This window comes from Stegostoma tigrinum, chromosome 33 (assembly GCF_030684315.1).
Source record: "Stegostoma tigrinum isolate sSteTig4 chromosome 33, sSteTig4.hap1, whole genome shotgun sequence".
NCBI lineage: Eukaryota > Metazoa > Chordata > Chondrichthyes > Orectolobiformes > Stegostomatidae > Stegostoma > Stegostoma tigrinum.
In genome coordinates this window covers 36,835,658-36,966,498 of record NC_081386.1, presented here as the reverse complement: position 1 = coordinate 36,966,498, position 130,841 = coordinate 36,835,658, and the positions used below count along the sequence as shown (strand labels likewise).

General features: G+C 47.2%; 3 protein-coding genes across 11 annotated transcripts in view; 2 read left to right on the top strand and 1 right to left on the bottom strand.

Annotated features, from left to right (window-relative positions):
* The window catches only part of slc30a4 (solute carrier family 30 member 4), a 34,064-nt gene extending 9,935 nt beyond the window's left edge, over positions 1-24,129 (bottom strand). Inside the window, exons 1-5 of one of the 3 annotated variants that reach the window (XM_059639222.1) lie at positions 24,064-24,129; positions 17,091-17,537; positions 14,010-14,156; positions 9,140-9,293; positions 2,098-2,305 (exon numbers count right to left, since the gene is read on the bottom strand). In XM_059639222.1, coding sequence (XP_059495205.1) covers positions 2,098-2,305; positions 9,140-9,293; positions 14,010-14,156; positions 17,091-17,466 — 885 coding nt within the window. In that variant the 5' untranslated portion in view covers positions 17,467-17,537; positions 24,064-24,129. The other 2 variants (XM_059639221.1, XM_059639223.1) reach the window with 2 other exon arrangements.
* A 9,091-nt stretch (positions 24,130-33,220) lies between these two features.
* Positions 33,221-60,536, top strand: bloc1s6 (biogenesis of lysosomal organelles complex-1, subunit 6, pallidin). The gene is made up of 6 exons (XM_059639236.1): positions 33,221-33,503; positions 43,827-43,897; positions 47,343-47,484; positions 49,550-49,637; positions 52,399-52,485; positions 59,576-60,536. Exons 2-6 carry the CDS (start codon positions 43,843-43,845, stop codon positions 59,693-59,695), a joined length of 492 nt encoding a protein of 163 aa, XP_059495219.1. The 5' UTR covers positions 33,221-33,503; positions 43,827-43,842; the 3' UTR covers positions 59,696-60,536.
* A 4,062-nt stretch (positions 60,537-64,598) lies between these two features.
* Positions 64,599-122,366, top strand: sqor (sulfide quinone oxidoreductase). Of its 7 annotated transcripts, XM_048563112.2 has the most exons (13): positions 64,600-64,765; positions 84,546-84,638; positions 92,626-92,671; positions 104,408-104,512; positions 105,796-106,025; positions 108,369-108,539; positions 108,650-108,703; positions 110,899-111,093; positions 111,578-111,787; positions 112,677-112,860; positions 114,386-114,453; positions 119,392-119,570; positions 122,136-122,366. In XM_048563112.2, coding segments are annotated over exons 4-13 (1,350 nt in total). In that variant the 5' UTR covers positions 64,600-64,765; positions 84,546-84,638; positions 92,626-92,671; positions 104,408-104,511; the 3' UTR covers positions 122,194-122,366. The 7 variants fall into 7 exon arrangements, with proteins under 7 accessions (XP_048419071.1, XP_059495202.1, XP_048419069.1 ...); XM_048563113.2 differs by lacking the exon at positions 92,626-92,671; XM_048563115.2 differs by lacking the exon at positions 104,408-104,512.
* The last annotated feature ends 8,475 nt before the right edge of the window (positions 122,367-130,841 follow it).

Genomic DNA, 130,841 nt, shown 5'->3' with positions numbered 1-130,841 from the left:
CGCCACCCCCACCCTCACATTCCCCACCCCCACCCCGATATTCCCCACCCTGACATTCCCCAACCCGATATTCTCCACCCCGACATTCCCCACACCAACCCTGACCTTCCTCACCCCCACCCCGATATTCTCCACCCTGATATTCCCCACAACATTCCCCACCCCCACCCCCACCCCAACATTCCCCACCCCGATATTCTCCACCCCGACATTCCCCACACCCACCCTGACCTTCCCCACCCCCACCCCGATATTCCCCACCCCGACATTCCTCACCCCCACCCCGATATTCCCCACCCTGATATTCCCCACCACAACATTCCCCAACCGCACCCCAATATTCCCCACCCCGACATTCCCCACCCCACCCCGATATTCCCCACCCCGATATTCCCCACCCTGACATTCCCCACCCCCACCCCGACATTCCCCAACCCGATATTCCCCACCCTGACATTCCCCACCCCCACCCTGATATTCGCCACCTTACACCAGCAATATCCAATTCCTTCATTCATTAAGAAAAGCCCCAAGGCTGAAGACAAACTTCTCCCACTGGTGGATAGATTGTGAATCAGGAGAGCACGATCAAATTTGCAAATTCCTTCCTCTTCATGATTTTAAATGCTTCACTTGGATTTCAATTCTTCCTTCTCTCTCTCCAGGAGGATTGTCCCAGTCTTTCCAATTTATCTTCAGAAGTGAAGTTCCTCATCCCTGAAACCATTGTTCTAAACATCTTCCGCTCCACTCACATTTCCCCTTGAGTGTGGGGCCTGGAACCAGGCACAACACTCCAGCTGAGGCTGAGCCTCTCCACGATCAACACAACTTCCCTGCTCTAGTGTTCTATGCCCCTACACATAGAGCATGGGTCCTGTATGTTTTATTAACCATGTTCTCAACCTATCCTAACACCTTCATCGATTTATACACATCTGCAGCCAGCTCATTTTGCTTCTGCACTCATCAATGAGATTAAATGTATAGACTTTGAACATAAGCCAAGAGAAATTTCTTCACACAGAGTGTAGGAGGCTACTGAAGTCATGCCAACATTCAAGATTAGATTAGGGAAGGGAAAAATGAAAAGGGATTAGCAATATGTGAACAAGACAGGTAAATATGATGGGGATAGTTCACTCATTTGGACAGTACTGGGTAACATGAGATAACAAGGTATAGGACTGGATGAACACAGCAGGCCAAGCAGCATCAGAGGAGCAGGAAAGCTGACATTTCGGGCCTGAAGAAGGGTCTAGGCCCGAAACATCAGCTTTCCTGCTCCTAAGATGCTTGGCCTGCTGTGTTCATCCAGCTCTACACCTTGTTATCTTGGATTGTCCAGCATCTGCAGTTCCTATCATCACTGGGTAACATGAACAGTATGGGCAGAATGACCCGTTCTCAGACCATAATCTCTGTTTACTCTAAATATCAGGGTTGAGCTCATGTAAGTACAGTAAGTCTGTCAGATACAGAGCAAAACCCTCCATTACGACATTCCAACCCCAATTTAAGAAGCATGCATTTCCGGTCCTAAATGAGATATTTTTGTCTCTTTGTGACATTAATCAAGAAAAATGTTATTTGTGAATAACTCCACAGGATAGATCCATATAGTTGGCAGAATTGTTGCACACCTGCAGCAGATGCTGTGACTGACTACTTACCCATTGAGCCATAAACCTAGGGATTAGGAGCAAGAAGAGGCCATTTGGCCCTTGTGCCTAGTCTATAATTTGATAGAACCCCTGACAGGCTGGCTACTGGGGAAAGACCAGGTCTCAGGCGTGGAAATTATAAATCTGGGGTTCTCCATTTAAGGCGGGGGACGAGGAGAATTTTTTTTTCCCTGAGAGGGTTGTAAGTGTTTGGAAGTCTCTTCATCGGTGAGTGATGCGGGTGAGAGCATTGATTAAGTTTAAGGCAAAATTAGACACACTTGACAAATGAGGAATTCAAAGGTTACCTGGAGAAGGTTGGAATTTGGATGAGGGCTATAATCAAAGACCCATTAAAGTGCATTGGGGGGTGATGAAAACATTTAGAAATGCACATTTTTCTTTTTGTTCAGCCTCTGAAAGCCACACATACTTTAAAGCGGATGATGTAAGCAGCCATCAGCACACCAATACTCTGCACCAGGTCCCCAAGGGCATGGATGAAAGCAGCTCGAACAGCAAGGCTGCCTGCTTTATGACTATGATTTGTGTTGTTCCTCTGATCTCCTCTGGCAGCAGGTTCCGATTGGCAGCGAGCATGGGAATGCATGTGACTGGACTGGTTCAGTAAAACTCCCATTCTGTTCAAAAATTAAAAATTACAAAGAATAGAAATAGTAAAATACTTGTAGCAGCAGAAAACAATCAACAACTGTATTTGTGCTGGGCTCAGATTTTCTTATTAACTCTGAACAACTCCAAAAGTAAGACACCACTCAGAGGCTGAAATATTAAAGAACATGCAGTTTTTGGAAGTAGGTGGTGTTTGCACTCACATCTCAGGTACTTGCTGGGCAATACCTGCAGGTTTCTGATGCCAGAGGAACTTTAACATTCAACTCAAAAACAAAACCTCATTTTAGCCTCAACACTTCCCTGGTGTCTATGTTTGAACTCACAACCTTCTTACAGCTCACTTGTGCTTCCAAACAGCCTCTAATAAAACGTGCAAACAAATCCAGGTATCTCCATTGAAGGAACACCAGGCAGTAACTCTGAGCCCTTAAAACGTGTGTTTATTATTAAGCATTTCCAAATGTACAAGACACTGGAAACAGCTAAATGGCCTTAATTATTGCAATTGCGTTTCAGATCTCTAAATGCAGGTCAAACCATTTGTTATTTAAGGACTGCATTACTTTTGACACTGCTCCCAGGGCAGTATGGGTAATGACACCCCCAGGGCAGTGTGGGCAATGACATCCCCTTGGGGCAGTGTGGGTAATGATGCTCCCCGGGGCAGTGTGGGTAATGACACTCCCTAGGGGCAGTGTGGGCAATGACATCCCCTAGGGGCAGTGTGGGTAATGATGCTCCCCAGGGCAGTGTGGGTAATGACACTCCCTAGGGGCAGTGTGGGCAATGACATCCCCTTGGGGCAGTGTGGGTAATGATGCTCCCCGGGGCAGTGTGGGTAATGACACTCCCTAGGGGCAGTGTGGGCAATGACATCCCCTAGGGGCAGTGTGGGTAATGATGCTCCCCGGGGCAGTGTGGGTAATGACACCCCCAGGGCAGTGTGGGCAATGACATCCCCTAGGGGCAGTGTGGGTAATGACAACCCCCAGGGCAGTGTGGATAATGAGATCCCCTTGGGGCAGTGTGGGTAATGACATCCCCTCAGGGGCAGTGTGGGTAATGACATCCCTTAGGGGCAGTGTGGGTAATGACACTCCCTAGGGGCAGTGTGGGTAATGACACCCCCTAGGGGCACTGTGGGTAAAGATATCCCCTCAGGGGCAGTGTGGGTAATGACACCCCCCGGGGCAGTGTGGGTAATGACATGCCCCCGGGGCAGTATGGGTAATGACACCCCCAGGGCAGTGTGGGTAATGACATCCACTTGGGGCAGTGTGGGTTAGATACCCCCCGGGGCAGTGTGGGTAATGACATTCCCCCAGGGCGGTATGGGTAATGACACCCCCAGGGCAGTGTGGGTAATGACACCCCCCGGGGCAGTGTGGGTTAGATATCCCCCGGGGCAGTGTGGGTAATGACATTCCCCCAGGGGGGTATGGGTAATGACACCCCCAGGGCAGTGTGGGTAATGACACCCCCCGGGGCAGTGTGGGTAATGACATCCCCTAGGGGCAGTGTGGGTAATGCCACTCCCCAGGGGCAGTGTCAGGATAATGACATCCCCTCAGGGGCAGTGTGGGTAATGACACCCCCAGGGGCAGTGTGGCTAATGACACCCCCAGAGGCAGTGTCAGGATAATGACACTCCCCCAGGGGCAGTGACTGTGTAATGACAGCCCCACAGGGGCAGTGTGGGTAACAACATCCCCTACGGACAGTGTGGGTAGTAAGACCCCCGAGGCAGTGTGGGTAATCACATCCCCGGGGCAGTGTGGGTAATGACATCCCCAGGGGCAGTGTGAGTAATGACACCCCTCAGGTGCAGTGTGGGTAATGACATCCCCAGGGGCAGTGTGAGTAATGACACCCCTCAGGGGCAGTGTGGGTAATGACACTCCCCCAGGGGCAGTGACTGTGTAATGACATCCCGTAGGGGCAGTGTGGGTAATGACATGCCCCAGGGGCAGTGTGGCCAATGACATGCACCTGGGGCAGTGTGGCCAATGACGTGCACCTGGGGCAGTATGGGTAATGACACCCCCGGGGCAGTGTGGGTAATCACATCCCCAGGGGCAGTGGCTGGGTAACGACATCCCTCAGGGGCAGTGTGGGTAATGACACTACCTAGAGGCAGTGTGGGTAATGACACCCCCCGGGGCAGTGTGGGTGATGAAAAACCCCATAGAACATAGAACATTACAGCGCAGTACAGGTCCTTCGGCCCTCGATGTTGTGCCAACCTGTGAAGCCAATCTGAAGCCCATCTAAACTACACTAATCCATTATCATCCATATGTTTATCCAATGACCATTTAAATACCCCTAAAGTTGGTGAGTCTACTACTGTTGCAGGCAGGGCATTCCATGCCCTTACTCCCCTCTGAGTAAAGAACCTACCCCTGACATCTGTCCTATATCTATCACCCCTCAATTTAAAGCTATGTCCCCTCGTGCTCACCGTCACCATCCGAGGAAAAAGGCTCTCACTGTCCCTCAGGGGCAGTGTCTGGGTAATAACACCTGCCCGGGACAGTGTGGGTAATGACAATCCCCCAGGGGCAGTGACTGGGTAATGGCACCCCCCCCCCCCCGCCACCCCGGGGCAGTGTCAGGGTCATCACCACATGTCCCCCCAGGCTGAGGGGTGCCACCCCCACCCCCCACTGATGATAAAGTTCCTTGGGTCATTTTGACCAATGGCCCCATTGCAGTTCCTCAGAGACAGCCTCGAACTGATTTTTGTCTTTAACACTGACTCCAGGTCTGGGTCTGAGCTCTAGCTCCTGGGGACTGGCTCTGGGGGGTTGAGTTGGCTGAGTGTCCGGTCTGTAGGAACAGTTGTTCCTGCGGGTCGGGTGGCGGGATTTTCCACTGATGGAGGTTTTTGTTCAGTTGGAACTCTGGGTGATTCCAGTCCCAATCCTTTCAAGGATAACTGCCAGGAATCCACGGGGAGCCATCACCAGGAACATATCTCCTGGTTTACAATCTCAGCCTGGCCTCTGGCCCCTTGTTTGGGTTTCCAGTTTGAAGTCTGCCTTGGACTTGCTCCCGCAGCCCCCCCCCCCCCCACCCCCGAACCCCAGATGCCATGGTGCTGTCCTATGCCTCCAGGGCTGCTCCTGCAGTCACATGCTGCACTGTCCCAGGGTTAAAGAGGAAACAGGCTGGCTTCATTTCCAAAGCACCTGTGGTTTGTTTCCTCGTGCTGCTGTTGAATACCCGGACCATGAGCTCAGCCTGACCATCTGAGCGTGTGAATTTACTTCATTTGTCTTCACAAGGGCTGAAAGGGCCCACTGGGACATAGGGTCCCATTGCCTGTTGGAGTTGGTGGAGATTTTCTTTGGTGTTGTAAAAGGGAGCATACACCATTTTTTGCGCCTTGATCCATTTTGAATCGGCATTGATAAAGATTGAGAATGTGGAGCCCATTAAAGGCCCCATGGAATCTCGCAGGTCTCCCTGGGCAGCCCATCAGGTGCAATGAAGCTGCTACTTGGGCCTTCTGGATTGCACCAACTGACCAGGTTTGTAGTAACAGTGTCTGTGCCGGGCAATATTTTCACTTGAGAAATTCCTGGTGACCATTGAGCAATTCTTGGAGATTTGTTTGCAGGCCTGAACATGGGTAAATCACCTGGGCTGCCCCTAAGGTAATCCACCTTCTACATCCAACTCCCGGCACAGTGCGATATCAGGTTTCAGCTCTTTGGCAGGATGTCCATGTGGACCACCATTTAGGACAGTGTTACAGGGATTCACCAACACGGGCTCCTTCTCTGCCCAAGCCTGCACTTGTTTGGCAGGTGATGGTACAGCATCCATAAAGTTAAGAGTCTATAAGACTTCAACTGTCCCTGGGGTTGAAGGTACACAGTTCAGGGCATGCATGTAGGCTCCGTGTCTCCCTAGACCATGTTCCAAGATATATTCATCGGCAACTGATAGCAGTGTCCCTCAGCGCTCATTCAAGCTGATACGATGAGAGGAATCAGCTATCTTCCTTGAAGACCAGAGGTTTGTGATCCATGACTATGAAATGTTGCCTGTGGACGTACTGTGTGTACTATGGGCAAACCTTCCTCCTCATAATGAATGGTGGTGCTGGCTCGAAGGGCCGAATGGCCTACTCCAGCACCTATTGTCTATTGTCCTCAATCTGGGCAGGCTTCCTTTCTGCCTCCATCATGTGCACACCATTGGATGTTTTGTCCTATCATCCTGACATGTGACAGTACCACCCCTATCCCACTGGGGGCGGTGCTATAGGTTACAATCAGTGGTCTCAACGAACATAATGAATGATTATATCTGCTGACAGTGGTTGTTGTTTGATGTTTACAAACGTCTTTTCTTTTGGCATTTACCACAACCATTTGTGACCTTTTTTGCAGGACATGGAGAGTGGCAGTTGGGTCACATTGGTTTTGAATTTCTCACAGTAATTTATGAGATGTATAAAATGCTTCATGTTTCTTGGAGTCTTTTTATGGCCTTTCCCTTCTCTTCAACATGATGTCATCAGCTAACTCTTGTTAACCCTTTACCTGAGGAACATTACCCCATTTATCTACAAGTTGAACACAGTGAAACACTGCAAAAACCTCCTCCAAACTCTCAAAATGTTCCTTTGCAGTACTTCTGAAATTAGAATATCATGCAGATAAGACTGCGTCCCTGGGCACAGCTTGGAGGATATTCTCCATCACCCTTTGAAAGATGGCTCAAGTCAAAGATACCTGACAAGGCAAGTGTACTCATACAGTCCTCAATGAGCATTTATAGTAACATACTTCTTGAAATACACCTCAAGCTCCAGTTGGAGGTAGGTGTGGTTCATATTCAATTTGGAAAATATGTGACTCCCAGCCAACCTTTCATACATGTCTTTTCTGTGTGGCATAGGGTATCTGTCTAAGCAGGAAGCTCAGTTGAACAGAGATAGTAGGAACTGCGATGCTGGGGAATCTAAGACAACACAGTGTGAAGCTGGATGAACACAGCAGGCCAAGCAGCATCAGAGGAGCAGGAAAGTTTGATGTTTTGGGTCGAGACCCTCCTTCAGAAGGAGTTGTATCCTAATTGAGGCCACTTTCGGAGCAATGATGTAACTTAGCTGTCAATTCCTCACCCTCAGGCTGATTTATTTGCACAGACCTGTTTTGAGGTGACTTTGCTCTTGGGCCTGGGCAGTATGTATTTTGCTTGTATTGATAGCCTTGCCTGGAATAGACCCTATGAGCACCCATGCAGCCTGAGCATTCCTGTTCCTCACTGTATTGTGTAGAAACATCCCACCCAGTTCTGGAACCTCATGGTCTTTGACTCGAATTGCGCCTCCCTGGCAACAAATGGGGACCCTGAGTACTATCTTCTGGCGATTTGGGGGTGACCCACGGCTGAGGATGGTAGCCATCTATGGGTCCTGAAGCTCCTAAGCCCCTGTTTCTATGTTTTCATCAGAAAAAGCCAGTTCTATGGCTTTCTTGAGGTTTGATTCTGGTTTGGTGAGTAGGTTCCTTTGGGTCACAATATTATTAATTCCACAAACAAAGCAATTCCTTAACATTTCGTGAAGTGCTGACCCATACTGTATGTGTTCCACTAATTTCCACAGTCTTGTCAAGACTTCAGTACCTGGTTCCCAAGAAGTCTGTTTGCTGTGTTAAACCTGTAATGCTACAGTACAGCAGACGGTTTAGCCTCATAGTGGTTCCATTATCATATCTATCAGTTCATCAAATGAGTTTGACTCCTGGTTTCTAGGAAGGTTATAAACTCTTTATGTTGCTGAAAGTTGAGGCTCACAAGCAGTCAGGAGGATGACTTTTTGTCAGTGGCTCCCAACTATCCCAGTTTCCTGAGAAAAGTAGCTCACTCTTTCGACATTTGGGGCCAATCCTCCACACCTGCATCATAAGGCTCTCGTTTCCCAAACAGCAGCATTTCCAATATTTTCCTTGTTGTGGTCTTTCCGGGTTCTTCACCTAAAACTTTTCTTCAGGCTCGTCACCAGTATCGTCACTCAGGAAAACCAACTGGAAAGGAACTCCAAAATACAGCGTTCCTCATGTAGCACCTAGACCAGTTCCAACTTGGGGCAGGCAGTTTCACAGACCCATCCCTGGGTTTGCTGTTTTTTAAAACTCAACTTGTTCAGAGCCATGATTACATACTTCCTGAGCAGATGGGGCTTGACCCTGAGCCTCCTGGCCCAAAGGTATGCACACTACCACAGCACCAAACAGCCCCTCTTCAGTCTGTGTTTTTTTATATCATAAACTGCCATCACAGTAGTTCTACTTTATTCTATACTTCAGCTGGGATTTAGCACTGTGTTATCTGTCATTCCTGAGAGTGGCTAGTGATGCCCTTCATTATATTGGTGTGCAGTGTTAGTCATCAGTTATTTCAATCATCGTGTTCAGACATGCCTGATGGGAATTCAGGTGGGACTTGAACCCTGGGTCTCCTGCTCAGAGGAAAAGACCCTACCAACTGTGCCACTGTACCAATCAAGGGCCCCTAATGGATCTGCTTTTTTTCATATCCTGAAGCATTATCTGAGGAAGTGTCACCTAACCCAAAACATTGACTCTGTTTTTTTCAATGGACCAGATGACTTCCTTCTGAACAGCTCATACCAGTCAAAACCGAACTGCACACAGGCCTGGAAAACAGAACAGCTACAAGTAACTAATTCAACTAAACAACTGGCATGGGAATCTGAAGGAGATTTACTCTGCATCGCACATTAATATATTTGCACCGCACAGCACATCCTGAAGGCATGAAAATGACACTGAGGCTGTCTTAAGCAACCATTGACTTACATGAGGTTAACAGCAACTCCAATTGCTGCAATGATGATCATCACATCTGCTTGGATTTCAAAGTCCTTGTGTATGGTCCTCTGAACTGCTTCATAGATGAGCCCAATAGTCACAGCATAGATCAGCATTACACTCAGCACTGCAGCCAGGGCCTCTGCGCAACACACAACAAAAGGACCACATTGATTCCGCAAAATTAACCAAACAGTACAATCAAATCACAACTCTGGGATTGAACAGGTGACAGATATCACAATAGCCACCAGTATTAGAATGAGGGCACCATAACGCGGGTAACACTACTTGACTAGTAATCTCGAACCAAGGTTAATGTTCGATGTCATGCCATAAGCATTTAGTCAAATAGCTCAAACAACAGTTCGCTGTGCACTGCGTTATGAAAAGAGTGGAGATGATACAAGAATGACCAGCATACTTCAATAATCAAAAATGGGGCCAAAGAAACAGCTGTGGAGCGGGAGTAAGCAATCAACAGAATGAGAAAGATGGGATGAAGGAACATTGAGCATTGTAAAGGAGGGCAGAATGAGAGTTAAAGATCACAGAGTCTGGGTCCTGGGAATTTGAATGGATGTATCCTAGCCCTTGAGTGTGGGAAGCTGAAGAAATCACCTAATCAAAATGACATTGCATAGTCTAAAAACACAAAGTGTGTTGCCAATTTTTGGCACTAGGTTGATCCTTGCACAACCGTGTGTCTTTTTATGCATGAACAGCAAACCCTCCCCTAAGGTTTTGGAGAAATTGTACTGTGTACTGGATGGAAGTTACTGAGTGCTGTGCTTCAATTCTATGCACAATACAACACATACTGCAGTTAGAACTTCTCTCCTATTGAGCTAAAGGTTCAATGTGCAGACTAACCGAACTATGATTATTGTCTCTCTTTTGCCAGTGCATGATACAAAGTTCACACAAAGATTCTTTGCTGACTCAACTTATCACAGAATGTGGTTCCATAATGATTTTCAGTTCCCTTACTGTCACGTTAACTCCTCTTCAGAAAACCTAGCCACATAGCCATGACTAATGGGTGCAGCATGAACCGAATAGTCATAGGATGATCCAGTATAAAAAAACCTACCACATTCAACCCACTGCACCTGTGTGAATCTTTGAAAGAACAAACTGTTTCCCAAAGTTACTCAGTTCTAACCTTTAATAAAGGTAAACCTTGAAAATGCAGGATTTTAGACTAAGCTTTCTCATAAAAACTGAAAGAACAGCGGATACTGTAAATCAGGAACAAAAAGAAAGTTGCTGGAAAAACCCAGCAGGTCTGGCAGCATCTGTGAAGGAGAAAACAGAGTTAATGTTTCAGATCCGGTGACCCTTCCTCAGAACTCTCACTCCAGTTCTGTGTAAGGGTCACTGGACCCAAAACATTAACTCTGCTTTTCCCTTCACAGATGCTCCCAGAGCTGCTGGGCTTTTCCAGCAACTTTCTTTTTGTTGTTAAACATTCTCATAGTTCAAATTATGGCTATGTTGTGAAGAGAATTTGGGAACATTTCACAAATTTAATATCCCCATAATTCAATATTCTGGGGTCCGCGGCTCCCATTCAAACATCCCAGGATCATTTACACAGGAGCACGTCCAGTCATGGGATGGTGATGAATCAGCCACAGAGCCCTTCAAACCTGCTCAACCATTCAATAATATTGTGGCTGATCTAATTTTAAGCTCAATTCTGCAATCCTGCAAATTCCTGATAAGTTTGCCCCCTGGGAAATCAAGAATCTATCTACCTAAGCCTTAAAAATAGTTAAAGATTCTGTATCTATTACCTTTTGATTAAGGAAATTCCAAAGACTCTCAATCTCTGTGAGGAAAAAAGAAATTCTCAGCTGTCTCAAATGGTCAAACACTTATTTTTAAGATATGACCCCAGTCCTGGATTCTCCCATGAGAAGAAACACATTTTTCACATCTACCTGGTCAGGCCCCTTCAGGAACTTTCATGTTTCAATTAAGTCACCTGTTCCCTTCTAAACACCAGAGGATACAGGCCTAGTCTGTCCAGCCTTTCCTCAAGGTAATCTATTTATTCCAGATATTAGCCTAGTAAACCTCTTCTGAACTGCTTCCAATACCATAACCTCCTTCTGTAAGTATAGTGACCAGTACAGTGCTCCAGATGTGGTTTCATCAATGCCCTGTATAACTGAAGCATAACCTCCCTAATCTTACATTCAATTCCCCCAGCAATGAAACATAACATTCCAGCAGCTTTCCGATTACCTGCACAAGAATCTTTTGTAATTCAAACATTTGGACACCCAGGTCTCACTGCATCTCAGAACTCTGCATCACCTCACCATCTCAATAATATGCCTCTTTATTACATTAAACACCAAAATGGAAAATTTCCCACTTTGTCACACAATACTACATGGGTCAGATACTTTCCCAATCACGTAATCTATCAATATCCCTTTGTATTCTTCACAACTGACTTTCCCTCCTACCTTACTGTCATCAGTAAATTTAATTCCCATACCTCTGGCCCCTTCATCCAAATAAATTGTAATGAGTTGAGGACCCAGCACCAACCCCTAGGGCATATCACTCGTGATATCCTTCCAGACTAAAAAAGATGCATTTATTCCTGCATTCTGCTTCCTATTGGCTAGCCGATCTTCTATCCAACATAGTACCTCCAGCATCATGAGCTTTTATTTTCCCCAACAGACGCTGATGTTGCACCATCAGTGGCCTTCTGGAAATCTAAGTATAAGACATCCACTGGTTCCCTTCTATCTACAGCATAAGCTACTTCTTCAAAGAACTCCAATAAATTAGATATATATGATTTCCCCTTGACAAAACCATGTTGGCACTGTCCGATTATCTTGAATTTATCACAGTGCCTTGTTAAAGCATTTTTATAACAGTTTGTAAAGTTTTCCCTGTAACAAATGTAAAGCTATCAGATGTATAGTTTCCTGCCTGCCTGTATCCGTTCCCCCACCCACCTTTTGAATAAAGGGTTTATATTGGCTATTTCCAATCTGAAGGGGTTTTCCCTGAATCTATTGAATTTTGGAAAATTAAAACCAATGCATCAACAATCTCACTACTTTTAAGACCCTGGAATGAAATCTGTCGGGACCTGGGAATTTCTCAACTTGCATTCCCAGTAATTTACTCAGTACTACCTCCCTCGTAACTGTAACGTTATTGATGTCTTTCCTCCCTTTCAGTTCCTCATTCTCAGCTATTTCTGGCATGCTACTTGTATCCTCTCTAGTGAAGACTAATGCAAAGTCTCCATTCAGTTTGTCTACCGTTGCTGATTCTCTGACTCATTTTCTATAGGACAGACACTTTGATGACTCTTTTTTAAATACCTGAAGAAACATTTTATATCTGTTTTTATACTTTTGGCAATCTTTCTCTTGTACTCTAATTTTTCCCATCTTATTGACCTATTAGTAATTATTTCACAAGACTGTAAACAAAGGGACAGGTGACAAAACACTTGGTCCAATATGTGATCAGAGATAATGGGAACTGCAGATGCTGGAGAATCCAAGATAACAAGGTGTGGAGCTGGATGAACACAGCAGGCCAAGCAGCACCTCAGGAGCACAAAAACTGACGTTTCGGGCCTAGACCCTTCATCAGAGAGGGGGATGGGGTGAGGGCTCTGGAATAAATAGGGAGAGAGGGGGAGGCGGACCAAAGATAGGTAGAGGAGAAGATAAGTGCAGAGGACAGTATGGGTGGGGAGGTAGGGAGGGGATAGGTCAGTCCGGGGAGGACAGACAGGTCAAGGAGGGGGGGGCGGGATGAGTTAGTAGGTAGGAAATGGAGGTGTGGCTTGAAGTGGGAGGAGGTGATAGGTGAGAGGAAGAACAGGTTAGGCAGGTGGCAATGAGCTGGGCTGGTTTTGGGATGCGGTGGGGGAAGGGGAGATTTTGAAGCTGGTGAAGTCCACATTGATACCATTGGGCTGCAGGGTTCCCAAGCGGAATATGAGTTGCTGTTCCTGCAACCTTCGGGTGGCATCATTGTGGCACTGCAGGAGGCCCAGGATGGACATGTCGTCTAAGGAATGGGAAGGGGAGTTAAAATGGTTCGCGACTGGGAAGTGCAGTTATTTACAACAGTCCACTTGTGGACTTCACCAGTTTCAAAATCTCCCCTTCCCCCACCGCATCCCTAAACCAGCCCAGTTCGTCCCCTCCCACCACTGCACCACACAACCAGACCAGCTCTTCCGCTCCACCCACTGCATCCCAAAACCACTCCAACCTGTCTCTGCCTCCCTAACCTGTTCTTCCTCTCACCCATCCCTTCCTCCCACCGCAAGCCGCACCCCCATCTACCTACTAACCTCATCCCACCTCCTTGACCTGTCCGTCTTCCCTGGACTGACCTATCCCCTCCCTACCTCCCCACCTATACTCTCTCCACCTATCTTCTTTTCTCTCCATCTTCGGTCCGCCTCCCGCTCTCTCCCTATTTATTCCAGAACCCTCACCCCATCCCCCTCTCTGATGAAGGGTCTAGGCCCGAAACGTCAGCTTTTGTGCTCCTGAGATGCTGCTTGGCCTGCTGTGTTCATCCAGCCTCACATTTTATTATCATGGTAGGAACTGCAGATGCTGGAGAATCTGAGATAACAAGGTGTGGAGCTGGATGAACACAGCAGGCCAGGCAGCATCAGAGGAGCAGGAAAGCTGACGTTTCGGGTCGAGACCCTTCTTCAGAAACAAAGAACACTTTTGGCTTTCTAACCCATCAAACCTTACTAGGGATTGAACCCTTTTAAAAAATCCCTGAATGAGCAATCACAATAAAGCAGTGTCCTCGAGAGAAAGGACAAGCTCAGTTCACGTACCAAACCGATGCAAACCAAAGGTAAACCTGCTGCTTGGAGGCTTCGCAGCGAGAAACAGTGCAACCAAGGAAGCAGCAATCCCAAGGACATCAGCCAGCATGTGAACTGCATCAGTCATAACTGCCAAGCTATTGGAGAGATATCCCCCTAGAGTACACCAAAGAAAGAAATATTTAGACAGAGTAAATCCAGACTGGACCTATCCAGGAGTGCAGATATCACCAGCTTTGGGCGGGAAGCTTGAAGAATTAGTATCTCGTAGGGATGACAGGGCAATCAACAGGTGAGGGAACAGGTTTGGGTGAGATGTCCTTCCTTGTCAGATACTGGAACTTCCTTTGATGCTTTCCCTTCCTCCAACGTCCTCCCCTCCCGACCCAACCACCCCCACCACACAACACTTTCCCACACATCATAACTCCAGATGTCAGGAATCAACATCTCAGAGTAAAAGAAACTGAAATTGCTGGAGAAACTCAGCAGGTCTGTGGAGAACATAAAACAATAAAAAAACTAACACTGATAATTTAATGAATAAATTTTGAATTCACAATTATATTCCCAATAATTTAAAAATTCTAAAAAACACTCAGTATATCTGTTTTTGTAAAAATCAGCTCTTGCAACATAATCTATTTCTTATGTTCTCATAGAACAATTGAAAATCGCAATGTTACAGATAAAAATTAGTTAAAACTCATTGAAAGTGTTACTAATCATTACCTGCATTCTTCCCCCCACCCCGCACATGCAGTTCCATCCCCCATGCTGCTGCTGAATAGTGTAGATTTTCCAGGGCCCTTGGCCACTAATATACTGTCTAAACCTCACTCCCCATCATCACAAAAACTCTCCAACCTCCCTATTCATAATCTCCAACTCAGTAAGTATAACCCTCCTTATTGCGCTGCTTTGCAGGGTTCCCATGTTACAGTAAAGTCAAAGTATTTAGAAACATGGAACTTAGCAGCAGGAGTAGGTCATTCAGCCCACTGAGCCTGCTCTCCCACTCAATATGATCATGGTTGATCATCTAACTTAGTGCCCTTTCATGCTTTGTTCCCACAAAAACACAAAAGGAAAGCTCATGCTAGCCACAAAAAAATTCAACACTGTAGACAGCTTAGAGGAGTATAGAAAGTACAGGGATCAAGTGAGAAAAGAAATAAGGAAATCAACAACAGGACATGAAAAAATATTAGCAAGCAGGATAAAGGAAAATGCAAAGGTGTTTTACCAGTATATAAAGAGCAAAAGTTGAGTTAAGAAAAATTTGGGCCCTTTCAGAGATGAAGAAGGGAACTTGTTTGAAGACACAGAAGATATGGGAAGAATTTTAAATGACATGTTTGTCTCCATTTTCACTAAGGAAAGGGATGATTTGGATATAGTAATCTAAGAAAGAGTAGAATGAAATATTCGACAAAATAATCATAACGAGAGAGGAAGCGTTGGAAGAGATGGAATCCTTTGCAGTGGATAAGTCTCCAGAGCCAGATGAATTGTTCCCAAGGATGTTGAAGGAGGTCAGGGAGGAATAGCACATACTCTGAGGATTATTTTCCAATCTATTTTGAGACATGGGTGAGGTGCCAGAGGACTGGAGGAATGCAAATGTAGTTCCATTGTTTACAAGGAGCACAAAGGAAATGCCAATCAATTAGAGATGAGTAAGTCTTACTTCAAAGCTTAACATACCATTTGCCTTCTTCACTGCCTGCTGCACCTGTATGTTTACTGTCAGTGACTGTGCACAAGGACGTCTGGGTCTTGTTGCACCTTTGCCTTTCCCAATCTATAGCCATTCAGATAAAAGTCTGCCTTCCTGCTCTTGTTCCCGAATGGATAACCTCATATTTATCCATGTTATATTTCATCTGCCATGTATTTGTTCATTCATCAAACTTATCCAAATTACACAGAAGCATCTCTACATCCCTCCCACAGCTCACCTTCCCACCCAGCTTTGTGTCATCTGCAAACTTGAAAATATTACCTTTAGTCACCTTATCCAAATCACTAACCTCTAGTGAATAGCTGGGGTCCGAACCCTGATCCATGCAGCATCCCATAATCATTGGCTGCTGCTCAGAAAAAGATCCCACTTCTTGCCTCCTTTCTGGCAGCCAGTGTCTTTTCACGTCAGTCCATTTCCCCCAATCCCACATGCTTAATTTTGCACATTCACCTTTTATGTGTGACTGTAACAAAAGCCTTCTGAAAGCCCATATAAACGACATCCGCTGGCTGTCCTTCACCACCTCTACAAGAATTTCAGTAGGTTTGTCAAGCATGATTTCCATTTTGTAAATCTATGCTGATTCCATCTGATCCTCTCACTCTTTTCCAAAGGCACAGCTATTGAATCTTTTATCTTGGACTCTTGACATTTTCCTCACTGCCAACATCAAGCTGCCTGGTCTATAATTCCTGGTTTTCTCTCTGCCTCCCTTCTTAAATAGCGGTGTTACATTGGTTCTGCTCCAATCTTGTGGTAGCTATCCCTGAGTCTATTGAATCTTGAAGATGACCACAAATGTATCAACTATTTGTAGGACCAACCCTTAAGGACAGTGGGATGTAGATTATTGGACCATGTGGATTTATAGACCTTCAATCCAATCAATTTCCCCAACACTGTTTCCCTGCTAATACTGATTTCCTTTTGTTTGTACCTCTCACTATGTTCCCCAACACTTTTGGGCCATTTGTGACTTCACTTGTGAAGTATGTATTTAGTTGTTTGGCCATTTCTTGTTTCCAACTTCTTGTTGCATTTCTGAAATTGCCTCCAAAGTGCCAGTTTGATTTCTGAACCAAATTCTCTGACATTTCCTTGACCCTATTCACTGTACAGAAGCTGTGAGCCACATACACCTTTTGGAATTCTCTTCGCAAAATCCTTCATGTCGTATTCTTCACCTGATTAAAATAAAACTGTTAAATATAAAAAGGTGAAATGTAAGATATTTGAACCCCTTTTCCACTCCAGCTCCGTAAGCCGACTCCTCTCCCTGACAATTACTACCCAGTGATATACATGCTCCTGCATTTGTTTGACTCCGGGAGTACAGTACCTACCTATGAATTCCCCAGCAGTAAACACACTATACAGAGTCATCGCGATCCACAACTTTCTCCTCACTGTCTTTTGGCGAACCGATTCGGAAGTCTTGCTGCAGCGATGGCATGTCTGCTCGTTAGCTGCCGTGTCCGGCGGGAGTTCCTCCGGGAGCCCCGCTCCCGGCTCGGGGTTAGAATCGGCCCCGGCTCCATTACAAATCGCCGCCTCGTCCTGGAGCACCATCCGCAGTTGGTTGGCACCACTCAGAGCTGGCAGCTCGTCTTCATCTTCCTCGCCGATGGCCTCGGGGAGAGCCAGGCCTGCGGTATCCACGGAGGAGGCACGTTCTTCCCGCAGGAAGGAGCTGAAGCATCTCCACGGGGGTCGGGCCATGGCACTGTCCGGGACAGGGACCGGGACAATCAGCGGCGAAGCGGCATCTTCAGCCGCGGCTCCGTCTGCTCCTGGAACATAGCCACACGTTAACCGGCTTCAGTGAGCAGCACCACACCGGCCCCCTAACCCCCCCCCAATCTACTACCCCCTAAACCCCCAACTCTACTACCCCCTAAACCCCCAACTCTACGACCCCCTAAACCCCCCAAACTCTACTACCCCCTAAACCCCCCACTCTACTACCCCCTAAACCCCCAACTCTACTATCCCCTAAACACCCCCCACTCTACTACCCCCTAAACCCCCCCAACTCTACTACCCCCTAAACACCCCCAACTCTACTACCCCCTAAACCCCCCCAACGCTACTACCCCCTAAACCCCCCACTCTACTACCCCCTAACCCCCCCCAACTCTACTGCCACATAAACCCCCAACTCTACTATCCCCTAAACACTCCCAACTCTACTACCCCCTAAACCCCCCCAACTCTACTACCCCCTAAACCCCCAACTCTACTAGCCCCTAAACACCCCCAACTCTGCTACCCCCTAACCCCCCCACTCTACTACCCCCTAAACCCCCCCAACTCTACTACCCCCTAAACCCCCAACTCTACTACCCCCTAAACCCCCCCAACTCTACTACCCCCTAAACCCCCAACTCTACTACCCCCTAAACCCCCCCAAATCTACTACCCCCTGAACCCCCAACTCTACTACCCCATAAACCCCCCCAACTCTACTACCCCCTAAACACCCCCAACTCTACTACCCCCTAAACACTCCCAACACTACTACCCCCTAACCCCCCCCACTCTACTACCCCCTAAACCCCCCCAACTCTACTACCCCCTAAACCCCCCCAACTCTACTACCCCCTAAACCCCCCCAACTCTACTACCCCCTAAACGCCCAACTCTACTACCCCCTAAACACCCCCAACTCTACTACCCCCTAAACCCCCAACTCTACTACTCCCTAAACCCCCCCAACTCTACTACCCCCTAAACACCCCCAAGTCTACTACCCCCTAAACCCCCCCAACTCTACTACCCCCTAAATACTCCCAACTCTACTACCCCCTAAACCCCCCCAACTCTACTACCCCCTAAACCCCCAACTCTACTACCCCCTAAACCCCCCCAACTCTACTACCCCCTAAACCCCCCAACTCGACTACCCCCTAAACCCCCCCCAACTCTACTACCCCCTAAACCCCCCCAACTCTACTACCCCCTAAACACCCCCAACTCTACTACCCCCTAAACCTCCAACTCTACTACCCCCTAAACCCCCCCAACTCTACTACCCCCTAAACCCCCCCAACTCTACTACCCCCTAAACACCCCCAACTCTACTACCCCCTAAACACTCCCAACTCTACTACCCCCTAACCCCCCCCACTCTACTACCCCCTAAACCCCCCCAACTCTACTACCCCCTAAACCCCCCCAACTCTACTAACCCCAAAACCCCCAACTCTACTACCCCCTAAACCCCCCCAACTCTACTACCCCCTAAACACCCCCAACTCTACTACCCCCTAAACACTCCCAACTCTACTACCCCCTAACCCCCCCCACTCTACTACCCCCTAAACCCCCCCAACTCTACTACCCCCTAAACCCCCCCAACTCTACTACCCCCAAAACCCCCAACTCTACTACCCCCTAAACCCCCCCAACTCTACTACCCCCTAAACCCCCAACTCTACTAGCCCCTAAACCCCCCCAACTCTACTACCCCCTAAACCCCCCACTCTACTACCCCCTAAACACCCCAACTCTACTACCCCCTAAACCCCCCCAACTCTACTACCCCCTAAACCCCCCCCACTCTACTACCCCCTAAACCCCCCAACTCTACTACCCCCTAAACCCCCAACTCTACTACCCCCTAAACCCCCCCAACTCTACTACCCCCTAAACACCCCCAACTCTACTACCCGCTGAACGCCCAACTCTACTACCCCCTAAACCCCCCCAACTCTACTACCCCCTAAACCCCCCCAAATCTACTACCCCCTAAACCCCCAACTCCAGTACCCCCTAAACCCCCCCAACTCTACTACCCCCTAAACCCCCCCAACTCTACTACCCCCTAAACCCCCCCAACTCTACTACCCGCTGAACGCCCAACTCTACTACCCCCTAAACCCCCCCAACTCTACTACCCCCTAAACCCCCCCAAATCTACTACCCCCTAAACCCCCAACTCCAGTACCCCCTAAACCCCCCCAACTCTACTACCCCCTAAACCCCCCCAACTCTACTACCCCCAAACCCCCCCAACTCTACTACCCCCTAAACCCCCAACTCTACTACCCCCTAAACCCCCCCAACTCTACTACCCCCTAAACCCCCCCAACTCTACTACCCCCTAAACCCCCCAACTCTACTACCCCCTAAACCCCCCCAACTCTACTACCCCCTAAACCCCCAACTCTACTACCCCCTAAACCCCCCCAACTCTACTACCCCCTAAACCCCCAACTCTACTGCCCCCTAAACCCCCCCAACTCTACTACCCCCTAAACCCCAAACTCTACTACCCCCTAAACCCCCAACTCTACTACCCTCTAAACCCCCCCAACTCTACTACCCCCTAAACCCCCCACTCTACTACCCCCTAAACCCCCCCAACTCTACTACCCCCTAAACCCCCCAACTCTACTACCCCCTAAACCCCCAACTCTACTACCCTCTAAACCCCCCCAACTCTACTACCCCCTAAACCCCCCACTCTACTACCCCCTAAACCCCCCCAACTCTACTACCCCCTAAACCCCCAACTCTACTACCCCCTAAACACCCCCAACTCTACTACCCCCTAAACCCCCCACTCTACTACCCCTAAACCCCCCAACTCTACTACCCCCTAAACCCCCCCAACTCTACGACCCCCTAAACCCCCAACTCTACTACCCCCTAAACCCCCAACTCTACTACCCCCTAAACCCCCAACTCTACTGCCCCCTAAACCCCCCCAACTCTACTACCCCCTAAACCCCAAACTCTACTACCCCCTAAACCCCCAACTCTACTACCCTCTAAACCCCCCCAACTCTACTACCCCCTAAACCCCCCACTCTACTACCCCCTAAACCCCCCCAACTCTACTACCCCCTAAACCCCCCAACTCTACTACCCCCTAAACCCCCAACTCTACTACCCTCTAAACCCCCCCAACTCTACTACCCCCTAAACCCCCCACTCTACTACCCCCTAAACCCCCCCAACTCTACTACCCCCTAAACCCCCCACTCTACTACCCCTAAACCCCCCAACTCTACTACCCCCTAAACCCCCCCAACTCTACGACCCCCTAAACCCCCAACTCTACTACCCCCTAAACCCCCAACTCTACTACCCCCTAAACCCCCAACTCTACTGCCCCCTAAACCCCCCCAACTCTACTACCCCCTAAACCCCCCACTCTACTACCCCCTAAACCCCCCCAACTCTACTACCCCCTAAACCCCCCAACTCTACTACCCCCTAAACCCCCAACTCTACTACCCCCTAAACCCCCCCAACTCTACTACCCCCTAAACCCCCAACTCTACTACCCCCTAAACACCCCCAACTCTACTACCCCCTAAACCCCCCACTCTACTACCCCCTAAACACCCCCAACTCTACGACCCCCTAAACCCCCAACTCTACGACCCCCTAAACCCCCAACTCTACTACCCCCTAAACCCCCAACTCTACTACCCCCTAAACCCCCAACTCTACTACCCCCTAAACCCCCCCAACTCTACTACCCCCTAAACCCCCAACTCTACTACCCCCTAAACACCCCCAACTCTACTACCCCCTAAACACCCCCAACTCTACTACCCCCTAAACCCCCCCAACTCTACGACCCCCTAAACCCCCAACTCTACTACCCCCTAAACCCCCAACTCTACTACCCCCTAAACCCCCAACTCTACTGCCCCCTAAACCCCCCCAACTCTACTACCCCCTAAACCCCAAACTCTACTACCCCCTAAACCCCCAACTCTACTAGCCTCTAAACCCCCCCAACTCTACTACCCCCTAAACCCCCCACTCTACTACCCCCTAAACCCCCCCAACTCTACTACCCCCTAAACCCCCCAACTCTACTACCCCCTAAACCCCCAACTCTACTAGCCTCTAAACCCCCCCAACTCTACTACCCCCTAAACCCCCCACTCTACTACCCCCTAAACCCCCCCAACTCTACTACCCCCTAAACCCCCCACTCTACTACCCCTAAACCCCCCAACTCTACTACCCCCTAAACCCCCCCAACTCTACGACCCCCTAAACCCCCAACTCTACTACCCCCTAAACCCCCAACTCTACTACCCCCTAAACCCCCCACTCTACTACCCCCTAAACCCCCCCAACTCTACTACCCCCTAAACCCCCCAACTCTACTACCCCCTAAACCCCCAACTCTACTACCCTCTAAACCCCCCCAACTCTACTACCCCCTAAACCCCCCACTCTACTACCCCCTAAACCCCCCCAACTCTACTACCCCCTAAACCCCCAACTCTACTACCCCCTAAACACCCCCAACTCTACTACCCCCTAAACCCCCCACTCTACTACCCCTAAACCCCCCAACTCTACTACCCCCTAAACCCCCCCAACTCTACGACCCCCTAAACCCCCAACTCTACTACCCCCTAAACCCCCAACTCTACTACCCCCTAAACCCCCCCAACTCTACTATCCCCTAAACCCCCAACTCTACTACCCCCTAAACCCCCCCAACTCCACTACCCCCTAAACCCCCCCAACTCTACTACCCCCTAAACGCCCAACTCTACTCCCCCCTAAACATCCCGAACTCTACTACCCCCTAAACCCCCCACTCTACTACCCCCTAAACCCCCCAACTCTACTACCCCCTAAACCCCCCACTCTACTACCCCCTAAACCCCCCAACTCTACTACCCCCTAAACCCCCCCAATTCTACTACCCCCTAAACCCCCCCAAATCTACTACCCCCTAAACCCCCAACTCTACTACCCCATAAACCCCCTCAACTCTACTACCCCCTAAACACCCCCAACTCTACTACCCCCTAAACCCCCCACTCTACTACCCCCTAAACCCCCCACTCTACTACCCCCTAAACCCTCCAACTCTACTACCCCCTAAACCCCCCCAATTCTACTACCCCCTAAACCCCCCCAAATCTACTACCCCCTAAACCCCCAACTCTACTACCCCATAAACCCCCTCAACTCTACTACCCCCTAAACACCCCCAACTCTACTACCCCCTAAACCCCCCCACTCTACTACCCCTAAACCCCCAACTCTACTACCCCCTAAACCCCCCCAACTCTACTACTCCCTAAACCCCCCACTCTACTACCCCCTAAACCCCCCCACTCTACTACCCCCTAAACCCCCCAACTCTACTACCCCCTAAACCCCCAACTCTACTACCCCCTAAACCCCCCCCAACTCTACTACCCCCTAAACCCCCCCAACTCTACTACCCCCTAAGCCCCCCCAACTCTACTACCCCCTAAATGCCCAACTCTACTACCCCCTAAACACCCCCAACTCTACTACCCCCTAAACCCCCCCAACTCTACTACCCCCTAAACACTCCCAACTCTACTACCCCCTAAACCCCCCCAACTCTACTACCCCCTAAACCCCCAACTCTACTACCCCCTAAACCCCCCCCACTCTACTACCCCCTAAACCCCCCCAACTCTACTACCCCCTAAACCCCCCCGACTCTACTACCCCCTAAACCCCCAACTCTACTACCCCCTAAACCCCCCCCACTCTACTACCCCCTAAACCCCCCCAACTCTACTACCCCCTAAACCCCCAACTCTACTACCCCCTAAATCCCCCCAACTCTACTACCCCCTAAACCCCCCACTCTACTACCCCCTAAACCCCCCAACTCTACTACCCCCTAAACCCCCCCCAACTCTACTACCCCCTAAACCCCCAACTCTACTACCCCCTAACCCCCCCAACTCTACTACCCCCTAACCCCATCCCCGGACCGAGATCGCAGATCCACCCACCAACACCCCCCCATTCTACTACCCCCTAACCCCACCACCGGACCGGGATCACAGATCCACCCCAACTCCACTACCCCCTAACCCCACCCCCGGACCGGGATCGCAGATCCACCCCCCAACCACCCCCCCCCCAAGTCTACTACCCCCTAACCGCCCCCCCAACTCTACTACCCCCTAACCCTTCCGAACCGGGATCGCAGATCCACCCACCAAACCCTTCCCCAACCCTACTAACCCCTAACATCCCCCCCGGACCTGGGATCCCAAATCCACCCAAACACCATCCCCTCAACCCCAATCACTGTCAGGATCCACAAACTCCCGACCCTGCGATCACAGCTCGAATCCACCCAACAGCCGCTCTTGGGAACACTACAGGGATCCACACAAGCCTCGACGCGGGATCACGGCAGGGATCAACCCCGAATCCCTGGATCAATCCAGGGATGCCCCCTCCGCCCCCGAGGTATCCGCAAGGATCCCCGATCACTGCAGAGATTTCTCTTGATCCCGAAATCACCGCAGGGGTCGCACTGTCCCCAACCCCCACCATCACCTCTGGGCCTTCAGGCGATTCCAAGGATCAGAGACCAGATTCAGACAGCTGGAGGAACTAACAGCCAATCACAGCTCAACGCATTTCTAATTGGATCATCAATAGCCAATCATCACCAGGTCACGAATGATTGGTTCCAGAAGCAGCAAATCCTGACTCAGAGTCCAAGTTTTGACAGCTCCTAGAGATTTGGGTGTTTCCTAAATTTAAAATGTTTTTCAATATGAAGTTTTGAATTTATTTTGCCCCTTTCGTCTCATTCAGACGCCTTTTGCGAGGACTGCTTTTATTTCAACTAATCTAGATACTAAACAAATTATTATTTCCAAAACTTGGGGGAAAACGAATCCAGAATAAACCACTGACATTGTTCCCACTTTCAGTGGGAATAGGTTCATTCTGAATAAAATTCACTTGCACAAAGCCATCAGGTTCTAAATTTTTTGACTGCAATATGAGCGCAGAGGAACTGTTCGATGTGGTGTATCTGGATTTCCAAAAAACATTTGACAATGTGCCACAAAAAAGGCTGCTGCGTAAAATAAAGGTGCACAGCGTTATGAGTAATGTATTAGCACGGATCGAGGATTGTTTAACTAACAGAAAGCAAAGAGTGGGGACAAATTATTGAATTTCTAGTTGGCTAGTTGCGTGCCTCAGTAATCAGCATGGGACTGCAGCTGTTAAAATTTACATAGTTTAGATTTGGGGTGCATCAAAGTTCATAGATGACACTAGGATGAGTGCAAACTGCAGAGGCCACTGAAAATCTGCAGAGGCATATAGATACGTTAAGGGAGTGGACAAGGGTCTGGCAGAGGGAGGTCAATTTTGGTAGATGTGAAGACATCCATTTTGGTCGGAATAACAGTAAAATGGACTATTGTTTAAATAGTGAAAAACTGCAGCATTCTGCTGTGCAGTGGGACCTGGGTGTTCTGTGCCTGAATCACAAAAAAGTTGGTTTGGAAGCACAGCAAATAATTAAGACAAACTGAATATTTGTCCTCATCTCAGTTCTAAAGGCTTGTCCCTTCACTCTGAAGTTGTGCCCTCAGAATCTAGTCCCTCCAACTAGAGAAAAACATCTTCTCCATTCTGCTCTATTTCAGGGGTTTAAATATGTTGTGAGTTTCAATGAGATCCCTGCTCCTCCTTCTAAACTCCATTGAATACAGGCCTGGAGTCCTCTACTGTGCCTTCATCCCCAGGATCATTCTTGTAAATGTCCTCTTGACCCCCTCAGCACATCCTTCCTTACATATGGAGCCCATAACTGCTCACCAAACTCTAAACGCGATTTGACCAGATCTTTATACAGCCTCAGCAGTACCTTCTTGCTTTTATATTCTGGCCGTCCTGAAATGAAGGATAAAATTGCATCTGTCTCCAAACTGCCACCTGAACTGCCACATTAACCTTAAGAGAATCCTGAACTAGGACTCCTTTGTGCTTCAGATGTCTGCTATTTGCTAATTTTGAAAATAGTCTATGCCTCTAGTCTTCCTACCAAAGTACATACCCTCACACTTTCCCACATTGTAGTCCATCTGCGACTTCTTTGCCCACTGTCCCAGCCTGTTCAAATTCTTCTGCAGCTTCCCCAGCTCCCCAACAGAACCTGTCCCTCCACCTATCTTTGTGATATCCCAAGAACTAATTTGGTTTTGAAGGAATAGCAAAGGATGATCAGTCACAAAGTTATCTCCTGCTAGAGACCTGGACTCAGGAATTCCCTCCTATGTCTAGAACATAGAACAGTACAGCACAGTACAGGCCCTTTGGCCCATGATGTTGTGCCAAACTTTTACCCTAAACCTAAAGTCTATCTAACCTCAACCACCAACTTATACTATCATCTCTCTGACTGTCATTCCTCCTTAAGATTCTTTTTAAAACCGACTCCTGATCAAACTTTTAGTCATTGACCTAAAATTCTCCTTTTGTTGTTTAGGATTCCTGTGAACACCAGTGGGGTATTTCATGATTGTAGTAACAATGGCAGAATGGTTTATTTCCTGCCTTGTGTGATTTTGTTTGTGAAAGACCTATATAAGTTGTCTTTGCTGATGATGATGACCTGTGACATTAAGATTCATGTGTCAGGGGTAGGCTTGTGCTTTTCCAATGCCATCACTCAGTTGTATTTTTACCTGTCCTGTCTTGAGAGCCAATGTACTCATCCTCTGCTGGACCTTCTCTTTTCGTTGAGCTAATAGTGTAAAACTGGTTTGATAATTTCTTCAGAATTCCCATCAGTTTGTCTTGACTTCCTACCAGAAGAATGTTTGTCCACTAAACATCCAGTTGCATTTAATAATACTCATTAGTGTTTCACCTCAATGACCTGTCTCAAATTCTTTGCATGTAATGAATCACTTCATCAGCTCAGTGACCATCATACAATACTTTGCAGATTTACAGTGATCTTAAATTACAAAAGACATACCAAAACAGTTCATAAAGGTGGAGTTGAAGAAGTGTCACATTAGGTCTAGCCAGCAAATATGTGGTCAACAAGTTTGAATCTGAGAGGTATCTTAAAGGAAGGGAGAGAAGTTGAGAGGTTTAGGGAAGGAATTCCAGAGCCCCAAGATCAGGCTGGTGAAGGCACAACTGCAGATAATGCAGTGAATGCTTGTGAATTTGTGGAAGATTCAAGGGCATAAGGTTAGAGACAAGGGAGAAATCTAAGGCTAAGAACAGTGTATCGAATTGGAGAATTTCAGAACCAATGTCAGTCAGTAGCAATGGGTGATTGAAAAGATGAAGGGTGCATTTTGGAACGATCCCAGATAACAGCAGGAGGTCTCTGAGTTGAGGCTGGGTATTAGGGTCAGGGTTTTGTGATTAGTATCTGGGATGAGTTTTGGGATCTAAAGATTGGGTTCAGAGGCTGGGTTTTGGGTTCAGGGTCAGGGTGTAACAGTTTGTGACAGGTTTCAGGTGGTTTGGGGCTGAGATAATGTGTGCTGGGGTCAGATTTGGGACCTGGATTAAAAACTGAAAGAACCATGGATGTTGTAAATCAGGAACAAAAGCAGAAGCTGCAGGAAGAGCTCAGCAGGTCTGGCAGCAACTGTGAAGAGAAAATCAAAGTTAATGTTTCAGTTCCAGTGACTCTTCCTCAGAACTGATGGTAGCTGGGTAAACCTTTGTTTATATATGCAGAAAATAGGGAGGGAAATGGGCTAGGGAGCAAATGATAGGATAGAGCCTGACAAGAGAGAAGAACAATTGGATCGACAAAGGTAACAAAGTGTGTAGCTGGATGAACACAGCAGGCCAAGCAGCATATCAGGAGCAAAAAACTGACGTTTCGGGCCTAGAAGGGTGTAGGCCCGAAACGTCAGCTTTTGTGCTCCTGAGATGCTGCTGGGCCTGCTATGTTCATCCAGCTTCACACTTTGTTATCGTGGATTCTCCAGCATCTGCAGTTCCCATTATCTCTGGATCGACAAAGGAGTTGATAATGATCTGTTTAGGAGGGTGAATACTTGTTAATGGAGACTGCTGGTAACTAACAATAGAGGGTGTGTAATGGCAGGCTATGTGATAACTGGTGTGTGGGGTATGGGGCTAGGACATGGGAGAGTTTAGGTCCTAAAATTATTGAACTCGATATTGAGTCCAGAGGGCTGCAGCGTCCACAAGCGGAAAATGAGGTGTTGTTCTTCCAGCTTGCGTTGAGTGTTGCTGGAACACTGCAGCAAGCCAGAAATAGGGATGTTGGCCGGAAACAGGGTGGTGTGTTAAAGTGACAGGCAACTGGAAGCTCAGGGTCTTTATTGCACACAGAATGTAGGTGCTCTGTGAAGTGTTTCCTCAATGTAGAGGATACCACATTGTGAGCAGCAAATGCAAATTCAGGGAAGTGTAGGTAAAGTGCTGCTTCATCTGGAAGGTATGTTTGGGCCTTTGGATACTGAGGAAGGAGGAGGTAAATGGGCAGGTGTTGCACATTCGCTGGTTACAGGGGAAGGTGCTGTGGGGCTGTGGGGTGGTCTTGGGGGCTAAGGAGAGTGGACCCAGGATGTCCCAGGAGGACCGGTGCCAGCAGAAGGGCGGACAGGGATGGAAGGGGAATATGTTTCTGATAGTGGCGGTAATGGTGCCTGATGATCTACCGGATGTGGATGCTGGTGGGATAGTAGGTGAGGATAAGGGGAATTCCATTGCTGCTGCAAGACGGAAAAGAAGGGGTGAGGGCTGAGGTGTGGGAGATGCTTCAGACCTGGTTGAGGGCCCTGTGACAAGGGAGCTGGGGAATCCTCAGTTGAGGAAGAAGGTGGATATTTTGGAGGCTCCCTTGTCAAAGTTGGCCTCATTGGAATATATGCGACAGAGATGTAGGAACTGAGAGAATGGGATGGATTCTTTACAGGAAGCAGGGTGTAAGGATGTATAGTCGAGGTAGCTGTGGGAGTCAGTGGTTTTGTAGTGGGTATTTGTGGCCAATCTAGCCTTAGAAATGGAAAAAGAGTGTCAAGGAAGGGAAAGGAGGAGTCAGAGATAGACTGGGTGAAAGTGAGGGCAGGCTGGAAATTGGAAGCAAAATCGATTAATTTTTCTAATTCCAGACGAGAGAGGGAAGCAACACCAATGATATCATTGATGTGTCGGAGAACGAATTGTGGGTAGGGGCCGGAATAGGACTGGAACAAGGAATGTCCCACGTACCCCACGAAGAGACAGGAATAACCAGGGCCCATGCGGATACCCATGGCCACCCCTCTTATCTAAAGAAAATGAGAGGAGTTAAAAGAGGAGTTGTTGAGGGTGAGGACAGGCTCAGCCAAGCGGAGGAGGGTAGTGGTAGGTGGGGATGATTCAGGTCTTTGCTCTAGGAAGACGTGGAGAACCCTAAGACCCTCCTGGTGGGGAATGGACATGCAAATCCATGGTAAAGAAGAGGTGGCTGGAACTGGAAAACTGTAAGTTTTGAAACTGGTGTAAAGCATCAGAAGAATCACGGATGTGTGCGGGCAGGGATTGGACCGGGGAGAGAAGACTGAGTCAAGATAGGAAGAGATGAGTTCTGAAGGGCAGGAGCAAGCTGGTCAGTCCTGTTCGTGGATATGTGGAAGGAGGTAGAAACGAGCCTTGTGAGGCTGGGAGGACCGTCAGCTCGGAAGCACTGGCGGGGAGTGATCACCAGATGAAATGAGATCAGTTAGTGTAGTAGGTGCAATGGCCTAATGCATCTTGGTGCGGTTATGGGACAGGGGAAGATAAAAGGAAGTTTCTAAGAGCTGGCGCTCAGCCTCTGCAATGTAAAGGTCAGTACACCAGATGACAACAGCACCCCCCTTATTGACAGGCTCAATAACAAAGTCAGGTTAGATTTAAGCACATGGAGTGCAGTCAGCTCAGAGGGAGATGGGTTGGATTTGTATTGGGTGGGGGACAGAGAAATTGAGGCGATCATTATCACATTGGCACTTCTCAACGAACAGATCGAGTGCAGGTGAAAGGCCAGAGGCAGGGGTCCAGGTGTAGGGATAGTGTCGGAACAGGGCGAAGGGGACTGTGGGATAGGGAAGGGACTCTTGTCTGAAGAAATGGGCACAGAGGCGAAGACAGCAGAAGAAGAGTTTGATGTCATGTTGTGCCTGAAATTCGTTAAGGTGGGGACTCAGGGGAAAATGCTGAGATCTTTACTGAGTACAGAAGGTTAGCGGGGATGGTGAATACTCAACAGGAGGTGAGGTTGGGAGGGGCGCAGGTTGGGGGTGGGGGGCTGGTTGGGGATGAGGGGGCAAATTGGTGTGATGGACAGGTTTGGGGGTGAGGTGACAGGTTGGAGGTGACAAGGCAGGTTTGGGGATCAGAGGCCAAGTTTGGGGTTGAGGGGCCAAGTTTGGGATTGAGGGGCAGATTGGGCACAAGGGAACTGGTTGTGGGTTGATGGGGCATGTTTGGGAATGATGGGGCAGATTTAAATTGAGGGGGCTGGTTGGGATGAGGGGCAGGTTTGCGGGTGGGGGGCAGGTTTGGTGTGAGTGGACAGAATGGAGATGAGGAGGCAGGTTTGGGGACAAGGGGTTAAGTTTGGGGTTGAGGAGCCAGGTTTGGAGATAAGGGGCAGATTGGGGGTGAGGGGTATGTTTGAGGATGACGGGGAAGATTTGAGTTGAGGGGGCTTGTTGGGGATGAAGGCAGGTTTCTGCGTGAGCGGGCAGGTTGGGGGAAGGGCACGTTTGGGGGTGAGAGGACAGGTCAAGACTGAGCAGACAGGTTGGAGATAAGGAGGCAGGTTTGGGGATAAGGGGGCCAATTTGAGTTGACGGGGCTAGTTGGGGGTGAGGGGACAGTTTAGGGTGAGGGGCAACAGGTTTGGAGGTGCAAGGGCAGGTTTGGGTGAAAGGGGGCTTGTGGGAGGTGGTAGGTTGTGGACTGAAGGGGCTGGTTGAAGGTGAAGGGGCAGGTTACGAGCCCCTAGGGAGAGGATGGGGGGGTGAGACGGCACGTTGGGGAGTGAGACGTCATGTTTAGGGGGTGAGGGGGCAGGTTCAGGGGATGAGACAGGTTGAGGGGTGAGAGGCAGGTTGTGGGGATGAGGGTGGCAGGTTTAGGGGGTGAGGGGGACAGGTTTAGGGCGTGAGGTGAGGTGGCAGGTTTAGGAGCAGGAGGCAGGTTTTGGGGGTGGGGTGTAGGTTTAGGTGAGTGGGCAGGTTTGGGGGTGAAGGGGCAGGTTTAGGGGATGTGGTCAGGATTAGGGGGTGAGGGGGCAGGTTTGTGGGGTGGGGAGGCAGGTTTAGGGGAAGGGGCAGGTTTAGGGGGTGGGAGCAGGCTTGGGGGGGTGGGGAGGTAGTTTTAAGAGAGGGGTATAGTTTTAGGGTGTTGGGTTAGGTTTAGGGGAATGGGGCAGGTCTGGGGGTGGGGGGGTAGGTTACGGGGAGGGGTGGTAGGTTTGGAGGGGGTAGGCTTGGGGGGTAGGTTTGGAGATGTGGGGGATAAGTTTAGGGGGTGGGGGTATGTTTAGGGGGGAGGTTTAGGAGGACCGGGGGCATAGGTTTGGGGGGAGGGGGTAGGTCTAATGGGAGGGGGTAGATTTAGGGGGTTGGTGGCATGTTTAGGTGGTGACGGTATGTTTAGGGGGGTGGAGGGTAGGTATAGGGGGTAGGGGGAATGTTTAAGTGGTGGGGGTAGGTTTAGGGGTGTGGGAGGTATGTTTAGGGAGGGGGGTAGGTTTAGGGGGAGGTGGGAGGTTTTATGGTGTAGGGGGTATGTTTAGAGGGATGGGGGCAGATTTGAGGGGGCTATGTTTAGCATGTGGGGGCAGGTTTAGGGGGTTGGTGGGAATGTTTAGGGGGGAGGAGGTATGTTTAGGGGTGTGGGCTGTAGGTTTAGTGGGGACAGGTGTATGTTTAGGGGGTGGAGGTCAGGTTACAGGGGTGGGGGGTACGTTTAGGCGGGTGGGGGCAGGTTTAGGGGGGTGAGTGTATGTTTACGGGTGTGGGGTATGTTTAGGGGAGTGGTGGGTAGGTTTAGGAGTGTGGGGTATGTTTAGGGGGTGGGGAGTAGGTTTAGAGGGGTGGGGGTATGTTTGGGTGTTGGGAGCCATGTTTAGGGGGAGGGTGCGTAGGTTTGGGGGGAGAGGGGTTGGTTTAGGGGGTGGGGTATGTTTGGGGGGGGAGGTGATATGTTCAGGGGAGGGGACAGGTCAAGACTGAGCAGACAGGTTGGAGATAAGGAGGCAGGTTTGGGGATAAGGGGGACAGTTTGAGTTGACGGAGCTGGTTGGGGGTGAGGGGACAGGTTGGGGTGAGGGGCAACAGGTTTGGAGGTGGCAGGGCAGGTTTGGGTGAGAGGGGGCTTGTGGGAGGTGGTAGGGTGTGGACTGAAGGGGCTGATTGAAGGTGAAGGGGCAGGTTATGAGCCCCTAGGGAGAGGATGGGGGTGAGATGGCAGGTTGGGGAGTGAGACGTCATGTTTAGGGGGTGAGGGGGCAGTTTGAGGTGTGAGGGGGCAGGTTCAGGGGATGAGTGATAATGGGAACTGCAGATGCTGGAGAATCCAAGATAATAAAGTGTGAAGCTGGATGAACCTGAGGTTCAGGGAATGAGTCAGGTTTAGGGATGAGGGGCAGGTTGTGGGGATGAGGTGGCAGGTTTAGGAGCAGGAGGTAGGTTTATGGGGGAGGTGGGTATGTCTCTCGGGGATAGGTTTAGGGCGTGGGGATAGCTTTAGGAGTTAGGGCATTGGTTTAGGGAAATGGGAACAGGTTTGGGGGTGGGGAGTATGTTTGGGGGGAGTGGGGTTCGTTTAGGAGTGTGGGTGTGGGATAGGGGGTGGGGGAATGTTCAGGGGGTGGGTGGTTTGTTTAGGGGGGTGGTGGGTTAATTTAGCAGATGGGTGGTATGTTTACGGTTAGAGGGGCATATGTTTAGGAGTGTAGGGGATAGGTTTAGGGGGTGGGGTTATGTTTAGTAGGGGTATGTTTAGGGGTTGGGGTATGTTTAGGGGGAGGGGGTATGTTTAAGGGGAGGGGGTATGTTTATGGGGAGGTGGGTATGTTTAATGGGAGGGGTGTATGTTTACGGGGTTGGGGTATGTTTAAGAGGGGGGTTCTGTTTAGGGGGTATGTTTAAGGGGGGGTTCTGTTTAAGGGTATGGGTGTATATTTATGGGGGAGTGGGGCATGTTTAGGGGGTGGGGGTTATGTTTGGGGTTGGGTATGTTTAGGGGGAGTGGGGGGAATGTTTGTGGGAGTGGGGCAATATATTGAGGCAGTGGGGGGTATGTTTGGGGAGTGGGGGTAATGTTTGGGGGGTGGGGTGTAATGTTTGGGGGGGTGGGGTGTAATGTTTGGGGGGGTGGGGGGTAATGTTTGGGGGGGTGTCGTAATGTTTGGGGGGGTGGGGGTAATGTTTGGGGGGGTGTCGTAATGTTTGGGGGGTGGGGGGTAATGTTTGGGGGGGTGTCGTAATGTTTGGGGGGGTGGGGGGTATGTTTGGGGGGGTGTCGTAATGTTTGGGGGGGTGGGGGGTATGTTTGGGGGGTATGTTGGGGGGGTGGGGTGTAATGTTTGGGGAGTGGGGGGTATGTTGGGGGGGTCGGGGGTAGTTACGGGCCGTCTCTGGGGGGCAGGGCCGGGCCTACCGAAATGTCGGTCTGTTCACTGCGGGAGCCGCCTCCTCCGGGACCGGTAGGTCTCCGGCCGCAGCTGCAATAACCACCCGCCTCCCGACCTTCCACACCCGGAGCGGACCCCAGGCCTGGGCCGAGCCGGTTTCCGGATCCGGGACACGGCCCCGTTCCTTGGACGCAGCCTCGGCCTTTTCTGCGGTTTGGGCTCGGCCTTCCCCCCCAACCCCCGGGGCTCGGCCTTCACAGCGGCCGGGACATACCGTGGGACAGTGCAGTGTCTTGAGGCAGGAAAGAGGGAGGCTTGACGAGGGACCCAGAGGCCCCGTGCCCCCCTCCCGGTGCAGAGGGTTGGTGAGGGGGTAAATGTGGATAGAGCGGGAATGGATTGGTGGGATATGGGGGTGTATTGGGGGTTGTGATAATGGGCAGAGGGTGTTTGGGGGTAGAGGTGTGGGGGTGTATGGGGTGTATTAGGGGTTGTGATAATGGGCAGAGGGGGTTTGGGGGTAGAGGTGTGGGGGTGTATGGGGTGTATTGGGAGTTGTGATAATGGGCAGAGGGGGTTTGGGGGTAGAGGTGTATGGGGTGTATTGGGGGTTGTGATAATGGGCAGAGGGTGTTTGGGGGTAGAGGTGTGGGGGTATATGGGGTGTATTAGGGGTTGTGATAATGGGCAGAGGGGGTTTGGGGGTAGAGGTGTGGGGGTGTATGGGGTGTATTGGGGGGTTATGATAATGGGCAGAGGGGGTTTGGGGGTAGAGGTGTGGGGGTGTATGGGGTGTATTGGGGGGTTGTGATAATGGGCAGAGGGGGTTTGGGGGTAGAGGTGTATGGGATGTATTGGGGGTAGTGATAATGGGCAGAGGGGGTTTGGGGTAGAGGTGTGGGGGTGTATGGGGTGTATTAGGGGTTGTGATAATGGGCAGAGGGGGTTTGGGGGTAGAGGTGTGGGGCTGTATGGGGTGTATTGGGAGTTGTGATAATGGGCAGAGGGGGTTTGGGGGTAGAGGTGTGGGGGTGTATTGGGGGTTGTGATAATGGGCAGAGGGTGTTTGGGGGTAGAGGTGTATGGGGTGTATTGGGGGGTTGTGATAATGGGCAGAGGGTGTTTGGGGGTAGAGGTGTGGGGGTATATGGGGTGTATTAGGGGTTGTGATAATGGGCAGAGGGGGTTTGGGGGTAGAGGTTTATGGGGTGTATTGGGGGGTTGTGATAATGGGCAGAATGTGTTTGGGGGTAGAGGTGTGGGGGTATATGGGGTGTATTAGGGGTTGTGATAATGGGCAGAGGGGGTTTGGGGGTAGAGGTGTGGGGGTGTATGGGGTGTATTGGGGGGTTATGATAATGGGCAGAGGGGGTTTGGGGGTAGAGGTGTGGGGGTGTATGGGGTGTATTGGGGGGTTGTGATAATGGGCAGCGGGGGTTTGGGGGTAGAGGTGTATGGGATGTATTGGGGGTTGTGATAATGGGCAGAGGGGGTTTGGGGTAGAGGTGTGGGGGTGTATGGGGTGTATTAGGGGTTGTGATAATGGGCAGAGGGGGTTTGGGGGTAGAGGTGTGGGGCTGTATGGGGTGTATTGGGTGTTGTGATAATGGGCAGAGGGTGTTTGGGGGTAGAGGTGTATGGGGTGTATTGGGGGGTTGTGATAATGGGCAGAGGGTGTTTGGGGGTAGAGGTGTGGGGGTATATGGGGTGTATTAGGGGTTGTGATAATGGGCAGAGGGGGTTTGGGGGTAGAGGTTTATGGGGTGTATTGGGGGGTTGTGATAATGGGCAGAGGGTGTTTGGGGGTAGAGGTGTGGGGGTATATGGGGTGTATTAGGGGTTGTGATAATGGGCAGAGGGGGTTTGGGGGTAGAGGTGTGGGGGTGTATGGGGTGTATTGGGGGGTTATGATAATGGGCAGAGGGGTTTTGGGGGTAGAGGTGTGGGGGTGTATGGGGTGTATTGGTGGGTTGTGATAATGGGCAGAGGGGGTTTGGGGGTAGAGGTGTATGGGGTGTATTGGGGGTTGTGATAATGGGCAGAGGAGGTTTGGGGTAGAGGTGTGGGGGTGTATGGGGTGTATTAGGGGTTGTGATAATGGGCAGAGGGGGTTTGGGGGTAGAGGTGTATGGGGTGTATTGGGGGGTTGTGATAATGGGCAGAGGGGGTTTGGGGGTAGAGGTGTATGGGGTGTATTGGGGGTTGTGATAATGGGCAGAGGGGGTTTGGGGTAGAGGTGTGGGGGTGTATGGGGTGTATTGGGGGTTGTGATAATGGGCAGGGGGGGTTTGGGGGTAGAGGTGTATGGGGCGTATTGGGGGTTGTGATAATGGGCAGAGGGGGTTTGGGGTAGAGGTGTGGGGGTGTATGGGGTGTATTAGGGGTTGTGATAATGGGCAGAGGGGGTTTGGGGGTAGAGGTGTGGGGCTATATGGGGCATATTGGGGGTTGTGATAATAGGCAGAGGGGGTTTGGGGGTAGCGGTGTGGGGGTGTATTGGGAGTTGTGATAATGGGCAGAGGGTGTTTGGGGGTAGAGGTGTGGGGGTGTATTGGGGGTTGTGATAATGGGCAGAGGGGTTTGGGGGTGGAGGTGTATGTGGTGTATTGGGGGTTGTGATAATGGGCAGAGGGGGTTTGGGGGTAGAGGTGTGGGGGTGTATTGGGGGTTGTGATAATGGGCAGAGGGGTTTGGGGGTGGAGGTGTATGGGGTGTATTGGGGGTTGTGATAATGGGCAGAGGGGGTTTGGGGGTAGAGGTGTGGGGGTTTATGGGGTGTATTGGGAGTAGTGATAATGGGCAGAGGCGGTTTGGGGGTGGGGTGTATGAGGTGTATTGGGGGTTGTGATAATGGGCAGAGGGGGTTTGGGGGTAGAGGTGTGGGGGTATAGGGGTGTATTAGGGGTTGTGATAATGGGCAGAGGGGGTTTGGGGGAAGAGGTGTATGGGGTGTATTGGGGGTTGTGATAATGGGCAGAGGTGTTTTGGGGGTAGAGGTGTGGGGGTATATGGTGTGTATTAGGGGTTGTGATAATGGGCAGAGGGGGTTTGGGGGTAGAGGTGTTGGGGTGTATGGGGTGTATTGGGGGGTTGTGATAATGGGCAGAGGGGGTTTGGGGGTAGAGGTGTATGGGGTGTATTGGGGGTTGTGATAATGGGCAGAGGGTGTTTGGGGGTAGAGGTGTGTGGGTATATGGGGTGTATTAGGGGTTGTGATAATGGGCAGAGGGGGTTTGGGGGTAGAGGTGTATGGGGTGTATTGGGGGTTGTGATAATGGGCAGAGGGTGTTTGGGGGTAGAGGTGTGGGGGTATATGGGGTGTATTAGGGGTTGTGATAATGGGCAGAGGGGGTTTGGGGGTAGAGGTGTATGGGGTGTATTGGGGGGTTGTGATAATGGGCAGAGGGTGTTTGGGGGTAGAGGTGTATGGGGTGTATTGGGGGGTTGTGATAATGGGCAGAGGGTGTTTGGGGGTAGAGGTGTGTGGGTATATGGGGTGTATTAGGGGTTGTGATAATGGGCAGAGGGTGTTTGGGGGTAGAGGTTTATGGGGTGTATTGGGGGGTTGTGATAATGGGCAGAATGTGTTTGGGGGTAGAGGTGTGGGGGTATATGGGGTGTATTAGGGGTTGTGATAATGGGCAGAGGGGGTTTGGGGGTAGAGGTGTGGGGGTGTATGGGGTGTATTGGGGGGTTGTGATATTGGGCAGAGGGGGTTTGGGGGTAGAGGTGTATGGGATGTATTGGGGGTTGTGATAATGGGCAGAGGGGGTTTGGGGTAGAGGTGTGGGGGTGTATGGGGTGTATTGGGTGTTGTGATAATGGGCAGAGGGTGTTTGGGGGTAGAGGTGTATGGGGTGTTTTGGGGGGTTGTGATAATGGGCAGAGGGTGTTTGGGGGTAGAGGTGTGGGGGTATATGGGGTGTATTAGGGGTTGTGATAATGGGCAGAGGGGGTTTGGGGGTAGAGGTTTATGGGGTGTATTGGGGGGTTGTGATAATGGGCAGAGGGTGTTTGGGGGTCGAGGTGTGGGGGTATATGGGGTGTATTAGGGGTTGTGATAATGGGCAGAGGGGGTTTGGGGGTAGAGGTGTGGGGGTGTATGGGGTGTATTGGGGGGTTATGATAATGGGCAGAGGGGTTTTGGGGGTAGAGGTGTGGGGGTGTATGGGGTGTATTGGTGGGTTGTGATAATGGGCAGAGGGGGTTTGGGGGTAGAGGTGTATGGGGTGTATTGGGGGTTGTGATAATGGGCAGAGGGGGTTTGGGGTAGAGGTGTGGGGGTGTATGGGGTGTATTAGGGGTTGTGATAATGGGCAGAGGGGGTTTGGCGGTAGAGATGTGGGGCTATATGGGGTGTATTGGGGGTTGTGATAATGGGCAGAGGGGGTTTGTTGGGTAGAGGTGTGGGGGTGTATGGGGTGTATTGGGGGGTTGTGATAATGGGCAGAGGGGGTTTGGGGGTAGAGGTGTGGGGATGTATTGGGGGTTGTGATAATGGGCAGAGGGGGTTTGGGGTAGAGGTGTGGGGGTGTATGGGGTGTATTAGGGGTTGTGATAATGGGCAGAGGGGGATTGGCGGTAGAGATGTGGGGCTATATGGGGTGTATTGGGGGTTGTGATAATGGGCAGAGGGGGTTTGTTGGGTAGAGGTGTGGGGGTGTATGGGGTGTATTGGGGGGTTGTGATAATGGGCAGAGGGGGTTTGGGGGTAGAGGTGTGGGGATGTATTGGGGGTTGTGATAATGGGCAGAGGGGGTTTGGGGGTAGAGGTGTGGGGCTGTATGGGGTGTATTGGGGGTTGTGATAATGGGCAGAGGGTGTTTGGGGGTAGAGGTGTATGGGGTGTTTTGGGGGGTTGTGATAATGGGCAGAGGGTGTTTGGGGGTAGAGGTGTGGGGGTATATGGGGTGTATTAGGGGTTGTGATAATGGGCAGAGGGGGTTTGGGGTAGAGGTGTGGGGGTGTATGGGGTGTATTAGGGGTTGTGATAATGGGCAGAGGGGGTTTGGCGGTAGAGATGTGGGGCTATATGGGGTGTATTGGGGGTTGTGATAATGGGCAGAGGGGGTTTGTTGGGTAGAGGTGTATGGGGTGTATTGGGGGGTTGTGATAATGGGCAGAGGGGGTTTGGGGGTAGAGGTGTGGGGATGTATTGGGGGTTGTGATAATGGGCAGAGGGGGTTTGTGGGTAGAGGTGTGGGGCTGCATGGGGTGTATTGGGGGTTGTGATAATGGGCAGAGGGTGTTTGGGGGTAGAGGTGTATGGGGTGTTTTGGGGGGTTGTGATAATGGGCAGAGGGTGTTTGGGGGTAGAGGTGTGGGGGTATATGGGGTGTATTAGGGGTTGTGATAATGGGCAGAATGTGTTTGGGGGTAGAGGTGTGGGTGTATATGGGGTGTATTAGGGGTTGTGATAATGGGCAGAGGGGGTTTGGGGGTAGAGGTGTGGGGGTGTATGGGGTGTATTGGGGGGTTATGATATTGGGCAGAGGGGTTTTGGGGGTAGAGGTGTGGGGGTGTATTGGGGAGTTGTGATAATGGGCAGAGGGGGTTTGGGGGTAGAGGTGTATGGGGTGTATTGGGGGTTGTGATAATGGGCAGAGGGGGTTTGGGGTAGAGGTGTGGGGGTGTATGGGGTGTATTAGGGGTTGTGATAATGGGCAGAGGGGGTTTGGCGGTAGAGGTGTGGGGCTATATGGGGTGTATTGGGGGTTGTGATAATGGGCAGAGGGGGTTTGTTGGGTAGAGGTGTGGGGGTGTATGGGGTGTATTGGGAGTTGTGATAATGGGCAGAGGGTGTCTGGGGGTAGAGCTGTGGGGGTGTATTGGGAGTTGTGATAATGGGCAGAGGGGTTTGGGGGTGGAGGTGTATGGGGTGTATTGGGGGTTGTGATAATGGGCAGAGGTGTTTTGGGGGTAGAGGTGTGGGGATGTGTGGGGTGTATTAGGGGTTGTGATAATGGGCAGAGGGGGTTTGGGGGTAGAGGTGTGGGGGTGTATGGGGTGTATTGGGAGTTGTGATAATGGGCAGAGGCGGTTAGGGGGTGGGGGTGTATGAGGTGTATTGGGGGTTGTGATAATGGGCAGAGGGGGTTTGGGGGTAGAGTGTGGGGGTATGGGGGTGTATTAGGGGTTGTGATAATGGGCAGAGGGGGTTTGGGGGTAGAGGTGTGGGGGTGTATGGGGTGTATTAGGGGTTGTGATAATGGGCAGAGGGGGTTTGGGGGTAGAGGTGTGGGGCTATATGGGGTGTATTGGGGGTTGTGATAATGGGCAGAGGGGGTTTGCGGGTAGAGGTGTGGGGGTGCATGGGGTGTATTGGGAGTTGTGATAATGGGCAGAGGGTGTTTGGGGGTAGAGGTGTGGGGGTGTATTGGGGGTTGTGATAATGGGCAGAGGGGTTTGGGGGTGGAGGTGTATGGGGTGTATTGGGGGTTGTGATAATGGGCAGAGGGGGTTTGGGGGTAGAGGTGTGGGGGTATGGGGGTGTATTAGGGGTTGTGATAATGGGCAGAGGGTGTTTGGGGGTAGAGGTGTGGGGGTGTATGGGGTGTATTAGGGGTTGTGATAATGGGCAGAGGGGGTTTGGGGGTAGAGGTGTATGGGGTGTATTGGGGGGTTGTGATAATGGGCAGAGGGTGTTTGGGGGTAGAGGTGTATGGGGTGTATTGGGGGGTTGTGATAATGGGCAGAGGGTGTTTGGGGGTAGAGGTTTATGGGGTGTATTGGGGGGTTGCGATAATGGGCAGAGGGTGTTTGGGGGTAGAGGTGTGGGGGTATATGGGGTGTATTAGGGGTTGTGATAATGGGCAGAGGGGGTTTGGGGGTAGAGGTGTGGGGGTGTATGGGGTATATTGGGGGGTTATGATAATGGGCAGAGGGGGTTTGGGGGTAGAGGTGTGGGGGTGTATGGGGTGTATTGGGGGGATGTGATAATGGGCAGAGGGGGTTTGGGGGTAGAGGTGTATGGGGTGTATTGGGGGTTGTGATAATGGGCAGAGGGGGTTTGGGGTAGAGGTGTGGCGGTGTATGGGGTGTATTAGGGGTTGTGATAATGGGCAGAGGGGGTTTGGGGGTAGAGGTGTGGGGGTATGGGGGTGTATTAGGGGTTGTGATAATGGGCAGAGGGTGTTTGGGGGTAGAGGTGTGGGGGTGTATGGGGTGTATTAGGGGTTGTGATAATGGGCAGAGGGTGTTTGGGGGTAGAGGTGTGGGGGTGTATGGGGTGTATTGGGAGTTGTGATAATGGGCAGAGGGTGTTTGAGGGTAGAGGTGTGGGGGTGTATTGGGGGTTGTGATAATGGGCAGAGGGGGTTTGGGGGTAGAGGTGTGGGGGTGTATTGGGAGTTGTGATAATGGTCAGAGGGGGTTTGGGGGTAGAGGTGTGGGGGTATGGGGGTGTATTAGGGGTTGTGATAATGGGCAGAGGGGGTTTGGGGATAGAGGTGTATGGGGTGTATTGGGGGTTGTGATAATGGGCAGAGGTGTTTTGCGGGTAGAGGTGTGGGTGTATATGGTGTGTATTAGGGGTTGTGATAATGGGCAGAGGGGGTTTGGGGGTAGAGGTGTTGGGGTGTATGGGGTGTATTGGGGGGTTGTGATAATGGGCAGAGGGGGTTTGGGGGTAGAGGTGTATGAGGTGTATTGGGGGTTGTGATAATGGGCAGAGGGTGTTTGGGGGTAGAGGTGTGTGGGTATATGGGGTGTATTAGGGGCTGTGATAATGGGCAGAGGGGGTTTGGGGGTAGAGGTGTATGGGGTGTATTGGGGGGTTGTGATAATGGGCAGAGGGTGTTTGGGGGTATATGGGGTGTATTAGGGGTTGTGATAATGGGCAGAGGGGGTTTGGGGGTAGAGGTGTATGGGGTGTATTGGGTGTATTGGGGGGTTGTGATAATGGGCAGAGGGGGTTTGCCATTAGAGGTGTGGGGGTGTATGGGGTGTATTGGGGGTTATGATAATGAGCAGAGGGGGTTTGGGGGTAGAGGTGTGGTGGTGTATTGGGGTGTATTGGGGGGTTGTGATAATGGGCAGAGGGGGTTTGGGGGTAGAGGTATATGGGGTGTATTGGGGTGTATTGGGGGGTCATGATAGTGGGCAGAGGGGGTTTGGGGGTAGAGGTGTGGGGGTGTATGTGGTGTATTAGGGGTTGTGATCATGTGCAGAGGGGGTTTGGGGGTAGAGGTGTGGGGGTGTATTGGGGGTTGTGATAATGGGCAGAGGGGGTTTGGGGGTAGAGGTGTGGGGGTATATGGGGTGTATTGGGAGTTGTGATAATGGGCAGAGGGTGTTTGGGGGTAGAGGTGTGGGGGTGTATTGGGGGTTGTGATAATGGGCAGAGGGGTTTTGGGGTGGAGGTGTATTGGGGGTTGTGATAATGGCCAGAGGGGTTTTGGGGTAGAGGTGTGGGGGTGTATCGGGTGTATTGGGAGTTGTGATAATGGGCAGAGGGGGTTTGTGGGTAGAGGTGTGGGGGTATATGGGGTGTATTGGGGGTTATGATAATGAGCAGAGGGGGTTTGGGGGTAGAGGTGTGGTGGTGTATTGGGGTGTATTGGGGGGTTGTGATAATGGGCAGAGGGGGTTTGGGGGTAGAGGTATATGGGGTGTATTGGGGTGTATTGGGGGGTCATGATAGTGGGCAGAGGGGGTTTGGGGGTAGAGGTGTGGGGGTGTATGTGGTGTATTAGGGGTTGTGATAATGGGCAGAGGGGTTTTGGGGTAGAGGTGTGGGGGTGTATCGGGTGTATTGGGGGGTTGTGATAATGGGCAGAGGGGGTTTGCCATTAGAGGTGTGGGGGTGTATGGGGTGTATTGGGGGTTATGATAATGAGCAGAGGGGGTTTGGGGGTAGAGGTGTGGTGGTGTATTGGGGTGTATTGGGGGGTTGTGATAATGGGCAGAGGGGGTTTGGGGGTAGAGGTATATGGGGTGTATTGGGGTGTATTGGGGGGTCATGATAGTGGGCAGAGGGGGTTTGGGGGTAGAGGTGTGGGGGTGTATGTGGTGTATTAGGGGTTGTGATAATGGGCAGAGGGGGTTTGGGGGTAGAGGTGTGGGGGTGTATTGGGGGTTGTGAGGGTTGAGATAATGGGCTGAGAGGGTTTGGGGAGAGAGGTGTTGGGGTGTATGGGGTGTATTGGGAGTTGAGGTGATGGCCAGAGGCGGTTTGGGGGTAGAGTTGTTGTGGTATTTGGGGTCTGCAGGGGGTTGAGGTAATGTGCAGAGGGCATTTGGGGTTTGGGGATAGAGTTGTGGGGGTGTATGGTGTGTACTGGAAGTTGAGGTAATGGGCAGAGGTGGTGTGGGGATTGGTGTTAGAGATGTGGGTGTATATGGGGTGTATTGAGGGTTGAGGTGATCGGCAGAGTGTGTTTGGGAATAGAGGTGTGGAGGTGCATGGGGTGTACTGGGAGTTGAGGTGATGAGCAGAGGGGGTTTTGGGATAGAGATGTGGGGGTACATGGTGTGCTTTGGGGGTTGAGATAATGAGCAGCGAGGTTTTGGGAGAAGAGGTGTGGGGGTATATGGGTGTATTCAGGGTTGAGGTAATGGGCAGAGAGGGTTTGGGGATTGGGGATAGAGGTTTGGGGGTATATGGTGTGCATTGGGGGTTGATGTGATGGGTAGAGGGGGTTTGGGGATTGAGGTGTTGGGGTGTATCGGGGGATGAGGTAATGGGCAGAGGGGTTTTGGGGATTGAATATAGAGGTGTTGGGGTATATGAGATATATCGGGGGTTGAGGTAATGGGCAGACGGGTTTTGGGGATTGGGGATAGACAAAGTCAAGGCTCTCAAGGTGTTTGATGTTGATACCAGGAGCTGGTGGTTCAGCAGCCCCTCCCTGCCACGTGATCCAAGACAGCAGTTGTGGAGAGTGGGAGAGCAACTGGAACTATACTGGAATATTCCAGGGATATTGAGTTTATTGAAACTGGGATCAGGAGTAGACCCTTTGCCCCTCAAGCTTGCTCCAAAATGCAATGAGATCGTTACTGATCACATTGTCATTACAAATTGGCATTCTCACGTGTCTCCGATAACATCACAGCTCTCGCTTACTACGAGTTTATCCACCTCCCCTTCAAAAAGTCTCCTTCTGCTACTATTTCAGGAGATCGCACCAACCCCACAGGCAAAAAAGAAATTCTCCTCATCTCTGTTTAAAATGGGTCACCCCTGTCCACATCCAATCTGTCAAGATTGCTCAAGATCTTATATGTTTCAATGAAGTCACTTTGTACTCTTCTAAAATCCAGCAGTTACAAGCTTCACCTCATAAGACAGCCCAACCATTCAATAGAAACAGAAAACAGGACCAGGAGTGGGCTAATCAGTAATCCAAGCTTTCGCCACCATTCAATATGATCATGCCTGATCATTCCAACTGAGTCTCCTCTTTCTGCCTTTTCCACATACCGTTCGATCCCTTTCACTCTAAGAACTATTATTTAAGATCTACTATTTTTGGCCTCAACCACAGTCTGTGGCAGGGAGTTCCAGAGGCTCACCACTCTCTGGTGAAATATGACACCATGTTTGTGCATTATCGTAGTCTCAGATGGTTGTGATAGAGTGGGGTTGTAGTATAATTTGTTGGAAAAGGGACAAGTATTACAACTGATGGAAAAGCTGTTGAATGCATCCTTTATGCATTATTGTTTTTGTTATAAAAAACAGCAAGTGTCAGGAAGCCATGGAGCCAGGGAACACCAGTCCAAGTATATCTCCAGAACAGAACATCACAAAAGGTAAGATGAGCAGGTTGGACAAAGCAAGCAAGAGTTATTAATGTGTTCATTTCTTTTAGCATTAACCCTTAAACTTCCACTTTCCCAGCTCAGTCTTGGCATTGGAATCCCCTCCCTCAAAGACAGTGTCTCCCTGAACAGCTGATTCTGGGAGGAGGGTGATGCTGGAGAGTTAGAATCAGAAGCGGGATGATAGTGTGGGAAGGACATAGTGGGCTGCAAGCCGAAGCTCCCACTATCCTGTTAAATTACTTGTGTGCCCTGAATTGAGGCTGATAATGTAGACTGAATGAACGACTGAAGTGAGCGCTGGTATTCAGTGTAGCTGGCACTTTAATCGTTGTTATCGGATTGTCTAACTTTTATTGCAACAAGTTGTTTCTTGACTGTATATCTTCATTTAGTGACTGAGAATATTATGAGAATGTGCATAAGTGTTTCGTTGAATAGTTTTTGCAAAAAATGAATGAATGAAGGATATTGAAGTATATCGAGTGATGAGTAAATATGTCCCCCTGAGACAGGCAAGAAGGGGTAAGATAAAGGAACCTTGGATGACGAGAGCGGTGGACCTTATTGTGAAAAGGAAGAAGGTAGCTTACATAAGGTGGAGGAAGCTAGGGTCAAGTTCAGCTTGAGAGGATTACTCGCAGGCAAGGAAGGAGCTCAAAAATGGTCTGAGGAGAGCCAGGAGGGGGCACGAGAAAGGCTTGGCAGAACGAATCCGGGAAAACACAAAGGCATTTTACACTTATGTGAGGAATAAGAGAATGGTTAAAGAAAGAGTAGGGCCGATCAGGGATAGCATAGAGAACTTGTGTGTGGAGTTTGAGGAGGTAGGGGAAGCCCTTAATGAGCTTTTTGCTTCTGTCTTTACGAAAGAAACGAACTTTGTGGTGAATGAAACCTTTCAAGAGCAGGTGTGCATGCTGGAATGGATAGAGATAGAGGAAGCTGATGTGCTGAAAATTTTGTCAAACATTAAGATTGACAAGTCGCCAGGCCTGGACCAGATTAGTCCTCGGCTGCTTTGGGAAGCGAGAAATGAAATTGCTTCGCCACTTGCGAAGATCTTTGCATCCTCGCTCTCCACTGGAGTCGTACCTGAGGACTGGAGAGAGGCAAATGTAATTCCTCTCTTCAAGAAAGGAAATAGGGAAATTCCCGGCAATTACAGACCAGTAAGTCTCACGTCTGTCGTCTGCAAGGTGTTAGAAAGGATTCTGAGGGATAGGATTTATGACCATCTGGAAGAGCATGGCTTGATCAAATACAGTCAACACGGCTTTGTGAGGGGTAGGTCATGCCTCACAAACCTTATCGAGTTTTTTGAGGATGTGACTAGAAAAGTTGATGAGGGTCGAGCTGTGGATGTGGTGTATATGGACTTCAGCAAGGCATTTGATAAGGTTCCCCATGGTAGGCTCATTCAGAAGGTCAGGAGGAATGGGATACAGGGGAACTTAGCTGCTTGGATACAGAATTGGCTGGCCAACAGAAGACAGCGAGTGGTAGTAGAAGGAAAATATTCTGCCTGGAAGTCAGTGGTGAGTGGTGTTCCACAGGGCTCTGTCCTTGGGCCTCCACTGTTTGTAATTTTTATTAATGACTTGGATGAGGGGATTGAAGGATGGGTCAGCAAGTTTGCAGACGACACAAAGGTCGGAGGTGTCGTTGACAGTATAGAGGGCTGTTGTAGGCTGCAGCGGGACATTGACAGGATGCAGAGATGGGCTGAGAGGTGGCAGATGGAGTTCAACCTGGATAAATGCGAGGTGATGCATTTTGGAAGGTCGAATTTGAATGCTGAGTACAGGATTAAGGATAGGATTCTTGGCAGTGTGGAGGAACAGAGGGATCTTGGTGTGCAGATACATAGATCCCTTAAAATGGCCACCCAAGTGGACAGGGTTGTTAAGAAAGCATATGGTGTTTTGGCTTTCATTAGCAGGGGGATTGAGTTTAAGAGTCGTGAGATCTTGTTGCAGCTCTATAAAACTTTGGTTAGACCGCACTTGGAATACTGCATCCAGTTCTGGTCGCCGTATTATAGGAAAGATGTGGATGCTTTGGAGAGGGTTCAGAGGAGGTTTACCAGGATGCTGCCTGGACTGGAGGGCTTATCTTATGAAGAGAGGTTGACTGAGCTCGGTCTCTTTTCATTGGAGAAAAGGAGGAGGAGAGGGGACCTAATTGAGGTATACAAGATAATGAGAGGCATAGATAGAGTTGATAGCCAGAGACTATTTCCCAGGGCAGAAAAGGCTAACACGAGGGGTCATAGTTTTAAGCTGGTTGGAGGAAAGTATAGAGGGGATGTCAGAGGCGGGTTTTTTACACACAGAGTTGTGAGAGCATGGAATGCGTTGCCAGCAGCAGTTGTGGAAGCAAGGTCATTGGGGTCATTTAAGAGACTGTTGGACATGCATATGGTCACAGAAATTTGAGGGTGCATACATGGATCAATGGTTGGCACAACATTGTGGGCTTAAGGGCCTGTTCTGTGCTGTACTGTTCTACGTTCTGTATGGGACAGTGTTTATTTGTGCCCTGCAAAAGTTAATTGAAGGCTGTGAAGTGTGGGCATGACGTGTCAAATTTTCATCACATAATTGGTTAGATTCCAGCCTTGCTCCAACTGTTATCCTCCTGTTGCCTTTCCTCCCTACTCCTGTCATTGCATTGTTGGTGTCAGGTAACAAATAAAAATCTGTGCAATTTTCTGTAGTTCCCATTGTCTCTATTTTCTGTCGTGCAGTGTTGATGAAAAGGATGTGTGTTTGCCTCTTTATCTTTCCGCCTCTAAATTGGTCACCGTGTCTCTCTTACCGCTCTCCTGCTGCCCTTCTCTTCCCCCTCAGGCTTAGCCTCCCTCTTGTTTTTTGCCACTTACTCTCTGTTTTTCTTTATTTCATCCTATCTATGCCTCTCATTGATTGAAGGAACTTGCTGTGTGAACCCACCCCATCTGAAAGTTAATTCAGTAAAATTGACTGATGTTTTGCCAATAGTATGTCCTGGTGCACAGTAACCTACAAGTAACCAAGGCATCGAAACCTTAACAGCAAAGAGGGGTCAATTTTAGAGAAAAAGTAAGGGATCTGTATCATCAATTAAATTGATGTAGTTCTCCAATCAGTTGGAGGACTCCAGCATTTTAGTCTCATTAAAGCGCGTATTGAATCAGAGTAGAGACAGCTTGACTTTGTCAGACCTGTAACTGCATGGAACTGATCGAAGGTTCGAAAGTACAAAAATCAGTTGTTCTGTGCCTCACTTTTATGCACATGAGAATGAACCTAAACTTTTTTTTAATTGAAGGACACTCTTAGCTCTGAAACAGAAAATGTGCAAGTTTACGTGGTGCATGAATTGATGATTGGAATCTTGGATGATGGTCTCATAACTTTAATGATCCTTCACTCTGTTTTTTCCTTTGATGTAGACCCTGGTGAATCCAGAATGGATTTTGAGAACTCTGAGTTAATCATTGTGAATCAGGCAACTGTGGAAAAACTTGCAGGGGGACTGATCTCTCACTACCTCCCCAATCTGCAGCAATCAAAATCTGCCCTCCAGGAACTGACGTATGTTTCTGAGTGTATTTATCTTTGATTGTTAATTATTGATGTTTCCTGTTGTACGTTGTTACTTTACATTAAATTACCTATAAACTAAGATGCAGTCACATGAGGAAATCTTAAAACAGAGGTACAAAGCTGATATGGATACATATAAGATTTGATATGATATCACTATGGGTGCTGACATCCCCATTACTTGTCATCAATCATCAGATCTCATTTCATCTAAATAGGTCAGTATATAAATTAGCAAGGATAACTTTTGGAAGTTGTTAACCCAGGAGTTTTTTGATATGAAGTTCTCCTCTTGTAAAAAATGATGAACCCATAAGGCTGGTCAGACACGGAATCTTGCTTCCAGTAGCCTGACAGTTAGTTCTTCACAGCACAGTATTCCCACAAAATTCTAAACCATCTCCAAAATAGATTTCTTCACACAAAACCCCACTAAACTGCTGTCTCCTCGCCCCTGAATCTGTGTTGAGATATTCCCCTCGCGGAATCCCCTCCCCTTCCCCTACTAAAAGCCTTTCATTTAGGTGATGTTCCCACATATGTTTGCCAGAATAACTAAGAATTCCCTGACAGATGGAATACTTGGTGCAGGGAATGAGGAACAAGGGCCCCGAGGCACACGTGTACAATACATGTGCCCCTCTTTATGTCTGTGTAAAGAGAGAGGTAGGTTAGATGTAGTTAATTAGGAAATCAAGAGAGGCAAAGACAGCAGACCATACAAATTAGCATATACACGTACAGGCCATTCAGCCTGTTGCATCATTCAATAGGATCATGACTGAACTGATTGTAACCTCAAATCCACAGCTCTATCGACCTGAACCATTCACTTCCTTGTTTAACAAGAATCTATCAATGTCTATTTTAAAAATATTCAAAAATTCTGCTTCCATCCCTTTTCGGTAAGAGAACTCAAGATTGATGATTCTCAGAGAGAAAGAAAATTGCCTTATGCCCATTTTAAATGAACACACATGATTTTTAAACAGTGATGCCTGGCTCAAGATTCTCCCATAAGAGGAAACATCCCACACTGTCAACACCTGTCAGCCTTTTATATATTTTAATGAAGTTAACCCTTATTCTTTTATACTCTAACAGATATAAGCCTGGCCTGTCCAACCTAATATCAGACCATCAGACCAACCATCCCATTCCAAGTATAGTCTGATAACTTGCTCTGAATTACTTCCAAAAACATTAAAACATAGAACTGGGAGTGTCTAGTTGAGAGTGGGGCAAGATGGGAGGGTCACTGAGAGGGGTGGTGAGTGAGAGCGTCTGGGGGAATTGATTTGGAAAAATTGAAAATAGGAGCAGGACTAGGTGATTTAATCCCTCAAACCTGCTTCACTATTCAATAGGATCATGGCTGATCATCAAGCTTAGTACCCCAATCCTGCACTCCGCCATATCCCTTCATTCCTTTAGCCCCAAGAGCTATATCTGCTTCCTTGAAAACACAATGTTTTAATCTCAACCACTTTGTCTGGCAGTGAATCCCACAAATGAACCACTCACTGGGTGAAGAAATTTCTCCTTATCTATCTCGTAAAATGTTTACCCCTTTTCTTAAACTATAACACCTGGTTCTGGACCCCCTCATCATTGGGAATATACTTCCTGTGTCTAGCTTATCTAAGGCAGGTATTAATGGAAATTATGTCCATTAAATGCTGGGATATGTGCAAATGATTTTGTTTTAGCAGAATGTCAGCAACTCCCAGTAAACAAACAAAACCATTAATGCCAACTGATAACCAAGTGTGAAGCTGGATGAACACAGCAGGCCAAGCAGCATCTTAGGAGCACAAAAGCTGACGTTTCGGGCCTAGACCCCCAGCTTTTGTGCTCCTGAGATGCTGCTTGGCCTGCTGTGTTCATCCAGCTTCACACTTTGTTATCTTGGATGCTCCAGCATCTGCAGTTCCCATTATCTCTGATGAACTGTGGATGTCAGCATGGTTATCTGTGGAACGAGCAGAGTCCAAAATAGAACTGATGATAGTAATAGATTTTATTTTTCTCTAAAAGATTTCAATTATTTTAGGCAGAACCAACTGATCTTATTAGATACGCTGGAGCAAGAGATTGCTAAGTTCCGGGAGTGCCACTTGGTGCTGGATATCAACATGCTTGTAAGTACCATGTTAGAGAGATTGTTTATGATACATAGGTTGCAGTAACTACATGGATGAATAGAGATGGTCCCACTTTCGTAGCATCACACAGTACAGGGAGAGGCCACTCCATCCATCGTGCCCGTCCTGGCTCTCTGAAAGATCCATCTAGCCATTGGTCCCCTTTGTTGCAATTAGACTGCAGAATGTGAAAGGCTCATTAATGTTGTCAGACTTCCAGTAGGTGTAACTGCTTTGGATTGACAGATGAATCAGCTTGTGCCAACAGAATTCCTTGCACATGCCTGATTTTTAGGAGGGCTTAGTCTGATGGAATGCTTCACTTGCTGTGAAATGGAATTTTGCAGCTTTTACATATAATTTGAAATTGATCACAATTTTAACTAATAAAACTTCACTATTTTAAATGAATTCCAGATATTCATTTATATGGCTTTGCCTTTCCTTTATTCACAACTTGTGAGCAATGTTGGCTGGACCAGCGTCTGTTTCCCATCCTTGATTGCCTGGGGGAGGTGCTGCTGAGGTACTCTATCGAATTGCTGTAGATATGGTGTGGGGACCTTCTGTCAAGACCACTTATTATTTTTGGATAGCGGACTAAACTGGTGACTAAAAGATACTGCTTTAAACAGAGGAAATGGTGGAATAAGATGTTGATGTTTTAAGAATGAGTGACAGAATATATTGTGAATTGTATTTACACCATAGCCTTTTTCAAGCAGTGGGGAAGGCTTGATACCTCAGCTCTCTTTGTTTGTGGTTGAGGCAGTTTGCAGTTTTGCTCAGTGACGGTCTTTTGATGGGTTTTTCAATTAACTCCAGGCTCGGCATAGTAACATCAACTTAATTGGTTCTGGCCATCTATCTTTCTTACTCTCTCTATCTCCCTGTCTGTGTGTCTCTCTTTCTAAAAATGGTTCTCTCCCTCCCTCTCTCTATCTGCCTGTGTCTTTCTATGTTTGTATTTCCCACTCTCTCTATCTGTCTCCTCCCCACCACCCCCAGCCCTGTCTGTTTGTGTGTCTGTCTCAGTATATCTGTCCCTCCCTCCCTCCATCCCTTCTCCTGTGAGGAGCAGTAACAGAAAATCTTCCAGTAGTTTTTCTCACTGCCATTTCCCTGTAAACTACTCTTCCCGCAATTTACCTGTTGGAAGGAAAAAGTGGAAAAATAACTTGCAGAGACACTGAGGGGGGCAAATTCATGACCAGGGAATGAAAGACAGCAGCAGTGATGTACAAACAATCTCGTCTCATTGGCAAAGAACTGGAAGGAAAACCAAAAGAAAATAATTTACCAGCCCCAGTGGCTTGGAGTGGTGCTATTAAACTGTTTCTCCACGTTTATTTTCTCACCCATTTTTGACCCCTAAACATCCTTGTCTTGTTTCTTTGTGTGTCAATATGTGCTTTAGAATTTTAAATAGCGGTGGAATTTACGTTCGTAATTCATGTTTCTTTTTAGCCATTGGTTGAAAACATTTTGATTACAATAAAGTTATTGTCTTAATGATAGGAAACCTGAAATTCACATTGCTGAAATTGTCTAATTCTGGTTAGGTAAGATTGGGCAGCCAGTGATTTAATGACATTTTTGCATTTATGACAACTCCAAGTGTGGTGGGGCTTGATTCCCACACACTATTCCAGGGAGTTGTGACAGACCACAATTCAGTTAGGGAGGGAGTTCAGGATTTTGACCCAATAACATTGTAGGAACGGTGATACATTTCCAAGTCAGGAGGGTGAGTGGCTTAGCTGGAACTTGCAGGGGGTGGTGTTGCCATGTATCTACTGCCCCTGTCCTTCGAGGTTGCAAGTTTAGAAGCTGCTGTCTGAGGACAGGTGTCTAAGGATCTTTGCATTTCTGCAGCATTTCTTATAGATGGTACACATTGCTGCTGCTGAACGTTGTTAGTGGAGGGAGTGGATGCTTGTGGATATGGTGCTTTGTCCTGGATGGTGTTGAGCTACTTGAATGTTGTTGGAGCTGCTGTAATCCAGGCAAGTGGGGAGCATTTCATCACACTCCTAACTTGTGCCTTGTGGATGATGAACAGGCTTTGGGGAGTCAGGAGGGGAGTTACTGACTGCAGGATTCCTAGCTTCTGACTGACTCTCGTAGCCACAGTCTTTATAGGGTAAGTCTAATTTCTGTTTTTAAATGATGACCCCCATTAATGGTAGCACTTCTGGCCTTATTCTAGCAAGCAAAGGTCAGGAGTTCTGATTTCAAAAGTGAATTCAACGAATCCGATAATTTTTCCATGAGAAATAATCCCGAAATCTTCCAATTTTGATCCTGTTTGAAGGATGTGAGTGAGTGGGAGGGATGAATCCAGCTGGAAAATCTACCTGGTATGTTCATTAATGCATCATTTGGGGTGTTTTTTGGAAGGTTTTGTTTCTAATCACCGTGTAATTAGACAGGTCCATTTTTGATAATGTGAAAAATCTGATGATGTGTACTCCTAGCCCCAGTTTGTGTCCCTGGTTGTTGTCAATTTCCTATTTCTATTTGGATTCTAAAACAAAGTTATTAAAGCCATTAGATTGCCTAAATTTGCAGCAACTGTTTATTGTTTGACTTTTGTGAGATTCTGTTGTATTTTGTTCCTGCAATTGAAATCGAGGCAGGAACTGACCATCATGGACTTTACTCAGTCTTCTGTTATTGTACTGAAAATGTTTTAGGTGGAAACTTTTGTGAATATGGTTAACTTTAACTGTACGTTTTGCTATTTCTTTCTCTTTAGTTCACTGAAGCAAAATGTTATTACAATAAGCTCGTTAACATTCGAAAGGAAATGATAACGCTGCATGAAAAGACAACCAAACTAAAGGTTAGTGCTAGCGCTCCCACTCACTGGGGACAGCAACTCAGACACTCCAGGGAGTCACTTCCAACTCACTAAATAATTCTTAGTTTTCTGCTCATTAATTAATTTTCTGTCACAAAAAACATTGGTGAAAGTGGGATTTGAGAAATGTTTCAAGCTGGGTGCAATTTTTTAAAAAAAATTTGTTCATGTGATGAGGCGTTGCTGGCAAGGCCAATATTTATTGCCTACCACGAAGTGTCCAGGGAGCACTTAAAATTGACCCACATTTGCCGTGAGTCTGGAGTCACATGTAGGCCAGACTAGGTAAGGATGGCAGTTTCTTTCCTTGAAGGTCATTAGTGAACAGGATTTTTTTTTATTCCTGACAATTGGCAATGGTTTACGATCATCATTGGACTTTGATTTCCAGATTATTATTGAAATCAAATTCCATCAACTGCCAATGCAGGATTCATAGCCATGTCCCCAGAACATTATCTGTGCCTCTGGATTAATAGTCTAGCACTAATACCACAAGGCTATCACTTCCCCTTTGTCTGAGGTTCTTGAATCTTTGGGGTCCTATTTCTTCCCAAGTGATGTCAACTTCTTTGTGAAGCCTTTCTGCCAGCATTGTGCTGTTTGATGTTGACTGTTTGTGACCCTCTTTAAATGACTAGCAATTTCAGTGAGTGTGAGATGGCCTGGGGCTGACTGACAGGGGCCTTTACTTAGGGAGTGCCTCTGATGGATGTTCTGAATGGTCTTGGATCATGATGATGAATTTACTCATCCAGCTGATTCTGGAATCTTACTAACACATGAGGGGATGGTCATTTTCAGCCCACAGTGCAATGATGGGACAGACATACGGACCTGAGAAATTTTTGGATCAAATATGTTAGTAGTGTTACTTGCCACCGTAAAAAGTACAGGTTTGCTTTTCAAACTGTTCATTTGGTTGAAGTAGTTTGCATTATGTCATGCTGGAGCTCCCAGCCACTTCGGACTGAGCTCTCATTAAGGAAAAGTTCTTCGGCTGTGATCGGTCAAAATATTTGAGGCTTCCTGGCCACAGTATTTCAGTAAAAGGGCATTGATATTACTAGCTCTTATTTTTTGTGAAATATTTGAGTGACTGATTTCCAGACTTTAGCAGAGGAGAAAACATAAAACAAAGATTTGAAGGAGAAGCTCAGGGAGTGACAGAATCTAAATGTTAGTTTAGTTTATTTGGCAATTTACTTAAACAGGTACATTCAGCGTGGGAATTCAGTGCATTACTGACGGAGTACAGCACAGTCAAAGGGTTGGTGTTGAAGGGAATATTACTCCGTTAGACAGTCAGCACTGAGGGACCATTGCACGAATGGAGGGTCAGCACTGAGGCAGTGCTGCATTATCAGAGAGGCAGTACTGAGGGACTGTCAGAGGGTCAGTGCCGAGGGAGTGCTGCACTGTCAGAGGGTCAGTACTGAGGCAGCGCTGCACTGTCGGAGGGTCAGTGCCGAGGGAGTGCTGCACTGTCAGAGGGTCAGTACTGAGGCAGCGCTGCACTGTCGGAGGGTCAGTGCCGAGGGAGTGCTGCACTGTCAGAGGGGCAGTACTGAGGCAGCACTGCACTGTCGGAGGGGCGGTGCTGAGGGAGGGAGTGCATCATGTCGGTGGGTCAGCGCCGAGGGAGTGCATCATGTCAGTGGGTCAGCGCTGGGGGAGTGCATCATGTCGGTGGGTCAGCGCTGGGGGAGGTTCAGTGCCGAAGGAGCGTCGTGCTGTCCGGGGGCGGGGGGGCAGTGCCAGTGAAGTGCCGCACAGTTTGAGTACCAGTGGTGAATGAGCTGTCATGTAGTGAGAGGAGCATTAATACTAATGATCTCCTTTATTCAAGGAACCAAAGGACAGTGTGATGTCTGTGCTGTGACTCCCAGACAATGGTTGCAGCGTATTTTATAATATGGAAGTGCGATAGGTTACAGTGTTCGTATGATTGACCAATTTCAAGATTTGTGTCATTTAATTGATACAGTAAACTTTTTTTAATTAGAATTTTTCCACTCCCTGTGCTTGCCCAGACATGGTTGTGGTGTATTAATCCTTTTAATTGTGTCTCTCCCCCACCACTCCACCCCACACTCGTTTCTGATGTCTGTACTATAGCTTAGCCACACCTTCGTTTAATTGGATAATTGTGGCGTTTTCACATTGACATATTCATACGTCTCTCTGTCTCTCTCTTTCATGTTATGACTGTGTGCATCTCTCTCCTTTCCCAAGTTAGGTTGATGACACAAGGGGAGACCTAATTCTTTCCCATCACGTTTGTGTTTGAATTATCCGTCTCCACATCCTTCTGTATTTCTTTGACCTTTCTTCTTTCTCTGCATTTCTGACTGGAGTTCACTTTGAGTGGGGTTTGGGATGTCCTCTTTGACTGTTCTCTCCAGGTGTGGGTGCTCTACTGCTATTTCCAATTCTTCTGCTTTCTGGTCTATAATTGGCCATAATGTTACTCCGTTGACTAGTGTGCGTGACTGGGTGCAAAGTAGAATATTGACTCTGTGATGGGATAATGTCACAGCAGGGTTGGGTCCGTACTGCCATTTGTGGAGCCTTGAGCCATTTGCCTGATTCTCCTTTGGTACACGGCCAAAGGGATATGCTGCATGCTCCCACCACCAGATTATAATATCCCAGTTTTCTGTACCTGGTACGATAGATGCATCCTGCTGTGGGATTGCAGTACCACTGAACTGAGTGTTGGTTTGGCTTCTCCCTTTTCTGACAGCTTTCACGATACAGCAGACTGTGCTGTTGCTTCCCTGCATGAGCTAATCTTGGATTACATCCAATTTACTAACTGTTTGTCTGTTGTTCCAGGATCTCTGTTGCAGTGGTAGCATTATACCGGACACATTCAAAAGCAAGGGCTTTAGCTGATGGGAAACGTTGGTGTAGGAAACCCATTGAGGTTTGAGAATATTAGGCCACTGACTAGCCCGTTCACTTGCTCGGGCTCTTTGGGTTGTGGGGTTAATATTGGGGGTGCATGATGTTTTTTGGTTGCTCAGATATTGGGCTCATGGTCTCTCCTGCTGCTGCTGTTGGGACAGGGTTGGGGGGAGGAGCAGAGGAGTTCCTCAGTTAAGACTTTATTGACTTGTACATGCACCTTTCAGCATCGTCCCAACACCTCAGAGAGGCCGCCTGGGGTTGAAAACCATTCCACCACGCCACCCCATGCTCTGTTGTCTTTCTCTAAGGAGACATTTGTCCTCTGCTGGTTGACATGACATAGTGATCTGAGGATGGTGCATTGTTGAGATTATCCCTGTCAAAGGCTAAGCCTCCCTTTGTTTCTATCTGCCACCCTACACTTTTTGTTTGTAGTGAAATAATTGGTAGATCAGGCATCTCATTTCAATTGCTGTTGACTCATGGTGATTAATTATATTCATCAGATAAGGGTTAGGATTAGAGTCCTTCTAACTTCTTCTCACAGGGTCCCTGGACTGTGGTCAGTTTCAGCTGGTGTAAATTATCTGAGATACCTGCAGTCCATCCCAAAAATCCCGTGCCCCAGTTCACACCTCTCTCGCTGTTTCCACTTAAAGATTTGTTTGTCTTGGTCTTGTTGTAGATACAGCACTTTGACTCTATCTGCTCTTACCCAAATAGGAACAGAATCCACCCAGGAGAAATTGTAGGTTCTCTGTTCTATTTGGAAATACAATATTCCCTTGGTATTTCACTTTCTGTCAGGATTTTTCCCCAGCAATCTTCCAGCCATCCAACACCTTACATCATTGCTTTTGGTGTCTGTAATTAAACACCACATTGTGGGCTGTTCACAACAACTAGTTTCAGTCCAATTTAAAAATTGCATTCCATTTTAGTTTGTCACAAAGCGTTTGGGGGCTGAATGTTACTGTGGAACATACACACCAGGTATTTCACTTCAAACACATCCAATGAGTCAGGTGATCAGCTCTGGGATTCAAATGTTCATCTTTGCCACAGCTTATATGAGGGTTTGAGCATAGGACGTTCATCCTCCGAACCTCCTTTAGATTTCTGTAGATGGTTTCAGCACATCCAACACCCATTCTCTTGGAGTTCTATCAATATCTTTTGATGCTCAGGCCAAATACCTCCTGAGCTGGTGGACATGCTCGCTTAGACAGTAGGTTTGGTTGCAAATGTTTCATCACCCTGCTAGGTAACATTGTCAGTGTGCCTCCAGTGAAGGGTCAGTGTTCTGTCCAGCGTTTTATTTATTTGTATCCAACACACCATACTTCTACAGACGCCCCAAGTTACACAAATCAAGGGATACCCCTCAGACCCATTGTCTCAATTCCAGGTACACCAACATTGGGACTCGGCAAAGAACTACAACAGAAATTGAGATGCTTAGTGGACAACACTACCCGTTTCATTCACTGATCCCAAGAATTGCTCAACATCATCAAGGACACCAGGATAGAAGAGGACAAGATGATGATGTCCTTTGGCGTAACAGCAGTATTTACATCCATAAACATCGACCTGGCCAAAGGGACAGCTGCCATACTGCTGATGAATTAAGTGAGCAGGCATCCCAGGATACCAACAACATCAATAAGAACACCACCATGAAACTACTTGTTCATAACTCACTTCACTGTCAAAGGTGGCATATACAAACAAATCAACAGAACATCAATGGGATCCCCAATATCAGGACTGATTGCAGAAGCAGTAATGCAAAGGTTAGAGCAGACAGTGCTCCCCACTATACAGCCCAAATTTTGGGTACAGTATGTACATGAAATCTTCGTGATTATCAAACACATAAAACCGGAAGAAACAATGGCTCAGTGGTTAGCACTGCAGCCTCACAGCGCCAGGGATCCAGGTTCGATTCCATTCTTGGGCGACTGTCTGTGTGGAGTTTGCACGTTCTCCCTGTGACTGCGTGGGTTTCCTCAGGGTGCTCCAGTTTCCTCCCACAGTCCAACGATTGCCATGCTAGGTGGATTGGCCATGCAAAATTGCCTGTAGTGTTCAGGGATGTGTAGATGGGGTGGGTCTGGGTGAGATGCTTTGAGGTTCAGTGTGGACTGGTTGGGCCGAAGGGCCTGTTTTCACACTGTAGGGATTCTACGAAAGTCCCAATGTTGATGTACCTGGAAGTGAGACAATGGGTCTGACGGGTATCCCTTGATTTGTGTAACTTGGGTCATCTGTAGAAGTATGGTGTGTTGGATACAAATAAATAAAACGCTGGACAGAACACTGACGCTTCACTGGAGACACACTGATGATGTTACCGAGCAGGGTGATGAAACATTTGCAACCAAACCCACTGTCTCAGCAAGCATGTCCACCACCTCAGAACGTATTTGGCCTGAGCATCAAAAGATGCTGATAGAAACCCACTTACACATAAACAATATTCTCACTGGTATAAAATTCATGAACGAAAAAGAGAATAACCTATTATCCCGAGATAACAAGGTGTGGAGCTGGATGAACACAGCAGGCCGAGCAGGAAGGCTCCTGGATATAATGATAGAACGCAAAAGCAACGGAGAACTCCAGACTAGCGTATATAGAAAGACCACACATATTAACCAAATATTCAAGTATACTAGCGAATACCCTAATACCCAAAAACGGAGCTGCATCAGGACACCATTTGAATGAGCCACAACACATTACAGCAGCCCAGAACTACGCAAAGTAGAACAGGGGCACCTATACAGAGTCTTCAAAAGGAATGGACACCCAAAAAGCAGAATCTGCTGTTACCTTTGAGACAGACTACGATGGGAAGATACAACATGACAGACTCGCTGATCACCCGTCCATACATCAAGGACATTGCAGAGATGACCACAAGACGACTCAGCCCTAGGTATCAGGGTAGCCCACAGACCAACGACCACAGTGCAATACCTACTGATGAACGTAAAGGATCCCATACCCAAAACCTGCAAAATTAGTGCAGTATACAAAATACCATGCAATGACTGTGACAAACACTGCATAGGCCAAACCAGAAGAAAACTGATAATACAGATACTCGAACAGCAACTGGCCACCAAGAGAGACGACCAATTCTCACTTGTCTCACTACACATGGACAAAGAGGGACACAAATTTGACAGGGACAACACATCAATAATCACACAAGCCAAACAGATGTGCCAGGGAATTTCCGGAGGCCTGGTATTCTAACTGGAACTCTATGAACAAACACCATGGAATTAGACCCTGTGTACAATCCACTGAAGAACCGAACCAGAAATGAGTCAAACACCCCAACAAACTGAGGCATCTAAATAACTAGTGGGACAGAACACCAACACTTCACTGAGGCACACTGACGAAATATCTTTTCAAACTTCAAATACCTTCTTTTAACATCTTTAAGAATGCTAGATAGTCCCTACTTGTGCAGTGATTTCCCTGAGATCTGGACATATGCTGCTCAGTTCCATTGAATATAATCCATCAATTTTTTTTAAAGTTGTGGTAATACCTCCCACATTCCTTTCCACTGGTTCTAGGGTAACTCCAATGATATGGGACTGCTGCCCTGTCAGAGGTCAGTGGTGACGGAGTGGGCATTATTAGAGGGTCAGTGCTGACGGAGTGGGCACTGTCGGAGCATCCATGCCGAGGGAATGGGCACTAGCAGAGGATTAGTGCTAAGGGAGTGAGCACTGTTGGAGGGTCAGTGCCGAGGGAGTGCTGCACTATCGGAGGGTCAGTGCCGAGGGAGCGGGCACTGTCGGAGGTTCAGTGCTGAGGGAGTGCCACGTTGCCCAAGGATCAGTGATGAGGGACTTTTGTGATTATTCTATTACTTGGTAACTTCACATTCTTTATTTCTTTTAAACTTTGGTCTAAATTTCTCTCAGCTCAAGTTCTGCCCCTGTGCTAAATCTTTTGTTTATGCTTCAGATTCTGCTGAAAACCTGTGGGAAGCGTATAGCCCAGTGTTTGTCCCATCTCTTGAAGTCAGTCAACTCAATCTCATTTGCTTTATTTAATAGTCTTTCACTCTTTTGTAACTTTGTTGTGAAACCTTTTAAAATATTCTTTTGACCTTACTGATGTTTTGCAGAGACGAGCTTTAAAGCTTCAGCAGCAGAGACGGAAGGATGAGTTTGAGCGAGAACAGCAGAGAGAGAAGGAACTGGAGCGGGAAAGACAACTCATTGCTAAGCCAGCAAAGCTCTCTTAGCCCAATCACTGTCATGGGTCTTTGCTTGGAGAACAGAACAGGAAGCTTGCTGCCCATTTTGTCTTGTTCTTCCTTCTGATGGCATGGAAATTCTGACGAATATACATTTCTTTTGTTTATATCCGTATTGTCATTAATTCAAAATACAGATCATAAAATTGGAATTCTGCTTCTGAAGCCTGGAGGTTTACAGTGAGATATCATTGCAGCTGCTAACTGACCTTTTAATATAACTTTGTTCTAACCTGCCTTCCTGTCAATGTCACATGAAACTGCCTCTTCAGATTATTTGAACATTAGTAAAGTGACATCAGAAATGCATTCCTACAGACTATATATTTTCTTAAATAGTATGACCCCTGAAGTGTTTTGAACAGAGGACTGTTTGCCTGGAAATCTTCCCTCACTTTCCGAGCCAATGTGAGGCTGCTTTTCTCAAAGGAACTTGAAACGGAAGCTTGGGCAAATCTGCTGTTTGTAAGTGGATTGAAAGTTGTTAATCTGTGGATAAGCTTGTTTGCAGGAACTTCTGTGCAAGATGACCCTATTTAAAATTTTAAAACAGTTTAGCAATCTGTTGAAGTGTTTTTCTTTGAAAGTTTCTCTGTTGTTAACATCAATTGTATCTGGATTGTAGGCTGGGAGATTCAATGAATACAGATTCTGCACACTGGTAGATGTTTGTCGGTATCAGAATTACTGAAATGGTGTGAGTTATGTAATGAACTTTGGAGGTTGGGTGAGGGCTATGTTAGCGACTAATTAGAGAAATTGTTTCAAATTGAGATATGTACTCTGTCACAGCTTCTGCAAACTAATAAAATTGGAACAGATCACTACATTCCTGAGATGCTGCTTGGCCTGCTGTGTTCTTCCAGCCTCACATTTTATTATCTTGGAATTCTCCAGCATCTGCAGTTCCCATTATCTCTGATACTACATTTCTGTGTTTTGCTTTTAGTTACAGTCCATAGTTATTTTGTTGCAAGTTATCATTTATCCAGCTTTGCATTCAATAAAATAGCTTTACTATGTTGTTTCAAACATTTCTATTGAAGTTATATATTTTCTGTGCCAGTTGTCTCATAGGAAGCTTTCAGATTCCTCTTGAGATCCTGTTTTACAAGTTGTTCTCACCCCAAGCAATGGTCACTCTGTCCCTGGTCACCTCGGCACCTCTCCCAAGTGTCCACTATTTCACAACTGAGTCGTGACTATGAACATTAACAAAATGCTCAACAACTGGGTTTTTCTCCTTTTTACAATGATACTGGAAGAAATTTCCTGTGTAGATGTTTAATGTACATTTGTATTCCTTCAGGAATTTGTTAGCACATACAGTTTGATTGATCTCTGGCCAACATATTGACTGCTGCCACTTTAGATTCATATTGAGCACAGGTGCTGACAGTGGGAGTTCAGCCAACTCGCACTTCCTTCACTCATTGGTGGAAGGGTCAATGACTGCTCATGCCTCACCTGTGATCAGCAAACTCAGAGTAGCATTAAAAAAAGCCTTCATGTTCTTTATGGTTCGACACCAAGTAACCTGCTAAAAGTCAAGTTTTTTTTATATTGTTTCTTCTCAGGATGTGGGCGTCCCTGGCCGGGCCAGCATTTATTGCCCATCCCTAATTGCCGTAGAGAAGGCGGTACCAAATTGTGTCCCTGAACTGCTGCAGTCTTTCAGTGCTGGAATACCCACAGTGTTGTTAGGGAGGGAGTTCTTAGATTTTCAGCCAGTTGACAGTGAAGGAATATATTTCCAAGTTGGGATGCTGAGTGGCTTAGAGAAGAACTTCGAACCAATGCGTTAGAATGTGCATTTCGTTGCTCAGTGAACCTCAGAATTTTGAATTATACTAAAATTTACTGCAGACAGTTTCAGAATACAATATTACAAAGTAAAAATGGGTACAAAGGCGTACAAGATCTGGAGCTGAATAAAATTGAATATGTATCTTTTGCTTCTTCAAAGATAAAAGTTAAAGTTTCAATTAGTTTAACCAGTATTCATGTATAGATGCAGCAGAATATGTTTAAACATCTACGGTCAGGGTAACATTTCCATTTTTAATGTGATATACAACCATGCCACAAACAGAATATCAAACAAAACAAGCTCAGGATAGGTGTTAAACATGTTTGAAAATGTTCAATTTGAAGAACATTCCTGAGCAACTATTAAGAGTTTTTTTCATAAAGTTTTGTAATTTGGACCTTGAACAGATTTGTGGGAGATCTGCATTCAGGCAGAGGGATCAACTATTGTTTGTAAAAGATTAAATATCAGCAGTGTTGTACTTAAATCACAATATCCAACAAATGTGTCATCTTTTAAAGCAGGTGAATGTTTTACATTTTGTTTACACATATGTCTGGGCTGCAGTGCTAACTACTAATTGTCCTTCATTCATTTGCCTAGGTTAAAATCAGGAGATTATGAAATGAGAGTTGATTAAAAAAAAGCAGTCCTGGTGCTCATTGTTGCAATTTCCTTTAAGATTTTTGTTGCTCTGCATCCCATGTCTTGTCTAACAGTTAAGAGTTTCTTAGCAACAGACAACTGAAACCCTCCCTCAGTTTCTGGGGTGGGTTTGGAGGTGGGTCACTGCGAGGAATTCTTTGAACGTATATTTAATTAGAGTCACTGGCAGACCCAGTATTTGTTGCCTATCCTAATTACCCTTGAACTGAGTAGCTTGTTAAACCATTTCAGAGGGCAGTCAGCCGTATTGCTGTGAATCTGGTGTCACATGTAGACCAGGAGACTTCCTGTAAAGGCACAAGCAGATTTTGTATTTTTGAATGATAGTGGATGATAGTTATCACAAAAACTCACTTTCAATTCCACATTTATGAATTGAATTTAAGTTCCACCTGATGGGATTTGAATTCACCTCCAGAGAACAAGCCTGAGTCTCAGACTAACAGAAGAGTGACATTTACCAATATGCCCCCACCTTTCTGTTTAGTAACACTGATACCATCAGTGCGACTACCTCAATTTCTGTTCAGGTCAAAGATCAGCCCTGGGGATTCCAGTTCTGTGTGCTTATCATACTCATAAGATACATCTGTTGGCCAAGCATCAGGATTAGTTATTATTTTACTCCCACAATCAGGGATGTTTAGACTGACTTTCAATTCCAATGATGTCTTTCACTTACTTTTTGAGCGTTGACCTTAAGTTTTATCTTGTACTGTCACAGAGTTATACAGCACAGAAACAGCCTTTGGTCCAACCAGTCTGTGCCACACACAATCCCAAATTAGTCCCACTTGCCGGCTCCTGGCCCATATTCTTCCAAACCTTTCCTATTCACGTATTTGTCTAAATGTCTTTTTCACTTTATAATTGGACCCACATTCATAAACTCCTCAAGAAGTTCATTCTGCATGTAGACCACACTCTGTAAAAAAATTTCCTTCATGTCTGTCCAGATGTTGGACAGACAGGACAAAGAGGGACACCAGTTCAACTGGGATAACATTGCTATCCTAGGACAAGCCAGCCAAAGACAAGCATAAGAATTCCCGGAGACCAGAAACTCCATTAACAAACGTAGAGCTGGACCCCATGTACCAGCCACTAAGAAACAAATTGGAAAGTAATGCCAGGCACTCGAGCAAACTGACACATAAACAGCAAAACGGGACAGAATGCTGATTCTTCACCATTGGCGCACTGATGCTGTTATCTAGTACGGTGCGAAATGTCTGCGAACAATCTAACCAGTAACGACCAGATTTTCCTGTTTGGCCTGTTGTGTTTATCCAGCTCTACACCGTGGTATCTCGGATTCTCCAGCATCGGCAGTTCCCACTGTCTCAGTTTCACACGTGTCTCTAAGTTAATCAAATGTTTTCCTTGGTGTGAGACTGGCTCTACCGTTTCCGCCTCTCTGCATAAGGGGGCCTTCTCTCTCACACACACACACACACACACAATTCTCTTTCTTTGTCCAGTTCTGCGTTTTTATTTTTAAAATGTAGACAACATTCCGTGAGAATTCTCGCCAATGACGGTGCAGAACATGACCGAGGGCTTGGAGATAACAAGGAGCAGAGCTGGATGATCGGAGCCTTCTTCAGAAAAAAAATTATCGAGGGATTATTTGTTTGCAACGAAATTCCTAAAGCAAGAGGCGTTAACCTCACGGTCCCAGTGTAACTCTGTAAACTAGACAGGGACCCACACGCTAACAAGATGTAGAGTTAGATAAACATTATCTCGGACCCACAAGCTGCTGCTCTTTCAGCTGAAGCTTGTTATTTATTGAGATTACACACACCTGACCCCGCCCCCATTAACCTCAGGACCCATAACCTCCACATCGCGCTGCTTCCGGTGTTCACTGAGACACCTCCCACCTACACACATCCCGGCCACGCCCCCTGTCCCATCGGGCCGGGCCCGCCCCTCTCCGCCCCGCCCCTCATGCGACGTCTCGTTCCCCGACCCTCTAGCCCCACCTCCTGATATCTAGCTCCACCCAGAAACTCCGCCCCTGGCCCTACACTTCCAACCCGCCCCCGACCTCCTGGACCCCACCTCCTGACCTTCTAGACTCGCCTCCGACCCTCCGAATCCACCCCCTGACCTTCCAGTCCCGCCCACAATCACTCCGGCCCCTCCCCTCTGACCCACCCCTTGACCCTCCGGATCACCCCAATGTCACTGGCCCCGCCCCGCCCTTACCCGTATTACACATCACACTGGCCCCACACCATGCCGCTCTGGCCTCTCCCTCTGCGTCTTGCCCGGCCCCCTTAATTCTACCCCTCTCACCAAATATCCTCTGGCCCCACCGTCCGGCCACACATCTCTTCCCTCCGGCCCCGCCCCTTACCGTCCGGCCCCACCCCACTACGCCTCTGGACCCGCCCCTCTCCCATCCGCGCTCTCCCCGGTACGTCTCAGGACACGCCGCTTCCCCTCCGGCCCCGCCCCTCCACGATGGCCCCAAACCGTTGGCTCAGTCCCCGCCCCCGTGAGCCGTTGTCGGGAGGAGGCGGTGAGAGTTGCTGTGTGTCCCGGGGACTGAGCGGGGAGCTGGGCCTTGCCTGGTAAGAAGCCGAGAGGCGGGGCTGGGGGGCTACGGGCTACTCTCCAGCACGTTCTGTTTTGCATTAAATCCCAATCCTCAACGTTTCTCGTCGGAGCGAGGGGATATCCTCCCCCCCCCCCCCCACAAGGGTCACTCCGGGGGGCGGGCAGAGTGAGGGGATATCCTCCAACCCCCCCACAAGGGTCACTCCGGGGGTGGGCAGAGCGAGGGGATATCCTCCTCCCCCCCACAAGGGTCACTCCGGGGGGGGTGGGCAGAGTGAGGGGATATCCTCCTCCCCCCCCCCCCCACAAGGGACACTCCGGGGGTGGGCAGAGTGAGGGGATATCCTCCAACCCCCCCACAAGGGTCACTCCGGGGGTGGGCAGAGCGAGGGGATATCCTCCTCCCCCCCCCACAAGGGTCACTCGGGGGGCGGGCAGAGTGAGGGGATATCCTCCAACCCCCCCACAAGGGTCACTCCGGGGGTGGGCAGAGTGAGGGGATATCCTCCTCCCCCCCCCCCCCACAAGGGACACTCCGGGGGGGGGGGGCGTGGTGGGGAGAGGGGATATCCTCCTCTCCCCCCCCCCCCACAAGGGACACTCCGGGGGGGGGGGCGTGGTGGGGAGAGGGGATATCCTCCTCCCCCCCCCCACAAGGGTCACTCCTGGGGGGGGTGGAGTGAGGGGATATCCTCTCCCCCCCCCCCCCCCCCCCGCAAGGGTCACTCCCGGGGTGGGGGGCAGAGTGAGGGGATATCCTCCCCCCCCGCAAGGGACACTCCGGGGGGGCGGAGTGAGGGGATATCCTCCTCCCCCCTGCAAGGGTCACTCTGGGGGCGGGCAGAGTGAGGGGATATCCTCCTCCCCCCTGCAAGGGTCACTCTGGGGGCAGGCAGAGTGAGGGCGGAGTGGTGGGGGAGGGGGCGGAGCGTCGGGGGAGCGGTGGGGGCGGAGCGGCGGGGTGGAGCGGTGGGGGCGGAGCGGCGGGGTGGAGCGTTGGGGCGGAGGGGGTGGGATGGAGTGTGTGGTGTGGGGCGATGCATTGGGGGAGGGGGTGGGGCGGAGTGTGAGGGGGCAGCAGAGCTGTGGAGCGGAGCTTGAGGGGGCAGCTGTGGGGCGGAGCATTGGGGGAGGGGGTGGAGCGGAGCTTGAGGGGGCAGCAGAGCTGTGGGGCAGAGTGTGGGTGGGGCGGAGCGTTGTTGGGGAGGGGATGGGGTGGAGCGTTGGTGGGACATGCGGGGAGCAGCGTGGGGGCAGGCGGGGAGAGGCAGTGGGCGCGTTGGGGGGCAGGCGGGGAGAGGTGGAAGGCGCGAGGGGGGGCAGGCGGGGCGGAGACCAGCTGAGGGCGAGAGGGGTGCGGGTGGGGCGGAGCTGTGGGATGGGGAGAGCGCGTGGGGGCAAGTTGGGCGAGTGCATGTAGGGTGGGGTGAGCAAGTGGGGGATGGGTGGGGAGAGGCGGGGCGTGTGGGGGCTGCTGGGGCGAGCGTGTGTAGGGTGAGGAGAGGTGGAGCTGTGGGGTGGAGCGTTGGGTGGGGGAGGGGGTGGTGCGTTGGCGGCGGGGGGCCGCGCGGGGTGGAAACCCCTGTCGGGGGGAACCTTTTCTACTCCCCTATCCATGTCCCTTGTGATTTTATAAACCTCTATAAGGTCACCCCTCAGCTTCTGATACTCCAGGGAAAATATCTCAAACACTCCAACTCTGGCAACATCCTTGTAAATCTTTTCTGAACTCCTTCAAGCTTCACCACATCCCTCCTCCAGCAGGGTGACCAGAATTGCATGCAGTATTCCAATAGTGGCCTAGCCACTGTCCTGTACAGCTGCATGCGACCTTCCAACTCCTTTACTCTCCATAGGCCAAGAAAGGCAAGCGTCCCAAATACCTTTTTCACTACACCATCTGCCATGTGACTCCACCTTCAACCTGCACCCCAAGGTCTCTTTGTTCGGCAACATTCCCCTGGACCTGCCTTGATTTGCCTTTCCAAAATACAACACCTCACATTTATCTAAATTAAATTCCATCTGCCACTGCTTGCTCTGTTGGCCCATCTGATCAAGATCCCTTTGTACTGCGAGGTAACCTCCTTCTCTGTCCACTACACCTTCTGTTTGTTTTTGTCATCTTTAAATTTACTAACCATACCTCCTATTTTCATATTCAAGCCATTTCTATAAATGACAAAACGCAGTGGACCCAGCACCAATCCTTATGGTATACCACTGGTCACAGGCCTCCAGACTGAAGAGCAACCCTCCACCCCCACCCTCTGTCTTCTACCTTTGAGTCATTTCTGTATCCAAACGGCCAGTTCTCCCTGTATTCCATGTGATCTAACCTTGCTAACCAGTCTACCATGAGGAACCTGTCAAATGCCTTACTGAAGTCTATGCAGATCATGTCCACCCTCCTGCCCTTGTTGATCTCTTCGTTACTTATTCAAAAAACTCAATCAAGTTAGTGAGACATGATTTCCCATGCACAAAGTCATGCTGACTGTCCCTCATCAATCCTGGCCTTTCCAAATACATGTAAGCAGCAGGTTAGCAAGTGACAAAGAAGCTTCAACTCCATTGAAAATTAGGAGAAAAGTTAAAGGGAAGGAGAACTGAAGGACTGTTACTAATGGAGATAATAGGATCCAAAAAGAAGGTGCAAAATCTGGCATAAGGGCATTTTATCTGAATGCTCGGAGCATTCAAAACAAGGTGGATGAGTTCACAGTGCAAATCATGGCCAATGGGGATGATTTAATGGCCATTACAGAGACATGGCTACAGGATGGTCCTGACTGGGACTTAAATACCCAGGGGTATCAAACTGTTTAGAAGGACAGACAGGAAGGTAAGGGAGGTGATGTTGCTCTGATTTTTAAGGATGATATCAGGGCGGTAGTGAGAGATGATATAGGTTCTACTGAACAAAACGTTGAATCCGTTTGGGTGGAAATTAGGAGTAGCAGGGAGAAGAAGTCACTGATAGGTGTGGCCTATAGGCCACCAAATAATGACATCATGGTGGGGCAGGCAATAAACATAGAAATAGCTAATGAATGTAAAAATGGTGCAGCAATTATCATGGGAGAATTTAATCTACGTATCGATTGGTCAAACCAGGTCAGTCATGGCAGCCTTGAGGAGGGGTTCGTAGAATGCATCCGTGATAATTTCCTTGAACAATATGTGATGGAACCTACGAGGGAGCAAGCTACCCTAGATCTAGTCCTGTGTAATGAGAAAGGAATAATTAATGATCTCACAGTTAGGGATCCTCTCGGAAGGAGTGATCACAGTATGGTTGAATTTAAAGTACAGATGGAGCATGAGAGGTTAAACCCAGTACCTATGTCCCCTGTGCTCAAACAAAGGAGACTATGAAGGAATGAGGAAGGAGTTAGCTAAGGTCAAATGGGAGCAAAAGCTTTACGGTGGGTCAATTGAGGAACAGTGGAGGACTTTCAAAACAATTTTTCACAGTGCTCAGCAGAAGTAAATTCTAGTGATAAGGAAGAACTGTAGGAAAAAAGAGAGCCAGCCATGGATGTCTAAGGAAATAAAGGAAAGTATCAGATTTGAAAAAAAACACACTTACAAAAAAGCAAAGAGTAATGGGAAAGTAGTAGGCTGGGAAATCTTTAAAGGCCAATAGAAAGCAACAAAAAAACATGAAAAGAAAAGTAAGATAGATTGACAGTAAGAGAGATAATGGGAACTGCAGATGCTGGAGAATTCCAAGATAATAAAATGTGAGGCTGGATGAACACAGCAGGCCAAGCAGCATCTCAGGAGCACAAAAGCTGACGTTTCGGGCCTAGACCCTTCATCAGAGAGGGGGATGGGGAGAGGGAACTGGAATAAATAGGGAGAGAGGGGGAGGCGGACCGAAGATGGAGAGTAAAGAAGATAGGTGGAGAGAGTATAGGTGGGGAGGTAGGGAGGGTCAGTCCAGGGAAGACGGACAGGTCAAGGAGGTGGGATGAGGTTAGTAGGTAGCTGGGGGTGCGGCTTGGGGTGGGAGGAAGGGATGGGTGAGAGGAAGAACCGGTTAGGGAGGCAGAGACAGGTTGGACTGGTTTTGGGATGCAGTGGGTGGGGGGGAAGAGCTGGGCTGGTTGTGTGGTGCAGTGGGGGGAGGGGACGAACTGGGCTGGTTTAGGGATGCAGTAGGAGAAGGGGAGATTTTGAAACTGGTGAAGTCCACATTGATACCATATGGCTGCAGGGTTCCCAGGCGGAATATGAGTTGCTGTTCCTGCAACCTTCGGGTGGCATCATTGTGGCACTGCAGGAGGCCCATGATGGACATGTCATCTAGAGAATGGGAGGGGGAGTGGAAATGGTTTGCGACTGGGAGGTTCAGTTGTTTGTTGCGGACTGAGCGGAGGTATTCTGCAAAGCAGTCCCCAAGCCTCCGCTTGGTTTCCCCAATGTAGAGGAAGCCGCACCGGGTACAGTGGATGCAGTATACCACATTGGCAGATGTGCAGGTGAACCTCTGCTTAATGTGGAATGTCATCTTGGGGCCTGGGATGGGGGTGAGGGAGGAGGTGTGGGGACAAGTGTAGCATTTCCTGCGGTTGCAGGGGAAGGTGCCGGGTGTGGTGGGGTTGGAGGGCAGTGTGGAGCGAACAAGGGAGTCACGGAGAGAGTGGTCTCTCCGGAAAGCTGACAGGGGAGGGGATGGAAAAATGTCTTGGGTGGTGGGGTCGGATTGTAAACAAGGGAGGTTGTTTCCGCCAACAGGTGAAACTAGGACTAGGGGCATTGCCTCAAAATAAGGGGAAGCAGATGTAGGGCTGAGTTCAGGAGGAACTTCTTCACCCAAAGGGTTGTGAATCTGTGGAATTCCCTGCCCAGTGAAGTGGTTGAAGCTTTCTCGCTGAATGCCCAGTGATCATTTCCCTAGCTTCCCATAGAGTTCTGGGGTATACCAGCTCATGCCCCATGGATTTATCCACCTTTTGTGTTTTAAGTCATCCAGCACCACAACTTCTAATATGGACATTTTTCAAGATGTCACTATTTATTTCCTCAAGTTCTCAATCTTCCATATCTTTCTCCACAGTAAACACTGATGCAAAATACTCATTTAGTATCTCCCCCCATCTCCTGTGGTTCCACACATAGTGGCTTTGCTGATCTTTAGGGGGCTCAATTCTCTTCCTAGTTACCCTTTTGTCCTTCATATAGTTGTAGAATCACTGAAATTTTCTTAATCCTGTTTGCTAATGCTGTCTCATTGTCCCCTTTGTGCCCTCCTGATTGCCCTTTAAGTGTACTCCTACTACCATTATACTCTTCTAGGGATTCTAGAAGACAGAATTTATAAGCAGAAAGGTGACAACCCTAAAACTGGCTGTTGCTTGTTGAATCTTTAATCAGTTAGGAAGGAGACTACTGATTAAAATGCAAATTGCAGATTTCTCTCGAGTCATTGCTTTCAGACAGTTAAAGGTTGTATCAATTTATACAAGAGGTGACATCTCCGGCCAGCCAATGCATTTTAGGTGTGAGATCTTGCTTTTTGTCATCTTGTATTATTGTGTGTCTTGAAGTCTACCTTGGAAGACGCTTACCTGAAGATCGGAAGCCAAATGTCCTTGACCCCCAAAATGCTCCCCTAGTAGGAGAGAACACCCTTGGCTTATGCTCTTTGTGTGAGGTCCATTCACCCACTCTCCTAGTGTATACATGGTCTCACCAATATACCGTGCCTCAGGGCATCCTTGCCTGCAGCATATGAGATAGACAACATTGGCTGAGTCATGAATATCTGCCAGGTTTGTGGTGCGTGGTGTTCCTACTTGTGATGGCAGTGTCCATGTCAATGATCTGATGTGTCTTGCAGAGGTTGCCATGGCAGGGTTGTGTGGTGTTGTGCTCGATGTTGTCCTGAAGGCTGGATAGTTTGCTGTGCACAATGGTCTGTTTAAGGTTTGGTGGTTGTTTGAACGTGAGAAGTGGATGTGTAGGGAAGACCTTGGTGAGGTGCTCATCATTGTCGATAATGCGCTGTAGGTTGAGATGAAGAACATGGCATTGTTTTTCCACTCCAGGGAAGTACTGGACGACAAAGGGTATTCCACAAGTTGTATCTCGTGTCTGTCTTCTGAGGAGATCATTGTGGTTTTTCACTGTGGCACGATGGAATTGGCAGTCCGTGAGTTGAGCATTGTATCCTGTTTTTGAGGGCATCCATCAACACCTTCAGGTGTCTGTTGTGTTCCCCCTCATCTGAGCAGATCTTGTGGGTGCATAGGGTTTGTCCATCGGGATGGCTTTTTTAAAATATGTTTAGGATAGAATCTAGAGAATTGCAACATCATAAGGTTATCCTTGGGTTTGTTGCAGATTGAGATAGAGGTGTCAGTCCTTGATGGAGATGTGTGTGTTCAAGAATGACACTGGCTGTAAAGAGTAGTCCATGGTAAATGTCATGGTGGGATGAAACTTGTTGATATTGCTATGTAGTTGTTTCAGTGATTCCTCACCACGAGACCAAAGAAAATGTTGTCAATATATCTGGTGTATAGTGTTGGTTGGAGGTCCTGAGCGGCAAAGAAGTCTTGTTTGAACTTTTGCATGAAAATGTTGGCATGTAGAGGTTAAGATCTGGTCCCCATGGCTGTTCCACGTGCCTGAATGAAGGACTGGTGGTTGAAGATGTTGGTGGTTGAGAATGAAATGGATGAGTTACAGGATGGCATCTGGAAAATGGCAGTTGGTATTGAGTACTGAGGCTGTTACAGTAATGCTGATGTAGAGTGCCGAAACATCAATTGTGATGATGATTATTTCCAGTTCGATTGGTCTGTGGCCATTGAGTTTCTGTAAGTAACGTGTGGTGTCACGACAGAAGCTGGGAGTTCTTTGTACAATGGGTTTCAAGATCCCTCAACATAACCAGAGAGGTACTCTGACAGGGTCCCATTGCTTGATACGAAGGGACGTCCAGGTGTGTTGGCTTTGTGACTCTTCAGCCGGTAGAAGTCCCCTTATGTGAGAAGTATATGGGATAAAAGTGTGTGGGGTACTTTGAAAGATTGGATCAAAAGTTTTGATCTGTGGGCAAGGATGTCCCAAGGCATGGTATATTGGTGAGACTGTGCAGACGTTATGACAACGGATGAATGAACACTCTGCAGAGATCACTGGACAGAGGTGCTCTCTCCCAATGGGGGATCAATTGATGCGTGAAGAATATACAGCTACCGATCTTCGGATAAGTGCCCTCCAAGGCGCACTTTGAGATGCACAACAATGCAAAATTGCTGCACAGAGGCAGATAGCCAAGTTCCATACTGAAGGACGGCCTCAAACCTGATCTTGAGTTCATGCCACACTACAGGTGACTCCACCACACTACATACTCCCATACATACACTTGTGTCACACTCTCATCTGTGCACATGCGCTGTAACACATGTACTCGCTCACATGCAGACCAGCATACACGTACACGCAGATACACATGAATTATTTTGTCCAAAATACTTGTGCAGTTGCAGATTCATTCTGTTTTGCTCAGAAAAAACCTGAGCCCAGTTTAAATCATAGACAGAATCAAAACAAGACCTCACACCTAAGCCACGTTGTCTGACCTGAGATGTCATCTGTTGTATACATTGATAAAATCTTTAAGTATCTCAGGTCAATGGCTTGAGAGGAATCTGGATTTTGCATTTTAATCAGTAGTCTTCATCCTAACTGATTAAAGATTCCACAAGGGACAGCCAGCTTTAGAGATAACAAGGTGTGGAGCTGGACAAACGCAGCAGGCCAAGCAGCATCAGGAGCAGGAAGGCTAACGTTTAGGGCCTAGACCCTTCTTCAGAAACGGGGGAGGGGAAGTGGGTTTTGAAATAAATAGGGAGAGAGGGGGAGGCAGAGAGAAGATGGACGGTGGAGAGGAGACAGACAGGTCAAAGAGGTAGGGATGGAGCCAGTGAAGGTGAGTGTAGGTGGGAGTTAGGGAGGGGATAGGTCAGTCCAGGAAGGACGGACAGGTCAAGGAGGCGGGATGAGGTTAGTAGGTAGGAAATGGATATGCGGTTGAGGTGGGAGGAAGAACAGGTTAGGGAGGCAGTGATGAGCTGGGCTGGTTTTGGGATGCGGTGGGGGAGGGGAGGTTTTGAAGCTTGTGAAGTCCACATTGATACCATGAGGCTGCAGGGTTCCCAAGCGGAATATGAGGTGGTGTTCCTGCAACCTTCAGGGGGCATCATTATGGCACTGCAGGACGCCCAGGATGGACATGTCGTCTAAGGATTGGGAGAGAGTTGAAATGGTTCATGACTGGGAGGTGCAGTTGTTTAGCGTGAACTGAGCATAGGTGTTCCGCAAAGCAGTCCCCAAGCCTCCGCTTGGTTTCCCCAATGTAGAGGAAACAGTGGAGAACAGCAGATCCAGTATACCACATTGGATGATGAGCAGGTGAACGTGGAAAGTCGTCTTGGGGCCTGGGATGGGGGTGAGGGGGGAGGTGTAGGGACAGGTGTAGCACTTCCTGCGGTTGCAGGGAAAAGTGCTGGGTGTGGTGGGGTTGGAGGGGAGTGTGGAGCAGACAATGGAGTCACGGAGAGAGTGGTCCCTCCGGAAAGCAGATAAGGGTGGGGAGGGAAAAATGTCTTTGATAGGGTCGGATTGCAGGTGGCGGAAGCGTCGGAGGATGATGTGTTGGATGTGGAGGATGGTGGGGTGGTATGTGAGGACGAGGGGGGATCTTGTTTTGGTTGTTATTGCAGGGACGGGATGGGAGGGATGTATTGCGGGAAATGCGGGAGACATGGTTGAGGGCGTTCTCGACCACTGCGGGGGGGAATGTTGCGGTGCTTGAAAAACGAGGACATCTGAGATGTATGGAGTAGAATGCCTCATCCTGGGAACAGATGCAGTGGAGGTGAAGGAATAGGGGATGGCATTTTTGCAGGAAGGTGGGTGGGAGGAGGTGTATTCTAGGTAGCTGTGGGAGTCGGTAGGCTTGAAGTGTATATCGGTTTGTTGGTCGTTGCCAGAGATAGAAACAGAGGTCCAGGAAGGAGAGAGAGGTATCAAAGATCATCCAGGTGAACTTGAGGTTGGGGTTGAAGGTGGTGAAGTGGATAAACTGTTCAAGCTCCTCGTAGGAGCATGAGGCGGCGTCAGTACAATCATCAAAGTAATCGAGGAAGCAGTGGGGTTTAGGGCCAGTGTGGCTTTGGAAGAGGGATTATTCCACATATCTTACAAAGAGGCAGGCATAGCTTGGGCCCATGAGGGTACCTGTGACCACCCCCTTTTTCTGTAGGAAGTAGGAGGAATTAAAGGAGAAATTGTTGAGGGTGAGGATGCATTTGGTCAAGTGGATGAGGGTGTCAGTGGAGGGGGACTGGTCAGGCCTGCAGGACAGGAGGAAGTGGAGGGCCTTTAGGCCATCTGCGTAGGGAATGCAGGTGTATAGGGACTGGATGTCCATGGTAAAGATGTGTTGCAGGACATGAGGAATTGAAAGTTCTGGAGGAGGTGGAGGGTGTGAGTGGTGTCACCAGACAGAGGTAGGGAGTTCCTGGATGAGGGGGAAAACATGGAGTTGAGATAGGTGGAGATAAGTTTGGGGCAGGAACAGGTGGAGACAATGGGTTGACTAGGGTAGTCAGGTTTGTGGATTTTGGGAAGGAGATAGAAACGGACAGTGCCGGTTTGGGGAACTATGAAGTTGGAGGCTGTGGGTGGGAGGTTACCTGAGGTGATAAGGTTGTGAATGGTTTGGAAGATGATGGTTTGGTGATCAGAGGTGGGGTCATGATCAAGGGGGCGGTAGGAGGTCGTGTCAGAGAGTTGGCACCTGGCCTTGGTGATGTAGAGGTCAGTGTGCCATCCTGCAACTGCGCCTCCCTTGTCCGCAGGTTTTATGGTGAGGTTGGGATTGGAGCGGAGGGCTGCACATTCTGCAGGGGAGAGGTTGGAGTGGGTAAGAGGGCGGGGAGAGGTTGAGGCGATTGATGTCTCAATGGCAGTTGGAGATGAAGTGGTCAAGGGAGGCTAGGAGGTCTTTGGGTGGTGTCCATGAGGAGGGGTTGTTGGAGGGAGAAGTGGTCAGTAGAGGGAGGGTCACCTCATCTTTACCATGGACATCCAGTCCCTACACACCTGCATTCCCCGTGCAGTTGTCCTAAAGGCCCTCAGCTTCTTCCTGTCCCACAGGCCCGACCAGCCCCTCTCCGTTGACACCCTCGTCTGCTTAGCCAACTCATCCTCACCCTCAACAACTTCTCTTTCAATTCCTCCCACTTCCGACAGACAAAGGGGGTGGCAATGGGTACCCGCATGGGCCCAAGCTATGCCTGCCTCTTTGTAGGTTACATGGAACAATCCCTCTTCCATACCTACATTGGCCCTAAACCCCACCTCTTCCTCCGTTACATTGACAACTGTATCGGCGCCACCTCATGCTCCTATGAGGAGCTTGAACAGCTCATCCACTTCGCCAACACTTGTCACCCCAACCTTAAGTTCACCTGGACCATCTCTAATACCTCTCCCTCTTTCCTGGAACACTGTTTCTATCTCTGGCATCTACCGAGATACCGATATCCATTTCAAGCCCACCGACTCCCACAGCTACCTAGAATACACCTCCTCCCACCCGCCTTCCTGCAAAATTTCCATCCCCTATTTCCAATTCCTTCGCCTCCGCCATATTTGCTCCCAGGATAAGGCATTCCACTCCCGTACATCTCAGATGTCCTCATTTTCCAAGGACCACAAATTGCCCCCCTGAGTGGTTGAGAACACCCACGACCGTGTCTCACGGACTTCCCGCAACTCATCCCTCTCAACCCCTCCCCGCAATAACAACAAAAACAGAATCCCCTTAGTCCTCACGTACCGCTCCACCAACCTCCAGATCCAATGCACCATCCTCCAACACTTCCACCATCTGCAATCCGACCCCACCACCAAAGACATTTTTCCCTCCACACCCTTATCTGCTTTCCAGAGGGACCACTCTCTCCGTGACTACCTTGTCCACTCCACACTCCCCTCCAGCCCCACTACACACGGCACTTTTCCCTGCAACCGCATGAAGTGCTACACCTGCCCTTACCCCCGTCCCAGGCCCCAAGAAGACTCTCCACATCAAACAGATGTTCACCTGCACATCTGCTAATGTGGTATACTGCATCCGCTGTTCCCATTGTGGCTGTCTCTACATTGGGGAAACCAGGCGGAGGCTTGCGGACCACTTTGCAGAACACCTATACTCGGTTTGCTATAAACTACTGCACTTCCCAGTCGTGAACAATTTCAACTCCCCTCCCATTCCTTAGACGACATGCCATTCTGGGCCTCCTGCAGTGCCACAACGGCGCTACCCAAAGGTTGCAGGAACAGCAACTCCTATTCCACTTGGGAACCCTGCAGCCCAATGGTATCAATGTGGATTTCACAAGCTTCAAAATCTCCCCTCCCCCTACCACATCCCAAAACCAGCCAAGCTCGTCCCCGCCTCTCTAAACTGTGCTTCCTCTCTCCTATCCCCGCAGCCCCCGTCCCACACCCATCTCCTACCTACTAACCTCAACCCACCCCCTTGACCTGTCCGTCCTCCCTGGACTGACCTATCCCCTCCCTAACCCCCCACCTACACTCACCTTTATGGGTTCCATCCCCGCCTCTTTGACCTGTCTGTCTCCTCTCCACCTATCTTCTCCTCTATCCATCTTTGATCCGCCTCCCCGTCTCTCTCTCTATTTATTTCAGAACCCCCTTCCCTTCCCCCATTTCTGAAGAAGGGTCTCGACCCACAACGTCAGCTTTGCTGCCTGGCCTGCTGTGTTCATCCAGCTCCACACCTTGTTTTCTCGGATTCCCCAGCATCTGCAGTTCCTACTACCTCCACAGCCAGTTTTAGGGGTGTTTTTGTTTATAAAATCTGTCTTTTACCGTGTCTGTCACACTGCACCTGAGGAAGGAGTTGAGCTTCAAAACTTCTGTTTTCAAATACACCCTGTTGGACTGTGACTTGGTGTCGTGTGAATTTTGACCGTATCTGTGCCCCTCAGAACAGTGTGTACCTCAATCAGATCCCGCTTCCTCTGCCTTCCCTGCTCTCAGGTAAACAATCCGAGCTTATCCAACCTCTTCATCGCCAAATTGCTCCAATCCAGGTAACATGCTCCAGAAGTTTCTCTCCGCTCTTTCTAGTGCAGTCACGACCCTCTTCTGTTGTGAAAGCAGAACTTCTCATTGCACTCCAGCTGTGGTCTAACTAATGTTGAAAACATAACCTCCTTGCTCTTACATTCAGTGTCTTGATAAATAAGGGAAAGTATCCCATCTCTATCACTTTCCGAACCTGTCCTGCTGTGAAGTACTTCCTTCCTTTGGTAGTCCTCCCAAAAAGCATCACTTCACACTTTTCAGGATTTGAGTCCATTTACTAATGTTCAGCCCCTCTGACTGGCCTGTCTATATCATCCTGTATCTGACTTTTTTTTTCTTGTTGCCTACCACACCGTTTTTGTTTTTGAGAACTGAGTGATAAACTTTCTACGTTCATGTCTAGCAAACACTGTGCTACACCACTGGATAGAGGATCCCAGTCATGTAAACACCCTTCAATCAGCACCCTCAATTCCTGCCACAAACCAGTGATGGATCTAATTTACTGAATTACTGTGGATTCCATCTGCTCTTCATCTCTTAACTAGTCTGTCATGTGTGACTTGTTAAAAGCCTTACTGAAGCCCATGTAGGCCAAATCCACTGTACTACCTACATCTCCATAGCTATTACCCTTAAAATTCAATAAAATTTGTTAGATTTCCCTTAACAAAGCATGCTGACAATCTGTGATTGACCCATATCTCTCCGAGTAGCAATTAATTCTGCCCTCAAGAATTTTTTTTTCCAATAGTTTTCACCCACCGATGTTAGGCTCCCAGGCCTGTAGTTCCCTGGTTTATCCTTATCACCCTTGTTGAATAATGGTAGCCTGGCACAGCTGTGGCCTGAGAGGATTTGCAAGTTAATGTCAGAGCCCCTTCAATCTCTTCCCTTCTCTCCCACAGCAGCATCAGATACATCTTATCTGGGTCTGGGTATTAATCCACTTTCAAACCTGCTAAAACTATTAATAACCTTCTCCCTCTCATGTTAAATTGTTCAAGTATCACAGTCCCTCTCTGTGATTTCTAGACCTACATCACCCTTCTCTAGAATTGATACAGATGTAAAGTACTAATTTAAAACCTCAGCAGACTCCATGCACATATTGCCACTTTGGTCTCTAATGGGTCTTACTTTTTCCCCTGATTGTTTTTGTGTCCCTAGTATACTTCTAAAACATGTTTAGATTATCCTTAATGTTACTCACCAGTGTTTTTCTCATGTCCCTTCTTTGCTTTCTTAACTTCATTTTGAAACAAACCCTTGCACAATCTCCTCTTGGCTTCCACTGTTCTAGCCTTCAGAATCTACTATAAACTTCTGTACTTTTCCTTATCTAATCCTGTACATCTTTTGACAATCCAGGGTTCTCTGGAACTATTGGCCTCTCCCCTCCCACCTTTCACCTTTGAGAACATTATGGCCTGCATAGACCCAATTGTCGCTTGAATGACTGCCACTGTTCTGCTATGGATTTTCCTGCATGTAGCTGTTCTTGGTTCACTTTAGCCAGATCCTGTCTTATTAAAATCAACCTTTCCCCAATTCAGAACCATTTATTTCCAGTCCACCTTAAATCACACGGAATTTTAATCATTGTCACCAAAATACTCCCCCATTGATGCATCTACCACATGCCTGGGTTCGTTACCAAAAGTTAAGTTCAGTACCACATTCTCTCTTCTAGGTCTTTGTGAGCTGGCTTTAAAAGCTATCCTGGCTACAATTCTAACCCCTTTCACACTTGCAACTTTCCCAATATTAACTGGGATAGACAAAAACCTCACTGTTATAGCCCTATTATTTTTACACTTCTAAGATTTGCCCTCATACCCGTCTTTCTATTCCTCCCTAACTGTTTGAGGATCTATATTCTATCTCCAGGAATGTGTTTGCCTCCTCAGTCTTATGTTCTACAGGTATGGCCACATTTAAAAACCTTCTCAGAAATCATCCCTCCTTGCGGCAGTAATTGAGTCGATATTGAACACTGCTTCAATCTTTTACAGCCCTCTCTGTCTCATCTGAAGAATACCCTGGAAAATTGAGCTGCTAGACCTGTCCCTTCCTCAACCATATCACCATGACAGCAATGAAATCACATTCTTGTGTGTTAATCAACACTTTCCACTCCTCTGCCTTACTCACAAGACTCCTTGCATTAAAATAAAGCCCATCCAGCCTTGTCATGCTCCCTTGTGACTTGGCTATGTTTGCTCTGCCTTCTGAATGGACTTGCTTTTTCTTTTATATGTGACTGTGCATCACCCTCCACTGTATCTCCGTTCCATATTCCATTCTCCTGCCAAATTGCTTTAACCCCCACTAACCCTCACTAGCAAGACACCATCCACCCAACCCCAGCAAGGATGTCAGTACTATTTTTATTTAGGTGCAACCCCTTAGACCGGTACATCATCTTTCCCAGAAACAGACCCAGTGACCCAAGAATCCTAAGCCCTCCTTCCTGCTCCAACTCTTCAGCCATGCAGCAATTTTTTACATCTGTCTATTCTGATATGCATTAGTCCATTGTGCTGGGATTAATCCAGAGATTAAATCCCTGAAGGTCCTGCTTTTCAATCTGCTACCTAGCTCCCAAATGCCACTTTTTTTAAAAACCTGTGTTATTGGCTCTAATAAGACCATAAGACATAGGAGTGGAAGTAAGGCCATTTGGCCCATCAAGTCCACTCCACCATTTAAATCATGGCTGATGGGCATTTCAACTCCACTTCCCTGTACTCTCTCCGTAGCCCTTGATTCCTTCTGAGATCGAGAATTTGTCGATCTCTGCCTTGAAGGCATCCAACGTCCCAGACTCCACTGCACTCCGTGGCAATGAATTCCACAAGCCCACCACACTCTGGCTGAAGAAATGTCTCCTCATTTCAGTTTTAAATTTACCCCCTCTAATTCTAAGGCTGTGCCCACAGGTCCTAGTCTCCCCGCCTAACGGAAACAACTTCCTAGCGTCCACCCCTTCTAAACCATACATTATCTTGTAAGTTTCTATTAGATCTCCCCACAACCTTCTAAACTCTAATGGGTACGATCCCAGGATCCTTAGCCGTTCATCATATGTTAAACCTACCATTCCAGGGATCATCCATGTGAATCTCCGCTGGACACTCTCCAGGGCTAGTATGTCCTTCCTGAGGTGTGGGACCCAAAATTGGACACAGTATTGTAAATGGGGCCTAACTAGAGCTTTATAAAGCCTCGGAAGCACATCGCTCCTTTTATATTCCAACCCTCTTGAGATAAACAACATCATTGCATTCGCTTTCTTAATCACAGACTCTACCTGCAAATTAACCTTCGGAGAATCCTGGACCAACACTCCCAGATCCCTTTGTACTTCTGCTTTGCGAATTTTCTCACCATTTAGAAAATAGTCTATGCCTGTATTCTTTTTTCCAAAGTGAAAAACCTTACATTTACTCACATTGAATTTCATCAGCCATTTCCTGGACCACTCTTCTAAACTGTCTAAATCTTTCTGCAGCCTCCCCACCACCTCAGTACTACCTGCCTGTCCACCTATCTTTGTATCATTGGCAAACTTCGCCAGAATGCCCCCAGTCCCTTCATCCAGATCATTAATATATAAGGTGAACAGCTGCGGACCCAACACTGAACCCTGCGGGACAACACATGTCACCGGTTGCCGTTCTGAAAAAGAGCCTTTTTTCCCAACTCTCTGCCTTCTGTCAGTCAGCCAACCCTCACTCCAAGCCAGTAGCTCACCTCGAACACCACGGGTCCTCACCTTGCTCAGCAGCCTCCTGTGAATATAGAACAGTACAGCACAGAACAGGCCCTTCAGCCCACGATGTTGTGTGAGGCACCGTATCAAAGGCCTTTTGGAAGTCTAGATAGATAACGTCCACTGGGTTTCCCTGGTCTAACATACTTGTCACCTCTTCAAAGAATTCTAACAGGTTTGTCAGGCACAACCTCCCCTCACTAAATCCGTGCTGACTTGTTCTAACCTGACCCTGCACTTCCAAGAATCTAGAAATCTCAACCTTAACAATGGATTCTAGAATTTTACCAACAACCGAGGTTAGGCTAATCGGCCTATCATTTTCCATCTTTTGTCTTGATCCTTTCTTGAACAAGGAGGTTACAACAGCAATTTTCCAATCATCTGGGACTTTCCCTGACTCCAGTGACTTTTGAAAGATCACATCCAAAGCCTCCGCTATTTCCTCAGCCACCTCTCTCAGAACTCTAGGATGTAGCCCATCGGGGCCAGGAGATTTATCAATTTTTAGACCTTTTAGCTTTTTCTAGCCCTTTCTCTTTTGTAATGCCTACCATACTCAACTCTGCTGCCTGGCTCTCCCTAATTGTTGGCATACTACTCATGTCTTCCACTGTGAAGACTGATGCAAAGTACTTAAGTTCTTCAGCTATTCTTATCTCCCATCACTAGCCATTCCAGCATCAGTTTGGAGCAGCCCAATATCTACGTTTGCCTCTCGTTTGTTTCTTATGTATTGAAATAAGCTTTTACTATCATTTCTAATATTACTAGCTAGCCTCCCCTCATATTTGATCCTCTCCTTCCTTATTGCTCTCTTTGTTATCCTCTGTGTGTTTTTGTAGCCTTCCCAACCTTCTGATTTCCCAGTGATCTTGGCCATTTTATAGGCTGTCTCTTTTTCTTTGTTACATTTCCTGACTTCCTCTGTCAGCCATGGCTGTCTAATCCCACCCTGGATAATCTTTCTTTGGGATGAACCTCTACTGTGTCCTCAATTACATCCAGAAACTCCTGCCATTGTTGGTTTATTGTCTTCCCCACTAGGCTCTGCTTCCAGTCGATTTTCGTCAATTCCTCTCTCATGCCCCTGTAATGACCTTTATTTAACTGTAACACCATTACATCCGATTTTGCCTCCTCTCTTTCAAACTGCAGACTGAACTTTCCCATATTATGATCGCTGCCTCCTAAGTGTTCCCTTACTTTGAGATCTTTTATAAAGCCTGGCTCATTACGTAGCACTAAGCCCAGAATAGCCTGCTCCCTTGTGGGCTCCATCACAAGCTGTTCCAAAAAGCCATCCTGCAAACATTCCATGAATTCCTTTTCTTTGGATCCACCGGCAACATTATTCACCCAGTCCACCTGCATATTGAAGTCCCCCATGATCACTGTGACCTTGCCTTTCTGACATGCCCTACCTATTTCTCGGTGCATCTTGCGCCCCTGGTCCTGATCACTGTTAGGAGGTCTGTACATAACTCCATTATAGTTTTTTTGCCTTTGTGGTTCCTCAATTCCACCCACACAGACTCCACATCTTCTGACCCATGTCATTCAGTGCCGTAGATTTAATTCCATTCTTAACTAACAAGGCAACACCACCCCCTCTGCCCACCTCCCTGTCTTTTCGATAAGTTGTGATTCCCTGGATGTTTAACTGCCAGTCCTGAACTCCCTGCAACCATGTCTCTGTTATGCCTACCACATCATAATCATTCAAGAGGATTTGTGCTGTTAATTCATCTACTTTGTTGCGAATACTACGAACATTTAGATCAAGTGCCTTAATGCTAACTTTCTTAGTAGAGAGGTTGGAAATCCCAAGATGTCTTAAGCTATCCTACCTTTTTGCTGTATTTCTAGTCTGCCTCGAGCTTAAATCCACCTGTACACATGCTATCCTGTTGCTTATCTTTCCATTTAACTCCATACTCCCTGTCTCTTTCATTTTCCCTTCCCCTTGTTTCTGACCACTGGGCTCTGAGTTCAAGTCAGGGGGCAGCCTATTTCCTGGTCACTTTAGTTCTCAGCCTGGGGAAGTCACTTTTTGCTCTGGTTGCGTGGCGTAATGGTGAGCACGTGAGTTTCTGGGTCTAATGTGAGCCACAACCTCTGACTGTTTGCTCCCAACTGCCCCCTCTCCCCTCTCCCCCACTCTCAGAATGCCTTGCAGCCATTCAATAACATTCTTGACCCTGGCCTCAGGGAGATAATGCCCTGTCCTAGAGTTGCATCTGCAGCTACTGGAACACTTGTTTGTACCTCTCGCTGGCATCTCTTACTCCGACCACGATATTGTTCTCCCTCTCTCCTCCACTTGTGCAGCTTGGCTTTGGCTGCACTCCTGCCATTTTCCAGCACACTCAATCTGTTCTTGAGTGAGATGTTCTCTGGCTTTTCTGTCTACATGCTTGCCTCCTTTCTTTTTAGTGATGGCCACCCATTCCCTTTTCTCAGGCTGCGAGGCGACCATGTCTTTAAAAAAAATGCTCTTCACTGCCAGCCTGCTGGATGTTCTGCTGTGCCTCCAGCTGACACTGCAGCTAATTAAAGCAGCAGCACTCCTGCAGAAAGGATCATCCAGGCTGCTAGCAGTGACTTAAAGTTTTCCACATACTGCAGGCCATGCAGTACCTGCGACTGAGCTCCCCAACCATAACTTGTCTTAAACTTTCTTCTCTTATATTAGTTTTACTCTCCTTTCTTTATCCTACTTTGGTTTATTTATATTTCTTTACTATGTTGGCACTGACTTCCACTTGTTTCTGATGGTCCTTATTCCAAAACAAATTGCACTTTTCTAATTCATAACAATTCACAGACAATCCCTAACAGCAGTGTGAACTCAGGTAGATGGTCTTACTCCTCTAGCGAGTTTTGAGAAGATTTGTAGCTCAGGTTGAGGTTCTGGATGTGAGTTTGCTCACTGAGCTGGAAGGTTAGTTTTCAGACGTTTCGTCACCATTCTAGGTAGCATCATCAGTGAGCCTCCGACGAAGCGCTGGTGTTGTGTCCCGCTTTCTATTTATCTGGTTAGGTTTCCTTGGGTTACCCAAGGAAACCTAACCAGATAAATAGAAAGTGGGACATAACACCAGCGCTTCGTCGGAGGCTCACTGATGATGTTACCTAGAATAGTGACGAAATGTCTGAAAACTAACCTTCCAGCTCAGCGAGCAATCTCATATCCAGGTCTCACTCATTATTTATCTCCAGGACAAATTGGACTCCGAGGTTACAAAGAGACTGGCTGAACCAGGACAAGGGATGGAGCGGGAGCTGAAAACTATGATTCCAGTTATCTTACCATTTAATAGGGGGAAATTTCTGCTCTTCAACACACACAGCCTGCTCATTTAGTAGTGGTGAAAGTAGATAATAATTGTATCAAGTAGGGTAGAGTTAGTGTCTGTATGAAAACCAACACTCCACCTTTATCCATTGATCCTGAGGGACCACGTGTAGCTGATACATAGGAAGAACCAAGGATAAATCCTTAGGGACACCATTGGTCATGGCAAGAGAGAACAAAGAGAAGTCATTGCAAGAGATTCTGTGGTCACAGTTAGAATGGACTTGAGTGAGAGAGTCCCAGCTAATTGGACAAGAGTGGGGAGGTGTTGGAGGAGGATACTATTGTCAGTCATGTCAAAGGTGGACAAGGAGAGAAGGTTTGCTCTTTGTCACATGAATGTTGTTTGTGACTTTGAGCTGTGTTGCTATTGCAGTGGAGCAGTTTAAATGTGAAATTCTGGGAAACCCCCAAATCTTGTGGGTATTCTAATTCCTTATTGCACTGAATACAGGCATCTTAATCCTTGTGACTGCAGCGTTATTAATACTCTTATCCTTAACTTCCTCAACTCTAGGTTGGATTTGCATTGTACGGAACCTGCCTCCTCAAAGGGAGGGCACACAAACAGGTCAATCACTTCAAGGCCAAGTACAAAACAACCCAAAAAGTAAGTACGAATGAAGCAAGGTACAGGGAGAGTGAACAGAGAGAAACAATTATGAAGGGAAGACAACAGACTCCATGAAATCTGGTATTCTCAGTTGTTGAGGATCAGCTGTACTGAAAGGGAGCTCAAAACTACATTCACTGACACATTCTCTTAAATCTATATTTGTTGGCAATGGTGAGGTGATGTGTGGCTTTGAGAACTTGAGGGTAATCAGTTGTTTCAGTTTTATAGTTTAGGTGCAGCACACTATGATGAGATAAATCCTGGCAAATGTTTATCTAGTTCTAACAGTGAGGAGCTTGTGAAGAAAAAGAGAAACGACAAAGTGCAGAAAAACAAAACACTTAATTGGCAATAACATGCAGAGCTACATACAGAATGTTGGATAATCTGGGTCAGTCTGAGCAGCAACAGTGAACTTGGGGTTGGGGCAGGCGGTAAGCAGGGTAAATACCTGCTGAGTGGGGTTGGTTGGGTGAACCTGAAGGTGAGCAGCAGGGTAAATACCTGAGGGACGAGGTGAGTCAGGGTGAACCGGGGTTTGGTGGGTGTGGGAGGTGTGCGGTTGGGGGTGCGGTCGTGAACCCAGAGGTGATGTCCTGACTCAAAAAGTGACCAAGCTTAGCTCCTCAGGGGTGAGGTTTGCAGGGAGAGTGATTGGCATCTGGAGAGAGGGAAATTACTTTTTGTCATTGTAGTCTGCTCAGAATACAGAGCAGCAATGAGGGACCCAAGTTTGGTAAAGTTGTGTAATAAGTTCCTGCATTATTGTCCGAAGGTGATACGATTCACAATAGCACTAGAACCTGGCTACATGGAACACTCTTCGTGCGATGTGTCGGAAATCAGGGACACGTCTAGTTTCCGCAGTGACCCCGTACGCACAAAGTGCATTTAGCTGCAGCTCCTGCTGCTTTGCTTCCCTCCTGCACACTCCTCTTTAATACCTTGAAGAAAGCTGCAGTCAGTTTCTGGTTATTTATTATTTAAAGCTTTTTGATTGGCTATGTTAACCTTTCATTTCTGATAACATAAAGAAAGAGGTGCAGTGTGAATGCACTTTGAACAGTGAGCACAAGGGTCTACCCTATGTCCTACCAAACCGGCCCTCAAAGTATGGACAGTTCAACAGTGACTGCACTTGTTTGTTCTTTTAAGAACAAAACTCTCTGCACTTGGATCAATTTCATTCTCCACCCTCATCAGTCTCGTGTTGGATAACACTGTTGCCAAATTTGATGTTCTAATCCAATATCATCTCCAGTGCAGAGAGTCTCCACTTTCACCTTCGTACATAATCAGACTCCACTCCTACATCCAATATCTGCTATAACCCTCACCAATGCCTTGTCACTTCTAGACCCTATCATTACAATGTTCTCTTCCTCCCAGCCTGCATATTTTGGAAACCTCAATTGTTCTAAAGTCCTATACCTCTTCTATAATGCCTCCAGACTCATTTGATTTCATCCTTGTACTTGGTGGCCCTCTGACTCCTAGTCCAACACCTTGACTTTCAAATAATCATCATTGTCTTCAAATCCTTCTGGAGCCTTACACCCCCACCCTCTCCCATTTATAATTTTCTATAATACAGCCTCCATCCATAATCAGAGCTCATCCAGTCTTGGAGATTGCATTAGATATTTGATCCCCATGTCCCTTAGTGCTGCTTAACGATTGTTCTTTCAGCTGCATGGCCCAATAGAATTCCATTTCCTCCCAAACCCCCTCTCCCACCACCACCTATAAAATGCTCCACGAACTCACCTCTGACAGATTTTTCAGTCATTCCCCCCTCCTGCTCCTCATTTGGTTTGCCATCCATTTTTAGTTTGCTTCTCTGAAGTTCCTTGAAATATCTACAGGGTTTTTTAGGTTTTTGAAATTTTCATTTTTTCTATTTTAACTGTTTCCAGCCATGACCGTAGTTAACATCTGGGATAAATTGAATAGAAGATTGAATTTGCGACATCTTCTTTAAATCATTTTCCCACCTGATTATTTTATTACCTAACATTAGAAAGAAAGCTTTTCATCAGAACAATGGATTTTTTTTTGTTTTTGACCTCATTTGAGCTCCATGATGGGCAGTGCTGTGGATTGTTCAGATCATGAGCAATGTGGCAGTATCCCTAAATCTCCCTGGGCTACAGGCAAGCCTCAAGCCGTAATTGTACCTTGTTAAAGGCCTTCACTCGACTTCCTTTTCCTCCTGTACTTCATGTCTTTGCGCTGACTGCCTCGAGGTCTTTCCTCATTGACCTGTTCAGACATGTTGTGACACATTTGAAGCAGGTTGGACTTGTGGATGTAAGTTTGCTCGCTGAGCTGGAAGGTTAGTTTTCAGACATTTCGTCACCATTCTAGGTAACATCATCAGTGAGCCTCCGACGAAGCGCTGGTGTTATGTCCCACTTTCTATTTATCTGGTTTGGTTTCCTTGAGTTGGTGATGTCATTTCCTGTGTTTGGTGATGTCATTTCCTGTTCTTTTTCTCAGGGGATGGTAGATTGATTTAGAGCCAATGTGTTTGTTGATGGAATTCTGGTTGGAATGCCATGCTTCTAGGAATTCTCGTGCATGTCTCCTACGACAAGCCAAACAGAGACACGCACGAGAATTCCTAGAAGCATGGCTGCATTCCAACCGGAACTCCATAAACAAACACATTGACTTGGAGCCAATCTACCATCCCCTGAGTAAAAGAACAGGAAATGACATCACCAACACAGGAAATGACATCACCAACACAGGAAATGACATCACCAACCCAAGGAAACGTTAACAGATAAATAGAAAGCGGGACATAACACCAGCGCTTCATCAGAGGCTCACTGTTGATGTTACCTAGAATCGTGACGGATTGTCTAGGAACAAACCTTCCAGCTCAGTGAACTAGCTTACATCTGGAACAAAATAAAGACCCACTCTCTTGTGGACCGAGAGGAGGAGAGCGCTGTGTTGGAGGTGGAAGGAAGACGTCGGGTTGGCTGTGCACCCTTGCAACCGGTGGATCTTAATGCTGGCTTCGGTCTAACGCTGGTTCAGGGGAGCAGCCAACCTGCAACGATGGCTGCTGCAAGTCCTCGTGCCCCAGGGTCAGGGGGTCTGGAACACCATCCGTGTTTCCGTGAAGAAGGTGGATGAAGGTGCACCTATGGACTGCACCTTCTTCGTGAAGAGGGTCCTGTTGGACTGTTGTGGGTTCGCTGCTGCAGACATTTACTGCCTGCAGGATTTTCCTGGAGGAGGTTTTTACGATGTGACCTTCAGGAGTGCCAAGCTTTGCGAGCGCTTCCTGGAGGTTTTCAAGGAGAAAGGAGGTGAGGGCCCCCTCTCTGTATTGACTGCTGTCCCGCTGTTCGTGATGCCAGCGCAGAGGAGCCGTATGGTGACTGTACACATGTACAACCCGTATGTGCCAGCAGTTGATGTCCTGACCTTCCTTGGAAGGTATGTGAAGGTGGAAGGGGACCTAACCGACATCATGGACCCCTTTGGCATCTGGACCAGTAAGAGGCAGGTCAAGGTGATGCTGAGGATGGGCGCGGACGGGAACATTGTACACCCACTGTCCAGCTTCGCGATCGGCGGGAGCAAAGGCTACCTGGCCTATGCAGGGGAACCTAAAGTCTGCCATGCCTGTGGTAAGTCAGGTCACGTGGCAGCCGACTGCAAAGCCACCATCTGCAGGAACTGCAGGGAGGAGGGACACCTTGGAAAGGATTGCCCTCAAGAAAAAAGCTGCAACCTTTGCGGGGAAGCGGGCCACCTCTATAGGGCATGCCCGCGGCGGAGGACCACCTATGCCCAGGTTACCGGCAGGGGCAATGCGGGGCCAGCCCCCCCCCCCCGGAGGAGAGGAAGGCACCAGGGCCCTGCAAGGACCCCACTAATGTGCAGGAGGGCCAGGTTGTGCAGGAGGACCCAGCCCTGCAGGATGGGCCCGAGGCCAGCAAAGCGCCCCTGCAGGCTCCGCTCCCCCCCCCCCCCCCCCCCCCCCCCCCCCCCCCCCCCCCTGCCCCGACAACCTGGAGTCGGCGACAACAGTCCGGAAAGCGAGGAGGAAGGTGCGTCGACGGGCCCAGGAACCGCAACCATCAGGCGGGAAGAGGCAGCTACAGGGGGGCTATAAGAGCTGCTCTGACGAGGGAGATTCGAGGGGGCCTGCCCGAAGCAGAAGTTAAAGATCTCAAGAGAGAAGGAAAGCAGCACCCCGCTTCCAGGTGATGGGAAGCATCCTGAGGCTCCTTCCGACACCCAGTCATATGCCGCTGGGGCCCTGGAGGGCACCCCAGAACTTCCAGGCAGGTAGGAGCCAGACCCAGAGCCGGACTCTCCTGCCTCCATACCCCCGACGGGGGGATGCCACCCGGAAGGCAGCACGGATGGTTTCCTGAGCCCGGAGAGCGTCCAGCAGTTAGCCCGGGCAATGGGCATGCAGGGACAGATGGAGGGGCTGGACCTTGGACTTGGGGACGGTACTGCGGTCACTGCCCACAATGGGGGTACGAGTTGCGTGCATTAATGTGCGCAGCGTCAAGTCAACCGCGAGATGTGTGTCCACATTGGCCTACCTGACCACCGTCAAGGCGGACCTCCTGTTTCTGCAGGAGTGCGGGATACCGCACCTCGGCAGGTACAGGAAATGGTCCGGCGCCTGGACCTGTGGGCCTTCAATCTGGTCGGGGGTAATGACTGTCGCTCCTCAGGCCTGGCTACTCTGCTGCGGGGGCGCAACTTCACCATCTCTCAAGTTCAGGAGGTGGTGGGGGGGGCACCTCCTATTGGCTGACGTCACCTACAGGAACGCTCCCCTGAGGCTGATCAACGTGTACGCCCCAGCGGTACGGAGTGAGCGGTTGGCCGTCCTGCAGCGGCTTCCACCCCTGCTGGCTACGCCCAGGCCGGTCATCCTAGGCGGAGACTTCAACTGCATCATCGATGCAGATGGAAGATCCGGCGTGGGGACAGCGGGTGGGGGGAGTCAACTGGACATCACGTCCAGATTCCCGATGGGCACGGTGAAGGACGCCAAGCTGCTCGATGTCTTCAGCACCCCTGCAGACGGAGCGCAGCGGAGGTACACCTGGTTGCGGCCAGACGGGTCTATCCGCTCAAGGATAGACTTCCTGTTTGTGTCACGGGCGTTCTCGGTCAGGTCCACCGGCATCGAGCCGGTGTTCTTCCCTGACCACTGCCTCCTGCTGGCCGACTGTCACTTACAGGGCGACCAGCCGGCCGGCAAGGTGACGTGGAAGCTCAACACGACTCTGTTGACCCCAGAGAACGTCGAGGAGCTTAAGAGGGAGTACACCGGTTGGAGAACCATGAAACCCCTCTTTGAGAACATCAAGATGTTCTTTGTCCTCAAGGGTGTTCGGAAGGCGAGAGAGAGGCGGGGAAAGCTGCCGCGACTCCAGAAAAGGGTGCAGAACCTGCTCCTTCTGCAGTTGATGTGGGTCGATGTCACGGAGGACCTCCGCGAGGTGAGGGGTCAGCAAGCCTCGCTCTTCGCCGCGGAGGCCTCCAGGATAATCTTCGGGTCCTAGCTCTGCTCCGTGGAGCAGGACGAGACATGCTCGCGTTTCTTCTTTCAGAAGGTGCACAGAGAGAGCTCTGTGCTTAGCCGGCTGAAGGAGGACGACGGCTCGGTGACATCGTCTCGGCCCGACATTTTGAGGATCAGCAGATCCTTCTATGCCGGACTGTATGACACGAAGCCCATGGACAGCATGGCCTCCGAGTCGTTCCTGTCGTCTATCACGGAGGTCTTAGACGACGGCACAAGGGAGTGGCTGGACCGGCCGATATCCCTGGACGAGCTGACCAGAGCCCTCAAGTCCTTGGAAAGGAATAAGACTCCCGGGAACGACGGTTTACCGGTCGAGCTATATTCCGCTCTGTGGGACCTGGTTGGCCAGGACCTGTTGGAGGTGTACGATAGTGCGCTTTGGGCAGGGGAAATGTGCAAGTCCATGAGGAAGGGCATCATCACCCTCATTTACAAGAGGAAAGGGGAGAGGGAAGAAATTAAGAATTGGCGTCCCATTTCACTATTGAACGTGGACTACAAAATCCTGGCCAAGGTCATAGCCAACCGGGCCAGGTCTGTCCTGGAGTCGGTGATTCACCCTGACCAAACCTGTGCTGTGCCGTGCAGGAAGATCGCTGAGAGCCTCGCGCTCATCAGGGATACGATGGCCTACGTACAGGACAGCCGGGTGGACACCTGCCTCGTCAGCCTGGACCGGGAGAAGGCCTTCGACAGGGTCTCTCATGCTTACATGAGGGACGCCCTCTCCAAATTGGGGTTCGGGGAGGGCATCCGCAATTGGATCCGGCTGCTCTACACCAACATCGTTAGCGCAGTCTCGATCAACGGGTGGGAATCGGACGGTTTTCCTGTTAGATCTGGAGTCAGGCAGGGCTGCCTGCTCTCTCCTGCCTTGTTCGTGTGCTGTGTGGAGCCCTTTGCCGCATCCATCAGGAAGGACGTGAGCCTGAAGGGCGTGACTATCCCAGGCAGCGGAGGCCTTCAGGTCAAGACCTCCCTGTACATGGATGACGTCGCCGTCTTCTGCACTGATCGTCGGTCAGTGAGTAGGCTGTTGGACATCTGCGGCCAGTTTGAATTGGCCTCGGGTGCCAAAGTCAATAGGGGTAAGAGCGAGGTCATGTTCTTGGGGAACTGGGACAACCGCTCCTTCATCCCCTTCGCCGTCAGGACAGACTACCTGAAGGTGTGCTGGGTGTTTGATTCGGTGGAGCTGGGTCGTGCACTAAGACTTGGGAGGAGCGTATCACCAAACTGAAGCAGAAGCTGGCACTGTTGTATGTGGCGCAGGCCTGGCCTATTCCCTGGACCTGCGCCGCTGCGGTCACCCGGGCCATCTTCCGCTTCGTTTGGGGGTCGAGGATGGACCAGATCTGCAGGGACACCATGTACAAAGACCTGGGAAATGGGGGAAAGGGCGTACCGAACTCCACCCTCGCCCTGACGGCTACCTTTGTGTGTGGCTGCATCAAGCTGTGCGTAGATCCTCAGTACGCAAACACCAAGTGTCACTACTTACTGAGGTTCTACCTGTCCCCGGTGTTGCGAAGGATGGGCCTGGCCTCGTTGCCGCGGAACGCTCCGAGTAGTTGGACCGTTCCGTACCACCTGTCCTTCGTGGAGAAATTTTTGAAGGGAAACACCTTTGACCACAAGACCGTCAGGCAGTGGTCAGCACGTAGTATCCTTGGGACCCTTCGGGAAAAGGAGAGGCTGGATCCCGTCGTGTGGTTCCCCACGCAGACTGCCAAAGCCGTTTGGCAGAATGCCTCATTGCCAGAACTTTCAAACAAGCACAAGGACATTGCTTGGCTGGCGGTGAGAGGGGGTCTGGCAGTGAGATCCTTTATGCATGCCCGGAATCTCTGCGCCACCGCACGCTGCCCTCGAGGTGGCTGCGGGGGGTCGAGACTGTTGATCACCTCCTTCTGGAGTGTGCCTATGCGCAGGAGGTCTGGAGGGGGATGCAGTGGTATTTTGTTGAGGTTCGTCCCCAGCAGCTCTGTGACGCGGGACTCCGTGCTCTATGGGCTGTTTCCCGGGACGCACACCGAGACCAACATCAACTGCGCCTGGAGGACCATCAATGCGGTGAAAGACGCTCTTTGGTCTGCCCGCAACTTGCTGGTCTGCCAGCTGAAAGAACTGACCCCAACCGAGTGTTGCAGACTGGTGCGCTCCAAGGTCCAGGACTACGTGCTGAGGGACGCGCTAAAGCTTGGGGCAGCCGCCGCCAAGGCACGGTGGGGAAAGACCACCGTATGAAACCCCTCGTCCAGAATGGAAAAAAGGGCCCTATCTGGTAACTGGGCCCAGCTGGCATCTTCCTCAACTGGTCAGGGGGCCAACGGGAACTGTGCGGGATGACGACTGCCAGGGTATTTTCTTTGCTTTGTTTTTTTCTTCTTTGTTTTTTTCCTTTAGTTGGTGTACGTACCCCCGGGTAACCCGGAGCGGCTTGCATGACTGGGTAAGTGTGTAAATATGTTTTATTTTTTGTACATCTTATGAATAAAGTATATTTTTTCAAATAAAAAAAAGTGACGAAACGTCTGAAAACTAACCTTCCAGCTCAGTGAGCAAACTCACATCCAGAACCTCAACCTGAGCTACAAATCTTCTCAAAACTCACTAGGTTGGACTTGATTTCGGGCCTTCTAGACCAGAGGCAGGGACATTACCAATGTATCACAAGAGCCTTCACTGCCACACTCTACTTGCAGCCTGGTCTCATAAGCCTCTGAGATTGAAATTAAATTCAAACTTAAATTTCTTCCATGAGATTTTATTGTTTTAAAAATAAATCTGTCAGGAAGTCAGAAGTCCTTTTGCACTTCTAAAAGGATATAAGATCAACTCACAGATCTTTAAACCTTCAACGATAATATTACAACACAAATTATTAATAAGGTGTCAATTGCATATTTTTACTGAAATGGTACAATACCATTCCTGGGACTTTATAGTGGGAGAAGCTGGAAAAAGAGTTGTGCAGAGTTAAATGCAAACCCACGCTCCAAATGCCCAGCTATTTCCCACACGTATCACAGGATTTTAACTACAATTCTGTCTTCGCATCAAATTGTTGGACAGACTGGAATTAAAAATTCTTCTGAGTGAACAGTGGTGTGTGGGCTATAGGGGAATGGGTCTGGGTGGGATGCTTCAAGGGGCAGTGTGGACTTGAGGCTGAAGGGCCTGTTTCCACACTGTAGGGAATCTAATCTAAATCTAATCTAATCTAAACTGCAGTTAGTCCCAGCTGTTAATTCAAGCAGTGAAAAGATGTATGTCTGGTTATTACTATCAAAATGAGTGATGGAGCTATACAGCACAGAAACAGATCCTTCATGCCAACTTGTTCATGCCAACCAGATATATTAAATTAATCAGTCTCTGTCACCTTTAACTTCTATCAGCACAGTTGCACAATTGGCTAATTTGTTGACAACTTCAGTTTTCAGTTAGCAGGTTTGGAAACGATGCCAAGCTTGAACTGAAGAATCTAAACAGATTGCTCCTGAGCTTATTTCTGGAAAAGCATCAGCTTTGATGTGGGACCTGTTACTTGTCATTTACAGTGCTGTCCCCGGAGGACTGCCATGCTTGTCTTTATTGACCAGTACCTTGAGTGTAGGAGTTGGGAAACCATGTTATGGCTGCACAGGACACATTTTTTGGAATACTGTGTGCAATTCTGGTCTCCCTGCTCTGGAAGGATGTTGTGAAACTTGAAAGGGTTCATAAAAGATTTACAGGGTTGGAGAGTTTGAACTATTTTCCCTGGAAAGAAGGGTGACCTCACAGAGTTTAAAAAGTCATGAGGGGCACGGACAGGGTGAATAGACAAGGTCTTTTCTCTGGGGTGGGGGTGTCCAAAGCAAGAGGGTGTAGGGTTTATAGTGAGAGGGGAAGGATTTAAAAGGGACCTAAGGGGCAACTTTGTCTCACAAAGGGTGGTGCTTGTACAGAATGAGTTGCCGGAGGAAGTGGTGGAGGCTGGTACAATAACGTTTAAAAGGCATCTGGATAAGTATATGATTAGGAAGGGTTTGAATTCTTGGTGAATACCGACGCAAAGTACTCATTGAGGAGAGGGCCATGACGGATGTGGAGGCTAGGGATAGGTGTTGGATTACTCTAGGTCAAGTCGGTACAAGGAGAGCGGGGTATTCTAAAAGGCATTAAGGTGGACAAGTCCCCAGGTCCAGATGGGATCGACTCCAGGTTACTGAGGGAAGCAAGAGAAGAAATAGATGGGGCCTTAACAGACATCCTTGAGCACGGGTGAGGTCCCGGAGGACTGTTGCTCATGTTGTCCCCTTGTTTAAGAAGGGTAGCAAGGATGATACTGGTAATTATAGACCAGTGAACCTGACATCAGTGATGGGGAATCTGCTGGAGAAGACACTGACAGATAGAGATAATAGGAACTGCAGATGCTGAAGAATCCGAGATAGCAAAGTGTAGAGCTGGATGAACACAGCAGGCCAAGCAGCATCTTAGGAGCAGAAAAGTTGACGTTTTGGGCCTAGACCCTTCATCAGAAAAATCAGAAGTCTAGGCCCAAAAGGTCAGCTTTTATGCTCCTAAGATGCTGCTTGGCCGGCTGTGTTCATCCAGCTCCACACTTTGTTATACTGAGGGATAGGATCTATTTACATTTGGAAGAAAAAAGGCTTATTAGTGATAGGCAGCATGGTTTTGTGCAGGGAAGGTCATGTCTTACCAACTTGATCAAATTCTTTCAGGAAGTGACAAAGTTGATAGATGAGGGAAGGGTTGTAGATGTCATATACATGGACTTCGGTAAGATGTTTGATAAGATGCTTTATAGTAGGCTGATGGAGAAAGTGAAGTCGCATGGGGTCCAGGGCATACTAGCTAGATGGATAGAGAACTGGCTGGGCAACAGGAGACAGAGTTGTAGCAGAAGGGAGTTTCTCAAAGTGGAGAACTGTGACCAGTGGTGTTCTACAGGGAACTGTGCTGGGACCACTGTTGTTTGTGATATACATAAATGATCTGGAGGAAGGACTAGATGGTCTGATTAGCAAGTTAACAGATGACACTAAGATTGGTGGAGTAGCAGATAGTGAAGGGGACTGTTGGAGAATGCAGCAGAATGTAGATAGATTCAAGAGTTGGGAGGAGAAATGGTAATGGAGTTCAATCCAGGCAAATGCGAGGTGATGCATTTTGGAAGATCCAATTCAAGAGCGAACTATATGGTAAATGGAAAAGCCCTGGAGAAAATTGATGCATAGGGAGATCTAGGTGTTCAGGTCCATCGTACCTTGAAGGTGGCAACACAGATTGATAGACTGGTCAAGAAGGCATACGCCATGCTTTCATTCATCAGACAGGGTATTGAGTACAAGAGTTGGCAGGTCATGTTACAGTTGTATAGGACTTTGGTTCGGCCACATTTGGAATACTGCATACAGTTCTGGTCACCTCATTACCAAAAGGATGTAGATGCTTCGGAGAGGGTGCAGAGGAGGTTCTCCAAGATGTTGCCCGGTATGGAGGGCACTAGCTACGAAGAGAGGTTGAGTAGATTAGATTTATTTGCATTAGAAAGACGGATGTTGAGGGGTACACGATTGAGGTCTGCAAATCATGAGAGATATAGACAGGGTGGATAGGAAGAAGCATTTCTCTCCCCCCAGAGTGGGAGACTCAATTACAAGGTGTCACAATTTCAAGGCGAGAGGGGAAAAGCTTAAGGGAGATATGTGTGGAAAGTTCTTTATGCAGAGGGTGGTGGGTACCTGGAATGCATCGCCAGCAGAGATGGTAGAGGCAGGCACAACAGTGTCATTTAAGGTGTATCTAGACGTGAATGGGCAGAGAGCAGAGGCATTCAGATCCTTGGAAAATAGGTGACAGATTTAGAGGATTTGGATTGGCGCAGGCTTGAAGGGCCTGTTCCTGTGTTGTAATTTTCCTTGTTCTTTGTTTAGAGGGATATGGGCCAAATGCTGGCAAATGGGATTGGATTAATTTAAGATATCTGGTTGGCATGAACGAGTTGGACTGAAGGGTCTGATTCCATGCTGCACAGCTCTATGACTCTACTTTTACATGGGATGTGGGCATCGCTGGCTGGGCCGACATTTATTGCCCACCCCTCAGATAAGGAAATCAAAACTGCATACGGTATTCCAGATGTGGTCTCACTAAGCCTCGTGTATTTGCAGCAAGACATCCCTGCTCCTGTACTCTCATCCTTGCACCATGAAGGCCAACATGCCATTTGCCTTCTTTGCTGGCTCCTGCACCTGCTTACTGTCAGTGACAGGCGTCTTGCTGCACGCTCCCTGCCCCCCACTCAATTTCAAGCCGTTCAGATAATAGCCTGTTTCCTGTTTTTCCGACCAAAGTGAATAACCTCATATTCGTCCACATTATACTGCATCTGCCATGCATTTGCCCACTGCCTCAGCCTGTCCAAATCACACTGAAACATCTCTGCATCCTCTCATAGCTCATTCTCTCAGCCAGCTTTGTGTCATCTGCAAACTTAGAGATATTAATTTAGTTCCCTCATCTAAATCATGAATATATATTGTGCATAGCTGGGATCCTAGCACTGATCCATATTTTAATTTTACATGCTAATTCTTGTATGTGCCTTTGGTGAAAACCTTCTGAAAGTGAAAATAAACCAGATCCACCAGTTATCCCTCATCAACTCTACTTGTTACACCTTTGAAGAATTCCAGAAAATTTTTTAAGCATGATTTCCCTGTCATAAATCCACACTGACTCTGACCAATCTGATCACTGTTTTCCAAGTGGTCTGCTAATAATTCTTTTATCTTGGACTCAAGCATTTTTCTCCACTGCCGACATCAGGCTTCCTGGTCTATAATTCCCGGTTTTCTCTTGGCCTCCCTTCTTAATAGTGGGGTTACATGAGCTACTCTCCAATCTGTAGGAAGCTGTTTCACCGTTTATAGAATCCTGGAAGATGACCATCAATACATCCATTGTTTGTCAGGCCACTTAATGCCATAGAGATGTTCTGCATGGAAACAGACTCTTCAGCCTAACTTGTCCATGCTGATCAGATATCCTAGATAAGTCTAGTCCCATTTTGTCAGCATTTGGCACATAACCCTCTCAACCCTTCCTATTCATATACCCATGATGGCTTTTAAATGTTGTAACTGTACCAGCCTCCACCACTTCCTCTAGCAGCTCATTCCATACAAGCGCCACCCTTCGTGTGAGGAAGCTGCCCCTTAGGTCCCTTTCAAATCATTCTCTCTCACTTTAAACCTATACCCTCTAGTTTTTGACTTCCCCACCCTGGGGAAAAGACCTTGTCTGTTTATCCCATCCATGCCCCTCATGATTTTGTAAACCTCTTTAAAGCTACCCCTCCACCTCCAATGCACCAGGGAAAATAGCCTCAGTCTATTCAGCCTCACCCTGAAGCTTAAACCCTCCAACCCTAGCCACGTTGTAAATCTTTTCAGAACCTTTTTGGGCTTCACAACATCCTTCCTGTAGCAGGGAGGCTAGAATTGCATGTAGTATTCCAAAAATGGCTGAACCAATGTCCTGTACAGCTGCAACATGACCTCCCAACTTAATGCATTGACCAATAAAGGCAAGCATACCAAACACCACCTTCACTATCCTAACTACCTGCGGCTCTACTTTCAGGGCACTTTGAACTTGCACTGTAAAGTCTCTTTGTTCAGCAACGCTCCCCAGGACCTTACTATATAATGTATAAGTCCTGCCCTGCTTTGCCCTTCCAAAATGCAGCACCTCACATTTATCTAAATTAAACTCCATCTGCCAATCCTCAGCCCATTGGCCCATTTGTACAAGGTCCCATTGTACTCAGGTAACCTTCTTCCAGTCCACTACACCTCCCATTCTGGTGTCATCTGTAAACTTACTAACCATACCTCCTGTGTTCATATTCAAATCATTTGGATAAATAATGGAAAGCAGTGGACCCAGCACCAATCCTTGTGGCATGTCACTGGTCGCAGGCCTCCAGACTGAAAAGCAACTTCTACCACCACCCTCTGTCTCCTACCTCCGAACCAGTTCTGTATCCAAATGCATAGTTCTCCCTGTATTCCATGTGATCTAACCTTGCTAACCAGTTTACTATGAGGAACCTTGTCAAAGGTCTTACTGAAGCCCAAATAGACCACTTCCGGAAGGACTCTGGGATGTAGGTTATCAGACCCTGGGGATTTATCTGCCTCCAATCCCATCAATGTATTTAGTTGATGCGCCATTTCTTTTCACAGTTTCTGACTGTAAAGGACCGATATTCATTTAGCATTAACTTTCCCTATTGAAGCTTTTACTTTCAGTTTTTATGTTCCCCATGAGCTTACCTTTGTATTCTATTTTCCTTTTCCTAATCAATCCTTATATCTTCCTTTGTTGAATTCTAAACTGCTCCCAACCTTTGGTCTGTTTTCTTTCCTGGCCAATTTCCATGCCCCTCCCTTGCATCTAATACTGTCTCTAATCTCCCTCATAAATCATGGTTTGGCTAACGATTCTATTTTACCTTTGAGCCTGATAAGAATAAAGTTAGCAAAAATCAAAGAACCACAAGTGCTGGAGATCTGAAACAAAAACAAATTGCTACACCTCTCCCTGTCTCTGACCTCTGCCAGTCCCTGCACACCCTCCCTGTCTCTGTGACCTTCTGTGCTCTAGGATGCGTTACCTGAAAGCAAATTGAACACCAAGTCAAAAAAAAGGAGCTCCTTATCATAAATTGTGTAGTACAGAGGAATCCATTCATCCCAGTGTCTCTGTGCTGACTTAATTCACACATTGATACCCTCTTCCTTTTTGTAGTATCTTAGCATTTTTATTTTCCGTCAGGTAATGATCTGTGGGATTGTGTTCAATAACGATTGGTGAGTGGCACAAAGCCTCTCTATTGAGAACCCGTAGCCTGAGGTGGTGATGGAATCCAAAGTACAGTTTTACAGTAGCCTCGTTTATACAAAGTTTTTACATACATTAAAGTTTGAGTATGGTGCCACATAGCTGTGTCTATTGTACACAAGTTTGTGTGACATCTGTCCCGGGGAAACAAGAGATGGTTTAAGCACTTACTGAATGCTAGCTGCTATTCCTGATGGGATTAGAATGTCTTTCCGGTCTGAGCTTGCATAACGAAGAGGTGTTAGTCCTTTTGTCTTTAAAGGTAGTAATGTTAGAAATACTAGACCTATACAGCTAAATAATTGAGAAATTATATGTGTACTAAATAAAAGTATAGAGGATATTAAACCAATCTCCCGCAGCTGGCTCATGAGATTTCATCCACTGTTGTCAGTTTTTGACAGTTCCTACGCATTCATTCATGCAGTTTCCTGGAAACACTGTTTTGATATTAAGTTTCTTAAAGGGGGTGGTGGCCCTATTTAATGTGTATTTGAAAAGTATAATTCTGTATGTTAGGACAAGATGGTAATCTTAAATAAAAGCTAGAGATAGTGTATGAGTAGTGTATAAGGAAATTTCAGAGATAAAGAGCAGCAGACTGTAGGGACGTGCTTGTGGAGGAAACTGTGAAATCTTGCAGCCTATTCAGGATCTGAGAGACAGTTACTAAGGGCTAATTAATATTATAATCTTTCCATAGTTTTGAGTGAGTTATGGCGACATGATTGTATTGTTCTGAGTAGGTTACAGTATTAACACTTATTAAGGGGTAGCCTTTGATACTGAAAGAGGCCTAAACATCGCTTGTAGCATGGGACCAATAAGAATTGAAAGATGTAAAGAAACAGTAATGGGCTGGCCACCTAAGAAGGAATGTTTAACTTCATTTTACTCTTACAAGGTAAACTTACTACAAAAATGTGTTTTTATGAATGGAAACGCGGCATAGTAAACATTTAGTGTTTGTTAGTGAGTTCGTGAAGAGAATCATAATACAATATCTCAGATTTAATTCCCTTTTAAATGCAACAATTTGATATTCCTCCACTCTACTCTGAGGCAGTACATTTCAGATTCTAATCACACTTTTTTATTAAAAAAAACTTCATTCCTCATGCCAGTTTCTATTTATGCAAATCTCTTTAACTCTGTGACCTTGGGTTCTTCATCCACCTGCCCCCACACCTCACCACAAACTAGTGGGGACACTGTCTTCCCAACTGTCCCTCTTGTGGTTTTGAACGCATTCATCAAGCCTTCTCCAAAACTTCTCCATAAGGTAAAGATCTCCAGCTTCTTCATTCTATCTATGTAACTGGATGCAACATTCTAGCCGATGTTGAACCTGTGTTTTATAGAAGATTACAGTTAACCTCCTTGCTGTCGTACACTCACCATTATTTATAAAACTAAGGATACCAGTGCTTTATTACCTGCTGTTTATCTTGTCCTGCTACCCTCAGTGATTTGTGTACATAAATGCCCAGGTTTCTCTGCTCCTGAACCCCCTTTTGAATTGTTATTCCATATCGTGTCTCCATATTCTTCTCCTTGTTTCTTTGTATTGAATTACATCTGCCCATTGTCTGCCTTTTCCACTGAGCTTTGCATCACCTTTTTGAAGGTTGCAATTACTTACCTAAGGAAGGATGCATTTTGTCTCCAGCTGCAACAGTAAAAGCTCATTAAATTGATTCCTGGGATATCTTGCGGGGAGAGATTGAATAGAATGGGCCTATACACTTTATAGTTGATAGGAGTGAGAAGAGATCTGATTGAAATTATCAATACAGGGGTATCAGAGGAGTAGATAGAGAGACCTGACTAGAGAATCAGCTACTGTGTGAGGATTAAAGATCAGCCACATGAGGAGGAGATAAGTTTCTTCGCTTGGAGGGCTGAGAATCTTTGTAATTTTTGATCAAATTGCATTTTAGTGCTCTGCTGTTGAGGGTATACAGAACTCAGTAGATTATTGGTGTTTAGTGGAATTGGGCAGCTCGATGGATTGACTACAGGTCATCATCCATGATCCTAGTGAATGATGGAACAGGCTCCTGCAGGTGTGTGGCCATCTCTTCCCATCTCTACATTCTCTCATCTGTACCATATACCACTTCTCAATATTATTGGGTTTGCATATTATAGAAAATGTAGCACGAGAGAGCAGCTGTGTCAACAGAAACCTGTTAATTTATTTTCAGTTTAGGGAGGGGTCAGGATCTCCTAATTGAATTAAACAATGCCTCAAATGCACAGCAGGACAGAGAGCCTGTGGGGAGAGAAGCTTTCATCAGAAAAGTCATTAACTTGACAAGTTCTGATGAAGCAAAAACAGAAGTTGCTGGAAAAGCTCAGCAGGTCTGGCAGCATCTGTGAGGGAAAAAAATCAATGTTAATGTTTCAGGTCCAGTGATCCTTCTTCAGAACCGAAACGTTAACTCTGATGTTTTCTTCACAGATGCTGCCAGACCTGCTGAGATTTTCTGCAACTTCTGTTTCTGTTCCTAATTTACAATGTCTGCAGTCATGTCGGTTTCTATTAAGTTCTGATGAAAGGTCATCAACTTGAAAAACTTTCCATCCTTACTTCACGTTTCCAGCATCCGCCACACATTTTGATTTTCTGTTTTGGACTGACGGTGTCAGTTAATGCTACATCCTGCTCTGTCACCAATAGGCTAATGTACATTCACTGCGATTCATAATCATATCTAGAGTTCTAGAATTGGCTGCTTTTGGAACTCTTTGTAATTGATACACCAGTAAACTAATATTTGAGCTAGTGTTTTCCGTTGAGAGATTTGAAGTGTATTTCAGTAGCAAATGTAAGATAGGAATATTACTATGTCTGTACAGTTTATGTTCCATGTCTCAATTTAAAAGCCACAAAATTAAATTATTTCAATAAATTGGTTCAACTTGCTGTAAACCAATTGCTTAGAAGTTGTAAGATACCATGGCAACAAGTCTTAGCTTTAAAAGGTCCAAGAAAGTGTATTCACTGTTTCAGGTGAACATTAGTCAACAGCCTATCGGAGTGTTTGACTTATCTGTCAGAGGTGATGCAGCTTGATAAGAAGAATGAGAAGGAGGAGTGTCAGCTCACTGACACAGTTTAAAGTGGGTGTATTGGACAGAGAGCTGTAGAGGAATTGAGGAAAGGTGTTAGGAGCCAGTGATTCCATGTTAATAAAGAGGCATTGAGGACAACAATAAGAAAGTTTGCTAAGACTTTATAAAACACTAGTCATACTCAACTGGAGTATTTTGTTCACTTCTGGTTATTAACAGTCTGAGGTTTGTCAGGAGCTTTGAGAAGCTGCAGATGCAATTTACGGGAATTGTCTTAGCGATGAGGGACTTCAATTCATTGAGGAAGCTGGGATTTTTTTCCCCTGAGAGCAGCAAAGGTTAATTTCATGGAAATGTTAAAAATTATGAAGTTTCTTTTCATCAAAAAAATACGTAGAAATTGTTCCATTGATAGAAGGGTCACAGATTTGAGAAATTGACAACCAGATTTGAAATGAGAAGTTTATTTCCATGGAAGTAATTAGGAGGCACAGTGGTCACAGCGCCAAGGACCCTGGTTCGATTCCACCCTCGAGTGACTATCTGGGTGGTGTTTGCACATTCTTCCTGTGTCTGCGTGGGTTTACTTCGGGTGCTCCGTTTCTTCCCACAGTCCAAAGATGTGCTGATTAGGTGGATTGGCTATACTAAATTGCCCATAGTGTTCAGAGATGTCTAGGTTAGGTGTGTTAGCCACGGGAAATATGGGGTTACAGGGATTGTGTTGGGGGCTGAGTTTCGGTGGGATACTGTTTGGAGGATCACTGCACGCTCAATGAGTCAATGGCCTCTTTCTGTATTTTAGCAATTCTATGAAATTATAATCTGGAATGTGCAGCTGTGTAAGGGTGGGGAATCGGATTCAGCAAAAACCTTTCAAAAATAATTGGATTAATGCATTAATGTGAGTGGCTTGGTTGGAAATTTGCAAGTGATGGTATTCCCATGTATCTGCTGCCTTGCCCTGTGGATTGTGGTGGTCATATGCTTGAAAGTTGCTAGTGAAGATTATTTGACTTTCTGCAGTACATCTTGTACGTACTGCTGCTACTGAGTGTGGGTGGTGGAGGGGGTGGCTGTGATGCTTATCTCACAGGGTTGTTTGTGCTGGACGGTGTCAAGCTTCTTGTGTGTTGTTGGAGCTGCACCCATTCAGTCAATTGGGGAGTATTCCATCACACTCCTGACTTCTGTTGTAAATGGTGGTCAGGCTTTGGGAAGTCAGGAGATAAGTTACTCATCACGTTCTTAAGTTATGACCTGCACTTATAACCACAGCATTTACGTGGTTGGTCCAGTTGAGTTTCTTATCAATGGTAACCCCAGGATGTTGATAGTGAGGTATTCAGTGATTTTTAAATCATTGAATGTGAGGAATAATTAGATTCTCTATTTGAAAATGGTCAATATTTGGTGTTTGAGTTGCACATATTCATTGCCACTTTTCAACTCAAACTTGGCTACAGTCCGGATCCTGTTGCATTTGAACATGGACTGATTCAGTTGTGAATGGTACTGAATATTGTGCAATCATCAGCGAACATTCCCATTTCTGACCTTATGATGAAGGGAAGGTCATTGATGAAGCAGGTGAAGATGAATTTTTATTTTAGAAAGCAGTAATATAAAGATGGTAGTCCCTGGAATGCTACCTGATCCACGGGAAAATGCTCATAGGGTAACTAAGATCAGAGAGCTGAATGTGTTGGAAAAACAACTTTTCAATTCATGGGGCACTGGTGACAAACTGAGGGGAGGGGGAGCTGATCATGACTATTTTCACCAGTCATTCAGCAAATGTCCCACAGAGTCAGGACTGATTCTTGACGTTTTCAAAACTCTACCAAAGCCTTTGTTCTGAACTGGGTAAGAATGAATATTCACATCAACTAGCTGCTGGTCATTTGCTGATGATCACTAGTCAGCTGTTTTTCATGCTGAAGGAAGGTGGATTTATAATTACTGGAGCTGACTCATAAAAATAGGCCACTGCCTCTACTGAGTTAATCATACAATGTCACAACGACAGTAATTGGCCATTTGGCCCATTGTTCCTGTACCCTTTTCCAGGTTCTTTGAAAGTGCTATACTATTGCTCTGTATGTTATCCTGATCTTCTTAATCTGGTGTTGTCATGTAATTGGGAAGGTCCATGCTGATGATTGTACCTCTCTCTCTCTTATCACAGCCATCATAAGTTGTATGAAATCCCCATGAGACGCCAAACTGACCAATTTTGCTGACTGACTATTGCCAGGATAGAAGCATTTCCCACCAGGTTTCATCAACAAAAGTAAAATAACTCTCTGTTGTAAAGCATTAAACTTTAACAAGTATTAGAGAAAAGAGAGAATTTCTAATCAACTACTTTGCTACATAAACTACAAATGCACACATGCCCTCAATTATGACTGGAGAGGGTTGTTGAACAGAGAGACCTGGGTGTATGTATATAGTTCCTTGAAAGTGGCGACACAGACAGGGTGGTGAAGAATAATCACAAGGGGCATGGATAGGGTGAATAGTCAAGGCCTTTTTCCAAGGGTAGGGGAGTCCAAAACTAGAGGGCATAAGTTTAATGTGAGAGGGAAAAGAATTTAAAGGGACCTGAGGGATAGTTTTTCACAGAGGTTGGTGTGTGTATGGAATGAGCTGCCAGAGCAAGTGGTAGAGCACGTACAGTTGCAGCATTTAAAAGACATTTGGACAGGTACATCGAAAGGGAAGGTTTAGAGGGATACGGGCAAAACACTGGCAAATGGGACTAGTTTAATTTAGGAAACCTGGATGGCATGGAGAGTTTGAGCTGAGCGGCATGTTTCTGTATTACCTCTATGACTGCTGCCTTGGCACTTACAGCTTTTAACAAGCCCCAGCTCCACCAGTCAGTTGTTGTCAGGTTCTTAGTGCTGTGTAGTTTCATTCTGCCCCTTACTGATTCTTGAAAGAAAATTGCATTGCACAGCTCAACTTTCTGTAATATTCCATTTCAATTTGTAAAACCACCTGCTCTTTCAGCCACATTGCAATCCTTTTTTCATCTCAGTCTTGAAAAACACCAAGGTTTTTCATTTACACCGAGGTTTTTGTCTTGAAAATAAATTTGTCTCTTCCTACCCAATCTAACGGGGTTCAGTTTCTTGTTGCCTGTGGAGTTTGTGATGTTCCTCATGGATAGCAGAAGTTCTCATTCGTAGTAGCAAACAATTCCTGTTGTTTGCAAGAAGGGAAAGGCAAGGAGAGAAAAGAATAGAAAGGAGAGCCAAGCACTGGGAAGTTGTACTGCCCTCTGACGTCCAAACATAGGATTAGAGATTTGTCACATCTGGAATGTAACAGGGTGATGATAGGTTGGTTATCTTTCATCTTTCTTTTATCACTTGGTTTTTTTTTGAAGCTTTGTTAATCATTTGTGTTCTTTCTCATTGGGAGATTTAATGGGGGTTTCATCAAGCCCAGGTCAGAGAGTTGTGCAGTGTCAGTGGGGAATTTGGCACTTTATCAATGGATAGTTTGAAGCAAATGAGTTCTGTAGCAGAGTTTTACAGCATTTCTAAATCAGTTCTTTCGTTGCAGTGTCTCACTGTGTCAAGATGACGGCTCTTCAAGTTTTATCAAAGCTGTGCAGACCTGGACTGCAGGCCTACAGCACTGGAGTCAGGAAGTTCTGTCTTTCTCCAAATGGTGCATCCCAAAGTCACTTTGATGTATTAGTGGTGGGAGGTGGAACGGGAGGAATTACTATGAGTGCTCGGCTGAAGAGAAAAGTGGGAGCTGGAAATGTAGCCATTATTGAACCAAGTGAGGTAAGAGCCTTCATTTCCCTTATTGGTGAACAAAATGTTTTAAGAAATGTCTTGAAGAATGAGTGAAGTTGGGAGCTGTGGAGTGTAGAGAGAGAAGGTGAGAGCTATGCACTGGTGGTGGTGATTAAAAGTTGGGGATGCTCAAGAAACTAAAGTTGAATGAGCACAAAACTGAATCCAGGGCTGCAGGAAATTATCAACAAATGCCTGACCCACCCTTCAGGTTTTTTTTAATCAAAATGTTTAGAGATGTTATCTCACACCACTGGAGCAGTTGGGACTTGAATTCTAGCTTTCTGGTCCAGAGGTAGGGACAGTGACAATGGGTCTCAAGAACCCCCTAACCAGCTTCATCCCCTTCTGAATCCACATTCCCCAACCCCCATAGTCTTCAGCTTCCACAGCTCCCCCCTACCTCTCTAAAAAGCCCCAGGCCCAGTGATGAGGTATTCCTAATAAAAACAAAAAGAACTGAGGATGCTGTAAATCAGGAACAAAAACAAATTTGCTGGAAAAGCTCAGCAGGTCTGGCAGCATCTGTGCAGGAAAAAGAGTTAACGTTTCGCGTCCAGTGACCCTTTCTCAGAACCGGACCCAAAACGTTAACTCTGTTTTCTCCTTCATAGGTGATGAGATATTCCTGGTTGGTAGGCAGTGCTGTTCACTGCTCACCATATCAGTGTTAGTGAAGGAGTAGAGAATCCTGTGGGACATCGACAGCTCTGCCTATCATCCTGATCCATTTCACCAGCTTCTGTCTCAGCTGCTGCTTTTTGCAAAAGATCCGGATCCAATTGGCCTCATATGAAACAAGTATCGTGTAATGTTGGTATTGCGACTATAATTGTCATCTTACAATGAACAAGAACAAAGAAAATTACAGCACAGGCACAGGCCCTTCAGCCCTCCAAGCCTGCGCCGATTCAGATCCTCTGTCTAAACCTGTCACCTATTTTCCAAGGATCTGAATCCCTTTGTTCCCTGCACATTCATGTTTCTGTCTAGATACACCTTAAACGCTATCATGCCCACCTCTGCTGGCAACACATTCCAGGCATCCACCACCCTCTGTGTAAAGAACTTTCCACACATATCTCCCTTAAACTTTTCCCTGCTCACTTTGAAATCATGACCCCTAGTAATTGAGTCCCACACTCTGGGGGGGGGAAGCTTCTTGCTATCCACCTTGTCTTTACCTCTCATGATTTTGTAGACCTCAATCATGTACCCCGTCAACCTCCATCTTTCTAATGTAAATAATCCTAATCTACTCAACCTCTCTTCATAGTTAGCGCCCTCTGTACCAGGCAACATCCCAGAGAACCTCCTCTGCACCCTCTCTGAAGCATCCACATCCTTTTGGTAATGTGGTGACCAGAACTGTGTGCAGTATTCCAAATGTGATTGGACCAAAGTCCTATACAACTGTAACATGAACGTGTCTCATGCATTGTCTGGTCGGTACCCTCCAGCTGCAACCCCTCTGTCACCCCGGCCAAACTCAGTCCATCTAATTTAGACACTCTTGCATTACCTCTGCACTTTCATCTTTGCCCCCCCCCCCCCATCAATAGCTATCTGCAGCTACAAAGTCCCACTCTTTGCTACTCTGTCCAATAACTTCTCACCATCACCCCCTCCTTTAAGCACCCTTTTGTTTTGCATCTGTCCAATATTTCTTCACCCTTTTTAGGTTTCCTTTCCAGCATTGTCCTGGTGAATATCTTAACTGCTCTCATTGGCTTTCATGTGCTTTCAGTAACAGTGATAAGATCATTGTGCGAATTCAGCAAGGCTGCTCCTATAATACACACCCTGTTTGTAAAGTTGCTTTTATGACTTTGGGAGCAGTCGTCATACGATAGAACTCTGGGCTAGTTATAAAACTTTGTGGGAGGTTATAGGATGGGTTTGACTGCTGTCTTTAGAACTTATTGGTGATCGAAGTGGTTTACTCTTTACTGTAAATATTAGAAAGGAGTTTTGCAAACATTGGCATAATTACTTCAGTATTTGGCAGCTGTGAGCAGAGTGACATTGGTTCCAACAATGTCTTTGAAGTGTCTAAAGAGGGCCATAAGACCTCAACCATGTTGCTGCAGAGGCCAGGACCTCAGGCTGCTTCACACTGTGTAAGCACAACATGAGCATCTTCATTTCAATATTTATAGCATATTGAAAATGACGAGAAATAGTTGCACTTTCCAAACCTTCTCCCACTGAGTTGGTTTACTTCTGTTGGAATTGGTCACTGGGGAATACTGTGGTAATGGCATCAAAGGGAGAAAGTGTTTCATTCTGTTTTTGTTTTATTCTTTTAATGTCTTTGGGTGTATCTTTCAGAAGCATTACTATCAGCCCATGTGGACCCTGGTGGGTGCTGGAGCTAAACCACTGAACAAATCAGGGAGATCAACAGCCAGTGTTATCCCATCAGGAGTCACATGGATCAAGTCCAGTGTTCAGGAATTTGATCCAGACAAGAACCTTGTTCGTAATGACGATGGCACACAGGTGAGAGACAATGGGTCAGCTGATTCTCTGGTGGGACCTGGCAATGTTCAAACCTTCTCACTGTCAGAATTGGGAAGGCTTATTTTATTAATTCAGTATTTTTCTTTTAGGTCTCCTACAAATACTTGATTATTGCTTTGGGATTGCAGCTGCAATATGAAAAGGTATTTTTTTTATTGTTTTCTCCAGATTTGGGGGTTCCCATAAGCATGTATTTTCAGTTAATACTTGAGTTTCTAACTTGGGCTTTCATTACAAACATTGATTAAATTTCTATAGGTAATAAAGCAGTGTCCCGCTTCCTGTCATATGTTCCTGAACTGATGAATGCTGAGTATGACCATTCATTAAAAAGACAGTTTCTGGACATTGTGGAGTAGGGGAGGGGTGTGAGGGTAAGCGTGTAGAAAGAAGAGCAAGGGGCAATATTTAATTGTCTTTTTGGAGGCTGAGGCTTCAATCTCATAACGTTTAATTTCTCAGGGTGGTCATTACTAATGATCATTTGTGAACTATGCATCCCTCTATATTTCTGATTGCACGTTATAACCTGCCACTTTGAGCAAGGACCGTAAGTTAGTGAAATCTGTGCACAGACTCTAACAGTTTGCTATTAGCAACAACCAGTTTCTATGTGGCTGCCACAGGTTTTCCATATCACTTTGTACTAATAGCAGAATCAGTCTTGTCCTTTCATCCATGGTCATAAGCAAAATGTAGGCCATGAAATCTGCGACCCACTTGTGTACACTCCTGTGTTCTCCCTCTACCCCTCCCCTCCAGCATACAGCAGTTTCCTGTTTCTCCTACATCCTTCTAACAGTGAATACATCTGAGATGTTACAAACCATTCTATTGGCCATTCTTTCCATGGCAGTAGTCCATGGTCAGTGTTTGAGATTATTGGTTGATTGGCCATTGGTTGAATAGCATTACTACTTTGTAAAGTTGCTCCAATCTGTTGTTACATATGAGACTGTGAATTGTTACATTCAAGCACTTCTACTTTTCAGCTGCTGAGGTTCTGTATATGGGAAAGGTCAAGTCAGCAGCTGTCAGAGTAATGTGGGAGTAGGAGTGCGTGGCAGACAATCCCAATGTAATTTTATCCAAGGAAAACACATACCTTAGGAATTTTTGACAGATTTACATTTGACAAGTTTGAAGGTGTTTCCTGTTCAGTGTTTAACAATGATCCATAAGACTATTAATTATAATCCACAAGCAATAAATTTGTATGATTCACCATTACCCAATGAGGTCAGATATGAAGTGTGTCTCAGTCCTAGCCTCAGCCTCCGGAAACTGTGCCAAGAGCTGTACCAGAGCAAGTCAGAGGTAGGAATCCTGCAACAAGTAACTCATCTCTTCTCTGCTGCCAACCTTCTCACTGTTCATCATCTACCTGACACAAGTCAGGAGTGTAATGGAATACTCCCCACTTGTCTGGATGGGGGTAGCTCCAACAGCACTCAAGGAGCTCAACACCATCTAGGACAAAGCAGCCTGCTTCATTGGCACCATATCCTCAAGCATCCACTAAAATGAAACAAAGAACAGCAGATATAGGAAATCTAAAGCAGGAACAAATCATAAGAGAAACTCAGCAGGTCCAGCAGCATCCATGGAGAGAGAGACTGAGTTAACATCAGAATTATTCTGCAAAGGATAACTGGACTCAATGTTAAGCACTCTTCTCTCCACAGATGTTGGGAGACCTGCTGAGTTACTTCAACATCCTCTGTTTTCACTCAGGATCAGGACCAAGGAGCACCATCCTGCTGGGGACAATGGAGCCGGTTAATGGTTGAACTGTATGTCCTTGCGTGTATAACATTACAAGCTGGGTAGTTCTCCTCAAGCCCCTGGGCCAACATTTATCTGAGTGACCAATACTGAATAAATCATTTGTTTCATTGCTGGTTGTGGGACTTGGCTGTGATAAATTGGCAGCAATGTTTCTTACCTGTTTTATAAATAGAAATTTCTCTTCAGAAAGGAAGTTTTCCTCTATTAACGCACAAATAAAATCCATTCATACTCCTCCACTGTTCTTCAATTAGATTGTTGAAAGTTAGACACTGGTAACAGCATTTTCAAGGGCAGTCATTCCTGCAGCTCCCCATGTTCCCAGCAATGGTGTTCACCTTCCTGCTCTGAAATGTAAACCCTTTGTGTGTAAACAATGACTTTCCGCTGATTAATGGCAGAAGCTGCACATTGTGGGTGTATGAGTGATTCAGGCAATGCAAAGTTCCACCATGACTGTTTCAGTCAACATTCCTTTTGAACCTTGTTTCCAGTCAGGCAGCAATGTGGGCGCCTCTAAAGAACATTTATTTTTCATTTTATTTTTCAGATTAAGGGACTTCCTGAGGGGTTCACTGATGGTAAAATTGGCTCGAACTACTCTGTGAATTTTGTTGAGAAAACCTGGAAAGCCTTACAAGATTTTCGCGAAGGAAATGCCATTTTTACCTTTCCCAATACACCCGTTAAATGTGCTGGCGCTCCACAGAAGATCATGTATCTGTCTGAACACTACTTCAGGAAGGTAACCAACTCATTTGATCAGTCCAAATTTGACTTAGCGTACACGTTCCAAATCTTCTCAAATGTTTAGTTGACGCCATTTCGGGCAGGAACAGGAAGACAGAGTTTGACCAGGAGTGTCACTGTGGAAGCTCAGTGCTGGTGAATTTTGCACTGTCTTGATGTTACAAGTAAAGAATTTGAGGTTTGTGATTAATAAGTAGTCTGAGATGTAAGGTTGACAATGTCTGTTTCACTGACCCCTGTTCTTATCAATGCGAGTCAGATGGTCTGGGCAAAAGAAGGTGCTCAATGTAAATGTACCTTAATATTAAGCACGTCTACCTGTTGGAGACTGGAAATTGGTATAGTATGTGCGAAGGCTCCTGTCCTTCTGAGGTTTAATCCCTTTCAATAGGCACACAATGCTTTTCATCTGTGCACTGATATTTAATATTGCCATTACTTTGTGTCCCTGCTGAATTCTTAATTTTTCTGGTTCTAAGACTGGGAAGCGGCCAAAAGCAAACATAATCTACAACACTTCACTGCCTGTGATCTTTGGAGTGAAGAAATATGCAGATGCTCTTCTAGAGATTGTTAAGACCCGGAACATTGAAGTGAATTACAGATCGAATCTTATCGAAGTTCACACAGACAAGCAAGAAGCTGTATTTGAAAAATTGGACCATCCAGGGGAAACAGAGACATTGCAGGTTTGTTTTGATGATATAATCTCTGGCATGCTTCTGTCACCCCATGCTCCCCTTCACCTTTTCTCCTTGCCCAGGGGCTGTGCCTGATGGCTAGCTGTTGGCATGAAACAGTGAGGGGCCCATGTTGACTATTTCACAGGTGGAATGTGTGCGCGTGCACATGTGCAAGCATGTACACTTTATCCAAATGTTGCAAACACTTTATTTATGTTCGACTGGTTTCTGAGTTTTTTTTAGGCTTCCTCACTCATTGAATCACAGAGCTGTACAGCATGGAAACAGACCCTTTGGTCCAAGTTGTCCATGCAGACCAGATATCCTAAATAAATCCAGTCCCATATGCCAGCATTTAGCACTTCCCTATTCATATACCCATCCAGATGGCTTTTAAATGTTGTAATTGTACTAGCCACTTCCACTTCCTCTGGCAGCTCGTTCCATACAGGCACCATCCTCTGTGTGAAACAGTTGCTCTTAAGATCCCTTTTAAAGCTTTCCCCCTTAAACCTTTGCCATCTGGTTTGGGAGTCCCCCACCCCCAGGGTAAAAACCTTATCTATTTATCCTATCTATACCCCTCATGATTTTATAAACCTCTATGAGATCAGTCCTCAGCATCTGACGCTCCAGGGAAAATAGCTGTAGCCTGCTCAACCTCTCCCTACAGCTCAAACCCTTCAACCCTGGCCAGATCTTTGTAAATTGTCTCTGAACCCTTTGGTTGAGTGATCTCAGAATGCAGTGGTGGGGGTGGAAGAGTCTGGAGTGACTGGTGGGCATATTTGCAAAACAGTTTACTAAAAGACCATATGCTTTGAAAGATGCTTCTGTTGTGCAGACATTTCCTGTGTCTTTCCAGAGACCAAAGCCTTTCTTACTATGTTCACAGTACGAGATGCTACATGTCACTCCTCCAATGGCACCTCCTGAAGTGATTCAGAAAAGTCCGTTAGCTGATGCAGGAGGCTGGCTTGATGTAAACAAGGAGAATCTACAACATTGCAGATACTCCAATGTATTTGGTATTGGAGACTGCACCAATTTACCAACATCGAAAACTGCAGCAGCAGTCGGTAGGTTGGAGCCGTACTAGCATTGGTAGAGATTCTCAATGGAGTGGATAGCCACTTCGAAAAGGAGGTGTCTTGGGTCAGATTGTCAATGAGATGTCTCAAAGTGGTAGGATTGTATGGAGCTAAGGAAGGAGGAAAGAGCAGGGAGTCACTGACCATGAGGTGCACAGTCAGCCCAAAGGGATCTAAAGAAAAGAAATGGGAGTGTGTGTGAAGGTTGTGCACTTGCTGGTTAATGATTAAGTGAGTTAGGTATTCTCCTAGCAGCACAGAACAGGAATAAATTCATGTGTAATTCTTCTCAATCTGTTACTGAAATAAACCCAAACTGTACTGAGAAACTACTGTCTTCACAAGGTAAAGATTTCCATTCACTGTGCAGACGCAAGATTCCCTCTTACAAATGTTAGAAATACTAGCAGCCTGGAACTTCTGGAATGTCTGACTTCAGAGAAATGGCTTTGAGTGATTTTGTTTTAATCAGACAGTGAATAGTTAAAAGCCAAGATTAGTTTTTGCACTGTGTGTGTCAAGTTGCAGATAATGCAATGAGCTTTGATGCTGTACCGCAATTTCCCAGGATCTGCTGGAGGTTGTGGACTTGATGTCTTTTGCAATAAAATTCAAGTATAATCTGCCTTTTATGCAGCACCAGTCTGGATGTCTGATATGGGATACTTAAAGTACAACTGTGATAAGGGCCAGTGGCTGTAGATCCAGTGGTCTAGGAAAAGAATGTGAAGTATTTGCACTATTGGTTGCTCAATCAGATTTATAATCGTGTGATCTCAAACAAATTAGATTATGATAGAAGTCCTGAGATACTCTGAACTTTGCTGCTTACCCTTCTCACGTTTCTGGTTAGAGAACAATTATTAAAGTGGATGCTGATGGATTGTAACCAGGGTAGAAGGAGTTAAGTCATTTAATACAATGTTTTCTGTGCATATGTTAGTGATTGTTTGAATATAAATCTTACATTTCCCAGAATTTGGTAGACTATAACAGAACATATTGGCTTGTTAAAGTCTTAACACACAGCTCATGTTTCCGTTTAGATGTTAAAGGACAGGCTGTGCAGTAAAGCAATGAGCTGAATGGGCAGTTGGCATTTGTATACAAGCTGATGTTCCATCATGCCCCTGTGACACCTCCACTTGTCCAGTTCTTCCTCCAATATTCTAATTTCAACAAAGCAGGGTGGGTCTGATCAGGTTTTTCGTTCAACTCCCTTCCCTCTGCTGTCAGCTGTAGGAGGAGCTTGCAGAGTTTGAAGAAACTTTTACTTCCTCACAGGATAAGGAAGTAGAATCAGGTTTGAAATTTATTGTTACATGGGAGTCAAATAATTTGAATCTACATAGATTTAAAAGAGTGAACCTAAATATGCAAATAACTTCAGCTACAATCGCTAAAGGAGGGGTTGGGTATAAGAGGCAGGGGAAGGTAAATTTACTGGGAGCTGTTGCTGCTTAATCTGTGTTGCACATTAGAAGTTATTAAACATCTTGATTTATTCCTTCAGCTGCACAGTCTGCAGTGCTCAGTCAGACCATTTCATTGGTAATGAAGAACCAGAAGCCAACACATAAGGTAGGAGCTTTCTCACATCAGCATCTCCATCCTACAATATCTGGCCTGATGTTTCCTACCCCCAATGCACCCCCTCTCCCCACAATAGCCACCCTGACACCTGCCCCCCCCCCGCAATAGCCGCACTGATGACCCCCCTCTCTGCAATAGCTGCACTGACACCCCCCGCAATAGCCGCACTGATGACCCCCCTCTCTGCAATAGCTGCACTGACACCCCCTGCAATAGTTGCAATGATGCCCCCCCCCACCGGGTAATAGCCGCACGGACGCACCACACTCCCTGCAATAGCCGCTCCGATACTCCCCTGCAATAGCTGCACTGACGCGCCCCCCCCCCCGCAATAGCCGCACTGATGACCCCCCTCTCTGCAATAGCTGCTCTGGCACCCCCTGCAATCGTCGCACTGATGGCCCTCTTTTCCCCCCCCCGGTATTAGCCGCACTTACGCGCCCCCACCCTCCCTGCAATAGCCGCTCTGATACCCCCCATGCAATAGCTGCACTGACACTCCCTCCCCCGCAATAGCTGCTCCAACCCCCCACCCCGCAATAGCCGCTCCAACGCGCCCCCCCCCCACCCCGCAATAGCTGCTCCAACGCCCCCCCACCCCCACCCCGCAATAGCTGCACTGACCCCCCTCCACATGTGTTCATCCTCGTTTCACCAACTGGGAGCCGAAGGTTTACGAACATGATTCAGCTTCTTGCAGCCCTTTCATGATTATATACTTCTCCAATTAAAGTAAGATCAAAGTAATCCATCTGATGCACTGGTGTGAAAAAGGCCAGTCAGCCCCTCATGCCCATTCCATAATTCAGTAAAATTGTGGTTGATCAGGTCTCTGTTCCCATCCTGGCCTCATATCCTTTGATTCTCCTCCAGAGTCCAACTGTCTATTGGTCTCAGCCTTGAATATATTCATCTACAATTGCACAGACACAATTCTGTGGGAGATAATTCTCAGTAAAACAAAATTCCTCCTCTGTCCAACATGATGAGTCCCTTCTCCTGACATAATGAGGCTGCTGGTATAAAATAGACCTTCAGAGTCTGTCCTGTCATAGTCTCTTATGGTTTTTATAGATTTCAATCACATGACTTGCTTAGTTTCTAAACTCCAGTGAGCATTAGCTCATTCATCTCTGTCTCTGCTTATGGGAGAGCTCCTCTCATTCTTCAGTCAGTCAAGTGGTTCCTACTTTTGGTTAGGAGACCAGACCTGCCTCACCACTGGTGGATAGTTGCAGCCTTCACGATCTACAGCTCACGTGTTCACACAGACCCACAATGCCCTTAGGGAGAGATTTCCAGGATTTTGACCCAGCATCTCTCAGCTGTAGCTGGTATCACATCTGCAGAAAGGGAGGTTGTGGAGGAGGGTTTGTCCACTGAGTCAGTATGGGTGAAAGTCAGAAACAGGAAAGGGGCAGTCACTTTATTAGGAGTTTTCTACAGCACCCCCCCACCCCCACCTAATAGCAACAGAGACACTGATGAACAGATTGGGAGATAGATTTTGGAAAGGTGCAGAAGTATTAGGGTTGTTGTCATGGATGAATTCAACTTCCCTAATATCGACTGGAACCTCCTAAGTGCAAATGGATGGAGCAGATTTTGTCAGGTGTGTCCAGGAAGGATTTCTGACTCAATATGTAGATAAGCCAACTATAGGGGAGGCCATATTGGATTTGGTGCTTGGCAATGAACCAGGCCAGGTGTCAGATCTCTCAGTGGGAGAGCATTTTGGTGATAGTGACCACAACTCCCTGACTTTTACTAGAGTAATGGAGAGGAATAGGAGCAGATGGTATGGGAAAGTACTTACTTGGGGGAAGGGGAATTACAACGCTATTAGGCAAGAACTATGGAGCACCAGTTGGGATTGGATGTTCTCAGGGCAATGCATGATAGAAATTTGGAGGTTGTTTTGGGAGCAGTTGCTACGAGTACTGGATGGGTTTGTCCCACTGAGGCAAGGAAAGGATGGTAAGGTGAATGAACCCTGGATGATAAGACATGTGGAACATCCAGTCAAGAGGAAGAAGGAAACTTATTTAAGGTTGAGGAAGCAAAGATCAGACAGGGCTGTAGAGGTCTAAAAGGTAACCAGGAAGGAACTGAAGAATGGATTTAAGAGAGCTAGAAGTGGGTATGAGAAAATCTTGGTGGATAGGATCCAGGAAAACCCCAAGGTATTCCAAGAGGATGGTCAGAGTGAGGGTAAAGCCTATGAGGGATAGTGTAGGAAACTTATGCGCGGAGGTGGGGGAGGATCTTAATGAATACTTTGCTTCAGTATTCACCAATTAGAGGGACCTTGACGTTTGTGAGGACAGCATGAAACAGGCAGATATGCTCGAACAGGTTGATGTTAGGAAGGACAATATGCGAGAAATTCTGAAAAACAAGAGGATAGACGAGCTCCCTGGGCCAGACAGGATATACCCAAGATTCCTTGTTCAAGAAAGGGAATAGGGATAATCTTAGAAATTACAAATCTGTCAGTCTTACTTCTGTGGTGGGCAAATTATTGGAGAGGATTCTGAGTAATAGTATTTATGATTATTTGGAAAAGCACGGTTTGATTAGAAATAGTTAACATGGCTTTACGAGGGGAACTTAATGCCTCACAAGCCTTACTGAATTCTTTGAGGATGTGACAGAACACATTGATGAAGGTAGAGCAGTGGATGTGGTGTATATGGATTTTAACAAGGCATTTGATAAGGTTCCACATGGTAGGCTCATTCAGGAAGTGAGGAGGCATGGAATTCAGGGAAATTTGGCTATCTGGATATAAAACCGACTGTCCAATAGAAGACAGGGCAGTAGTAGATGGAAAGTATTCAGCCTGGAGCTTGGTGACCAGTGGTGATCCACATGGATCTGTTCTGGGACGTCTGCTCTTCCTGGTCTTCATGAATGACTTAGATGACAAAGTGTAAGGGTGAGTTAGTAAGTTTGCCGATGATATGAAAGTTAGTGGAGTTGTGGACAGCATAGAGGGCTGTTGTAGGTTGCAACGGGACATTGACAGGATGCAGAGCTGGGCAAAGAAGTGGCAGATGGAATTCAACCTGGAAAATTGTGAATTGATTCATTTTGGAAGATCAAATTTGAATGCAGAATACAGGGTTAATGGTAGGATTCTCAGCAGTGTGGAGGAACAGAGGGATCTTGGGGTTCATGCCCAAAGGTCTGTCAAAGTTGCAACCCAAGTTGATAGGGTTGTAAAGAAGGCATTTGGTGTGTTGGCTTTCATTGGCAGGGGAATTGAGTTTAAAGCTGTGAGTTTATGCTGCAGCCCTATAAAACTCTGGAATATTGTGTTCAGATCTGGTCACCTCATAGGAAAGATGTGAAAGCTTTAGGGGCGGCATGGTGGCTCAGTGGTGAGCACTGCAGGCTCACAGCACCAGGGACCTGTTTCAATTCCAGCCTCGGGTGACTGTCTGTGTGGAGTTTGCAGATTCTCCCTATGTCTGTGCGGGTTTCCTCCGGGTGTTCCGGTTTCCTCCCACAGTCCAAAAATGTGCAGGCTAGGTCAATTGGCCATGCTAAATTGCCCATAGTGTTCAGGGGTGTGTGGGTTATAGGGAGATAGGTCTGCATGGGATATATCAAGGGGTGGTGTGGACTTGTTGGGCCAAAGGGCCTGTTCCCACACTGTTGGGAATCTAATCTAAATCTAATCTAATCTTTGGAGAGAGGGTGCAAAGGAGATTTACCAGGATACTGCCTGGACTGAAGGGCAGGTTTTATGAGGAAAGGTTGAGGGAGCTAGGAATCTTTTTCTTGGAGCGAAGAAGGATGAGAGGTGACTTGATAGAAATGTACAAAGTGATGAGAGGCATAGATAGTGTGGATACCCAGAGACTTCTTCCCTGAGCAGAAATGACTATTACGAGGGGGCATAATTTTAAGGTGATTGGAGGAAGGTATAGGGGAGATGTCAGAGGTAGGTTCTTTACTCAGAGTGGTGAGTGTGTGGAATGTGCTGCCTGCAGTGATAGTGGAGTCAGATTCTTTAGAGACTTTTAAGCAACTCATGGATAGGCACATGGAGGATAGTAAAATGTAGGGTATGCAGGGAGATTGATCTTAGTAGGATAATAGGCTGCACAACATCATTGGCTGAAGGCCCTGTACAGTTCTGTAGTGTTCTATGTTAACAGAAGGAACAGCGATATATTGGATGGGGAGTGGTTTGGAGGCAAACTTGTAGGGGGTGGTGTTCCCATGTATCTGCTGGTCTTGCCCTTGCAAATGGAAAATGTTGAGAGTTTGGAACTTTTGAAATGCAGCCATAGCACGGTGCTTCCTCAGCACTGACCCTCTGATGTGGCGCAGCACTCCCTAAGTGCTCTCGTGATAATGGCTGCCTTGAAAAGGATTTTTAAGAACACTATTTACAAGGGTGTGATGTCATAGACACAGACAGTCTGTGCTTTCTGATGCTATTGTATGTTCCAACACAGTGACTGAGTGTGAGGCTGGTAATTTTTGTACTGGGGTGTCACAGGTCAGGATACCAGGAAACTATCTTAAATATACAGATCTGTCTGCTCTGGAATCCCTGCTGTGATTTAACATTGTCTGTCCTCTTACATAAAAGATCCCCTGACACACATGACTCCGGATGTGGTTGAATTTTAACTGCACTACTAGGAATGGGTAATAAATGCTGACCTATCCAGCCGTGCCCATGTCCCGGGGATAAAGGAGGTTCTTACCAATGGCAGTGACTGTCCTTTAACCGGGATCACAAAATTCATCATCAATACATCGCAACTTGTGAGAGCATTTCCTAGATTACATCAGTAACTACATTTTCAGGAAACTTTATATTTGGGTGTAAAGGGTTTTGGGACCCTGGGTTTGAATCATTTTGTGGTTCACCATAACAAGGTTGTTTGCTGAATTGTTTGTTTTCAGTACGATGGCTACACATCCTGCCCACTGGTTACTGGTTACAATCGCTGCGTGTTAGCTGAGTTTGATTATGAAGCACAGCCATTGGAGACTTTCCCTTTTGACCAGGGCAAGGAGAGGAGGAGCATGTTCCACATGAAAGCAGATCTCATGCCCCCTCTTTATTGGTATGCACTCCTCAAGTAAGTCCAATCTTTTAATTATTTTTCTTCCTTATTTTCCCTGCTTTTTATAAGATAAACAATGTGTAATAACACATTAATGATGAATGTCGATACTGTCTGCCTGGAAATATTTATTGGAGATAGATGTGATGCTTTGTGGTTGCCTACGGCCAAACAAAATGGGCAAGTGTCACAAGCATTAATTATCCTCGGGATGAGAAACTCTGATCCTGAGGATAATCGAAGTTTGTGACAACTGGGGCTGGCACAGTGAGGATGGTCTGTCTGCTGTCCATGTCCTTAATTACTACTTACAATGCCATTAGTTATTGGGAATGATCTGGTTTTAGTGATTCAGGGAGAGGCTTACCAGGTGATCTTTTTAACTGCTTCTAATCAGAGAATGTACAGAGAGGATAAACACTGACCGCAATCAGTTGAGCCAATGGATGTGATCTGGAAATCTGGAATATCCAGGAGAAGGGGCTCTGTTTATTTTAAATGGCAGTCAGTGAATGATACTGATTGTGTAGAAACATAGAAGAGCAGGAGCAGGCCATTTGGCCCTTCAAGCCCACACTGCCATTCAGTAATGATTCGGTAATTCTGTGACTGTGCCTGCTTTCTCCCATATCCTTAGATCCCTTAATCCCTGAGAACTATATCTAACTCCATCTTGGAAACATTCAGTGGTTTGGCCTCAACTGTTTTCTGCAAAGTCTACTGGTTAACCACTCTATGGGTGAAGAAATTTCTTGTCAGCTCAGTCCTAAACAGCCTACCCTGATTCTGGACCCCATGGGCATTGGGAACATCTATCCTGTGCTTACTGTGTCTCGTCCTGTTAGAATTTTATATGTCCCAATAGGATTTCCTCCTGCCAGTTCCGTGAATATGATCCAAACTGATCCAGTCTCTCTCCATTCATCAGTCCTGCCATCCCTAGGTAAACCTTGCATTACAGGCAGTGTTAATGAGTGAGTGTTAGTTTCTGGAAAATGTGAGATGCTGAATCAGATTGGTGTCTCCACTGAACTGATCAAGTCAGGGACTTGTCAACTCACATTTGTGCAACATGATCAGCACATATTACTTTAGTCCAGGTCCCGGTTTTAACCCTGTCCCACTAACTTGGCTGAGATGATCTTCTCAATCTGCTAAATTCAGATGTATAAAAGCTCAATGCACTTAATTCCTCTTCTTCAGACCATTCCTCCAAAACTGGGATCAGCTGAGTGAACCTTTTCTGGACTGCTCCGGTGCCACTCTACCTTTCCACAACCTGTTTGTACTGTTCTAGCTGCAGTGTCACTAGTGCCTTCTGTAGTTTTAGCAAGGCTTCCCTATGTTTACACTCCGTTCTCTTTGAAATACAGCTAGAGGGGTGGGGTTGGGTTTGGTTATGGTGGTTAGGGAGGGGGTATGGACTTTCCTGGAGTTGGGAGGATACTCCTCATGATCCTTATGAATAATGTAAAAATTGAACGTGCTTTTGGTTGGGATTACTGACAAACCACAGTGTCATTTGGGCAGTCGGTTTGATGTAAATTTCCATGCAGAAGAGTTCATTGTTATGAAGCAGTATTGTACACAATCTAGAATAATTAGCCTTCTCCACCAAAGAAGAAACTTGCTTTTAGGAATTAGTTGAATCAACTTCAAAGATGAAGTTCAATGCAGATAATTGTGAGATGATTTATTTCAGTTTGTGGGAATGTGGAGACACGCTTACAAACTAAAGGATGCAACTCCAAAGGGGGTGAAAAAGCGGAGGGATTTGAAGATTTATGTGCACAGGTCAGGACAGGTTGAGTGGATGGGTAATAAAATATACAGAACCCTATAGTCTATGCGTAGGGGTATAGAACAGTAGAACTCAGCCTCAGCTGGAGTACTGTGTCCATTTCCAGGCACACTTTAGGGGAAATGTGAGTGGAGCAGGAGATGTTTCGGGCAATGGTTTCAGGGATGAGGAACTTCCAGTACTGAAGATAAATTGAAGAAACTGGAACTGTTCTCCTTAAAGAGAAGGCTGAGTGGAAATCTGAGTGAAGTATTTAAAATTGTATGTTCTGGACAAAATCCAAAAGAAATTGTTCCCACTCCTGGAAGGATCAAGAACAAGTGAGCAAATACTTAAAACAAAAGCAGTGAAAGTGATCTAAGGAAACATTTTCAACAGAGTGTGGTTAGGATCTGGAATGCACTGTATGGTGAAAGCAGGTCCAATCGAGGCATTCGAGGAAATTAGATGATTAACTGAAAAGGAATTATGTGCAGGATTTCCGGGAGAAGGCAGGAGAATGGTATCTAAAGTGAGATGCTCATTTGGAAAGCTGGCACAAACACAGTGTACTGAATGCACTCCTGTGTGGCTGCCCAGTTTTGACATTGATTCCTGCATTAGATGTGTTCAAGATTTATGAAGAACAAGTTAGGAATAAAACTAATGTCTAATTCTAATTCAGAAATCACCTATTTAATGTAACATCCGGATTTAGTTAACATTAACAGGGCTAGGTGTGTAGCATTAACAATCCCTGAGTGTTGACTACATTCTTCAATGTTTTTCTATTTTTCAAGGGGACTTTGGGGAGGTCCGAAACCTCTGAGAACATTCATGCACCTTGGTATGAAGTAAAGGATGTCCTTAATTGTAATCTCTGTTCAGCAACCACCAACATCTCTCTCATGCGCTGGTCCTCTCTGAACTGAACTGCAATACTGTACGGGTATTCTGGCATTATCCTATCAATTCAAAATGGAATTACTGAATAGTTATCCAAAATAATAAAATTCCTTCAACTTGCTGGAGCTAGACACTAGAAATAGTTTTGTAATTATGCATCTCATCAATAAGGTTTGTTCCGTTTTTTCAGCATTGACTGTAGTTTGTGTTCTAAACTCAGAAATAGATCCAGTGTTTGCCATTTAATGAGTAAACACTCTTATCATTAACAAAACCATCACTTATTTTTCCAAAAGTGCTCCTGATTTTCATTTTTAAAAGCAGATCAACTGTACAAACACTGCTTGCTGTTTCAGATCATTGGCCTGAAAGCTTCTGCTGAAAATTTAAGCTCTGATATTAAAGCTGCAAAATTCAGGAGATCAGTCAAGGAACTATGATTGTTCAGATGTAATGAATGTTGACTATAATAAACAATAAGGTTTCATTTCTACCATTTACCTGAAATGACTAGTTAGTTTCATCATAATGTTTGAGAGACAGCCAGACACTGTGGCTCAATGGTTAACACTGCTCTCTCTTAGTGCCAGGGACTAGGTTTGATGCCACCCTCGGGTGACTGTCTGGAGCTTGCACATTCTACGTTGTCTGTGTAGGTTTCTGCTGGAAGCTCTGGTTTCCTCCCACAGTCCAAAGATGTGTAGGTTAGGTGTGTTAGCCATGGGAAATACAGGGTTACATGGATAGCATGGGGGATGGGTCTGGGTGGAATGTTGTTCAGAGGGTTGTGTGGACTTGTTGGGCTGAATGGCCTGCCTCCACACTGTAGGGGTTCTATTCAAATATTTACTGAATAGCAGTTGTGGATGTTTAAGGAGACAGCTATTTCATTATGGGTTCAAACCCAAAGCAACATGTGATAGGTGAGAGATTTTGTGATGTGATGATTGAACTAACACCCTATTAGGAACATTTCCAGTGTACAAATGTCAATTTGTAGGGGACATAGGCTTAAGGTAAAAGGGGGTAGGTTTAAAGAGATGTCGGAGGCAAGTCTTTTTACACAGAAGGTGATATGTGCCTGGAAAACACTGCCAGAGGAGACGGTGAAGGAAGTGGAGACAATAGCAACATTTTAAGAGATGCCTCAACAGATAAGGCAGAGAAGGAATACTGACCCTTTTGTAGAGGCAAAAGGTTTTTAGTTTAGAAAGGCATCATGAATCAGTGCAGTCTGAATGGGTGGAAGGATCTGTTCATGTGCTGTGCTGTTCTTTGCGTTAACTAAAGCTCTTTTCAGATGTTTGTGCAGTTGTAACTAGTTATGCAGAATTTGCTTTTGAGATCGGTGAGTTAAGTATCTATACTTTGTAAATCAATGTCAGTGTTTTTGTTTGAAACCACCTCCATCTGCAGCATTTGAGTCACTACGACAATTCCCAGCCAGCCCCAGCACAAGTGTTGAAAGGAATTTAATTAGTATTTGGTTTCTTTGAAGCCACAAGTTTGGAATATACTGACAATTATAGATCCTTTTAAATAAACATGATGGTCATTGAACAGTATGATGAATTTTAAAACCTTGAATAGGGTTGAAGTGCTGGGGAAGCATTCTGACCAGCTTCATCCTGGTGACTTTCATTAACTGTAGAGTAAGGGACGGTTCACAATTAAAACAAGCCACTGTTTATTCATGGGAGTGTGGTAAAAATAAGCAATGTCACATGTTTGAAGCAGGAGAATTATTTGAGATGAAAGGCACTAATTTGTAATCAGTAGGTCATAAAGAAACTGATTAAGAATAAAAAATGTCCATGTTGTGTTGAACTGATGGTTTCCGTGAAAGAGCAGGATGGGCACAGTACAGCCTTTTCTCTCGTGAGATTATCAAACAGTGAGTCATCGTTCTTCTCCAACATTTCAGCAATTGATCTTTGAAATGACCTGACTACAATTAGCTGCTCACCCACATGTTTACTCTCCAGCTGGGAATCCCCTTGTTCACCTGAAGAAACCAGACTGGAAATGTCAAGAACTGAATCTTTAGTGTGGGTCAGCTGCCACCTGCTGCAACTGTGAAGATTTCCTACCATTCTCATGCTATAGGAGAAATGTGGATTTGAGATTACAATCAAATCAGCTGTGGATTTATTGAATGGCAGAGCAGGCTGAATGGCCTACCCCGTTTCTTGTTTGTAGGCTCGGAAGATAGTGGCTTGGGGATGGACAGCAAGTGAAAGAATTAAAATAGCTCGTACGAAAAGTTCATAGGATATGCTCGTTTATAAATCAAGCATTAATGAGAACATTTTTACAGGCACAACAATTCTGCCTGAATACTCCACAGGATTTCCTGATGTAATTTTGCCAGATGATGAGTGGGGACTCCCTGCAGAAATCCTGCCTCTGGATTATAAATCTGGGAAGGTCACAACAGATGATAAAATACTGAAAATCCTGAGTAGGATCTTGCATGTCCCAGCTGCAGACAGTTAATACTGACTCCACTGTTGAGCTACGTTTACAAGAGCAGAGAAGGGGCTGTGCATTCACTCCAAGGGAGAACTTGAAAGCACAGAGCAAGACAAGCGTCAACAATAATTGTCCCCACACACGGATTTATTGACATTTGCCTGAAAAAACATCTGATGTATGAAGTAACTGATCTCACTCATTATCATTTGGGGTTCCTTGAAAATGTCAGATTCATAGAACATAGAACAGTACAGCACAGAACAGGCCCTTCAGCCCACAATGTTGTGCCAACCATTGATCCTCATGTATTTACCCTCAAATTTCTGTGACCATATGCATGTCCAGCAGTCTCTTAAATGACCCCAATGACCTTGCTTCCACAACTGCTGCTGGCAACGCATTCCATGCTCTCACAACTCTCTGTGTAAAGAACCCGCCTCTGACATCCCCTCTATACTTTCCTCCAACCAGCTTAAAACTATGACCCCTCGTGCTAGCCATTTCTGCCCTGGGAAATAGTCTCTGGCTATCAACTCTATCTATGCCTCTCAGTATCTTGTATACCTCAATTAGGTCCCCTCTCCTCCTCCTTTTCTCCAATGAAAGAAGTCTGAGCTCAGTCAACCTCTCTTCATAAGATAAGCCCTCCAGTCCAGGCAGCATCCTGGTAAACCTCCTCTGAACCCTCTCCAAAGCATCCGCATCTTTCCTATAATAGGGCGACCAGAACTGGACGCAGTATTCCAAGTGCGGTCTAACCAATGTTTTATAGAGCTGCAACAAGATCTCACGATTCTTAAACTCAATCCCCGTGTTAATGAAAGCCAAAACACCATATGCTTTCTTAACAACCCTGTACACTTGGGTGGCCATTTTAAGGGATCTATGTATCTGCACACCAAGATCCCTCTGTTCCACCACACCGCCAAGAATCCTATCCTTAATCCTGTACTCAGCGTTCAAATTCGACCTTCCAAAATGCATCACCTCGCATTAATCCAGGTTGAAGTCCATCTGCCACCTCTCAGCCCATCTCTGCATCCTGTCAATGTCCCGCTGCAGCCTACAACAGCCCTCTATACTGTCAACAACACCTCCAACCTTTGTGTCATCTGCAAACTTGCTGACCCATCCTTCAATCCCCTCATCCAAGTCATTAATAAAAATTACAAACAGTAGAGGCCCAAGGACAGAGCCCTGTGGAACACCACTCACCACTGACTTCCAGGCAGAATATTTTCCTTCTACTACCACTCGCTGCCTTCTGTTGGCCAGCCAATTCTGTATCCAGACAGCTAAGTTCCCCTGTATCCCGTTCCTCTTGACCTTCTGAATGAGCCTACCATGGGGAACCTTATCAAATGCCTTACTGAAGTCCATATACACCACATCCACAGCTCGACCCTCATCAACTTTTCTAGTCACATCCTCAAAATTCCTTTAATTACTGAATTGTTTTTGAGGTAGGGGGTGGTAGGTGCAGCAAGCAGTTCATATTTTCCATCCACTCTCCCACACAGGCACTGACACTGAAATCTGTGAAAGGCAGCAGCTCAGCTCCCAGGCAGGCTGCACTGAGGAAGCACAGCTTGGTACATTAAAAACCTCCCAAATTCCTCCTCTGAGCTAATGAACCCAAGAGAGGAGCGAACCCTCCTAAATGAATCACAAAAAGCCTAGTATCCGTGCTCAGTGGGTAACGTAGAGATCAGATGGAATGTTGTTCTCTGAAGAGAATGAAGTATCAATGTTAGGGAGGTTTTGCTGAAACTATACAAGCACCAGTCAGATCGCTTGATTGAAGATAAGATATACTGGCGCTGGAGGCAGTTCACTGGGTTGATCCCCGATGTGGAGGGAACTGTCTCATGAGGAAAGATTGAATGGGTCTGGGCCAATAATCACTGGATTTTCAAAGAGTGTGAGGTGACCTTGATGGAATGTGCAAGATTGTTAAGGGGAGTTGAAAGGGCACAAGTGGGAGAGTCTAGGACCAGAGCGCAGCATCTCAGAGTGAGATTTTGCACATTAAAGACAGAAGTGAGGAGGGATTTCTTCTATCAGAGGGGAATAAATCTGTACCTTTTTTTTAAACCACAGAGGCCTGTTGAGGCTGACATCAAGCAGGAAATCAAGATTATGAGGGAAATAAACAGGAAAGTAGAGTTGAGGATCATCAGATTGGTGGCTCAATGGTTAGCACTGCAGCCTCACAGCATCAGGGACCCGGGTTCGATTCCAGCCTCAGGCAACTGCCTGTGTGGAGTTGGCACATTCTCCAAGTGTCTGCGTGGGTTTCCTCCCTGTGCTCTGCTTTCCTCCCACAGTCCAAAGATGTGCAGGCTCGGTGGACTAGTTGTGGTAAATAGCCCCTGATGTGCAGACTAGGTGGGTTAGTTGTAGGAAATGTGGGGTACGTGGATAGGGTAGGATGTTCTTCAAATGGGTTCAGTGCACTCGATTAATCAAATAGCCTGCTTCTACATTCTCATTGAATGGCACAGCAGACTCGATGGGCTGAATGGCTTGCTGTTCCTATGTTGTAAGGTTTTGTGAATGAGTGAGTTTGTGCCAGGGGTGACTGAGTGTGAGAGTAAGAACCAGAAGATACTTGCCAAAAACTGAACCACAAAGCAAACTTGGAGATGAGGAAAGGTGACTGGCTTCCAAATCCCACTTTCATATGAATTCTGCTGAGGCCAGCTGGAAGTGTGTCCCACTCGAGGAGAATGACAGATCAGTGTTAGTTAAACCCAACTCTGTCATTTTATCTACGTCTCTACACTCTGTCCTGGTTCTCTCTCTCTCTCTCTCTCTCTATCTCTCTCTCTCTCTCTCTATATCTATCTCTCTCTCTCTCTCTATATATATCTATCTCTCTCTCTCTCTCTCTCTATATCTATCTCTCTCTCTCTCTCTCTGTGTGTGTGTCTCTCTGTTTTTCTCTCTCTGTCTCGCTCACGCACTCTGTCTGTGTGTGTGTGTGTGTGTCTGTCTCTATCTGCTTCATTAATAGAATTTTATTGGTCATTTAATAACTCTGAGTGAATCTGCAATGATGGTAATGTATAAGGAGCAGGAGTAGGCCATTCAGCCCGCTCCACTGCACAACAAGATCATGGCTGATATTTTCATGGCCTCAGATTCACTTACTCAACATCTCACCGTAACCCTCAATTCCTTTATTATTCAAAAGATTATCTATCTTAACTTTTAAAACATGCAAAGAGGAAGCCTCAACTACTTCACTGGGCGTGGAATTCTACAGATTCACAACGCTTTGGGTGAAGAAGTTCCTCCTCAATTCAGTCCCAAACCTGCTTACCCCTAATTTTGAGGCAGTGCCCTCTTGTTCTAGTTTCACCTGCCAGGGGAACAACCTCCCTGCTTCCGTCTTATTGATTCCCTTCATAGTTTTATGTGTTTCTACAAGCCCCCACCTTATTCTTCTAAATTCCAATGAATATATTGCCAGTCTACTCAGTCTCTCCTCATAAGCCAACTCTCTCAACACTGGAACCAACCTGGTGAACCTTCTCTGCAATCCCTCCAGTGCCAGTACATCCCTTCCCCAGTAAGGAGACCAAAACTGTACGCAGTACATCACACCCGCACACTACACAGCTGTAACATAAACCCCCTGCTTTCAAAATCAATCCCTCTGTCAATGAAGGACAAATTTCCATTTACCCTCTTAATTACCTATTGTACCTACAAACCAACCTCCTACAATTCATGCACAAGGACACCCAGGTCCCTCTGCTTAGCAGCATGCTGCAATTTTTTAACCGTTCAAGTAATAGCCCCTTTTGCTGTTATTCCTACCAAAATGGACGACTTCACATTTATCAACATTGAATGCCATCTGCCAGTCCTTTGCCGACTCACTTAAACTATCAATAGCCCTCTGCAAACTTTCAGAATCCCCTACACGCTTTGCTCTAGCACTCACCTTAGTGACGTCCACAACCTTGACATGCTACACATGGTCCCCAACTCCAAATCATCAATGTAAATTATAAATAACTGCAGTCGAATCGCTGATCCCTGAGGCACACCAGTAGTCACCGTTTGCCAACCAGAAAAATACTCTTTCATCCTCACTGTTTGTTTCCTGTTGGTTAACAGATGATACAAAGCTGGGTGGGAGGGTGAGCTGTGAGGAGGAGGCAGAGATATTTCTATGTGATTTGGATAAGTTAAGTGACTGGGCAAATGTATGGCTGATGCAGTCCAATGTGGATAAATGTGACCGGTAGCAAGAAGGAAGGCAGATTATAATTTAAATAGTGACATTGGGAAATAGGAAGGTGCAATGAGACTTGGATATCCTCTTGCATCAGTCACTGATAATGTTCAATGCAGATGCAGCAGGCAGTGAAGAAGGCAAATGGTATATAAGATAATAAAATGTGAGGCTGGATGAACACAGCAGGCCCAACAGCATCTCAGGAGCACAAAAGCTAACGTTGCGGGCCTAGACCCTTCATCAGAGACGGGGATGGGGTGACGGTTCTGGAATAAATAGGGAGAGGGGGGAGGCGGACCGAAGATGGAGAGAAAAGAAGATAGGTGGAGAGGAGAGTATAGGTGGGGAGGTAGGGAGGGGATAGGTCAGTCCAGGGAAGACGGACAGGTCAAGGAGGTGGGATGAGGTTAGTAGGTAGATGGGGGTGCGGCTTGGGGTGGGAGGAAGGGATGGGTGAGAGGAAGAACAGGTTAGGGAGGCAGAGACAGGTTGGACAGGTTTTGGGATGCAGTGGATGGGGGGGAAGAGCTGGGCTGGTTGTGTGGTGCAGTGGGGGGAGGGGACGAACTGGGCTGGTTTTGGGATGCGGTGGGGGAAGGGGAGATTTTGAAGCTGGCGAAGTCCACATTGATGCCATTGGGCTACAGGGTTCCCAAGCGGAATATGAGTTGCTGTTCCTGCAACCTTTGGGTGGCATCATTGTTGCACTGCAGGAGGCCCATGATGGACATGTCATCTAAAGAATGGGAAGGGGAGTTGAAATGGTTCGCGACTGGGAGGTGCAGTTGTTTATTGCGAACCGAGCGTAGGCGTTCTGCAAAGCGGTCCCCAAGCCTCCGCTTGGTTTCCCCAATGTAGAGGGAGCCACACCGGGTACAATGGATGCAGTATACCACATTGGCAGATGTGCAGGTGAACCTCTGCTTAATATGGACAGTCATCTTGGGGCCTGGGATAGGGGTGAGGGAGGAGGTGTGGGGGCAAGTGTAGCATTTCCTGTGGTTGCAGGGGAAGGTGCTGGGTGTGGTGGGGTTGGAGGGCAGTGTGGAGCGAATAAGGGAGCACGGAGAGAGTGGTCTCTCCGGAAAGCAGACAAGGGTGGGGATGGAAAATTGTCTTGGGTGGTGGGGTCGGATTGTAGATGGCGGAAGTGTCGGAGGATGATGCGTTGTATCCGGAGGTTGGTGGGGTGGTGTGTGAGAACGAGGGGGATCCTCTTTGGGCAGTTGTGGCGGGGGTGGGGTGTGAGGGATGTGTTGCGGGAAATGCGGGAGACGCGGTCAAGGGCGTTCTCCACCACTGTGGGGCGAAACTTGCGGTCCTTGAAGAATTTGGACATCTGGGATCTGGGATGCATTTCCGACATTTCTGCCATCTACAATCCGACCCCACCACCCAAGACATTTTTCCATCCCCACCCTTGTCTGCTTTCCAGAGAGACCACTCTCTCCATGACTCCCTTGTTCGCTCCACACTGCCCTCCAACCCCACGACACCCGGCACCTTCCCCTGCAACTGCAGGAAATGCTACACTTGCCCCCACACCTCCTCCCTCACCCCTATCCCAGGCCCCAAGATGACTTTCCATATTAAGCAGAGGTTCACCTGCACATCTGCCAATGTGGTATACTGCATCCATTGTACCCGGTGTGGCTTCCTCTACATTGGGGAAACCAAGTGGAGGCTTGGGGACCGCTTTGCAGAACACCTCCGCTCGGTTCGCAATAAGCAACTGCACCTCCCAGTCGCAAACCATTTCCACTCCCCCTCCCATTCTTTAGATGACATGTCCATCATGGGCCTCCTGCAGTGCCACAATGATGCCACCCAAAGGTTGCAGGAACAGCAACTCATATTCCGCTTGGGAACCCTGCAG

Bases quoted from the DNA above. Each gene is read 5' to 3' on its own strand.
- sqor (XM_048563113.2), top strand. The intron at 108,704-110,898 runs GTATTTTTTTTA...TTTATTTTTCAG, and splicing joins TGCAGCTGCAATATGAAAAG to ATTAAGGGACTTCCTGAGGG. The intron at 112,861-114,385 runs GTAGGTTGGAGC...TTATTCCTTCAG, and splicing joins GAAAACTGCAGCAGCAGTCG to CTGCACAGTCTGCAGTGCTC.
- bloc1s6 (XM_059639236.1), top strand. From the start codon at position 43,843: ATGGAGCCAGGGAACACCAGTCCAAGTATATCTCCAGAACAGAACATC. The intron at 43,898-47,342 runs GTAAGATGAGCA...CCTTTGATGTAG, and splicing joins AGAACAGAACATCACAAAAG to ACCCTGGTGAATCCAGAATG. The intron at 52,486-59,575 runs GTTAGTGCTAGC...GATGTTTTGCAG, and splicing joins AAAAGACAACCAAACTAAAG to AGACGAGCTTTAAAGCTTCA.